The following is a 121,896-nucleotide window of genomic DNA, read 5'->3' as shown; positions in this document are numbered from 1 at the left end:
TGCCAGCCACAGAAACGAGCCTGTATCTTCAAAGAATGACGAGTTCTGGTGAGTTCGCTGTGGCTTTAAGCTCCAGGGAGGTGAGGTGGGAAGAGGGCTGGGGCAGGGAGAGCAGCTCCCAAGAAGAGCCCTATGAAGACTGGCTAGCGGCAAGTTTGGGAGGGCCTCAGACTGAACAATACGAAATGGATATTGTCCTGGAAGCTGAAGAAACTCTAGAAGTCGGGACAGTGGAATGTTGGTAACAATGAAGAGGATGAACTGGGGGAGAATCCAATCAGGTGAAAGGAGGAAGTTAGATAGAGAAGCATTCTCAATGAACATGTTACAGGTCCTTTTCTGCTTCCGAGAGGTAGCTGTTATTAAGCATTTGGTGAGAATTTCTGTAGCAATTGCGGATACATGCAAATACACGTAAGTTAATTTCAAAAACACAGATCAGATCAATTATATTCTACCTGCTATTCTGAATTTGTTTTCCAATTTGTAGTATCTTCATGGTTATTTTCAGGGACATCGCAAAGAGATTTGTCTTTCCTTTTTATTGGCCACTTAGTATATCATCATATGAGGTCTGACAATTAAGTTCACAAACTTATTGCAACAATGTTGCTAACTTTTTTTAATATCAGAGGGATTATTCATTATGAATTTGTGCCAATTGGACATACAGTTAATGAACTTTACTATTTGGAAGTGCTGAAAAGACTGCGTACATAAGTTAGACCACCTAAACTTTTCACCAACAATTCATGGCTCTTGCATCACAACAATGCACCAGCTCACACAGCACTGTCTGTGAGGGAGTTTTTAGCCAGTAAACAAATAACTGTATCAGAACACCCTCCCTTACTTACTCACCTGATCTGGACCCCAGTGACTTCTTTCTTTACCTGAAGATAAAGGAAATTTTGAAAGGAAGACATTTTGATGACATTTAGGACATCAAGGGTAATACAAGGACAGCGCTGATGGCCATTCCAGAAAAAGAGTTCCAGAATTGCTCTGAAGGGTGGACTAGGCACTGGTGTTGGTGCACAGCTTGGGATGACCATAGTGATATTCAGCAATGAGGTATATAGCTCTTTTTCTAGGATAAGTTCGTGAACTTAATTGTCCGACCTCGTATAGCTGTACAATAATTAAGTAACCATTACCCCATTGACAGACTTTTAGGTTTTCACTGTTACAAACAATGCTTCAGTGATTATCTTGTAAATAATATTAATACATTTTAATGTCTTCTTTCTACAGACAATAAGACCAGTTTTGACACCATTCGAATGGTGAAAATTTTAGGCTAGGTAACAGGAACACAATCAGGCAGGCCATTTGAGGTGATGACTTTGGTTGTGGGGTGCTTGGGATGGCTGGATGAGGCCCAGAATAAGTGTCTTGAACATAGTAGGCTCTGAGTAAGGACCCGAGGCTTCTTTGTTGTAGGCAGGGATGGGGGGTCGTCTGTACATGGCAGAGTGATTGGCAGCATCCCTGGACTCTACCCTCTACATGCCCACTACATGCCCACTACATGCCCACTACATGCCACCACTACCATCCCAGTTGTAGCAATCAAAAATGTCCCCAGAAATTGCCAAATGTCCCCTGAGGAAAAATTGCTTCAGGTTGAAAACCACTGATTTATAATAGGGGCTGTACTAGTGTTGGGGCAAAGGCCTTTTCTAAAAACAACTGACTCTACAAAGATTGATCCTATTTCTACCCAAACCTCCCATATTAGAATGGCCATTCTTCCTGGGTTTTCACAGTCCTTTCACAGTGATTCCTGGATACCTTATTCTTGGTCCAGATTTCATTTCTGTAGGGCCACCTGACACCTCCCCCACGAATTAGGTCAATCCTCTTTATACATTGTCAATTCTCAGTACACATTCTCTAATTACCAAATACCCTTCCTTGGAATTACTTATCAAAGTTAAAGTCTTACATTTATTTGTGTAATTATTAAGTTAATCTCTTTCCCTCACTCAACTTCCTAGAGTTAGCCACAGGTAAGATTTTGGCATATAACGTGTCAGTTTTGGTTCACCATTTTTATATCTAGTGCCCAAAACAATGCCTGACACATAGTAGGTTCCTAGTGGGTATTGGATGGATGGATGGATGGATGGATGGATGGATGGATGGATGGATGGATGACAGCCTGTTATTAGTCAGTAATAGCCAGCCCTAAGGTACAGCAGTCTTCACCCATTTTTGCTCCTGTACCTTTTAAAACAGCTTTTAAAAACAATGTTACCTATACCCACATTTAAAAATTAATATGTTAATGTTCATCATTAAGTCCATATGGAGTCAAGAATAACTTCCATCATATTGTAAATGTTGGGATTTAAAAATTAAGCTATGACATCATTCTTTAAATGTACCTATTAATCTTGTTGTTATTATCATTTCCAATATTCTCTATGATTTGCTTTCACAGTACTCTCCCTCAAATTGATTCCTGGATACCTTATTCTTTGAATTGTTAAATGAAAAACTTCCTTAATTAATTATTAAGGGAAGCCGAATTGAATTATTAAAGGAAGCTTCCAGTTTGGGGACCTGGACCTGGAGATTTCTACATTTGGTGCAATGGCAACTTAGTAAGATTTGTAAAGAGTGAGGGGTATGCTTTCCAGTAAGGCAAGGATTATTATGAACCCAGGCACGTTCTCAGACAAACCAGTTTGAGGAAAGAGTACCTATAGAAATTGAAAACCTGCAAATTGATTCTCTAAAACTAATCCTTGATGTGCCCCTTGGAAAGTCTAGACCACCATCCTGGGGGTAATGCAGCCTAATGGCCAGCAGAGGGCAGTGTTGGACAAGCCATTGGGCTCCACCTCTGGCTCTTCCTCAGGGTAGCAGAGAGAAAGGGCAATTCACCTTGGATGCAGTAGGCAGCTCAGCCGGAGAGGCCAAACGCAGTCTGGTGTGTGTGTGTGTGTGTGTTTGCACAGTGAATTATTCACAGGAAACCCGCTCCAGGGAGAACGTAGGCCAGAGACTCTCCATCCTGTACCTAGAAGCACTGTCTGGGACTGTAATCAGATTAAAACCTTGTTCATTCTTTCTCCCCTTCAAGAACTGAATTTGGGAAAAGAAACTAATGATTGAAGTCATGGGTCTGAAGCAACCATGAGGTTTTTGTTTTTCTTCTTCTGAAAGTAAAGCAACAGTGAAGTGTCAATAATTTATAGCTTCAGGAGATAGTGAGAAAAGTGGCTGAGAGCTGTGGCTCTGGAGCCAGACAGATGGGAGCTAGGAAATCTCTCGCCGGCAAAGTCACCTTTCCCAGCCTCTGCTTTCCTGGCTGTCAAATGGGAACAAGATTACCTTCCTCACAGGGCTGTTGTGAGGGTAAGTGAGACAATGCAGGAAAAGTGCTCAGCATACGAAGGGCGTTTAGCAAGAGCTCAGTATATTACAGGGACGATGGTGAAGATGATGAGTTGACATTTTGTCAGGCAGGAGTGTCTCAGAACTTTCCATGCAAGTCTAAAGAAGAAAAATCAGAGGTGAAAAAATCAAGCTATTTACATGTTTTAAGTTTTATAAGCCTAAGAATTAGAAGCAGAGACAGCCAGACGAGGAAGGCGGAATGAGTGCGATTCAAGGTGCAGGCCTAGCTCCTTGACACGTGCCTTCCAGGGCTGGGAGCCCCACCCCAGTGTTGATAAAGAGTCTGTGTGCCTAAGATAGAGTGTATGTAGCAGCCATATGCATATACACTATATGACGTTTCCATCAGCCTCAGACAAAAAAGCAGTGACTTTGTTCATTACATTTATCCTCTGAAACCTCTGAGGATGAACTATCTGAAATAAAGTTAGTAATGTGGGCTGATTGCTTGACTATATTAAAAGGAAGGCTCAGGGCAAGACCCCCCACTCTTCTGCCTTACCCGGGAAGGTAACAGGGTTCAGAGCGGTATGGAGACAACTTGGATGAGATAACTATCCTTTCACCTGGCAGCTGTCCAGCCCCCAAATAGCTTTTGTGTCCAGTCCAAAAATAAGATCACATGGGCAAGGGAGAAATAAATACGCCAGTGTTTGTCCTTGGACTTTCCGTGGGTTACACCAGAATCAACTGCACTGGCAAAAGGTGGCCTCACAACCACTCTGCTTCCTCCTACCCAGACTCCCCAAGGCTGGGAAAACAACCTGTGTCTAGGTAAGTGTGGTATGTGGTTGGCACTCAGCCCTTCTCTTGGGGCCTCCCTTGAGCTCCATTCACACCAGAGAAGGAGCAAGAGAGAGAGGAGAAGCGGATCCAACAGCCTTGACTCCAGGGGAATAAGGGCATCGCCTCCTTCTGTTGAAGGACACTCCCCTCTGATGGAGAATGGGAACTCCCTTCCTCCTGCAGCCGCCTGTGTGCAGCCATCCTGCTAGGACAGTGTGGACGCTATAAGCTGTTGCAGCTGCCGTCAACCCAGAAAGAAAGTAACCCAGCGCCAAAGCAAAGAGGTGAGTGCATCCATTTTTCCAAGGGGCCCAGGTTGTTCTGGACTTTCTGCTTGGCTTCAGGTTTGTGCTCAGCATGAACGCTCTCCCGCCACCCCCTTCTTCCTCTTCTCCTCCCTGATAGGAGTCTGGGGCAGGCTTGAGTCTATGTGATGGATGCCGGAGTAAAATATTGCTGTCCTCCCTCTCTCATTCGGAGGCCCATTTGCTCCCAGCAAGAACGAGGTAGGTCTCCTTCTCAGTGGGAGAGCAGGAAGTGATTCCTACCAAGTGAATTATCTTTGCTGAGATCCAAGAAGATGTTTTGCAGGAAATCATTAGACAAATCCCATTCCAGTAGAGTTAATGCTGATTTTTTAAAAGCCCTGCATGAAATAGGAAATAAAAGGATGCCAGCTGATTCTTTGTAATTGGGCAAAAGGGAAAAACAAATGGGATATGCACAGCTTCCTTTCCTCTCAGCCCCTTCCCTACCTTTTGCTGACTTCCTAGAGCCCTGCAAAATATACTTAACAGATCCAAGAACTCCTTTCTTTGGTTCAGAACAAGAGAAATAACATCAAGGGTTTGAGGAGAATTGCTCTGTAAGCAGAGTCAAGGAAAAAAGAAGAGAAAACTATTTTGCAGTCTTGGTTTCCCCTTCTACTGTCTCTGCACTCCCAAGCACATGACATGTACCTGTACCTGTTCAGGGACATGTAGAGAGGTCTCCAGCACTTGTACACACATACCATTATTCCATGACACATAGCACCCCGTGGCTATGGGCTACAAATAGCTATGCTTAGGACAGGCCAATAAAATGCAGGTGGGAACAAGACAACTACTTGAATATGTTAGGATTCTTTTAGTGACAATGGACTGAAAACCAGTTTGAAGGGACATAAGCAAAAAAGGGAAAACTTTTCCCTCATGTAACTGACAAGGCCAGGGCTTCACTATGGTGGGATCCAGCTGCCCAGATGGTGGTATCTTGAATCTGTCTTTCCCCCATTTCTTAGCTTTGTATCCCTGTGTTGTTCTATTCCCAGGTAGATTCATCTATTGTGGTGGCAAGATGGCTGCCAGCAGCTCCAGGCTGACATCCTACTGGCACAGCCACCCTACCACAGTTCTAGCTAGAGTCACAGGGTCACGTTTCCCTGAACGAGTGGGGGGTACGGTGCCCACCCCTGCCATAGGGGTGTCGTCATCCCCATCCAAAAACCGTATGGACTGAAGGCTATGAAGGGCTGGGTCCCCAAAGACGATCAAGGTGATAGACTAGGAGAAGGGGCCGGATGCAGGGTGGCCACGGTCAACGGCTGCCAATGTATTGCTCTTTTTGCCACGGTCTAGATTGAGTCAAAGTTGCTCTGACCTAACTCCCCCTCTTTCTCCCTCCTATTGTCCACACAAATTAATTAGTGACAGAAGGTCACATAGTAAGGATAATTATTGTAGAACAGGTGACTAAAAGACCCCATGGCATGTCATTCTTAGAGATCCCTGCTACTGGGAAAGACACAGAAGGCTTGTCTGTGGCTCTGTCCCAGACCACCCACCAGGCCCAGACTCACTGGGCCCCCATCCTGCCTGTGTTCACATGGTTCTCCCTTCCCCTCCCCCATCGCCCTCTAGTGGCTGATGTGAACCCATCTTGCCTTTCACGGGTCACCCTCTGAGGCTTTATCTGGCCTATCTTGCCTTTTCCGGTGCTTGTCTCGCTCTCTGAACCTAGATGGCATTAACTCGGTATAGAACTCCCTGTCTACCGTTCTTTTAAGCGCTTCACACATCTTAGTTGTTCCTCTCCCACCTTGATTTTTACATTCCTAGGGGGAAATTACGTTTTGTCCTCAGCCCTCTCCGTTGTGCCTGATTAAGTGCTTCCAATTAATTGAGCAATAGAAAACTAGCCTCCCTAACTAACTTAGAGAGGATGGCTAGATTACTTGAGGTCCTTAATTCTAATTGAAAAATAATATCCTAACTATAGTGAACATTGATTGAGGACTGAATGTACGCTGGAGCCCCCACAGGCATCATCTCAGGTAATCCTCACAGTGACTCTATGAAGCAAATGCTGCTAGTATCCCCCATTAACAGATGGGAAAACTGAGCCTCAGAGAACTAAGTGACTTGTCCTATTAAGTCATACAGCGAGTAAGTGGCGCCACAGAAGTTAGAACCCAGGCATGCCTGCCATTTCAGTTCCTACTCCTTTCATCATTTACATACTTATCAGCGGAGCTTCCTACTGCCTGATTTTAAAGAGCAAGAGGCACAGGTGATTGGTCAGCGAACACCAGGAAGCTCAGATATTTTGGGCCCCTCTTCTGCCACCTGGGCTCCCAATGCCTCCACAGGGGGCTCTTTATTAGGCTGATAAGCTTGTACACAGAGGCAGAGGTGTCACTCACTCCCCCACCCCAACAAGAAGGTCAGGGGCACAGGGATTTCACAAGAGGAGGTACCTGGGGGTGGGGGGTGGGGTCTGTAGAGAGTGAGGTGCTTTTTGAGTAAATGAGGTAGAGTGATCTTTGTGGAAACAGTAGCTGGAGGGTGGGCTTTAGAATTTAAGCTTGCCCCTCTGGCTGCCATTATTAGGCATGGCCCTGACTTTTTGCCTGCCCCCTGACCAGGGTGACCAGGCAGGGGGCGTCTCTCAGAAGGTGGCCTGCAGGATTTGGAAAGCCACCAAGTTCTGATCTCAAAGGAAGCGAAACTCTTGAGAAAATGGTCAACATTTTCTATACCTTCTGTGCCTCCACATCCAGCCCCTGGCCTCTTTGCTGATGCAGTCACCTGGGGTGCTGGGGGAGCCTGTGGCCCGAGGGTCCTTGGTTTCTGTGACACACACTAACCTATTCATATGGGTGAGCATCTTCGCAAGAGCCGATCCCATTTATGTCATGAATCGTCACAACACCCTGTGAGAGGGTCCAAGCACTCGTGCTCTCCGCCGCAGCACAGCAAGATGCATCACACCCCAGATCATACAGAAGCAGGCAAGGGCCCGGACCGAGGCTAGAGGAGCTCCGCGGTCCTTAGCGTCCAAGCCTGCTCACTTCTCCATGAGGTTATGAGAAAAAAGTACCTATGTAAAACCAAAAGAATTAGCCAGGCTAAGAAAAATTCCTTGGGCCATTTAGAAAAACCGCCACTAGACCCAAGAGAAATGAAAACATGTCCACAGAAAAACTCGTACACAAAGGGTCATAGCAGCATTATAGTCAGACAGAGGAAGCAACCCAATGTCCTTTACCTGATGAGCAGAAAAAGAAAATGGGGCCTATCCGTGCAATGAAATATTATTCAGCAATAAAAAGGAATGACGTTCTGATACATGCTACACACAGATGAACCTCAAAGACGTTATGTTATTTAGGGGAAATAACCCCACACTGTATGATTCCATTGATAGGAAATGTCCAGAACAGACAAATCTATGAAAACAGAAAGCAGATGAGTGGTTGATTAGGCCTGGCCAGAAGGGAAGATGAGGAGTAATTGCTAATATGTACGGGGTTTCTTTTTGGGATGACAAAAATGTTCTAAAATTAGCTAGTGGTAATGGTTGTACAACTTTGTGAACATACCAAAATCACTTAATTGTATACTTCAAATAGGTGCGCCTCATGGTGTAGGACTTATATCTCAATAAAGTAGTTAAAAAAAAACACAAAAAAAACCAACCGTGGTTGATGAAATAAGTAACCCAGTGACAGGGCTTCACTGAAAGATGTAGGCTCACCTGTCTGCTCCGATGAGCTTGTCTTATCTCACTGAGGTTGGCCACAGCCCACCAGACTATTCAAGTGGAAAGAGTAGAGATGGAAAATATAGGACCCAGAGATTTCTCTGCAGAGTCTACACTAGGAAGATTTTTTTCTTTCCGTCTTTTTTGTACAGATCATTTAAATTTGTATGGGATCAATCTCACTATTCTATTTTCATTTCTGGGTTTCCAATTGTGCTTCCAAAAGCATTCCCCATTCCAGGATCATAAATCTTATTAACCAGTGATTTCCTCTGATACTGTTCTCTAATGTTTTTCTCTAAGGTTTGTCTTATTATATTTAAAATGCTGATTCCTCAGGAATGTCAGTAACACATGGTGGATCCTGTTGTTTTTTGTTTGTTTTGCCAAATAGCTAGTCAATGATTAGATCAGGAGTTTCTAATTTGGGATTGAAATGGACTCGGTGTATCTTGTGACTTCCTGAAATTAAATGTAAAAAAATTGTGTGTGTGTGTGTGTGTGTGTGTGTGTGTGTGTGTGTACACGGGGAACAGGGTTATAGAGCATGTCAGATTCTCAAGGGGTTTCATGACACAGAAAAACCACTGGGCTCTCTACAGTACATAACCTGGGGTCCAGGTAAACTGGTTGTGTACATTCTGATGCATCAAAACAGAACCTGAGGCAACAGGGCAGTCGTTAAACAATTACAGGGCAGGCCTGAGTGATAACACCTGGGGAAAGTTCTCTGTCACATGTCAGGTGGGAGTCACATCATCTTTCAGTCTGACATTTTACTGACACAGAGAACAAGATGTGACTCACTGGCTCCCCTTGGGCCTGTAAAACTTTAGCTTTTTAACAATCCACTGGCCAATCGATGGAGCTGACAACATGGGTCCCTCCTGTCACACGGAATTTGAGGAGACTTACAGTCTAATAAGTATAAATAAATGTAAAAGTGGAATGAAAACTGCCATTGCAAAGAAGGTTGCAGATCCTTATGTGCAGATTCACGCATATATGCAACCCCCACGGTGTGCCAGGCATTATCCAGACTGGTGGTTTTCAAAGCGCGATCCCTGGACCAGCCGCCTCAGCATCACCTGGGAACTTGTCAGACATGCAGATTCCCAGGCCCACCCATGACCTAGTAAGTTAGGTACTCTGGGTGTGGGGCCCAGCAATCTGTATCTTACTAAACCCTCCAGGTGGTTCTGATGCACTTTCCGCTTTGAGAACCAGTGGTCTAGGTACTGGGACGATAATGGTGAAAAGACAGATAAAATTCCTATCTCCTCATGGAGTTGACATTTCAGTGTGTGTGGGAGGGGAGCCAGAAAACAAATAGGTAAACAAATAACTGAAAGCAATCATTTTCAGAGAGCAGTTAAGAGCTATGAAGAAACAGATCTATGTCAAAGGCAGTGACGAGGGGCTGATTTAGAACAGGCGGCCATGGAGGGGGTGGTCTAAGATGAGACCAGAATGGTAAGCAAGAGCCCGCCATGCAAAGACTTGAGGGCCAGAAAATAAATGCATATGCTTTAGGCCGAGGGAACAGCAAGTGCAAAGGCCCTGAGGTTTTTGGCCTGGATGAGGAGCAGTATGGAGCACAGAGAGCAAGGAGTGAGTAGGGGGTGGGTCTGAAGAGGCAGGGGGTGGTAGCAAGCTTAGCTTTTGTTTTACCGCAAAGGAAAGGTACTGGTCAGTTTTGAGCAAATAGGGACATGATTTGTTTGCCTTTTAGCAGGATCCCTTTGGAATAAACTGTAGGGGTAAGGGTAGGAGCAGGGAAGTCAGCTAAGGGGATATTACAATAATCCAGGCAAGGAATATTGGTGCTTGGATGGACTAGACCAACGTGTGAAGATCTATTATTAAGTGAAAACCAAACAAACAACAATGCAGGATCCTGCACATAGTAAATTGTTTTTAAGCATAGATACATTCAGGTGTATAAAGACTTTTTTTTTTCCCTGAAAGGATCCAGAATAAAAGTTAATAGTGGTTATCTTTAGGGAGAGAGGGTTAGTGAGGGTCATTTTATACCTTTCCGTACACTGTACATTTTTATCATGTGAACGAAGCATTACTTTTCTTTAAAGATGAAATATTTGAAAATAAAAAGGGAAACATTGAGATTAAGGAAAACAGACTAGAACAGGTGATGGGTTATCAGTGTCAGAGAGACGAAGTCCGCCTCTTGTGGGTGGGGCCTTTTCCAAGCATCCTCCCCTGATTTCCAGTATGCTGCTGGAGAGCCAGGCTGACAAACTGGGGCCAGCTCCTGTTCTTGGATTACAGTGGGATCAGGGCAAAGCACCTTCCCACTTGAGAACCACTGGACCCCATTTCTGTCCTGCAGCTCTGGTGACATTTGTGGCTATGACGTCTCCTTGGGCAACTAATACAATTTCCTGGGAACGTCTGCTTCATTTCCCTTTGCCCTGTTTGTCAAATCGCTCCCCTTCGTCATCTTGGCAGCTGGTTCACCACGACGCCAGCATGCCCTTCTAATTGCATGATTGGGCACAAACAGAAGGAAATCCTTTGCGGGAGGGAGAGAATGCAGCATCTGATTTCTCCTGTCAGCTGATTAGAATTTGTTGGGTCCCATCAAGGTCAAATGAGATTAGAAAGAAAAGGCAGTGTGTCTGGTGGGCATTTTACATAACTCACTTATGTAAACTGGATGAATGAAGGGGAGATTTTAAAGCAAATACTGAACGGCAATCTTAAGATTCAATATAACATATAAGCTATACCTGGAGAGAAAGAAAACTTATTTATTGGGGGCATTTTGCTGATTCTGCCGTGCTCTGATTCCTTTTTCATGTTGATGCAGTTTAAAAGGGACAGGTTTATATCCTGATTTTCAGAGGCACTGAGCACAGAATAAGTAAAACCATGGCAATGCCACATTCTACCCTTATTGCCCTTCGAAAGCTCTTATAAAGGAGATTTAGAGCCACTTTCTATAATAGTCACCACCAAAGTACTCAGGAGTGAGTCGATCTCTTATACAAGGCAGGAAAAGGCTCACCTCAGGTATCACCCACCACCTTGAGACATGGACGACTCTGGCCAAGGCCCCACCTGTGTGGATAAACCGACCAGGATTCTGCTAGGATTTCTGGGGGCCCTCCAAATCTGTCATTTTCTTCCTTTCTCAGATCCACCCTCTGCAGCGCTAGAGGGCTCGCCTACATTTTAATCACTGCAGAAACAGCATTAAAAGGGGTCTAAGAACTTTGAGGGAAGATGTGGTTTCCGTTACATACTCTGTGTAGGACCTAACATACTGTGGATGGTTACTACGTGGCTTTGAGAGCTATTATTTCCACAGACTATTTCCTGGCCCAGTACAGGAGCTATTCTGAGGCCAGACTTCAACTAAGTAACCTCCAAGTCCCTTCCCCCACTAAATAATAGTGAGGCCTAAAAGCACTAACGTTTTCATATTTCATGACTCAAAACATCTAAATGTGCATCATTTGAAAAGATACCTCGAGATACTTGACATGGGGAATGAAAAACATAGGGAACCTGAGGGATGTTAAAGTGAAAAATTTTAAAACTTTTAACATTGAGGTGGAACCCTCATTTAAATTATATTACAGTAAATACTTTAAGGCACCGAGCAGTCATGATGTCTCAGTATTTGGACAGCAACATTTCCAAACACCCACTATGTAGTAAAGAAATCCGTTTTATATCAGCAGCTAGGGGTTATAATTTGCCTAAAAGCTACGTGGTCTGTTTGTTTTTTAAATGGCATTTCACAACTGGATGTCATGGAGAAACAAGACTAAAATAATGACTTACACCTACATTACCAGTTTTCAAGGTGCTTTCACACACGTTAGCACATTTGACCGCCACAATAATCCTGTCAGCTTGCAGAAAACATGTGGTTAGAAGCATCTCATTAATCTCCGCGAGGAGGGAGGAAATCGGTAGCCCCGGGCACCTGAGTTGCCCAGGTTTGGTTAACATCAAAGTGGGGGCAGGTTCCGGGGTGTCAGAGGTGCTCCTGGGTGAGACTCTGAGCCGCCTCTCTGTCTTTGGATCTTTAGGGTGTTTCCTCACTTTAAAATCTATCATTCTGTGTGGTTAAAAAGAGTTCGCATGCAGACTGGATACAGCATAATAATTCTCTGATTTCGAGATGATTGTCCAAAATATGTTTGACCTTTCTGTGATTCAGGAGGCCCTTTGGAGTTATGCAGATACTCGGGAAAATTATTATGTTTTTAAAGCCAATTATCGGTACCTGGCTATGTGTAAGTGGCAGTTCACGGAGGTTCCAGTTAATAACGTTTAGAGAAACAAACTTTTCCTGTACCTTCCGGTCCCTTTGAGGAGAGATGCTGCTGCTCGTCCATTGTGGGAGTTATGTGATGGCTGTGCCTCTAGTTCTCTGTTATAGGAGACGAGCGTCTCCCAGGCTCATCCCTGTAGAAGACGCATGAAAGGCTCCCTGGGTGCTCCGTGGTGAGTGTGGAGAACAGGCTTCCACCTCCAGCTTCCCCGAGGAAGGAGAGACCGGAGAGCATATTTCTAGTTTTGACAGGTCAATCTGTACCTCCTATCTGAATCAGCAGGTGGACAGGCTTGCACGCGCGCTCACACACACGCACACACACACACACTCACATCCCTCCCAGGCTCAAATGCCTGCATAACAAACGAGGAAGGGACTCCATCGAAACTATTAATCATGTTTCCATTTGGTCTCTTTAAAGATACCTCCTGATCCACATCCTTTCAGTCCAGCTTCAGTCCCCACCTTCTAGCCCGAGTTATTTGCACAGGCAGCTTCCTTCCTTCTTTCCTTCCTTCTTTCTTTCTTTCCTTCCTTCCTTCCTTCCTTCCTTCCTTCCTTCCTTCCTTCCTTCCTTCCTTCCTTCCTTCCTTCCTTCCTTCCTTCCCTGTCCTGGCCAGTGGCATAAAGATGCTGTCCTCTGAAGAAATCCCCACCTCTGAAGCTGGACTCACCCGAGGACCCACCTAGTGCTGCAGCGACAGGCTTGACCACTGGTGAGGATGACAGAAGTATTCTCCCTGCAGCACCCCCCACCCCCAGCCCTAATCTGACAGCCATTGCCTTGAGTGGTTTTGCAAAACGCCCTCTGCACGGCTTGGCTCTGGGAATGGCACACACACACACACACACACACACACACCTACACCCTGTGCAGGGATGCCAGAGGACAGAACAGAAAACGACTCCCTTTCAGCCGGCAGCCTTCTGATTCCAGAGAAGTGTCTCTGAGCCACGACCTGCTGTTTCCCTGGTGACCAAGGCCTCAACATAAACAGGATTCTGCTCAGACGGGCCAGTAGTCCATTCGGTTCAGCCATTTGCCCCAAGACAAACCATGCTAAAATAACACCCAGGAGAGCTGCTGCCACTGTCTGCTGTCTCTGCCTCCCTTCTCTGCTGGCCGACAGCTCCTCGTTCGTGAGCCTACTGATAGCTGTCCATAGGGGAGCACTTAGAGCTCTGTACGTCTCTGTGGGTGGGGTAGGTGTAGGTGGTTGTTTAAAGGCAGCTCCCCTCTGCTCATAAACAAGGCCAGAGAGAGACCTAGACACTGACACTGTCAGCCCCCCAGCCTGCTTCCCTGCCTCCCACATAGCCCTGCGGGACTGGTAGCCGGCTCTGTGGCATGGTGGCTGGAGGCGGACCAGCAACCTGATGTGCATGCCACAGCCCGTCCCCTCTCCCCACACAGCGCTGCAGTCACGGAGAGAGAGCCAGCTTGAGGCTGCCAGGGAGGCAGCGGCAGCGCCGTGACAGTGTCAAACACAGAGCCGAGGACAGCAAGTGGACTTCCTTTCCTCTCGGAGGGAGAGAGGCACAGCCTTCAGCCTACAAGCTCTTCAGGTAAGAATCAGGTTTCTTTTCTGGGGAACAAGAGCAGGTTCTATCCAGATCTGAGGGCGTGTGCGTGTGCGTGCGTGTGCGTGTGTGTGTGTGTGTGTGTGTGTGGTTCCTCGCGTGCAAGTATAAGGTTCCATGGGAAGGGAAGGAAAAAGGGAAGGGTTAAGGCAGCAAGCTGTTTTAAGCAGATACCACTGGACTGAGCATCCCTGCAAGTGAGCACCCTGAAGCTCACCTCCGGCTGTGTTTACCCCGTGATGCAGCCGGCTCTGGAGGAAGGGCAGTAAAAATAGCCTTTGGAGGTTAGAGACCCTGCAGCCTGTGGCCCCAGTAGCGTCATCCCCCTACTGCCAGGCCGATGAGGAGCCGGTGAGCTTTGGAGGGGGCGGAATACTCCCATGTACTTAACGTGCTGGATGCAGCCCTTGCAGTTGGCAGAAGCCAAAAGCTGTGGCCTCAGTGAGCCTGGCTGGCGTTATCCTGCTGTGTCACACTCACCCTTTTGGGGAGCCTGGAAATTCAGCTGCCTCGGAAAGCCTGTCCACTGGGTGGGTGCCTTAGATTTTTGTCAACCTTTTGATATAAAAGTTAGGCTGAAATACGGAATTATCTGTGTGAGTTTTGACAGGGTGGTATTCTGATGGCCCCACTGGTCACCTGGATTACTTCTTACCTGACCTTCTGATCGTCTGTGAAAATCACATCCTCATGTCAGTGCCCCTCCAGGTAGGCATTGGTAGAGAAAGAGCAGGAATGGCTAGCCACCGGGCACATTCTCGGGCACTTATGCCAAGCCACACCCACGTCAATACTACATGGCAAAAGTATGCAAGGCTTCCAGACAGGGGTATGTGAAAAATTCAGACGTCCGGGTCCTGGGGTGAAAATTTCGGACATTTAATCAAGTACCCATTTTTCAGCGAGCCGAGAGGGCAGGCACCCACCTTACCTCGCCTGTCAGGTCCAAGAGCTCCCTGTGTGCTTCAGCAGAACGCAAACATTGTGCTTTCTCTAGCTCTTTAAACCCGCCCCCATCTCTCTGCCTCCCTTTCTGCTTCGGTGACCGGCACTTTCCCTTTCATTTGCTACAGGGACTTGACTGTTTATGATTTAGCCCCGCAAACACCAGTGGGAGGATGGGAGGAGATGAGCATCCCAGCAGAGGGAGGGAGGCTCTGTGTGGGGATGAACCAGCCCACAGGTGAAAAGGTTTGAAAAGAAACGGGCCTGCCTTTGCAGAATGGGGTCCCTCAAAGGGCTGGCCAGCTGTTTACTGGGGCCATTTGTGTGAATGAGTGTGGATTTTGGTGGAGACTGTGATTCACAGTCACAAATTCCCTTTTCCTTTGTTTTCTTTGTGTGGGTCATCAGGGCTTCTGAGGAAAGTCCCCTTCTGAGATTGTATATCTGAAGGCAAGATCACCAGATCTGCTGCTATGGGCTGCTGGCAGATGCAGGCGGACTTTTTCCTCTTGACCCTGCCTGCCTTCGTAGGAATAAATAGATTTGCGAAGGAAGTACTTAATCCAAAGCGAAGAAGCTAATACACAACAACGTAAGGGGAGAAAACACTGAGTTTCTGGTAAACGCCCTCCCAACAATTCTGGTGTGCACGTACACATACGTGGCTTGCCTGGTTCCACAAAGGCCTTAAGGAAGCAGTATTCAGTTAATTACATGGTTTCACTTTACAGTAGCACCAACCATAATGATCACATTTTCAGTGGCAATGATGGACAGACATGCGAAAGCTCCGTCTACACCTAGTGAAGGCACATCTTATCCCAGGTCAGAGCGTGTGCTCGCACACGCTGTGGACAGGCATTCGGTGGACCCTGAATACCCTCCTGGGGATCATGGAGCTGCCAGTCCTGCTGTACGTCCTTCCAGGAGAGAGAGATCCTGCGGAGTGGAAGGCACACCCTTCTACCTCAGCCAATAGGCAATGCTTGGTTAATGCAGTGCGCCTTGATTTAAGATGCTGGAAAAATAACCTGTAGTCATTTGTGCCACAGACACGCCCTGTTTTAGGTCAATCTAACACCTATATATGACACAGAAATTGTACATGAAGGAGTATCTTTCCTTAAGAAAGGATTTGCTCATCAACAAATGCTCATCGAGTGCTAACTAACAAGGTGTCCGATCGCAAGATGTGACTGGATCCAGACCACTCAACCACAGAGAACGAAGGAGACCTACCTGGGAGGGTACATAACAGAATGAGCCTGGGCTGGCAGGATGTCCAGCTCAACCGGGAGGTACAGGCATCCACGGATAGGACAGGACAAGGACCCGGACGAACTAGTGGCCCATAGGGAGACAAGAGGGAGGGGCAGAATAGTAATTATTTTGATTTCTAAATATCACTACTTAAGAGAGGCAGCATAACATAGTGGCTAAGTTCATAGATTCTGCAGCCAGACTCCCTGGGGTTCAAATTCAGACTCTGTCACTTAGTCCTGTGACCTTGTGCCCTAATTTACTTATCTGTAAAATGGGGTAGTAAAGTACATCTTGTTATTGAACGGATCAAGTGAGTAACGCTCTTGCTTTGCATGGAGTGTCGCTTGTGTCTCTGAACATTCAAAAATAGAAGAGCTTCTGTGCTGGTCGCCAGTGTTTCCTGAGCTTGTCTTGTGCATTTCTTGTGCCAGGCACTGTGCTTGGCTTTATATGTATGACCTGGTCAAATTCTGATAACAACTCTGGGAAGGAGGGGGTGTTATAGCTGCAGGAATTGAGGTTTGGTGGGCTGGACCATTTGCCTAAGGTCACACAGTTACCAAGTGGCAGAGCCAAACGTCACACTGAGGCTGTGCTCCTAAACGGTATGCTGTCTATGTTTTGGGGGAATCACTGGAGGTGTTCTGAAGGCAGGTGGAGTTTGGTGACAGGAATTCAACAACAGGTGACAGCTGAAGATCTAGATAGCAGGCCAGGATTTAGAAGCTCTGCCAAGAGATGCAGGACCCCAGCTTGGCCCACAGGCAGAATTTCCACAGCGAGGACCTGTAGCCGTTGGGACTGGGGTCTTCAGAAACATGACAGGAACGCAGGCATGGCGGACGAGTGGGCCTTAGGTTTTCCTGAACCAGACAGTGGACCAGGCAGAAGAGAGGAAATGGTGCTTAGCAACAGAGACAGACGCACAGCAAATGTGCTGGGCTATGGCTCCTTACATCCCTCAGGCCTAAGGTCAGAGGTCCTGTTGGGCTAAGCCCCAGGTCAAGACTGGGTGGCTTCAGTTGTGGAGAGAGGAGGAATGGACGATGCAGAACTTAACGTAGTGTCTGGGTGCAGTGACGTTTACCATGATACAAAAGACTTGATTTGCCAAATGTGATCCCTCTAAATAGAACATTTAAAATGTGACCTACAGAGTTTTGTTTTATGCACAATTGTTCAAGACCACCTCTCGGACCTCATCCGGGGAAGACTGGCCATGGGAACAGGTGTGATGGGAGCCCACCTGGCACCAGGGCTGTGGGGATGGAGGGGATACGAATGGACAAGACTCACCTCTGCCCCTCCAGGCCCTGTGGTTGGGTCCAGGGGGTTTCAAACTTTAATGTGCGTAAGTTTCACAGGGGAGCTTGTTTAAAAAAAAAAAATCAGATTTCTGGGTCCTACCCTTAAAAGTTCTGATTTAGCAGCATTCCTGAGGGACCCAGGACTCTGTATTTCCTGGATGGGGCCCAGGTGATTCCGATGCCTTTGGTTCCCACGTCACCATTGTAGGTGCCCAGCTCTGACTGCTGCTCTGGTTCCCTTGTCTTCATTACTTTGAATGAGAACGCAATCACGTGACCTGACTCAAAGGCAACTTGCCTCTTCTTTGTCATCACCTTCTTCCTGAATTCCCATTTCCCTTGGTCTAGACCTCTACTTACAATCACAGAGGAGTGACAGCACACCTTCTGCCCACTGAGTTACTATGTGCCTGGTACAGCACTAAACCCTCCACGTGTGCTATTCTCTCATTCCATCTTCACAACCGTCCCGTGAGTTAGGTTCTATTATTATCTCCTTTTTACAGGTGAGGGAAGGACCCACGGCTATTAGTCAGTGGCTGAGCGGGGATACGAACTCCGGACAGCAGATTACCAGAGCACAGACACAACCTCTAGGCTAGTCTGTGACAGTACTTTCAGTTCTTTGTCAGTTCCCCCTCCTCTCTCCCGTTCACGTCCCTAACAGGTCCACACCCATCCCCAGTCTCCCATACGATTTCTTCAGAAGACGATGTGTCCCTGCGCGTCCCTAGTTTTATCTCACTCAAGAAGTCACAAAAGGCTGGGGGACATGGGCAGGTGGCAGGCTGGTGTTATGGGTTGGATGGTGTCGTCCCTGAAATTCCTACGATGGAGTCCTAAGCCCCAGTGTTTCAGAATTTGGGACCTTATTTGGAGACGAGGTCTTTGCCGAGGTAACCAAGTTTAAATGAGGTCATTAGGGTGACTTAATCCAGGATGACTGATGTCCTTATGAAAGGGGGAGATGGGACACAGAGAGCAGGAGGACGACATGAAGAGACACAGGGAGAAGCTGGATCTGCAAGTCAAGGAGAGCGGTCTGGAGCAGACCCTTCCCCCATCCCTCCAAAGGAACCAACCTGGCCGATACCTTGATTGGACTCTGGCCTCCAGAACTGCGAGAGAATGCGTTTCTGTCGTTTAAGCCGCCCAGTCTGTGGTACCTGTTATGGCAGCCTGAGCAACTAACATAGTGGGGAGCAGATTCTTTGGGCCCTGACTTAGAGACGACCAAGTTGAAAGTCATCACATTATACCAAGTTGTGGCAGCTTTTCCTTTTCTTTAACACTGAGTGCTTTTCTGTTGGTTTAAACAGTCTTCTTGGGAGCCATAGATAGGCCTAAGGTCCAGGAAGGAAGAAAGAATGAATGGAAAGGATGAAGAGAGAGGAGGGAAAGGAAAGGAAAGAAAAAAAAAGGAGGTGAGAGGAGAAAGAGGAGAGAGGGTGGGGGCTAGGAGAGGGCACACTTGAGGGCCTCTAATGACAGGCTCATGCAGCTCATTTGTGGGGCACCTCCTGTGTGCCAGGGAGCGTGCTAAGCACTGGGCTGCAACAGAACCGGGAACTGTTGGACCCGACCTTCATGAAAGTTAGAGGCTAGAGGGCAATACTGACATCAATCATGCAGTAACTCTCCTGAGTGGTTCCGTGAAAGCATAAGCAGAGAGAGTACGGGGCCCAGGCAGGGGCTCTGGAAAAGCTTAGGTGAGGAAGGGAGACTTGGCTTGAGATCTGAAGGGTCAGCAGGGATCAACTGGGTGAGGCCAGAGTGTTTCAGGTGGAGGCAAGAGCATGTGCAAAGGTCACGTGGTGTGAGGAAGTGTGGCATCACCAAGGAGCCAAGGGAAGCCCAGTGTGGCTGGACTGCAGGGCAGTGGGGCGGGCAAGTCGGAGCCTACGGGGCAGGCAGGGCCAGACCACAGCGACCACACTCAGGATTTAGGTTTTCGCTGAGAGCCATGAAAAGCCAGAGAAGGCAGCCATCCTAGACAGGGCAAGCTCTCATTTCAACAAAGGAAATGTGGGGACAGAGATGCTAATAGCATCAGCCAGCCATGGGTCAGCCCTGAGCCTGGGGTTGGCGGCTTTGTTTTTAGGGAGTGAAGGTCTAGGTCGCTTTCCAAATAGTGTTCTAGCCATGGTTTCCCTCAACCGAGCATGCCCTAGGTGTTTGTCATGGACCCACTGGGAAGAGTCTAAATAGGGCCAGTTCGCTCCAGCAGGGTTCATCAGAAAGCTTAGCGCCAGGCCAGGCTCAGACGGGGGTTGACCAGGTGGCCCCTTCTTTGGCATCATTTAAAGGATACAGAGCGACCTCGTAAACCGAACCACCACCCACCCCCTTCCCCTTTGAAAGGGCGCAGAGAGTGCTAGAAGGAGGGGCACAAAGGACCTGAAGGCAAATGTTGCCTTATTCATGATGACACACAAAATACGCAAGACGGGCCTGTGGCCTAGGGGTGTGGAAGGCGGGTCCAATTTGGTGTTCGCAGCCCTCCTGGTGCCCCCACTCTCAGACGCACACACCATCCCCACCATTGGGAGACTTCCCATCCATGCCAACTGTTGGCACGATCCAGGTGTGAATCCCGATGTAAAATTGAACACCTTTGCCATACGCCCTGCCTGCCACAGAAAGAATTCCCTTCCTTTTTCTTGGAGCAGAGGGACTGGATTTGGCTCAACAAGGATGAGTTCTTGGGGCAAGTGCAGCACACTCGAGAGAAGAGAGGTGACTTTCAGGAAGGTGAGAAAGCCGCCTGGAGGCCTCTGGGGGAGCAAGATCCCCCAGACTTCCACCCCTCTCTCATCTCTCCCACCCCCTTGAGCCCCACTGGCCTCTTTCCTGTTCCTCTGCTGCTCCATGTCCTTTCCTGCCTTTTGGACTTGGCAATTCCGGTTCCGTCTGCCTAGAATGCTTTCCCCCCTGCTCTTTTCATCCTTGAGGCCTCACCTCTCGTGTCATCTCCTCAATGAGGCTTTCCCTTCTGGTTACTTCCTATCTTACCTCTGTTTCTTCGTGGCATTCTTCCCTGTCTGTAGTTGTCCTGTCAGTTTTTTTAAAAACTTGCCCATTCTCTCCACTAGCACATGAGCCCCATAAGGGCAAGACCTCGTGTGTCTTCTTCCTTGCTGTCCCCCAGTGCCAAGACAGAGGCTAGTCACACAGTAGGTGCTCAATAAATATTGGTCCAGTGAATGAACAAGTGAATCATTCAATCTTGGGAGTGGAAAAGCCAAGACCAAGGAGAGCGATGGAAACTCCCACCCTCTGTGGCCCCTCACAGTTGTGGAAAGGGGTGTGAGACGTACGAAAGCAATGCTGTCAAGTTTGCATTGAGGGCCTCTGACCCAGACTGGGGGTGGGAGGGTTGGGGACCAGGCTCCTCACCGTCCCCAGGACCCCACGCTGCATGTCAGCTGCTCTGGCTTAGTCACATCTCTTCACAGAACCCACTTTGGGAGCCTGGAAAACTCCAGCCTCGTTGTATGATTCATGCTGAGAGACAAATAACTTGTTCCCCCAGAGGCCTCCTGGCTGCTTTCTCACCTTCCTGAAAGTCACCTCTCTTCTCCAAAGCGTGGCTGATGGTCATCAAAGGCAAACCAGTGATGTCAGGCACCCAGAAGGGAGACACTGACCCCGTGTGTCCCAGCCATCGTGCCTATAGATCCAGACGGAGCCGCTCACCTCCGCCTCTGCCCTCAGTCTGACAGGAATGGCACTGATTAATCAACATGTGCGAAGTGCTGCACCAGTACCTCTGGGGACATAAAAGGGCTTTTAGAAAACGAGGCTCTTCTTGTCCTTCTTCAGAACCTTCATCAGAATTTAAATGGCACCCGGGTAAAGGTGAGAATGAATGCTCCAGAGTCATTCCCTGGAGTCTACAAAGCAAGTTAGCAGCCCCGAGGAGACCGTTTCTCTGGTTCAGAGTCACAGGCCGTGTCAGCCCCCTCCTCTTAGTCTTTAGTGCTGGGGTGGTGTGTTCATTATAGGAGCAAAGTGTCCCTCCTTGAAGCCTCCGTGATTTTCGTGTTTGAGGCGACAATGGGATGTTTGAAGTGAGAATGGAGATGCAGGTTCAGGCTTCAGAATCGTTTCTTCCCAAGGATAAAATCTCCACTCAGGTGGCCATACAAAACTTGTTCCCATGTTCCTCGGTCGGTTCTGGACGCCTTTGCTGAGAGCTCAGGAAGCAGAACCTGAGTTCCTCAGAAAGAAAGCTGACATGGGAGACCAAGAATCCTTCTGACATTTCCCGTTCTGACCCATCTCTCTCACTACCCTTTCATGATTTCAAAGTGACAGTCTGGTGTGTAATGGTAGGGCAGTATAATGACGAGAGCATGCATGCACTCTGGGGTAGGACTGATTGTGGTGGAATTCTGGCTCTGACATTCAATAGCTGCACTGCCCTGGCCAAGTCACATCACCTCTCCATTTCTGTAAAGCAGACATAATACGGTCCCTGTGTTCTAGGGCTGTTGACAGCAATGTGTGAGTTTATACTGGTGAAGTCTAAAGTGCAAGTGTTACGGTATTGCTGTTAGATGTTGCTATCCCATAGGGTTGGTTTAAGGATTTAGTGAGACAATACACCCAAAATGCTTTAGTCCTCAATGCACAGCACATAGTATGTGCTCAATAAAATATGAATTCTAATTGCTCATGACAAGCTTTGCAGTCTGGCTAGGGTTTTTCGGAAGCCTCCAGGAGAATGGACTTGAACGTAAAAAGAAATAGTACTGCGACATGAAGGCCACCTGCTGCCCTGCTTGTTCTCCTGTCTGTCTCTTTGGTTCCAAGAGACAATCATCAGCCTGTGCTTTTCCAGCACTTAAAACATCCTCAGGTCAGGAACCTAGAACTAGCCAAGAAAGCAAAAGTCCCCTTAAAGAGTTTAAGCGTGGAGCAGGCACCGGCTCCTGGCAGGCGTTCCTACCAGATGATTGAAGAAGAGTGGATTTCCGCAGGCAACTTTTGCTCAATTCACAGAAAGGCTTTGGGATTCCCACCCATGCCAGGTGTGCAGGTCCTCAGGGCAAGGACTCCTCAAAAATTCTGCCCCTGGCCCCCCAGCCCTGGGCTTTGAGTTTAAATCATTTGAAAATTGACTGGGGATGAAAGGGATGGCCTGGTGTAAGTTGTAAATCGCACTGCCGTTGTGCATTTAGCCTCCTGGTGCCCCGCCCGAGAGACGTTGGGTAAGGAACAGGTCCTCTGATGCTTCGCTTTCCTTCCCTACAAGAGCTCCTCTCTACAAGGTGGTTGTGGAGGTTCATTAAGGGTAGTGTGGAAAGCTCTAGCTGTCTCTCGAGATACTTGCTAATTTCCTTCCCTTCTTCACGGCCTCCTGACCACCACAGAGCTGTGGGTATGGGAACAACCCGGTGGTGACCCATGTTTTAGAGGCTTGTGAATATGCTCTTGCATCAGGTACCATGAGCACATCCTTTGGCTTCCGGAGCAGCACAGAAAGCTGTGTGGGAAAGGGTCCAGGTCACATGCTGGAGGAGGGGATGCTGGCAGCCCCCACACTAAGCTCTGCCCCTCACTGCACCACAGGGGGTGCAGGGATCCAGGATATGGATTGTCAGCCTGCGGCTCCCCTGGGTCATCAGACCTCTCACTAAAGCCTGTAGATTGACGGTCACCCATCAAAGAGGCAGACCCCTTCCTGACCCACTCTGACCCTCCCAGATGCCTCTCCACCCCCCACCGAGGCCGGAGGGTTTCACACACAGCTGGTTCTGGGTGGATCCAAATGCAGGCAGTGCAAGTGGTGCTGGAGGGGAGCGTTTCCAAGGCAATGTCCAAGCTGTTTCTAGTGACCCATTGACCTGACCCTCCTCCCCGCCTTGCACTGCCCCAGAACCAAGCCACGCCATTGGAGGGCGGCTGCACCTTGGGATGTCTGGCTGAGGCCCGACTGTGGTGGGAGGTTTGGATCCCACGCTGGGATGGGCCCTGGGGAAGGTCAGGGGGAGGCTGAGCCAAAGCAGGCTTCATCGCCCCTGTGTTACCTCCTGGCCTTCCCCTCTGCTGACAAGGCTGTCAGAGGTGGGTGTGGAGGCCCCTCTATTAGGAATTGTAAAGAACACTTCTTTTTTAAAAAAACTCTAAACACATCTTGCTGTAAGATGGAAGCATATCCTGATTGGTTACTTTAAAGTCTTCCCCTACACTGCAGATCAAGAGAAGACACTCCGGTGACTAATGAGGAGCCTGACATTCGTCAGACCATTGCAGCCCGAAAGTCAGTGTTTTCCCAGAGTCAGGTCCCTTTCCCTTCCTCTCCAGTCCCACATCCTGCTGGGCCTGTGTTGGCCGCTCGTGTTTCTCATTATCTCTCCCCCTGTCCTCTGTAAAGGCTCCTCCCTCCACCCAGGGGTTTTATTTTTAAACTTGCACAGTAATGCTAGGGCTGAGCAGGACATGCTGCCCACATTCACGGGAAACTGGGCTGCCTGGAAAAGTATCCCCCTTTTTGGAGACTTTCTTCCTACCTCCCTCTCTTCCTTTCATATTTATTGGGCACCTTGTCTAGGAGGGGTCCTGCCCAGAGGTGACAACAACAAAGGGACAGATATGGTCCCTGCCCTTGAGGAGCTTACATTCTAATAGGGCAGGGGAGTGGGGACAGAGAGTGTCCCCATACAAACACGAAGTAAGCCAACAAATAAATAGGTAGAAATTGAGATAAGATCTATTCTACAAAGGAAACAAATAAGGCACCGGAACAAGAGAAGCTGCACAAATTAGGTAAAGCCTCTCTACAGTGACATAGAAGCAAAGACCAGAACCATAGGGACACCACGCCTGCAAAGAGGGGGGTGGAGGCTATTCTTCATGGAGGGAAGAACATGTGACAGTGCCTTGAGCGGGGCATGAGCCAAAGGCTGGGATCCAGCCAAAGGCCAGGATACTTCACGCTGCATGGATGACAGGAGAAGGGTCCAGACGAGGCTGGGGAGGTGGGCAAAGACCAGATAGATCATGCACAGAGTTTGGGTTTATGCTGAGCACAGCCGTGAGAATCACTGCTGGGTGAGAAGCAGGAGGTGACACGCAATGATTGCCATGGTAAGGCCCTCACTTGGTCCCAGGTGGAGAATTGACTCTACGAGGGGCCGGGAGAAGGCAGGGACATGAGACAGTAGGATTTACAGTGAGACAGAGAGGAGACAGGGTGGCAGGGGGCACAGGGAGGCAGTGCCACAAGGAGGGACAGGCTCTCTCTTCCAGGAATTAGCTACTGGACGTTTTCCTTCCAAAGAGCTCAGAGAACAGTATCCTGCACTCATATAAGACAGAAAAGAACACGAAGGCTCAAAGTCCTAGAGTTGGTCAGTATAAGCAATAGATTTTAGATATTCTATTGCTTATAACTAGCTGGAAACTAGATTTCTAAACACAATTAAGTAAGATCTTTGTCCAGCATGGGTTCCCAAGATTTCCTGGAAGGTATATAAATACTCTCCTTATACCATGGCAGCTCACTCTGTCCTTTACAGCTATGGCTGGGATGTGAGGCCAAATGGCTTTGGCTGAGTGGTCTCACCTATGCGCAAATCTCCAAGGTGACTTTCCCTGCCTGAATGACCTGGAGTGGTCCTTGCCCTCCAAGAGAAATACAACTGTGCAATTGCTCTCTGGAAGAACAGAGATGGAACACGAAACAGAACAGCAACGTAGCCCTTCTACATCGAGCAATAAGAAATAGCTATTATTTGTTGTGTACTTCAAGGCACTTGGCTCGAAGTAACTCATTTCATCCTCCAAAAGGCGGATGAGGTAGGTACCACTGAAGGCAGCACGGAGGCTGAGAGGGAAGCGAAGGGATGGTCAGTGGTAGAGGTGGCGGGTCAGAGCTCAGAGGCGGGTCAGCCACCCACGGGAACACCCATGTATCAGGGCGCGACTGCGGTCTGCCGAGGTCACTACTGTGCTGTTAAAACTGCACAGAAAAAGACCTGAAGGAGATCCCCTTGCTTTTGCGTGGTAGCAAAGCAAGGATATTTGTTTCCTTTTGGGGCTTTTTGTTGTTTTGTTTATTATTAGTGTCAGGTGTACAAAACAATGTAATCGTTAGACATTTACACCCCTCACAAAGTGATAACCTCCCTCCCCCAATCTACTTCCCCGCTGACATCGTATGTGGCTGTTACAAGTAGGGTTGCAGTTTTTTAATGTGTTGAATACGCAGTGCCGGGTATGTAGTAGATATTTAAGAACTATTTAATGAGATTCATGATTTCATGAGTATATATTACTTAAAAATTATTTTATATAATTAAGTAATATATTTCATCATAGGAAATGTAAGTAATAACAGGAAATAAAATTTAAGAAATTTTAAGAAAATAAAAAATGTAGCCACCTCCAGAGATAATCACTGGTAAAATACTGGTCATATTGATTGATGCCTTTCCAGTTTTGTTTTTTCCTGTGTTTGTGTCTGTCTATCTATCTGTCTATCTATGCGACTGTGTGTGTGTGTGTGTGTGCGTGTGTAAAATAAAAATACTGTATTTATACATTTATTACTTACTTTTTCACTTAGCAATATATCATGGGCAGCCTCCATTTTTTCTAAAAATTATTCTAAAATAGACATTTTAATGGTGGCCGTGCATTCTTCGATAATTTATTTAATGGGTCCTCTATTATTGGATATTCAGTTTGTGGTCTATTATTAATAATGCTGTATTGAACATCCCTCTATAAAAACATTTACTCATAGTTACATTGTTCTTAAAGAGGACAGAGCATTCCACAGTACCCTGAATACAAAAGGGAGCGAGATCCTTATTTTTAGGGCTCGTTTGGGTCGGCCAACTGGCGTGTTTCTTGCATCTGTCCTTCAGAATCACTTAAAGCTGAGGAGATGTCATTCAGAATACTTCCCATTTTCCCATGTCCTAGTCATTATTCACCACTCAAGTATATTTTCGGTGCAATTCTGCCACAATGGAGGCAAGTTAAGATAAATCCTAGTTGTGGCTACAATGTGGGTCCTGAAGTTAGACAATTGGGTTTAAATTCCAATCCTACCCCTAAGCAGCTGTGTGACCCCAGGCGAGTTCATTTTTCTGCACCTCACTTTTCCCCACATGTAAATGGCACACACCTCAGAGGATGTAACGAGATAAAACGGTAAAGCTCTCTGCCTGGCATGGAACAAATGCTGTGGAGAAAATGGTGACTACCATTATTAGGAAGATGAAGGAAGAGTTTCTACACAAATTCAGTGCCTTGGAAAACTCCCTCCCAACCTACACTGCAGGATCCAAGGAAAATGAATTTAAAAATCACTCAACATATCCTCTGGCTATATTACCCTTTTACTCTGTGTGTGTGTGTGTGTGTGTGTGTGTAAATCTAAAGTGTTAAAAAACAATTAAGTCTTTTTTCCTCTCTTGACAAGAACTAGGTTTGTTGGAGTAGAGACACTATATTTAAATTCTGTTTTTCACGGCTGCATAAGAAATGTATCCTTTCTTTCCATTTAGCCAGCTGTGTTTTATAACTGTCTATCTTAAAATAAAAACAAAACAGGCAAAAAAAAAAAAAAGCAGGACTGTCTACATGAAGTCTAAATTGCTCTCAGTATTATATAACAAAATAGAAAATATCTAACCCCTGAAATAGACAACAGAAGGAACTAATTTGACTCATGTATTATATATTATTTGTTAACACAGACTCAATACTGGCACATAGTAGGTGCTCATTGAACCGTGTCGATTACATTTCTTGAATATATGTTTTCCTTACAAACAGCAAGCTGTTGAGAAATAAATCAGTGTGTTCATTTAATCTAAATACTGTCAGAGTCTGTTTGGAGAGTTAGAAGATGATAGATGATTAAATGAACAGATGCTTTTTGAGTTTGTAAGTTGAGTGTTGGAAAACTTTTTCCTCCTAATTCATGGCTCTTAAAATATGTTTATGATCTTGGTGAAATTGTGTAGGGATTTCTCTAAACTACCGTCATGGGGAATGCATGTGATAAAATACTGCTGATAGCTAGGCCAAGTTTTCCATTTTTGTCTAACTATGGGGACTATTCCAAAAAATCTTGTTGTATGTGTACTAGTGTATCCAAACGGCCCTAGAAATCACAGGTAATTGGAAGACAACCCAACATTGGGCCAAGATATTAATTGCAGGGCAAACCTCTAAAGTCAAAGAACCACAAGGAACCCCGTAACTTCTAACTAAATCACTAGAGGTCATAGAACCACCAGCATCTACTGCTCTCAGGTATTTTTTTTCTTCACATGCTTTGCTGGTGTTGGCTGAGTGCCTTCTGTATGTAAGAGATCATGCAATGAGAGATTCAAAGATAAAAATGTGTTCTTTGCTCTCATGTTGTCATAAGCTAGGGGAGGGGAGAGCCAAGCCAAGAACTCGATGGAATCTTAGAAGGAATGAAATAATTGCTAGGTGAAGCACTGCGGTGTGGGTCCTCGAAGGAAGGAAGGACCCTTCTTACTGGAGAGATCAGGGAAGGCTTTGCAGTGGAGATAGCATTTGTGTAGACCTTGAAAGATAAGAAGAGTTTTAATTAGTAGAAATTGGAAGGGAGGGGCCTTCCTTCCAGGCTAAGAACAGCATGAACCAACTCATGAAGGCCTAGAAGTACTTGGTGTCTAATGGGGAGAGGGAGTGCCCGAGATGGTGGAGACGGGAAAGGCTATAGTAGGGGGCGAGGATTTTCAGACCAGATTTGGGGTCACTGAAATGCTGTGCCAAGGACTTTGGGCAAGTGGGAAGCAATGGAAGGTTTCTGATAAGGGAAAGGTTGGCACGGGTCGTGTGAGCCTGTACCCGTGGGGCTCCCGTCTCCAGCGGCTTCTCCTCAGAGCTAACCTGCTGCACTGGGGGTCTCTAGGAGTGGGGATGTCCCGTAGGATGGCTGTCTCTGTTCACTTCCAGTTGTTCTCCCTTGAAGATCCTCTCTCTTCCACATCTGCCTCCAACTCTGACTTCTCTCCAGAGCCCCATTTTTGCTGCCTGCCCAACATTCAGTTCTACACGGATGGGTGACCCTCACCTCGGAGGAAGCACACGCCATTGTAAGCTCAGCCTTTGCTCTGTGGAATGGGCTGCTCCCGGCCGTCTGCTCAGCAAGGGACTAGCCTCTCCAGCCAGTCCTGTCTTCCCCATCTACACGCTGAGTTATCTTTGATCATTTCTTTGCTGCGGTCCTGTCACGTGCCCAGTGCTCTTCATTCTGCTCCCCAGGGGACTTTAGACCCATCCTCTCCCCTCGCCTCTCACAGCTCTAGTGTAGGATCTTCTGTCTGGCTCAAGTTAACCACTATTTGCTGAGCCCCAGGGGCTGTGCTGGGCATACAACAGTGTGCAGGACGCACATGGCACCTGCCCCAGACTAGCTTTGCTGCCCCGTCTAGTAAAGAAGACGAATATTCAGCAGAGACTTAAAGACGGGAGGACTTTTTCAGAGGTGAGAGTGTAGAGCACAGTGCCCCTCAGCTTCCGCTCTGCCTCTGCCCCACACCAAGATTTTCCTGTCAAATGTTACCAGAAGCATCTTCCAAATTCCTTTCTCAAAAACCTGCACTGGCTCCCCACTGCGTGCAGATAAGTCTAATGGCATCCTTTGGAACGGCATCCTTCTAGGTCGTCAGTCATCTGACTCCAAACCAGCGTGCACTGACCTTGTACAGCCACACCACTCCCACCCTCCCCCACCCACCCTGCCCGGCAGCACCAGGGACACACGCTGGGAGAAGGCCACCTCTGCCTGCCAGTGCCCGGGCCTTCGTTCAAGCCGTCCCTTTATTCCACATCCACATGTGTAAAGCTCGTTTGTCCATGTGGCGGAGCTGCCACAGCCTCCACCAAATCCCGCTGGGCCCCTTCTTCCCCAGCCTGTGTCTCCTATATCATAGCACTTGTCACAGTCTATCTTCTTTACAATTTTGCTTCTCACCCTCTGTCGAGGACAAGGAGCTTGTCTTCTTCGTTCTGAATAAGCATAACAACAAAAATAATACCTAAATCTATCAGATGCTTTACATGTGCCAGGCGTCATGCTAGGGGCTTTACTCATGTAGTCCTGTAGCATCCTTACGACAAACGTGCAGGGAGGCGCTCCCACTGGCCTCATTTTACAGGTGAAGTCACTGAAGCTCAGAGAGGTGTCTTTCTCGCCTGAAGTCCAGGAAGCCTGACTTCAGAGCCCGTGCTTTTGACGGCAACTCCCCCTTTTCCCTTACTGTGTCTTGTCAGGTCCCTTGTACTTCAAGTCCTTAATGGGGGTGGCTTAATTAAGTGCATAAGGACAGTGAGGCTCAGAGCCGTCTCCTCAAAGTCACACTGCAAATCTTCATTGCTGAGAGATGACAAATATAGGATGTTTAGTGGCCACATCTTCTTACACGTATTGACTAGGAAACGGAGACAGTTTTCAAAGGAAAGCTGAACATTTCAGGATGAGTCAGTGGCAAAGGGGTAGATGGGGGCTTGTTGACTCCAGACCGATCGAATCTGATTTGATCTGGGTGGTGACGTACCCCATTCATACAGCCCTGTTGGACCGAGCGTCCAAAGCAGAAAACTTTCCTTTCACACATCGCCACTGCCTCTCCGCCTAAGCCTGTGAGGAGATATTTAACAAGGGGAACACCCTCTCCCTGCCTCACTGGACTGGACTTGTCCGTTTCCTTAAGGAAGGGGAGTAGTGCGGAGGCCAGGCCCTTCCCCGTGGGCCTGCCCCACTCAGCTGCAGACAGACCTGCCTTTGTGAACTCGGGCGGGCAGGCAGGACCTCTGTGACTTCCCAAGGAGGTGGGAGAAGGGCCAGAGGGGAGAGCTGGGACGGGAAGGTTGGCATAGGGAAACGGCTGGTTGCCCAGAGGGCTGTGCCCAGGCAGCCAACACCAGGCTAGCCAGGACACATCCTCCATTCCTTTCTGGGCATGAATGAGGCAGAATCTAGCCCCGGAGAGCCTGGAGACATGGTGCCCAGGTTCCAAAGCCCGATAATATAGGGCACTTTGACCTTTGAGAGCCCTCTCCAACCTCCCGCCCCCAGAAAACACCTGTATTGGAGGACATTTTTTAGCGGGAGAACGCCCACTCCTGCCGTCCTATTGCCTCTCTCCATTGGCCTGGGAGGGACTACATGGTGGATGGCCTTTCCTTGCTTTATTTTTTCACTTGGCTAGAGTTTGGCTCATCTTGCTATGATGTTGACATCTTATCCGCCCCTTTTTTCTGGCTTAAATGTCACATGGCATTATTCTCTTAACATGTCAGAGGACAGACAGACAGGCAGATGGACAGACCGATAACAAGTAAATGTGGAGGACCTTGCCTAACACACCATGCTGTCTACCCTCTGATTAAGCGATGCCATGCTTGGCACTTTTTAGGAAATCTTGCATCACCACCACCACCCCCATCCAGTATATTGCTCCATAGCCTTAAGATTTTTAAGTGAGCAGAAACCAGGTTTGAGAAGCTGAGGTTTTTCTGACATGTTCCTTGTACCATGAGAGGCATTCTGTTGTGTTACAAACCCAGTGACAAGTCCTAATTCCACAGCTTCCCCAAGGGGCAGGGCCCAGATGCTACCCCACATCCAAGCCTGTGACAACCAGACCTTGAGGGTGAGCCAGTAGCTTTTTCACAGGCAAAGTCTGAGACTTTTATTAAATGCAACACTGAGTGGCTCGTGTTACACTGGAATTCCACCAGCAACATTACAGACAAAAGTCTGGGTCTTCCCGACCCTGGGTTTGATGTGGCAAGGTAGGAAAGGTCTAAAGGGTGGAATGAGGCAGATTGCAACAGGGGGTCTCACCTCAAAAGAGAAAGGCTTGCTAGAGAACCAGCCTGGGGGAAAGTCATGAGCTCCATCTTCGGCGCTTATGAAATAATGAGACCAATTAGGGTTCAAGAAGGGGATTGGCAAAGCCTGTGTACCCATGAGTCTCCTCAGCCTCCCAGAGGCTGAGAACAAGGCTCTCAGGAGCACGGAGCGCTTTGGATAGGAAAGACCAAGGGGGATCTGAAGATACGGTGCGGCTGTGGGAGTGGGAGTCATTGATGTTATAAACATAAAGCTTGACTGATTTTGACATACGGACTTATTAGGTAGAGGGAAGAGAGTTTGAGAAAAACAGGCCATTTGCATTTAGGTCACTCACTGCGTGTTCAAGGGACTCTAGCAAGGATCAAGCAGAGAGCTGTGTGAAGCGTGGAAAGGCCTTAGCGGAGACAGGAAGATGAAGGGACAGAGAAGAGCCTTGTTGGGGGAGGTCTTCAGTCATTGCTTGTGAAAACTCCAGCCAGGGTTTGCAGTGGCCTTTTCCAGGGGGAGCGAGCCAGCCCTCTTTCCAAGGTAAATAGTTCCTGAAGTAATGTGTCCAGAGTCCCAAGGAGGGAAGTGCTGGGCAGATGGAAGATTGGCTTAGAAAGGAGGATGGCAGGGCGGGGTGGGCAGGGGGGAAAGGAGGGGAAAGGAGTGGGGTTCAAGGCGAGGTGGGGGAGGGGAAAGGGGGAGAGGGGAAGTGCTACAGTCCTAGACAGCACTGCACAACATGAGGCCTAATTTGGGTTCTGAGGTCCCTTCCCACTGAGAGTCGGAGATGGATATTTTATGGTGGCGGTCCCGGGGTATCTCAGGAATAGTAATAATACTTTCTAGAGAATAGAATCTTGCTAAACAAGGTCATCTTACTTATTTGTGTCATCATCATTATGTCATGTTTATACACGGCAGCACTGTGCCAAGGCAGCACTTTACCTCACTTTATCTCATTTTCTCCTCACAATAACCGTATGAGTGCAGGTAATATTGTTCGCCTCCTTGCAGAGGAGGACACGGAGGTTCAGAAAGGTGGTGTTGCCTAGGCTGGCTCTCACGGCGAGTAGTAGCCAAGTTCAGACTGGCCCTCCAGGGGGCTGACTCCTGTCCCCCAGGGAAAGGCTCAACCAGCCTAGAGAGAAGGAGGACACCCCTGAACGTGGACAGAGCCATGAATCTAGCACAGGACACACAACCACACAGTACCCTACCCGCCACTTACTGGACGTCTACTTCCATATTTTATCAAAGCTAAGACACCATAAGTTGTACAACACACCATCATTTTATGTATTAGGTTGGTGCAAAAGTAATTGCAGTTTCTGCAATTATTTTTAACCTTTGAAAGTGCAATTACTTTTGCACCAACCTAATAGCACTAAGAAGAAAGTGCTGCACGCCCTGGTTTTAGAGGTGTTCCAATACCCAAGGAAAACTGCCTCTGAGCCTCTGAGACATTGTAAGTGCCATCCTGTGCTAGGAGCTCTGCCTCTGCCATCTCATTTCAGCCCAACAATAGCCCTTTCTTGTCTCCGTCGTTCGCCCCACACCCCCCACGACTACAGACGAGGACACAGCTTAAAGCAGCAGAGCCTGTGCACACGGTCAGAGCGCGGCAGAGCCAGGATCTGTCGGCAGCAACTTCCTGTGCCAAAATCCCTGTCCGTAACCACACTGCCTTTGAAGGAGATGGGATGTCTTTGGTCTTTGTCATTTGTTCCTTTTGGTGGGCAGTGGCTGCACAAACCAAAACCCAGTGGAGGCCCCTGACTTCAAAGAAAAAAGAAACGTTGCCTTGTTCCTCCTCACAGGCTTGTCTGCGCCTGGGCTCACTCTGAGCCTTAAGCTCCCCCTGAACTCTGGGGATGCGTCCTCTGGTTGTGAGGTCATGTGACCCCCTTTAGGAAGATCCTTTCAGTCCTGCCCATTCATTTTCTAGTTCAGAAGACTCCTCAGTCCAAGGCCTTTCCCTGACCCATCTGTCCCTCTTTCCAAACTCCAGTTGGTGATTTGTGCCAGATTTTGCAGCATCATCCTTGACCCTGAACTTTATCCTTCCCACATCTTCCTTGCCTCCTCCCATCTTTCCAAGTGTCTTAACTCTTTGGCCCCACCCTGCCTTGTTCTAGAACCTTCTTCGTGTCTTAACCACTTCCTGGCCCTGTTTCACATCTCCTTCTTGTTAAAGGTCTTCTATAATCCTTGCGTGTTAAAATGAAGATATGGGGCAAACGAGGTGGAACAAGAAGTTTGTGTGTGTGGAAAAAGACAACAAGACAAGTTTTCTTGCTTTAATTTTTGACCCTAAGACCTAAGACCTCTACCATGGGCTGAGTATCTGCAAGCCGGCCTCCTGGTTGCCAACTTATGTCATCACCGTGTATCGTATTGCCCTCTGCCTTGACCTCTTGGCTATCCTTCCCATAATTTTCCATGGTGAAGAAGGCCGTGGTGCTTTAATAAAATCTTCCCCATCTCTTTGAAACACCCTTGTTCCCTCCCTTCCCAGCCCTGAGTCACTCCTTCCCTTCACATCTCTTCTCAAAGACTTCCCGACACTGGGGATGAAGGATTACACTTGGCACTTTCCCCTTTCCCGATATTACTCCCCACATCAACAGAAATTAAAATCACAACTGGGCAATGCTTCCTAACCAGCAAAATCATTCTATTGGAACATGCCCGTTTTCTTTTCTTTTTTCTTTTTTCTTTTTTTTTTTTTTTTTTGCTGATTACCCTTCTCACTCATCCTCTCGCCTTCAGAATCTCTCTTCTTTTTCTTTGCACGACTGTCTCAACCTCAGTCTAACTTCTCACAAAGCCCCACAAAGGGGAACTTGAACAAAATTCCCACTTTCAATATATGTAAACCTTTATTGAATGTTAGATGTTTCTTTTTGGTGTTTGATCAAAGTGCTAAACTTGGTCAATAGAGGTTTCCTTTGTTCTTAAGTTCCCAGGAAGAGGCCTATTTGCTCCATTCATTTACTCCACACACTGTGAGGCTACACTGAATATGTGCTCAGTGAATGAATGAGCAGCAGCCACTGCTGGGCTTTTGTGTCCGTTGGGGAAGTGAGCTCCATGCAGGCATCCATTCACTCAAGAAATATTTTTTGAGGCCCTACCATATGCCCTGTATTAAGCATGGTAGACAAAACAATGAACAAAACAAAGTCCCTGCTCTCTTGGAGCTTACCTTCTAATGGAAAATGACTTGAAAAGTCATTAAATGAATGTCTAGTCACCTACACAACGTGTGCTAGAAAACGTCTTGAAATGACCAAAAGTTGAATTCATATTCATCTTAGCAGAGTTAACAAACTGGGAAATAGAGGTCAGTTAGATAATGAGATGAGAACATATTTTTTAACAGCTTTATTGAGATATAATTTACATACCGTACCATTCACCCATCTAAAGGGCACAGTTCAATTGCCTTTCGTACATTCAGAGTGGGGCACCTATTGCCACCAGCCAATATCAGGACTCTTCATCGTGCTGAAAAAGAAACCCGTGCCCCTCAGCAGTCATTCCCCATTCTCTCCCCTCTCAGTCCCCTGGCAACCACCAATCTGCTTTCTTATCTCTATGGAGTTGGCTGTTCTAGATATTTCATTTAAATGAATCGTGTAATTTGTAGTACTTGGTGACTAGCTTCTTGCACTTAGCATAGTGTTTTCAAGGCTCATCCATGTTGTAGCATGTATCGGTCCTTCATTTCTTTTTATAGCTGCGTAATATTCCACTGTATGGATACACCACAGTGTGTACCCATTTATCTAGGGATGGACATTCGAGTCATTTCTACCTTTTGACTATTGTGACTACGGCTGCTATGAACATAAGTGCACATATTTTTGCATATGTTTTCATTTCTCTTGGGTATATCCGTAGGAATGGGATTGTTGGGGCACATGGTAACTCTATGGACAACCATTTGAGGAACTCCCAAACTGTTTTTCAAAGTGGCTGCACCAAGTTTACATTCCCACCAGCAATGTCCGAGGACACCAATTTCCTCACCTCCTTGCCAATACTTGTTATTACACCCCTTTTGATTACAGCCATCCGAGTGGATGGGGAATGGTGTCTCACTGTGGTTTTGACCTGCGTTTTCCTGATGGCTAAAGATGCTGAGCACCTTTTCACGTGCATCTGAGAATATCTGCATTACGTTTATGAGGCAGCTCCCAGCACAGTGGCTGCGTGTCATAGGGGCTCAGTAACAACTGTTGAATGAACATAACTAATAAGCCAAGAAAAGGGCCTCGAAGGACATAGGTTCCATTAGCCAGGACAGGCCCGGAAGAGGTTGTGTGAAGGAGAATAGTTTGCAAATCTGAAGCAGTATATTTTGGTCCCTCCTACTGCATCCTGCTGCCTTTGAACCATGTTCCATTTGGAGCCTCCCTTCCTAGGGGCTGGGTCAGGAAGCCTGTCACCCGGAGCCAGAGAAGGAAAAGGGAACATAAAATAAAGAGAGAGGACAGTTGGCTCAACTATCAAGATTTGTAAAGAAAAGATTTGTGAAATTGCTTGAGCTCCCCTTTAACACAGCGAGGGCTAGTCTGGCAGGCAGACTGGAGCTTCTACCACTGTGGAGGGGATGCGATGGCCTGCAGCATGGGGAGGCCCGGGGAGCTGAGACGGTGGATGGGTGTGATCTGAGGCAAGTGCGTGTCGCTTGCACTTGGGATCTCCTGTTGTTCTTGCGTGATGTAGATGCTGAGACGAGAGCCAGAGGCCACTGTGGGCAACCCTGCAGGGGATCTGGGGCAAACATGGGTGGAAGGCAGAGACCCAGAGGGGCCCCACAGCCAGCAAGAGCTAGCTCTGGGACCAAGTTGCTGCCCTGGACCCGATAGAGACCAGGACCTCAACTTGAGCCGTAAAGGCTGTGGGTGGCAGTCACCAGGCAGGCAAAGGGCTCCACACCAAGATCTCAGACCCCAGAGGCCCCAGAGACCCTCTCCTCTTACAGCAAGATGCTACTTGTGAGAGAAGCAGGGAGGGCAAGCAAAGATGGAGGGATCTCAGGGGCGGAGCAGGACCTAACAAGACTGTTTGAATTCTTGCCCTGGATGAGACGGAAGCCGGTCATCAGCTACCTGACAGGAGACGTCTTGTGAGGAAGCCCAGATGACAGACAAGCGAACAGGAACTACAGGCATGTTGCGTGAGAACACATGTGCCCCTGCCGCCTGGGCCTGTTTGTGGCTGGTTAACTCAGCCGTGGAGTAGCCCAACACAGGGCAGCGGGAGTGGGGATATGGTCCGAATCTCACTGTGTTGCTGCATCTGGGTGAGAGAATTTCTCCCCTTCAACCAGAAAAGCAGCTCAAAGTGCATGTCCTTTGTCATCTTTGGCTAGGACTGTTGTAGAAGCTTTTGGAGGTATTTGGATGGGCAAAGCTAAAGAAACATTACGCCTCTAACTGTGGTACCTCCAGTTTTGGAGCCCTGACTTTGTTTCAAGTGCTATACGAACTCTTACACATGTCATTGAATCTTCTTGGCAACGCTCTTTTGTTAGTTATACTTTACAGGTAAAGGAACTGACGGCTTGGTGAGGTTTCCCAGGATCTACTTAAGTGCGTAGACCAGCATTTAAAATGTGAACACAGTGATCTGGCTGCAGAGAGTGGGCACGCAAGCACTACATGGCCTGCCTCTCAGTTTTCTGCCTAAAAATTCCCGTTTATTGAGGAAATTTTTTCCATGTTATTGTATTTTATCTGTAAAAAAAATGCCCATTTCACAATAATAAGGATGGTTAAATAGAAAAATGATATGCAATCAAAGTAGTAGAGAACCTGAATGAGAACTTTCTTCCCCCCAGTACAAGCCAACTCCGGCAAACTCAACGCCTCAGCTTTGTTGGTTATATAATTGTCCCCCGAAGACATTACACCCAGGCCAGTTCAAAGCACGTGTGCTTCCACCCACCCACACATCTGCCAACCCCCCTAGCTACCCGGCCACCCATCCATCCATCTAACTTTCCGTCTCACGATTACTGAGCCTACTGTGTGCTAGGTACTGGGGACCCAAATGAGCAATGTGGTTCCTCCCTTTGAGAAGTTCACAGCTGGGGCAGAAGCAGCCACAGAGTACAATGTATACAGGTACTAGATAGTGGTTCAGCATGTGTGGAGTGCAGAGTGAACAGGGAAAGGGAGTAAAGAGAAACCAGCATAAGAAGGGGGGATTTTGCCTGAAATGAACTACCCCCAGATCTCTGCACCTTCTCTTCCTTCAGGTCTGATCTTAAACGTTGGCTCTGCAAGAAGTCTTGCCTGACCATTTACTCTAAAGTTGGTTTTACTCTTTATTCTCTGTCTTGGTTCCTCGATATTGTTTTTCTTTTCTTGTCCTTTAATTTGTGCGTGTGTGATTTGTAAAGTCCCAGATACAATGTAGTCCCATAAGGGCAGGGACCTCGACTTACTTTTTTCACAAAAGTATCTTTAAGGCCTGACATAGAGTGGGTGCTCAGTTGGTTGCCTGAATGAATAAAGGTTGGAACCGAATCATAAAGAGCCTTGAATGCCGAGCTAAGAAGTTTGTACTTTGGCCTGCAGTCAGTGAAGAATCACAGAGGATGTCTGAGCAAGGATCAGATTTATGGTTTGGTAGGACAAGGCTGGGGATGAGGTAAGAGGAATAAAGCTATAGAGAAAAAAAATTAGGAGCAGTTGCCTTGGATAGGGGTAGGGATTTTCTTGGCCTGATCTAACACATTGGTGGTAGGGAAGGAAAGGAATGGAAATGTAAGGAATACTTACGCCAGATCATTAGGAGACGCCTGAGGGTACTGAGGGAAAGGAAATATGACTGAGGTCTGTAGTTTGGGTTACTTTCTAACCACTGAGCTGTCATTAATTAAAGCAAAGGCAACTGGGATTTTGGAGGGATGGGTGGGACCTGAAGCAGACCAGGGCACCCAGGGAGACAAGGAGAGCACATACCTTGGTGAGAGAACATCCAGGACAGGCCACTGAGGGATGCTGGACTTCAAAGGATGACTACAGGAAAAGAAGCCATGCTGGGGCTCCAAGCAAGAGCAGTCAAAGAGAAAGAAGACCCAGAAGCCAAAGCTATTGTTGAGACTAGATAGAGGAGAATGGTCTAGAACAGGATTGAAATCTCTACTGCTCATGGGGGCAAGAGGGTCCACGAGAAAGCAAAGAAGACCTTGGGTCAGGCTGCCCCTCGACTCCATCCATGAGGGAAGGCAGTTGCAATGGACCAGATCTTCTGGTGGTTAGAGAAGCCAGACAGCGGGAGTTCTAGGTAAAATCTCCCACTTGGTAATTGTCAAATCAGTTTAAGAACAACCACAAGCATTGTGCAGCTCCAGCAAACCGAATAGTCTCAGGCCACGCCTGGCTCATGGGTCACAAGTTTGTAACCCTGATTTTGGAGGAGATCGTGGGCTAGCTTTCCCAAGGGCAGTTTTGGTGGAAGGAGGATGACAGAAGTTTGGGGATGACTCAGGTGCTGGAGGCACTGACTTCTTTAGGGACACAGGGCTGCTTAGGAAGCTGAGAGGGGGGCAGAAACAGGAGGCCCTGGAGGGGAAGGGAGACAGGATTCTTCAGGCGGAATGAAGTCAGAAAGTTTGGGGGCTGAAGGGAAAAACTGAGGGGACAGCATTCTTGTCCTCTTTTCAGAGGGCTTTAAAAGTGTTTTGCTTTTTTCCATTAAACTAGAAAAATACCTGCAATGTTCTTTCACCCCCACCATTACACTGTCCAGAGGTCATCATTTCTTCAGATTTCTATGGATGCATATACATGTAATTTTAAAAATCAGTTATGGGATAATTCCACATGACCGTTCTAGGACTTCCTTTTTTCCCCCTCACTCATCTACATCCATATATGTCTAGCTCTTTTTTACGGCTAATTGGTATTTGCTTGGCTGTATAATTTATCATTCCGTTATTGATGCAATACGGTTTCCAAATTCTTGCTATTGCAAACAGTGCTGCTGTGAACCTCATACATTGATCTCTGGGCACTGGTGTGAGTCCTTTCGTAGGACAAATTCCTAACATTGGACCTGCCAGTCACATATCGGCACATAGTGTGCTGTTTTCTCAAAGGACTTGTTGAACTGGTCTGCTCTTCCCTCAGGGCCTGGGAAGGAAAAATGCAGAGAAGCAGATGTATTTTCAAGGAAATTTTTAAGTATCCTCATGAATATACAGCTTTCCTTTTAATCAAGATGTTGTGGGTAGGACCATATTTATGAATAGGTAGCTCGTACTCGTTAACTTGACAAATATAGAACAAATACAAATAACTCGGAGAGAGAAAAGTTTCACCTCTATCCTTCTTGGTTTGGTGACTCATCTTCTAGGCCTACAGGCAATATTTGAAGAAGATAATGATCCGTGGGGGCTCACTGAAACAAGTTAAAAGAATCATGTGTGGGAAATTTGTGTGGGAAATTTGTCCACAGATTTCAGGGAGATGAAATGTTAAAGGCCATTAAAATTTTTTTCTTGAACATGATTACACTCCTGGGATTTGGTATTTAATCTATGAAATCATCAGGTTAGTTATATTTTCAGAAGATCATTCTTTGGCACAGAGGTGGGGAAACCCTTTCTCATTTCTACAGAGAATACAAACCTACAGGGAAAACAAAGATGAGGTGAAAACAGCCTCTCAGCAGGGGGCCTGGATGTCCCAATTGTGGCCGGCACACTTAGCTCAGAGCGCCCTCTTCTGGTCCCAGGCTCCCCTGCACCAGCTGGGGCCCAGTGCCACAGGGCAAGGGCCCGGCAAGTCTGATTTTTAAGTGTTCAGAAAGCCGCTCCAGTTCTAACCTCAACATATCTTTGAGTTCTTCTGCCTTAGCCACTGAAACCCCAAGATGGTCTTTTTCAATATTTGTGTTATACTTTCATATTACACAGGGCTCTGTCTCCTCTTCAAAAATGATTCCTGGGTCACTATTTCTTTAAAAATACCCTCCTTAGATCCGAGTTAAGCCATTGGGACTGCACTTAAGTTTGTTAACTGTCAGGAATACAGTCGTGCTTTTGGATAAGTGGGAACAAGGTCTAGATGCCAAAGGAGAATGGCAAACAGCTCATGATGTCTAAGTTGTCAGACCCTCATGTCTAGTCATCTCACAAATTCCTGCCGAGTTCCTGTTACACGCCAGGGAGAGTGTGGTAGGAGGAGGTGTGCAGTGAGGGACGAGATGAAGATAGTGTCACTTGAATCCGTCATGTATGATAACCATCCGTATGTATGGTTTACTGGAGCCTCAATAATGTTGTTTCAAATGACTTGTTCATCGATCATACGCTACTACTCTGCAGGTTAATCCTCACTCAGAAACGGCTTCTTTTAACTTCTTAAAAGGGGCTAATTCAATCCTCCAAGAAACACACTCATCAGCTATTATGGTAGGAAGGAGGAGGCAGGATGAAAGAAAACAGTGTTTCCAAATAACTGACTGTTTTGCTTGCAGCTGGGGTGGGCAGAGCTGAGGCTGGGCCCTGTTTGGATGTGGGAGCCTGTGGTGACCTGGCACTGACTTCCTAAACCCTGCTGGGTGGGCACCAGGCCTGCAGCCTGCGCATCCTCTAGACAGAAGAGAATCCCCCTTCTCTCTCTTTCATCCAAATGTGAGAACCATTTGCCAGACAGAGGGGCAGCAGGTCTTGGAAAGGGCCAGCTCCTGGTTGCATCCTTTGACCAGACCACAACATTTAAGGAGCTGAAGACAGCAATGGCAGCACTGGGGACGGAGCCAGGCAAGGTCAGCCAAGGGAGATAAGGGAATGACGCAAGATCAGGGCTGGAAGGAGCCAAGCCCCAACACAGCTTCCAACGAGACCCTACCAGTCTCCAACTTCTACTAAATTTCAGATGAACCTCAGAGAGGCAAAAATCCTTTCTTCCTCAACTCCGTTGGACTTATAATCATAATACAGTGCTTCTTTGGGAAAGTCATGGATACTTCTCTTCTGCTATCCAAATTATAAGTGAACTCAGCTTTTGAAAAGAGCTAACCTTCTCTCTAAAATCACTCCAGATCTCCAAAGGCGTGGTTCTGAACGATTGTGTTTTGTGGGCTTTGCTTTATCAAAAGTTCTCAATTTTTAGGTTGCCCTTTCCCCAGTTACACGGTTCAATTAAATCCATTTCATTCAGTGCAACTCAGCAAATATTTATTGAGCTGAGCACTCACTGTGTTAGAAAAAGACCTGGACACTGCCCTCAGGAAATACAATATAAAGACCGAGGGATGAATAAATAAATCATTTCGGTCCAGGGTGGTTAAGTGCAATGATAGAATCATGTACAGGGCAGCACTTTCAAGCCTCTGCTCTCATGGAGTTATGGTCTGGAAAAAGAGCCAGACATTAATTGGAAAATTGCACAAATAAAAATTGAATGTAAGCTCTGACCAGTGCCATGGAGGAGAAGCAGGTGGCGCCATCTGAGCGTCAATGGGGCATCTGGCCAGGAGGTCCAGGAGGGCATCCTTGAAATCACTGTCGAGATCTGAAAGGTGGTCAGGACGAATTAGCTGTAGAGTTGAAGGAACAGAGGTCCAGGCAGGGGGAGAACATGTGCAAAGGAACTGTGGCAGGAAGTCACAGAGTGTATTCAAGGGACCAAAGCAAAGCTGGGGCCAGAACACAGGACTGGAGGGGAGAGTGGGGGGACTGGGCCAGACAGGTCAGCAGGGCCAGATCCCATTTAGGGCGTGGTCAGCCATGGCCTTCACTTTGTGTGCTCATTTCCTGTCTGTGTGAAAGGGATCCGAGCAGCGTCTACCTCATAGGGATAAGTTAATTGCTTTTAGCACTTAGAGGAGGCACTGTGTGTATCGGCTGCTATTCCTGCTATAATTTTCATCCTCCTCACCTCACCAGGATGAGCCTACGAATGAGGACCCTGCTGGCCTAGGTCAGATATTTCTTTTTAACACTTCACACTGCCTATGTGGGCACCGCTCCATAGAGGTCTCAGAGGCCACAGCAATTAGCATACACTCCTGTACGAGTAACCACTGGCTTTCTGGAGACATTCTAAAATGAATGGCTGGCTGGGCTGCTGACCACAGGGCTCAAAAACAACCACCAAGAGTGTAGCCCCAAATACCCAGAAAAAAACGAGACAGAGGAAGGAGGACAGCGCCTCCCGAGAGAAGCCTGTCTATAAATGGAAAATTACACTGGAGGAAAACAAATCTTATTTGATGTGAACCCATTTTTGACTCTGTCTGGAAATCCAGGGCAGAAGGAAGTGGAGGGGACAGGGAGCGAGCAGGTGTGCGCAGGCCGAGGCCGCCCGCGTGGGGACTGGTGTGAACCGCCACCAGGATGATGAAAACAGGCTGCAGCCAGCTGCCAGGGCACCCACACCTCAGGCTACACACTGCGCAAGCCCAGCGGCTCCTGGGCTGCTTCTATGCTGGGACATGTGCCCGGGCTGCAGACGTTGGCCCATGGCTGACCTGGGGAGCAGGGAGCTGGGGCAGGGACAGGCAACATGGGAGAAGCTCCAAGGGAGTAGGGGGAGCAGGGGTGGCGCGGCTGGGGCACTTCTGTTTCCTAAAGTGATGGCCATAGCATTGAATGGGATAAACTACCTACTAAGTGCTAAATAAATGTTAGCGTAAAGAAAATCAGTCAGTATTCTCTTCCGATCAACTCAGAGCCTCCATTACCCACAGCTCTTAGTTCCAGTTCTACAACTCACTTCTGGCGTGGCACTAGGTTCTGTCGGAACTTCTCAGTGCCTAACATTTCTCGTTTGAAAAGACTCCTGACCTTGCAATTGAAAGGGCTCTACTTCAAAGATACTAACCACAGTAAGAGGTGATACTTGGTAACATGTTTTTGCTATGTGTCAGACACTGTTGAGAAGCTTCCTGGTTGGGTAGCCCCGACACCAAGACCCAGAGTCAAAATGTCTGAGTTTGAACCCCAGACCGATCCCTCCCTGGATCTGTGGCCTTGAGCAATTATTTAACCTCCCGGACTTCAGATTCTTTCTCTGTAAAACAGGGGGATCCACTGTACCTACATCACAGGGCAAAGGAAGGACTGGATGAGGTGGTGCAGCAAAAGGCATTTAGAAGAGCGCCTGGGGTGGCCGGGTGCCTCAGTGGTTAGAGCGCACTGCTCATAACACCAAGGTCGCCGGTTCGATTCCCACATGGGCCAGTGAGCTGCACCCTCCACCACTAGATTAAAAACAACGACTTGATATAGAGCCGATGGGTCCAGGAAAAACACACTATTTCCCAATATTCCCCAATAAAAAATCTTTAAAAATTATATACATAATTTTAAAAGAAAAGAAGAAGAGCGCCAGGAACGGAACACTTAATCCACATTCACAATGACCATTATCACAAATTGTCCCACTCTGTGCTACCCCTTACCCCTGTATTACAGCACAGGAGACTGGGGCTGAAAAAAGGTTACATGTCCACATGAGGGAATAGTATTCAGGGATAAGAATAAATGTGTTATCAAAAAGGCATGGAGGAAACGTACATGCATATGACTAAGTGAAAAAAGACAATCTGAAAAGGCTACATACGGTATGAGTCCAACTAGATGACATTCTAGAAAAGGCAAAACTACGGAGGGAGTAAAAAGAGCAGTGGTTTCCAGGGGCTGGGGAGAGCCAGGATGGATAAGGGAGCAAAGAGGATTTGAGGGCAGTAAACTGTCTGGTACTACAATGGCGGGTACGTGTCGTTATACATTCATTCAAACCCTTAGAAGATACACCACCAAGAGTGAGCCCTAATGTAAACTATGGATTTGGGTGCTTGTGATGTCAGTGTAGGTTGGTCAGTTGTACTAAATGTACCAACCTGGTGGGGGTGTTGATAATGGGGGAGGCTGTGTACATATCGGGGAGGAGGCCTATGGGAAATCTCTATACCTTTCTCTTAATTTATCTATGAACCTAGAACTGCTTTAAAAAAAATTGTCTATTCATGTAAAACAAACAACAAAAAAAGATGAAGTGACACAGCTCCAAGAGGCAGAGCGGGGACTCAGATCTGGCTGTGTCTGAACTCAGAGCCAGGGGCCTTGCCCACTCCCGTCTGTGATAGATTCAGGCTCGGGTGGGCTGAAGTAAGTCACAGAAAGGACGCGGGTACCTGTGGGTGATCTTTATGTGTTCCTTGGTCTACAGGCAATGCCCACCCCTCGTGGCAGCTTCCCTTCTGCCTCTGGCCCTCTGGCCTCCCCGTTTGTGGGGAGGAGGTATGGACACCGCTGTACGGCCGCCCCCACTAACACACACTCAGCTCCTCAGCAGGGATCACGGGCGGTGTGCCTGCTAGGAGTGAGTTTGCCTGTTCAGCTATGTGTTCACACTTATAGTTTAAAATGCTGACCCTTCTGACTGAACACCCCACCCCAACAACATAGGAAATCCCCATGTGACCCAGCAATCCCGCTTCTAGATACTTCTCCGAAGAAATCCAAAACACTAATTCAAAAAGATATATGCACCCCTATGTCCGTTGCAGCGTTATTTACAACAGCCAAGATATGGAAACAACCTAAGTGCCCATCAATAGACAACTGGATAAAGAAGAGGTGGTACCTGTATACAGTGGAATATTACTCAGCCATAAAAAAGAATGAAATCTTACCATTTGCAACAACATGGATGGACCTAGAAGTGAAATAAGTCAGACAGAGAAAGACAAATACCACATGATTTCACTTGTATGAAGAACAGAATAAATGAACAAGCAAAACAGAAACAGACTCATCGGTACAGAGAACAAATTGATGGTTGCCAGATGGTGGGGCTTGGGAGGCTGAGTGAAAAGATGAAGGGATTCCCATCACTGACTCAAGCCTTTTCTCCCTTCCCTTCCTCTCTCATCTCCCCCCATCCACCCATCCCTGGGGGCAGAACTCAATGGTCATTTTTTGGTCTTTATGTTTCTTGACTTTTCTGCAGAATCTGACACTTTGGGTCACCCCTTTCTTGACCTTTGCTCCTGCTCTGATTTTCATAAGCATTGTTTATGTCTCTTTTCTTACATCTTCATCTCAGCTCCCCTTCTCTTACGTCCAAACTGGGGCTCCCTCAGGCCCACCAATTCTGTCTTCTTCTCTTCTCTCCATTGATGACCTCCCCAAGCCCCTGGATTCCAACCTCAAGGAGCCTTTCTGGGAAGACACTCATTTCCTCCTGAGTTCTCTTCCTGTGGCTTCAGAACCACACATCCAACTGTCTGAGGGACATGTCCACCTCCATGTTCTGCAGAGAGAGCCGAGTCAACCTGCCGATTCCAAAGCATTGACCCCTCAGGAATTCTGTATTTCTGCTAGGTCAGTGCTTCTGAAATTTAATACGCATACGAGTCACCTAGGGCATCTCGCAAACTGCAGGTTCCGGTTTTCTAAGACTGGGATGGGGCCTGAGATTCTGCATTTCTAAGAAGTACCTGAGTGACGCCTATGCTGCTGGACCCCCACTTTGTGCAGCAAAATGCTAGAGAGATTTCTATTCTCTAGGTCAGGAATTGCATTCCTGTTGCCCTAGGACCATGCGAAGGACAAAAGAGATGGCAATAAGTAAAACAAGGTCCTTATGGAGCTGACGTGTTAGCGGAAGCGGTGGTGATAAAACTGAAAAATAAGCAAACATTGCAGAGCATTTAGGGTAAGTGTCATAAAGGAAAAGTCACAGTTCAACTGTGATAGAGAAAAACTGAGAAGGGTCAGCTTTAGTTAGGATGGTCAGAGAACATCCTTCTGCAGAGGTGACATCTGAGCTGAGCTATGGGCCGTGAGGAGGTGGACACACAAGGGTCTAAGGAAAGAGGAGCATTTCAGGTTGAGGGAACAGTGCTGCAGGCAGAGGCGAGAGCGGTGCAAATATGCTGTGATAGGACCATGCTTGGCAAGTTCAAGGGTGAGCAGGAAGGCCAGTGGTGTAGGTGGGACACCATGAGTGAGGGAGGAGCCATGTGGGATGAGGCCAGGGAGAGGCTGGAGGCCGACCATGAGCCTGTAGGACAGTCTTCCTGTCATAGAGCAACAGGGAGCCACCAGGTGTGAAGCAAGCAAGGAGTACGACCTACTTCAAGCAATCTGCTGTAGAAGGGCAAGAATGAAACAAGGAGGCAGGTAAGAAACGATGGTGGCTTGGAATATAATGGTAGTAATGGAGAAGACAGTGGAGGTCAGACTGAGGATGTGTTTAGGAGACAGAACTAATAGAACTTGCTGGTGAATTGAGTGGGGCTAGGTGAAGGAGAGAGAGAGAAAGAAAGAATGACTACTCTGGAGGCTGAGGCCCTGGGGACATTTACTATGATTTGAAATAGATGAGACAGAAAAGCTAGGGAATTGGGCAGAAGGCATCAATAGTTCTGTCCGGGTCATCTTAAGTTTAAAATAATTATTGGACATCCGTGTGGAGATGTTGAGCAGGAAGTGTGTTATAAGATCTGGCTATAAATTCTCTTTCCAGCCTTACCTCCCTCCCCCGTGAATTCATTATATATGAACCATCCTTCACTCAAAGTGTCCTGTTTCCTATTCTCACCGTGCGTTTTCCCGACTCTCTTCCTTGCCCGTGCGGTTGTCCTCTGCCCAGTGTACTTGCCAATCTTTGCCTTTTGGGGCCCTCATCTTATAGACAAACCATCTCAAGTAACCCCTCTTCCCCAGTGTCTCCAGCATCCCTGATTTGCGCCTCCTGGGACCTCCCATTAAAACTTGTAACGTTCGTCCTATCCCCACCCCATCTTCCATGAGTTATCTCCTGAGTATTCACCTCTCCTGTGGGCTCTAAGTTCCTGGAGGGCAGGGCTTGCATCCCATTCTTTTACCTTATCTTGCATGATACCCAGAAACATGCCCCGCACATAAAAGGCTATTAATTAAATATGTTTGAATAAATGAATGACTAGAACAGGTCCTGAGGTGACAGCCTGAGGTTAATCTATTCACCAGTGGTCAAAGGTGGGAAGTTTTCTTAACCCTGGAGGGACTACTGATTGCTGAGTCTCTGGGTCAGAGCCCGAGACCTGTATGTCATTGTTTATCTCTAAACAGTAGTGCATGTAACCATCTAAGGTGAACTCATTAAAGAAGCCTATTACTAGAAAAGCGGGTAGAATATGCTTTCCTAAGAAAAGAGGTGCTGTGTAACCATCACCACGGCGGCTCCATGCCAAACTGTGAGAAGACTGGACTTTGGTCCACTTTGCTGCTGGTGCGTGTACGTCATGCTAGGGCACCGAAAACTGGTGTTGAGCCCTGCTCATTTTATGACCTTATGCCCATAAGGCTTTATTAAAATTGGATGGATTTATTCTAGTGCATTTTGTGTCACCGGGTACCAGGTCATAGACTCTGCATCGAGGAAGAGACAATGACAGGTCAGACTTTGGGTAGTGGGGTCTTGATACACAAGTTCGCAGACACCTAGAAACTGAGAGAAAGATGAGAAAGAAATGGAGAGTAGAGACCTGGATGGAGGCCGGGATGTGACCTCAGCTCAGAAGGGTGTGAGAGGGAAAGGATGACTCCTAGAAGAAGAGAGGTATAAAGGCTGAGTGTGATTAACAGAGTAATACAGACAGTCCCTGACTTAACGATGGTTCCACTTATGATTTTTTGACTTTAAGATGCTGAAAGGTGATACACTCAGTAAAAACCATACTTCGAATTTTGATTTTTGATCTTGTCCCAGGCTAGTGAAATGCTGTACAATGCTCTCGAGCAATGCCAGGCAGAAGCGGGAGCCACAGCTCCCCGCCTGCCACGCAGTCCCGCGGGCACACAACCGATACTCTATAGTATTATATTAGACTCTTTTGCCCAACTGCAGGCTAATGGAAAGGCGAGTGCTCTGAGCATGTTCAAGGTAGGCCAGGCTAAGCTATGATGTTCGGTAGGTTAGATGTGTTAAATGCATTTTTCACTTATGATAGTCTCAACTTACAATGGGTTTATCAGGATGTAACCCCATCGTAAGTTGAGGAGCATCCATATAAACATAAAGGAGAGAGAAACAATGGAGGCGATTAGAGCAAGCTGGGAAAAGCACAACACTTAGCACTACCAGCACCTGTCACCTGTTGAGTGTTGGTTACACGCCAGGCATCGTGACAAGGGCTTTATACAGACTGTCTGATTTCCTTTTCCCATGACCTTGTACTAGGAACTATGATTTAACCCATTTTACATACGAGAAACTTGAGGATCAGAGAGGTTAAGTAACTTACTTGGGGTGACAGAGCTACTACGTACAAGACCCAGGCCTGTTAGATGTCCAAGCCTATATTCATAGCCACTATTTTACACCACCTTCTGATATTGATTCAGGGACATTTCCTACCACCATGCCGGCTGGAGGGTAAGAAACTCGGTGTCTTTCAACACCCCCAAAGAGCGAGGTACTGGGTGATGAGCTAATTCGGAGGTGTCGTTCAAAAGCCCTGCTATGACTGATGTGTCTGCCAGGGCGGCGAGCACTCCGAGCGGAGATGTTCTCATCATCATCAGGGAATACTCACTCCATTGTGTCGGGCCCCACCTAAATGTTGTTTTATTGTCTGCCCTTCACTGTGAGTAATGTCACTTTCCGTTTTAAGCCGGGAGCTTCGGGAGATGGCCACGTAATAAGCCAGGGTTTAAAGCTAAGTGCTGCCGGGGGGATTACTCACCCACTTCAAGACGTGGCCAGCATCACACCCTCCCACTCAGGATGCTGTTGGAATACTCTGTTCCTTGCCAAAGCCTAAAGGAAATCTGGTTTCCCTGGAATCAGACTAGAAATGGTGCCAGGTTATCAGAAAGCTGGCAAGCTAGCTGGTTCTCCAAGTAGGACTACTGGGCTTGTTCTGGTCCCCTCCTAGGTAGTAAAGTTTAATGGCTTGTTCATTCATTTGGCACTTGCAGAGGGCCTACTATGCGCCAGGCACTGTGATCCATGATGAAGATACTGCAGTGATCTAGACAGCTTTAGGAAGCTAACAGTCTCGGGGAGGATAAGCAATTATAATAAAATGTTATAACCAGTCGAGTGCAATAAATGATATGACATGGGAAGCTCAGGGAGTTCGGGGACCCAACAGCTGAAGGATGTCTGCCAAAGTAGGTATGAAGGACACGTAAGAGCTGGCTGGGCTTCTTAATTATAAACAACCAAAATTGACTTTGACTGATATAAGCAGAAAGAGAATTTTGAGGACCTGGGGTTGCCCACTGACTCACTGGGAAGGCAGACTGGCCCAGCATCACTGCAGGAATGATCCAGCCAGACTAAGAGCTGCGTGTGTGTGCGCGCGTGTGTGTGTGTGTGTGTGTGCGTGCGTGTGTGTGTGGTGGGGGGAGTATCCCTCAAATAACAGATGAGACTTCAGATGATGGGCAGTCAAAAGGATGACAAATTTGGAGGACAGCAGGTGGAAGTGGAGAAGATGGGGAGGAGAAGACTGCCTTAGGATGACCTAAGATATTCTGAGTCAGAGAAACCAAAAGGAGCAGCTTAAAGCGAGTGCTGACTTACAGAGGTAAGCAGCGCTGGGGCAGGCAGCCAGGCTCTCAGGGGTTTCCTCGGTGGCTGAGGTTGGCTGCTCAACCAAGGACTCCAAAGCCTCTGTGGAGAAGCAAGCTGTGTGCCAGCAGGTAAGTAGGAACTGCGTTTTAAGACTTGTCTTTCATGTCAGTGATCCTGAGGCCTTCCTGGAAGGCACAGTTCTTGGTATATGCCTTGAGATGACAGAGCCCAGACAAATGAGAAAAATGTTCTCTGCATCATAGTGGGGAAAGACGACTGGGATAAGTCAACGGGATAATGATAGTGGCCAACCTTTATCGCTGTGCTAACATATGCTTACATGCATTATTTCATTTAATCCTCATAATAAGCCTGTTAGTTTACAGACGAACAGATGGAGGCACAAAGATTATAAACGACTTGGCTAAGATCCCATGGTTTGCGAATTGTGGAGCTGGGATGCAAATGTAGCTCTATTTTACTGTAACTGAGAGTCTGATGACAGAAGACATAAAGAAGTGAGGAACAGAAGAAAAAATAGTTATCAGAGAAAGAGAAAACATTTTTTTCCCCATGCTAAGGACGTAAAAAGGGACTGGAAGCCTAATCCCTTAGCTATTATTGCTTCCATGGGTACCATTTTGAACTTAACGTCAGCTATTGCTCCTTACTAAGAAATTTCCCATTTTTATCTGAGGGAGGAAAAGGCCTGTTTTCCTCGAGGGAGCCTTAAGTGCAAAACTTTTAGCATTAACTCAGGGTACTGACCCTTAGAGTGATGCAAGAGGTATATGTAGTATTTTTTAATGGATTTCTTAAATAAAACTTTCTCAGACTATAAAACAACACTTGCTACTTGTAAAAAAAAAAGGGGGGGGATCTATGGAAAAAGAAAAAGGAAACAAAAAATCATCGTAACCTTACCACCCAATGATGGCTGTTGTCACATTTGGGGGCGGTGGGGAATGTGTGTGTGTGCATGTGTGTAATTTGTAGTCTCTTTCTAAGGCATATGTATATAGGTATTGTCTTTTAAAATCACAGTTCTTAATATCTTAAGTAATTATTATTGTCTTGATTTTATTGCTTTCCTCAAGAGAGAATATTTTCACATATTTGATTTTGCAAATCTACTAAATGAACATCCGTAGAGTACAGGATGATATGGAATGCAAGCTGGTTCATTCAAATGAGCAGGCAGAAGACATGGGAGCTTTCTGAGGTGCACTCGATATAGTATACGTGCCCAGCTCTTTAAGGACGCCTTGGTTTTTCAGTATTTATTAATATTTCTAGCTGGTAAGTGTTACCTGAAAATGCTTAACATATGATTACCCTCATCAGGTAACCATTTCTTTATTAGGAGAGATTAATTCCACAGTCTACATTATGAATGACAGTCAACAATGTTACGCAGACAAAAAGGAGAAAAGCAGTTTCTAGGACAGAGCGCCAAGTGGAATCCTGGTTCCGATCCCACTTCCCCTCCTCTGGCCTAGGGGACTCCATCTCTTTCCACATCCCCGGTCAAAGGCAGTTCAAACCCCACAGTCCAACGCACACAGCGCTTTGACTTTCTCAGGCAGGAATGTAGTCTGGCTCTGAGCGCCTCCTCTCGGAGCCCACACGACTCAAGCCAGCACAAAGTTAGGTCTATTTGGTCACTGCTATTTTCAACTCTTGGCACATCCAGTGCCACCCATCTCCTGTCATTTTCCCAATTCATCAAAACAAGTTCGGGAGCCCCATGTGTTCTCTCTGTGTTGTCCAGACATCTGTTTTGCGTTGGGGCTCAGGGGCTAGTCAAGTGCTTGCACAACGCAGCTGGATTTGCTGACGTAAACCAAGTTGCTTGGAGGTGAGTTTTCTGACCCCGAAAAGGCCCCAAAGAACTATCCCTTCAGGCCTCCAGTAGTACTTTTACCCCCAGTCCAAGGGGACAAAGGAAAACGAACTTGAATTTTGTTAGTAAGTTACAGCCAAGAGGAAAGCAAAGCACCTGGTTCCTCTCTTTCTTTCCATGTCTCCACGTAACCCTTTTTCTTACTGATTCCTCATCTTGAACTGAGGCAATGTCACTATCAAGTGCATTCCTGTGGTGACCCAGGAAGCCAAGGGGTAACAGCAAATGCTCTACCTCAAGCCCCTAGTACAGAGCTCCTTTATACACTTGCTTTTTTCCTGCTTCATTCGCCCATGCTTCTCTAGATTTTCTCTTCACTTACAAAAGGAAACAGTTAATACATAAGGGTCTACTTTGAAAGCTCATAATCTCCAGCCTTACCCTTGAGCTCCAATATTCCATTTACAAACAAAAACTTAAATGATCATTCAGATTAGAATACCTAACTCTGGGAGTTACTTAATTTCTCAAAATCTCAGTTTTTTCACTTGTGAAAACAACAATATTATGCTGAAGTGCTGCTATATAATGACATCATGGGATGACGTCTGAGAAGTACTTAATAAGACATACTGATAAATTAGACTTAGTTATATACTTTCTGTTTTTTAAATTTCATAACATGGGTTATTTTGATCATATTTTCTTTTACAATTACCTTCTGTGACATGTGATACTGGTTTACATTTTCAGCAGTGACACTCAGTTGCCATTTGATGTGAATTCCAGACTGAACATTGATTCAACTCATTAAATAATAACCAAAAAAAAAAAAAAAAGACACTGTAGCGGCATACATCTAGATTATTCAGGATGAAAAATTCTGTATATATAGAAAATAACCCCCTCGAAGAAAGAAATGACAGAGGAAACATAAGAAACCCCAACCAAACCCCCAAATCAAGCAACTAACCAACCAGACAGCAGAAATCTCAGAGCAAACATGGACAGCTGTGGCATAGTTTTAGAGGGAGCATTCAAGATGATTTTCAATGATTTTCACCACCAAAACCAAAATAGCCAAATAGCCGGTTAGTCCTCATTGCCCTGTCTCCTTTTTGCACCCCCACAACTTCCTTCTTTTATCCTGCCACCCACCACTGGAAATCCCTGAGGCATTCAATGTTCTCCACTAGAACCATCCGGGAGTAGGTTTCCTGCAAGAGTTCTGTGCTCCAACATTATCATTCCTGACCCTCAAATCAAAATTCTTTTAAATAGGCACGTTTCCAAAGTAATAGCCAGAAATCTTAGTTACTTCATTTAGTAAATGTCAACAAATATTCCCTGAGCATTTACTATCTGTAAGGCAAGAGTGTGTGTCTGTGGGGGAGGGGAGTGCATAACATCTAATCCCTGTCCTCAAGGAGTTGAAAATTCACTAGGGAGGCCAACCAGAGGATGCAAATAACTGTAATTGCAGGTAGAATGTAGCAACTGCCACCAACAGCTCCAACCAATGTGTCACAGGAGGAAACAACAAATTTTGGTTTGGTAAGAGCAGGACAGGCTGGGGATGGAGGCAACACTGGCCCCTGAGAAGCATTTGTCCTTTAAATAAATTATATTAACTCTGGTGGCCCCCCCAGCTGGTGGATTATTTTGAGTCCCTTGCCTGCTCTGGGCTAACAACTACAAGAAGGTTTAGCATCCTGATGTTTCTGCCCTGAAACATGCCAGCTCCTTGAGCATGAGGACCACGCAATTTCCCCTACCTGATGCAACAGGTTTGGATGCATGGGCCCCTGCACACAGCCCTGACCCCACCTGCTCATCCTCAAAGGTGTCAGCTCAATGTCACTTCTTCAGCGACATCGCCTGACCCTTCCCCCTCCAGCCACCCACTATCTGATTTCAGCAGAGAGAGACAGGAATTGGCACTTGCAGATTTTCTTATTCAACTGTTCACTTTTTGAAAACTTACTTTTCCCCCGTATAGGAATAAAAATAGACAATGAAAGCAAGGGCTTTGCTTTTTTTGTTTGCCTCTGTGTGATTATAGACTGATTCATTCTCATCTCTTCATCTCTCTGGTCTGTTTCTTAGTTTTAGGAGTAGGGCTTTAGAAAATATATAGGACTCATTTCAGATTGATTTACTCAAATCAAAAATACACTTGGGTTTAGTATGGCAATTGGCAAATTAGTCTTGTTTTTCATGAGTGGACTTCTAAGCATAGGCGTGTCTTTTCAGCAAAACCAGTACACTGCACAGTGGGGCACAGATTGTCATTCAACAAATATTTATTCAACAAATATTTATTAAGCACATATTACGTACCGGGCCTGTGCAAGACATTGGCGTTAAAAGAACATAGACAAGGTCTCTGCCCTAATGGGGTGAAGTCAAGGGGGAGAAATAGTTCAGTAATACCTCCAGTGAAATACAGGGTGGTTAAGAGTCACTCAGGTGGGGTGCTGGGCCTGGACCTGGGGCCAGTGGGCAAGGAAGGCCTTGTCGGAGGAAATGTGAGGTGAAGTCTGAAGGAGAAATAGGACTATCCTGAGAGTTGGTAGAGGGTAGGTGCCATGCTGTCAAAGACAGGTCCGGGCCAAGGGAAAAGCAAGTTCGAAGGCGCGGAGGTGAGAGCGAACTTGGCACATCTGCGAACTGAAAGTTCGAATCTTGTCATAGGCCCCTGATGGATTCAATGCCAGGGAGCTCTTGGGCCTTCTTGGTCAATACTATGATCAGGAGTGCTTGGAGGCCATGGGGAAATTGGTTGCGCCTCAGGAAAGGGCTGGAGTGTAAGCGCCATGGGGGTAGGACTCAGTAGGCTTTGATCACTGCTGTGCTTTGTTTACCATCAGAGAATGGGGCCAGGAACAGAGTCGGTTCTTTATAACAATTTGTTGAGTGAATGAATGAAGTGCCCTGAAAATGACCTCAGCCATCTCCTCTGGTGTCACCAAGCCCCACAGAAGAGTAAGACTGGAGGCGTCTTGAGAGCCGGCTGGTCCCCTCCCTCCCCTCTAGACTGTCTGACCTGCCCTCAAACCTCCCAGAGATGACACCGTCTTGTAGATGTTATAAAGTATAGTAACATGACTCGGAAATTCAGTTCATAAGGTCAGACACATGCAGCTGAGGGACAGACGACTTGTCCAGTCATCTGGTGAGTCAAGGCAGGATGGACGAGAGCAGGGACAAGAATCCTGAATGCCCCACCTGGCAGGTCAGGCACAGAGGAACTCTGACTCCAGAGCATCACATGTCATCTATTAAGATGCATGGTGCCTCATTTCCAAATCTGCTATTGAAGAGCAGTAAGCTCCACATTCCCGAAGCTGCACTATCTCACCTGGAAAATATATTTCCTGGTGTATTAGGTGGTGGGTTTTTAAAATCCAAGTTTGGTTTATCTCCTCCCGGTACCATGCACTGGCCAAACGCTGCTGTCACTCTCAGAGGCTACTGGGCCAATGTAACCAAGGTATCCCGGCCAGAAGCTGTGAAGAGTGGACCCCACATTTGGTCTATAACCACATCCACCATCTGATCTAAGGCCCCCTACTTCTTACTTGGGCCACTGCATCTACTTTCCTTGCTTCTGCCTCTTCAATAATACTTCTCTCCTCAGCAGCCAGACTGACATTCTAAAAATGCAAATCTGACCATGTCACATCCCAGCCTGCGTTGTGCTTTCCTGTCTAAAGTGGTTTTCCTTTAGACAGAAGCCTACAGGGCTCTGCATGATCTGGCTCTGCCAGCTTCTCTAGCCACAGCCTGCTTTCCTCATCCATGGTAGACAATTTTCAGTTCCCCAAATGAAATATGCTCTTTCTGGACTCAGGACCTTTGCACATACTCTTCCTGATATCCTCTTCTCCCTATTTACTAGGAATATAAATGTCCCTTTCTCCAGGAAGTCTTCCCAGCTCCCAGACTCTGTAGTCTCCTATTATCTGGCTCCTATGGTGCTCTAACACTTTGCCGCTCTAACACTCAGTTCACTGGGAACCCCTTTCATGGTGGGCCTTCCCCACTAGAATGTGGACTTCAGGAGAGCCTCATTGACTCTGTCTTGTTCTCCACTATATTCCTCATGTCTGGCACAAAGTACGTGTCAAGTGAATGAATAAGTATTCAGATCTTTGAACAGCTGAGAACAACTTTACCCATAAAATAAGAGGCAGAGAGAAACAGATGTATAACAGAACCTCACTGACATTCTGAGCCACATGACCTTCCTCACTCTGGAGGCCTGATTTCATCTTATTATGGGCTTTTATGTTGTGATTGGGCACCGGTTAATTCTTCAGAACTAGTTTCTAGCTCAGTTTAGAGAAATCTGGACCTTTCCACCAGAGGCCACCATAAGCAGCAAACCAAGCTGTGGAACGTTCCAGATTAAGTCGACATGCGTTAGTTTGCCTACTGGTGTCCTGTACCTCTCGCTAAAGAGACAGGACAGCCTCCTGCACCAGCCTCACAAAACAGAACAGGGCAAGAAGGACCTGGAGCCTTCACTCATTTCACCTCAAACTGTGTCTTATTTTCTCCCCCCACTCCCCACCAGCAGGGTCAAACAATAATTCAGTAAAGGAAATTTGAGTAATGGAAAGAAAGAAAAATAAATAAACATATCAAAATGGGTAGTGTTCCCTGGGCTACTGCTTTTAAAGAAAACAAGGAGAGTAGATTTGGAGACATTTCAGTGACTTTGCTAAAAGGAGAAAAATAATCAAGCTGACCCTTCCCTTCTAGGCTGAATTCCTTTCCTCTGTCTTGATGTAGAAAAAAAAGTTACCCCAGATCAGGGGTTCTCACACTCTGGTCTGTATCAGAATCCCTAGGAGACTTGCTGGGCCTGCAGATGCCAGCCCCAAGCTAGGCCCAGCTTGCGTCACAACCCTGGGGGAGGCTCCCTCACAGGATCCCCATGCAGGTAGGCCCCCCAAAAGCTCAGGATACAGCCCTGTGCCTAGGAACATAAGGTACAGCTCAGGTGAGAAACTCAGGTCTGCTCCTAGAAACCCCACGGTCAGGCATGGAGAACCTCGTTTAAAGTAAAACCCCACAAACTGTAGTTAGGATCCGCAGAGCAATGAAGACTGTTGATTTCACCTCCTGGTGGAAGCAGGGGTGAAGCGTATATTCTGTTCATTTTATGCACTTAAGCTGACACTGACTGAGCCGACCCCTATCGTAGGCAAGGCTCTCTGCTGTGAGCCAAGGAAAGGTGATGACGGCAATGAAATGAAGCAAGGTGATGACAACAGCCACTCACCTTTATTGGCTCTTTAGTGTGTGCTTGGTGTTTTACATGAATTATCTCATGCACTTCTCCCAACCACCCTGCCAGGTATTACTATGTCCATTCAATAGACGAGATAACTGAGGCGCAGGGAAGTGGAGTGACTTGCCCAAAGTCACCCAGCACGTAAGTGCCAAGCCCGTTGGAACCAGGTCTCCCTGACTGTAGTTTCTGGTCTGAATGGTGACAGTGCAAGCCTCCCCTAAGACACCCAGCCCCTGCCTTTCTGATGCTTACAATTAACGGAAAAGGCATAAGACAATCACAAGAATAGGTAAAAAAATTATATAGCTTTATGCACCAACTGGGGAGCAATCAGCTGGGGACACCTGATGCGTCTTATCCTGTTCTGGTTAAGAATTTGGTTAATACGCTTTGTTCTGTGGCTCTCAGGAGTTGGGAAAGGAAGGGCCTATAACCAAAGCGACCATCTTCCCTCTTCCTTGGAAGGGTGGAGTCAGCGCGTGTTTTAGAGAAAGCCAAACAGTCTTACAGCTCATTCCCCACGGTACACAGAGAAATAGGGGAGGCTTTATTATTTTGTGAATTCCCAAAATATGGAAGACATTAATAAAACCATTTGTGGTGAGCTTATCACATGCTGGGAACTGTGCTACTCACTTTACATGTTCTTATTGAATTTGATCTTCACCACAAGCCCATGAGCCGGTACCATTCTGGTGAGGAAACAGACTCCGAGAAGCTAAGCAGCTTGCCTGCAGTCACACATCTGTTAAGGGGTGAGACAGGGATGACAGGAGTTTGTCTGAACCACAGCAAGTTCTTACCCAGTATCTTGTCTGTCTCTTATTTTAAATATCAGGACAGACACCATTTGAAATGTTAAATGAGGAAGAAGTCTCAATTGTCTGCCACTTTTCATCTGGCTGTGCTCAGCCTCACTTCAGTCTGGGAGACTAACTGGGCTCTGATTTCAGCAAGCATTTTCTGGCTACCTTCAACATGTTATGCTCCATGCCAGGCACACGAGCCCCGATTTAATAAGTGGGAGACGCAGTCTCCCTCTCAAGAACTTACTGTAAATTTACAGTGGATAAAAGGGATACATATGAAACACAGGTGATTTTACAAGAGTTTTGGGAATTGCTGCATTAAACAGAATCATCAATGCTTGGAGACACATGGAGGGGTGAGCTTAGAACAGAGGTCAGGAATGGCTTTTCAGAGCTGCAATATGAGGGAGGAAAGGAGTAAAGTGGCCCCAAGTGTCAGGGACAAAAGATGCTCCAAGGCTTCCCATACCCAATGCTGCCTCAGGCATCCCGCTCCCCACTAACCCAGGCCCACAGGACTCTGGATAAGGCCTGGGCCCACCCCACTGGAAAAGCATCCCTCGAACAGCATAAGACTCATCACATGCCCAGAAACACATGCTGTGAAGTCCCACAAATGGAGCTGTACATCCTCAGAGCAGATTTAGGCAAAGGGAACAAGTCTCCTGGTTTATGAGGGGCCTTTGAAATCAAAGTCAGCAGGACTAAAACGTTCAAATTAATTTTTCCTCTACCTTAAAGAGCAGACATATAAATCAGAAAGGAAGTGCACGTAAGTCAAGAAGTAAAAATGGAACTTAAGCCCATAACAGGTACAAACTTGCTGAAATTTTTTAAAACCTTAACACAATGCATACACATTGCCCCAGCAATTCTATTTCCAGAAATCCTCCCTAAGAAGTAATGGGATGGGGTGTAAGGATGACTACAGCAGTTTTGTTTGTAATACTGACAAACAGTACACAACCTAGATGTCCAATGATAGGGGATTAGTTAACACAGTTTTGCATGTTCATATAATGGAATCCTATGCAGCTACTACAAATGGAGATGTAGATTTATGCTTATTAATGAGGAAAAATCCTAATGTATTAAGTCATGTTATAAATGAGCAGATTATCAACCATATATAAAATATATGTATATAAATTTCATAAAGTTATGAGATTATCAAACTGTATATAAATAAACTTTACATATATAAATTTTATTTATACATATAAATTATATATATATATCTATATATATATACATACATAAATTTTACAAAGTAGAAACATATATATGATTCCACTTTGTAAAATTCTTATGTCTTTATGAATAGAAATTTTTTTTTTTTTTTTTTTTTTTTTTTTTTTTTTTTTTTTTTAGCATATATTTGTTTAATAATTGCATGAAAAATCTTTGGAAATAATAGAATAATAAAAGCAGGACTGGAAAACAATGCCATTTTTGAAAATCACAAGTAGTGTACATATTTTGAACATGTTAATTTCCTTTTTATTGACCCCAAATAGCTCACAATTATAATAAGATAATAACTATGGTTTTTGTCTTATTCTTTGCCTGTGGCCGGTTTCAACTTTTTGTCATGCAACTACCAATCTGAAAATAATTAATCACTTATTCAGGAATTCAAAGATGTAACTATTTCCAGATAAATACATCAATGTTTTTTAATGAGGACTTAAATCTCTGGACTTAACATTTCATGCAAAGAAAACCTACAATGAAACACGTGACTAAACCATTAGCTATAATTTGTGCAAAATAACTTTTATAATGAACACAGTGAGACACTGGGTTCAGGAAACCTTACTTTTTAAATCAGGACTTTGAGGGTGGGCGGCTGTTGAAAGTCTGACGTGAAAGAGCTGGCACTCGCAAGCCTCCCCACGGCAGCAAAACGCTGTCAGGGTCTCTCTCCTGTGTACATTTCTCAGACTTGAACCTTGGATTCTCTATGAATAGAAATTTTAACTGTAGTTATCGCTGACTGATAGGACTACGGACAATCTTTAAAACTTTTTATTGTTAAACAATATAAAAGTTTATCTATATTTTCAATTTTTCTATCACTCCCTTATACTTAAGGGTTTCTAAGGAGACCTGCACCCTCCGCTTATTTGTTCAATTGATATAACAGTAAAACAACAGACCCGAAATGTTAAGCCTCTCTTTGCCCAAGTATGGGGCATATGCCCCTGTTGATAGAGAAGTTCTGAGTGGTCCTAAGACAACTTACAATAACACTGCAAAGAGAAACGGAGCCCCCTTCGACATCTCTCTCGATTATTTTGATTATTCAAGGAGAAAGCTTTGGTTTGGTACAGTTATGTTTTCAACTCCCCCAGAAGAATTGCTCTTCTCTCTTTGTAACCAAAAGAGCTGAGCAGGCAGGAAGCAGCACCTAAGTGGAGGTCAAAACTGCTGTCCTTCCATTGTATTTCTCTATGACTACCTTCTACTTAGGGGAAGTTTTTGCAATTGTGCTAGAGAATAAAGCTTCCTTTAAATAAGGACATTAAATTTACATCAAACTGCTGGTCAATAATTTAAATAAAATTTAAAAGCAAGGAATTTGGTAAGGGGGATAATGATCAAAAGAACAGCACACGGAGGAGAGTGGTGTGAACCTCTGGTAACGGAAAACTACCCCTCACAGAATGTCCGTGTGCACTAGAATATCCCAGTAGCTCCCCCTGAACTTGATTTCTATCTGTCATCTTATCGTTTTTATATAAAAACGATAGCACAGAAATCATAAGTAAGCAATTTGCTCAGGTGATGATCCAGACAGCGGGGTGCCAATCTCAGAACAGGATTCCAAGGACACCCAGATAAATCCTGCTGGGAGGATGGCTGAAGAGAGAGGTGCCTGAGGGCAGATACAATTTCTTTGTAACATTCGCCCAGAGGAAAAAGGCCCTTCCAAAGGAAGAAGGTCAAGTCTGGTCTATTTTTGTAAGAGCATTTCAAGTGGTTAGTGGCCCTATTTCCTGCGGTTCCCAGGAATTCTGCAGCAAGCTCTCAGAAGGATGTTGGTGATAGGAAACAGGGACTTGATGAGGGAGAATCAATAATTATCTCTATATTTGCTTCATTTTTTTTCTATAAAAATAATCTAAGGGAAAAACACTTGCTTTAGAAGAACAAAGGTCATTACGACAGAGAGCAGAATGGGACATAAAATGAGTCCCTCAGTGTGCAGCCGGGTCCTAAGGTCACGATTTTACAAGCTGAAGATTGATTTATTCACTCATGCGCTTCCCTCCTTCATTCACTCAACGAGTGATTGAGCAACTCCTCTGTGCCAGGCTTCATTTAGAGGCTGGGGAGAAGATGGTGACTAAACATGACTTCTGTCCTCCAGGAGCTTACAGTCTAGTGAGGGAGAAAGACATCAAACAAGTCAACACATGGATGGGTATGTAATTAATTACAAGTGATGGGAACTGTTGGACAGGAAAAAACCAGGAGGCAACAAAAGAGAATAACGAAGGCAGAGGGAGACAGCACTTAGATCAGGAAGTGGTGCTTCAGCTGCCATCTGAAAGCTTAAGTAGAAAGTGAAAAGAAAGCAAGTCAAAGGAAAGTACTGGGGAAGGGCATTGTGGGAAAGTGAACAATTTGTATGTAGGCAGCCAGGTGGAGAAGAACACGGTGGATCAAGGATCCCTGAGAAGACAGGAGTGGCTAGAATGCCGTGGGCAAAGGGAGGGAGTGACAGGAGGGAAGAAGGCCTGACCATACGGGTCTTGCAGGCCACAGGGTTTATAGAAATGGAAAGCCACAGAAGGTTTTAAGCAAAGAAGTGACCGATCTGATAATAGGTTTTAAAAAAATCCCTCTGGCTTTGTGTATAGAAATGATTGGGGGTAGGGCGGCAGGAACAAAAGAGGGGGCTATTTCAGAAGTTAAGACAGGAGCTGACAGTGGACTGTCCTGGGCGTTACAGTGAATAATAAGTACATAAACTTGACAACCCTTAACTAGAGTCAAAGGGCTTGATTATGAGAGGTTAGAGAAACTTAGACTAGTTAAAAGGGCTGGGACTACGGTAAGAAGACGGAGGCACTTGTTTGGGGCACAAAATTTACTCAGAAATCAAGATAAATAATATTTTAACGCAATTTTTTTTAAAATGAAACTTAAGGGGAAAAAAATCCATGATGAACAAAATATCAAATTTCTTTTAAAAAGACAGGATCAATAACAGTGGTAGACCAATCCATATAAGGAGCCTGAGGCAAAAGGAAAAAAAATCAGTAATATTGAGCCTGTCTTGATTTAAAATTTTGTTATTTTGTTCATTTCCTCACTCTTGTCCTGGCTAACTGACTTTCCCCACCTGTAAAACAAAGAGGTCACCATGTAACGCTCTGCTATGAAAACAGATATTATGGAAGAAAGCTGATGACATAAATCCTCACAAGCCCCCTGGTGGTTTAGATGGTATCCTTTCTCCTTATTCCGGAGACTGAGCTACTAGTTGGTCCATAAATATTCTGATGATAATGTTAATAGCTAGCATTTATTAGGCTATTAATATGCCAGGTACTTTGCCAAGAACTGTTAAATACAATTATCTCATATAAGCCTCATAACAATCCTGTGAGGGAAGTAAAGTATTACTCATGTTTTACCAGGCCTGCCATTTATAAGACTTCATTAGCTTTTAGTAAATATGGAAAAAAAGAAAGAACGGATCAACAGAAGGGAAAAGGAGAGGGGAAAAAAGTGGCAGGCTTCTCATTATTCCTTAGAAGTCCTATATGGATAACAAGTGATTCCAACTCCTTCCCTGGCAAACACTATTCTTGGAAAAACACTACTCACCCTACTCCAAAGGACCTGCAGAAAAAAGAAACTTACCTTAAATATCACATTCTGGGTAAGTTAGGTTTTTTTAAAACCCAACAGCTTTTTTGAGAACAGAATTCTCGAATTCATTTATTCCAAAAAATGTATTGAGCAATTGCTTTGCGTCAGGCACAGATCTAGATGCTGACATACAATGTGAACAAAACAAACCTGATCTGGGTCCTCATGAGGCTGACAGTTGTGTGTGTGTGGTGTGGTGGTGGTGGTACGTGTGTGTGTTATGGTGTGGTGTGATGGTGATGGTGGTGGTGGTGGTGGTGGTGGTGGTGGTGGTGGTGGTAGTGGTGTGTTGGAGTGAGATAATAACAAGTAAACAAACACATAAATGAAACCATAAATTATCATAAGCGTTGTACAAGAAACACATTTGGGTCGGAGAGGGATGACAGGGAAGTGAGAGCTATCCTAGATAGGGTGGGCCCAACATAATTAAACTCAGGGAGCTATTAATAGTCATGTTGCTGAAAATGCTGTAGTAAGAAGAATATCTGAAATTCAGATCAATCAAACTCCCTACAGAGTGTGAAATTTTACTACGTAATGGCTTACTCCTATGGTGAAAATTTTGAAAAGCAGCACCCATTTATTTATTTATGAACAGACCTATAGAAAAGTTATTCACACCATCAAGGGTTCAAGAATACACCCATCATGAAAACACCGCGAAATGTTCTGCCTTCTGTCTGCCCCACCCAGTGGGCCTATCTAAATGTCTAGATGTATCAGATTCCAGAGAATCCCTTTGAACCTGACAATGCCAAGGAGGTGTAGAGGAACGTAGGATCTTTGAAAGCTGAGAGGAATTATGTGCAAAAACATGCGAGTGCCAAGAAGGAAAGAGAAATCGCTCTGACGTTTCTCTTTACTTCTTGTTGCCTAATCTGCTTTCAAAGGCCAATAACATAGACATTCTCCATTTTTCAAACAACCTCACACAACATAGTGGTGCTCTGATCTCTAAAACATGAGAGAGGAGCAGTGGACAATGGGGGATATAAATGGCTTTAAAAGGTCAGTTAGAAAAAAGAAACAAACGAAGGAATTCTTGAGGAGTCGAAGGGATGAAAGCAAACCATGCTTTGAGCTGCCTGCCAAAATTCAAGAAACCTCCTGTGAGAGGCGATATTTGACAGATGAGTAAACCGTCATGGTTATCAGTACCTACCTATCCTTGTGATTTTTCTGATAAATGGCCACTTGATTGCAATGTGTACATACCAGGGGCAGATTTATTTCTTAGTTTAGCTTCTTGGATACAAATTTTAACTCACTTCCAAGCTCTTTCATCCCTTATCAAACACCAGTCCTTTCCTGGGGCCCTTGGTAATGTTCTCTTGCTCCACCTCCTTCCCATAAAACCCACCAGGTTCCTGCTGACCGCTGGGTTGTGTGCAGACCTGTATGTGGAATACCAATGACATGGTCACAGGACCATGGGAACCAATGGGTGTGCTGAAACAGGGCAAACAGTGGGAATGGGAGAATGGTCCTTTTTGGACTTTTCATGTGGGATCAAAGAGAGTTGGCAAGTGAAAGGAAGCTCTTACAATAGCCAAAGTCCTTAAAAAGAAATAATGCAAAAGGAAATGAGGTTTATACTGTCTTACTAATACAGGCCCTACAAAAACGATCACTGGAAGGCTGGCAGTGGGGCGGGGATTATTTTCTTTCTGCCCTTTGGCTGTGACATACACTGGGTCGCTTTTGCAAATCCTGGGCCCTGCTCCCCCGCCTGCTTCCTGGTGATGTTGGATGCCTCTGCAGGAATGTAGCTCTCGGGGCACAGCCGGGACCTCTGTGGCCCACTTTCAAGATCCAGAATAGACTCTGACATGTGAAACAAGCTCCGCTGGGGTTTACATTCCTCCTTCGTATCCAAGCACCTTAAAACACAAAACCACACGCCGGAATTTCTAACAGTTCTTCCAGAAATGCCTGGATATCATCTGTCTGGCAGAAATGTGAGTTTTGTCCTTTTTATTTTGTAATGTTTTGAGAGAGCATGGGACCCTTGGAAATGAGGCTGCCCAATAGAGGGGCGACACAATACACTGATCTCTCGGGATGGAAGATTTTATTCTTGGCTGAACCCCAGGCTTACTTTGATACACTGTTTAGCCTCTCTGTGTCACAGTTCTCTCAGCTAAAGAAAAAGGGAACGTGCTCACTTATCCCGTGTAATAGAAGGAATAGCAAATACAAAATGATTATAAAATATTTAGTGTAGTGTCTACACAACAGTCATCCGGAGATGCTTGTTTACTCACATAAAATGCTTCGTAAATCCCAAGTGCTGTAAAACTGTAAATAATCACCACACTAAAACATAGGTTCTTATTAACAGCAATACCGTCTATTTCCTAGGCACTCCCTGCCCGCAAGGCCCTTCCCAGGCCTTCCTCTATTCCCTCCGCAGAGCACCACGATGAGATTGGTACTCTTGACAGCTTCATTGTACAGATGAGGCAGCAGAGGGTCAGAAACGATAAATGACTTGCCTCATCACGCACGGAGTTAATGAAACAGCAGAAACCAAAACCCAGGGCTGTGACTGTGAGGGTGTGAGAACTTCCCTTTTTCATGGTGCTTCCAACCTAGGCGGAAGTAGGACCATTCACTCAGCTTCCCCCAGTGTCTCTCGCCCTGGCCCCAGCCCTTTTATAAGCAATGGCAAGTGACTCTGCTATGACAGAAGCCAGGATGGGCTTGCATGATGCCGGGTCCATCTGGGGCAGCATCAGGAGCCACCAGGAATGCACTGGTGGAGGTCACTGTCCCCGTGGAAGGGGCAGGTCTGTGTCAAGGAGGAACCTGCAAAGACTCCGTTCAGTGAAAACAGGTATCCCCTTTAGAACACAGTCAACGGGTCTACATGAGTCAGGAGGCCGGTGGGGTATACAGAATAGAGAAGCTGAGGATCACTCAGTCCAAGGGGCGTTTTCTTCTCTTTCCCACATTTCTTTGGCAATTAAAATCATGGACTCTGGAGTCAGAAAACCCTCCCTTCAGATCTCGGCTTTGACATTTGTTTAGCTATGTGAACTTGAACAAATTATTTAAACTCGCAGAGCTACAGTGTCCTCAGCTGCAAAATGGGGAATAAAAAAAGCAATGCCTTGAGTTCAGTTCAGGGCAGCTTCCCTGTTCTGTTAATTAAACTTTGGGACATTGAACCAGCTAGAGTAGACGATTATCTAGAATATATTACTCTATTCATTTACTTCCCAACTTAACAAAAATGAAGAAAGGGGAAGAAAAGCAATGACTGCCAACAGAATTTCTTTGCAGATTAATTAAAATCATGTATGTAAATCACTTAGCACTGTCCCTGGTACATAGTAAATGCTCAAAAAAAGGTCACTATTTTATTATTTATGGACATATTTTATTATTTATGGGTATGTCCAAAGCAGGCTATTGGGAAACACAGAGTAGGACAAGCCCTTGGCATTTCCAAAGAGATAACAAACACATACTTCAAGAGACTGAGTTTGGAGAAGCCAAATATTCTAGGTGAGAAGAGAATTAAAAAAAAAAAAAGACTCAGCAAACAGACCACGTTCCTGTGAGTGGGAAGTTATGAAAGAAATGCCCTTCCTCGAATTCGGGAAATGGGCTGGTTCTACAGAATGTAACTTGCACAACAGATTCAAAAGACTTTTGGAGACATGTCAGTCTGTAAGAGACGGTTAAAAGAGAGGGAGGGCTGCCAGAGCCCCTGCAGAATCACTTTGCATTTGGCTACAAGCCCTGGGGCTTGAAAGCATCAGGCTGCAGGAAGGATATTTCCATCTAAGACGTGTGCAGATCTTCAGGATGGCTGAGAACCCGCAGGACGCACTGGACTGGGGTGTGCCATTGAAGGTCAGACCGAACAGAGCACACCACTGAACCAGGGAGAACGCTGTTTTTCCTCTCAGAATGGAGGCTGTTTTCTGTAAGCACTGAAAAGAATTCCTGACCTCTGATTAAATAATGCTCTGTGGGGGGAAGTGCTTTGGGGGTAGGTAAGCCAGAGTGCAGAGGATTTAACATCCAGAATCAAGGGAAGAAATAAAGAATATTGGAGGAGTTCCTTGGGGATGTGTATGTCTGCTCGTATTTTCTACTCTTCATTAAGGGTGTGAGAGCTAAGGTTAGGATTGAGCTGTTGGGTGATCAAGCTGGATTATAACCACCCCCACTTCCTGCCAGCTACACTTGGTCCAAGCATCTGTGCCCCTCTTATCCGAAGCATGGGTTGATGAGTCAGGAGTGGCCAGTGTCATCTCCTTAAAGGCAGTGACTTTTGCTAGGTCCAGAATCCCTTGTCTGAAAAGCCTGGGGTCTTGATATGTTTCAGAATTCAGGATTTGGGGTATTTTTAGAAAGGTGGTATGGTACAAATATTGTATATTATGGAACAACTCCAGTGCAGTCTGAGACAGTACCCTATAATCAAACACGTTACTAATTCTGGACTCATTATATAAATATTAACACAAAGTGGAATAAATAAAGGCTTCAGTCTCATGACACTTTGGGTCAGGTTTTGCCACAGTTGGAGGTATGAAAGCACTTCCAGTGTTCAGTCTTTTGCATTTTAGAATTGTGGATTAGGGATTTTAGGCCTTTCTTTTCCCTTTCCTTTTCCTTTTCTTTCTTTTCTTTTTTAAATTTCCAGGACATCTGAAGGATACTACCCATGGCAGATGCTGAGATCATGAGTCTTGAGCTCCCTTAAATAATGTTTGATTCTGGAAGCCATAGGACGGTTTATTCTCAGTGACTGGGGATTCTTCAGAATTATGAGGATCCTAAATTAAAGAACAGAAGAGAAAGACTATTGAACCCTAGGTTGTCTGTCATCCTGCACAGTAATACACGCAAACGCATGAAATATACTGAGAACTGGCCACTAGTATATCATAGCATCCAAGCAAATAAGAGAACATCATTACACATCAGTGAAAATGAAAAATTCTAATTTAGGAAATAATATTTTGTAAATATTGCCAAAATATTCAAACTGTGAAAACTCAAGTTTGTTCAATTTTAAATCAATAGCGCAGATGATTGGCAAAACTAAACAATAAGATACATAAACGATGATACTCAAGCAAACATCTATTGAATGCTCATGAATTTTCAAGTACTGGGCTCAGCACTTTATATACATTATCATTTACCACTTACAGAACTCTGTTCAGTGGCTACTGGTAAGGAACCCCATTCTACAGATGAGGAAACTGAGTAATTTGCTAGTAAATGTCCAGGCAGGGCTCAAACCCAAGTTTAGTTGTATGCTGGTAAAACAGCTATCAGAGAAAAGAAAGGGGAAAAAAAGAAGAAGAAGGGAGGAGGAAGGATAGGAAGGGAAACGAAGGATAGACATAGAGTAAAAAACAAACAAACCGATTTATAGTATTTGCCAATTTCTGTGGTGTAAATATTCTCACCAGGGCTGATCTCAAGCTACTAGTGGTTTAACAACCGGCTCCCCAACTTCCTGAATATTTAATCATTGGCTTTCACAAACTTGTAGGAGCTGTCTCCGGTACACCACTGTCAAGTCCATCCCATGGTCACACCCACAGTTTACTGCCAACTTTGTAAAGTGAGATTTCAGCTCATGCAACAGAACTGGCTCGGGAGCGGCATGCTGAGATGCTAGCCCAGGCCAGTCAGCTATGGCTGCATTCCTACCTCAGACCTGGTACAGATCACTGAGGGTGGAGTAAGGGAAAAAGAGAAAGAACAACACAGTCTCCTTTTCTTCGGGCAAATTTTCCTTTACCAGAGGGTGTAAAGTGGGTCCCTGCCAACCTGACACTCCCTGGCAGAAGTAACAAAACCTGGAATATTTTTTCCAGACTCCACAAACTTTCTCTTGGTCAGATAAGGAGGGTCTGATATACCTTCTTTTAGATCTTTAATGTCCAGAATATTTCTTTTGAAGAAGGAAGGAGGTATCTTCTACAAGATGGGAACCAGGTTTGGGCTTGCTTTTAACCAAGGGTAGGATATTATAGCCTAATTTTAACCCAATTAAAATACACTTAGGCTCTTTGCTTAGCTTCTCTTAATCCCTAAGGATTAGGTTTCCTGATAAGATGTTTCCACTAGGGGATCCTGAGAAGGGAATGGCCTGGTATTCAATCAACGGATATCCACAGGACACTGATTATGTGTAGGCATTTGCTAAGTGCTGGGTCTCGAAAGAAAAAGCATAGTTTCTGCTCCAGGGTCTCAGAGACTAATGAAGGAGACAGTCAAGTAAACAGAGTTAAATTATATTAATTCATTCAACAAATATTTATGCCCATTAGGTGCCAGGCATTTTGCCAGATATCAGGATACCATAGTGAGCAAGGCAGATTGGTTTGTGCTATCATGGAGCTGACAGTCCAGTCATGAAGAGAGATGTTAATTAAATAATCACAAGAATGAATGTGTAAGTAAAAACTGAAGTAAGAACTCTAAGGAAATGTTAAATGGTCCTATGAGAACTGGAGGAGCCTGACCCAGTTGAGAGACATCAGGAAAGGCTTCTTTAAGGACTTGACAATTAAACTAAGACTTGAAGAAAAAGTAGGAGTTAAGTAGGTAGGTGGGGAAGAGAGAAAGCGAAGAGAAATCGTGCTCCAGAGAGAGGGAACAGCATAGGTAAAGGTCCAGGGAGGTGGTGGTGTTGGGGGGGGTGGGGGGGGTTTCAAGGAAATGAAAGGCTAGTTTGGAGAGAGAGCATGGTGGGAGATGAGGCAGGGGAGGAAGGCAGGGCTGGCCCTCACAGAGCCCTGCACACGCCTTAGTTATTCTCTGGAGCAATGGGAAACCACTGAAGGGTTGAAACAAGGAATATAAATGGCGACTACACCCAGTGCTACAACAAAATAACAACAGTGCTGCTATGGGAGCATTAGGGAATCAACTAACCTAAGCTGGTGTGTGTGGTGTGGAGGAAGAATAGGGAGGTTCGTGCTGGGGGACGTGTCCAAATAGGCTTTCTGGAGCAGGAAATATCTGAGATGAATTTTTGAAGAGTGAGTATGACTTAGCCAGGCCACAGTAGAAGGGTGGAGGAAGGGAGAGAGAAAGAATGCTGCTGGGTGAGAGTGAGGGTGAGGGTGTGGGGGGACTACAAGAAGAACAGGTCAATAAGAAAAAAAGCAACAGCATTAGGCAGGGAGTGGACGATGAAAGCCTCATAGGTCGTGGTGGAATCTGGGTTTATTTATCCTGATGGTATCAGAGAACCCACTGACTCAGTCAGAGATCTTTAGTAGGAGAGGGTTGATCAGATTCATGTATTAGAAAGCTCACTCACAGCAGGATCAAACGTGGATTACAAGGGAGCAGTGCTGGAGAAGAGAGGCCACTGCTGCCCACCTCAGCAGCCCAGGTGAGAGAAGGTGTTGCATCTGCACTAAAGCAGCAACAGGGAGAATGGAGAAGGAAGGATGATTGGGGAGACGTTAAAAAGGTACAATTGAAGAGGCTTTGTCACCAATGGGATGGGCGGGAGTGGTTTCTACTCTACCCAGAGAATAGTCTGAACAAAATGATTCTTCTATTTGTGTTGAGTCTTGCTTTATAACCTGAAACGTGGCCAAATTATATGAGTGCTCCAGGTGCTGAGAAAAATGGTATTCATTAACTGTTGGGTGCAGGGTTCTCGTGTATGTTCATTCAATTAAGCTTATCAACTTATTTCATTCTTCTGTATCCTTAAAATTTTTTATCTGTGTGCTCTACCATTTATGACAATAATGAATTAAGATTTCCCACCATCATTGTGGATTTGTCAACTTCTCCTTATATATGTCAATTTTTGTTTTATATATTTTGAGGGTATGTCATTAAGTATTACACAAACTTAGAATTTTTATACCTTTCTGTTGAATTGTTCCACTTATCATCACGCAGTGATCCTTTTTATCCTTGATCGTTCTTTTTGCCTTAGACCTACTTTCTATATTAATATAGCCATACTAACTTTTAATTTTCTGTTAACATTTGGTATCTGTTTTTCATCTTTTTGCTTTTACCCTTTCTGTGTCCTTATGTTTTAAATGTGCCCCTTGTAATTACAGTGTAGATTAATTTTTTTTAAATCCCATAACTATTAAATTTAGCCCATTTACATTTATTGTGATTATAAATATATTTGGATTTATTTCTGCCACCTAATTTTGCGAAAGTTTATTTTATTTTATATTTTTCCTCTTTTTCTGGATTCTTTTGGATAAATACAGTTTATTTATTTCACCTCATTTCCCTTATCCTTACCAGTTGCTGGTTGGAATTAATGCATTCTATTTCTTTTCTTTTAGTAGTTACCTTTAATATTTAACAAGCATTCTGACTTAACAAGATCTAGTTTAATTAATATCTGTAAGGAAGAGTGAGGCTTTTGGGTGATGCCATTCATAGGATGAGGAGCAAAGACCTAGAGAATATTTGGAATAAAGGTAAGGCCTATTTTACATATGCTGGGTTGGAAGACACATATCCAGTTATCACCTCAACAGATACCTACACATCTACCTTCAGTAGCTTTATATACTTTGCAGAAATCTTCCTTCATGGGCCTTCTGCCTAAGCAGTGACAGGGGTTAAAAACAAAATGAAAAAATAAACAGTGTTTGTCTTCCCTTGATTCTTGGAACCATGAGTCTTCCCTTCTAGCTTAGTCACCAAAGCCAAACTGAGCACAAATGTCTCCTACATATAGCAAGCTTCACAAATGTCACTTTGATAACTGTGACTAAGCTGAGAATGGAGTCTGAAATGGTAACCTGGATCCTTTTGTACCTAACCATGTTTTATCTTTGCCTCCTTCATTTCTTTCCTATTTTGATGGCTTAAATGATGAAGGGGGGAGGGGCTTAGCTAATTTCTGCCAAATGTGAGAGGGCATAAAAAATTCTATTTCCATACCAATTGAAAAACTATTTCAAATTAAGCATCCAATCGCAGCTGACTTACACCACATCAGACTTTGATTAGTTCAACATAACCAGTTACTCATATCTCCGACAGGTCAGGTCACATTTTTTTTCCCTAGTGCTATTATGAACAGTGTGCCTATTTAACCTTTCAGACGACTCTGAGGTGAGCAGGGTGGGGATTATTAGAGGAAACATCTCAGAAGGAGTGAATGACTCCCCCAGCTTCCCAGAGCCAATTTGTGCCTCGTGGGGGCTGTACAGTGTCGCTCACTCTCCCACATTCAAAAGTGACTGTTGTATTCCTGGAGAAGCGTGTACACTTAACGTCCTGTTCATGTGTCAGGGTCCACGTTCTCTTGCTGAAGCCACAGCTGACAAATATGTCAGTCTTAACAAGGACGTTCCAAAAGGCTCGGTGTTCCCTTCACTTTGGTGTCACTTGTAAGGCCAAAAAATCTTCAGGTTTTCCCAAAATCTCACCAGTGTCCCAAATCTCAAAGGACTGGGCTCAGTGATGACATGGAGTCCACTGGGCTTCATCTTTCTCATGCCCCAACACACACACACACACACACACACACACACACACACACACACTCCTCTCCTGACAAAAAAACAATAGTAACCAGAAGCAGAGCTTATAAATTTCCATTATGCTTAATGCCTGATATCACATAGTTAATGGATTCATTTATTAGAGCAAATTGTGTAAATCTTCAAGTGCCTGCTAAGGCTGCTGCCTAATAGTTTTGTCACATCAGAGACTTTCTTCATTCCTAACCTTTAACAAATCCTGGAGCGGCAAGGAACTTTGGACCAACCACTGTTTAAAATATCAGTAAACTGTAATGAAGCAACAAAGAGGGGGATTGGGCTTTCGTGCCTGTGGGATTTCTCCTTCAGCAGCAAAAAGGGTCTTCCTTTTTGATGTTGCAGCTGATCCATGCACGCTGCTGCCACAGTCTATCAACTTCACGTTGACTCTAGGCTTATTTTCAGGAGTCAACATGTCCCCTTCAGGTTTCCAGGCATGAATCTGCACTGAAGGGTGATGGGGGCAATCTGAAGTCAGTACAACTGCCCCATGACTGACCTTCTTACCGTGGGGAGCAGGCAGAGAGCAGAGTCATGGCCTTGCATAACTGCAGGTTGCACTGTGATCAGAAGGGCGGGGACGCCTGCTGGCCTCTGGCAGAGGTCATTTAGCTGGGGAGAGCCCCACAGGGACAAAGTCCTGGCTGCATGGCTTATACACACATGGGAACGCGAGCATTAGAATCATCCCTTGGCCAGAGCTGGTGCCTCCAACTTCAGCCAGCCTTCTGGTGCATCGGTGCCCCTTCATCCCAATAGGATGGAAGAATGCAAATGGATAGAGCCACATCCATACCTAACACGTAGGAAACATCTCACTGGAGACTCTCCACCTGTGCTGGATGTAGACGGGAGGCCATCCTTAACATGCACAAGCAGGGGCATACGGGGGCCTCCACTGGAGAAAACCCAGACACAAAACGAAACAAAGTTCTTCCTACCTAAGAGTGACAACGCAAATGACTATTGGTATAGTTAAATGGCAACCACTAATATATAACTTATCTCCTGTACCAAATGAAGTACATACCTTAGTAAGCACTTGGGGAAAATGTGATAAAACAAAAAATATTATCTGTTGGTTTTATTTTGAGGAAGGGGGTTGTCTAGTAATTGTCGTATGCTGATGGATGGGTAATGGGTGAAGAGATCCACATCTGGAAGAAGTAAACTGCTTTATATCAGAATGGATCCAGAAACAAGTGGAGTGAGAGGGAGCTAGAGAGGCTGGGTGTAAAAAGGGCTGAGTAGAGAGACAGAATGAGAGAGAAAGCAGAGCTGGGCACAGAGACTTAGAGGCTTGTGGATAAAAGATAAGGGTTCAGAAGGAAGATGAGTGAGAGTTTGGGGAGGAAATGCAGTGTGCCTGCAGTGAGATAGATGTAAAGAAAATGAATTTTCTACCTGTCATTTTATTTTGTGAAAATAGCTAGACAGAGTTTCATCGTATGAGAAGGGGATGTGTGGGACCATCTAAATTTAAATACAGTTTATACGGTACCCGCAACATTCTCTTTGGAGGTGCTTGGGCGGACTTCAAACTATAGCAAAAAATGGGGACAGTGCCCAGCCTATGTGGCTGCAGAATGAGAGATGTACCAGAAACATTCAGATGCCTAGAGCAGAGGAAACAAATGGATGCTTCCAACAGAAAACCTAAACCCAAAGTCACCAGGACAAATTATCTAAGTTATTGCCTTCACGTATAGTGAAATTAAATTCTGTCTTCTGTGGAGCCACTCCATGAGACTGCTCTAGGAACGGATGGATGGGTGGCTGGTTAGCGTGGGGAATGCAAGAGGCTGGCTAGCCTTCTGTGACACCCACAGGGCCTCTTAACATGGGTGCTGTGTGTTCTCCTGGGGAACGAGGCGAAGCTTGGGGTCCCACTACAAGGCTGTCATGGGGACAAAAGCCGAGGGTGGTGGTGGTGGTAATAGCCAACTTCTGGGTCACAGATAAATAACTTAATGAGTGACAAGCTCACGGGGGCAGGTGTATGTGCCAGGCGACGGTAAAAACCCCACTTCTGATAATACAGTAGTACCCCTTATCTGTGGGGGAGACATTGTAAGACCCCCAAAGGATGCCTGAAACCAAAAATAGTACCAAACTGTACACACACTATGTTTTTCCTATGTATACATACCGATGATAAAGTTTATAGATTAGGCACAGTAAGAGATCAACAATAACTAATAATAAAATAGATTATAATAATACTGTACGCTGTAATGAAAGTTGTGTGAAGGGCTTTGGGGCCATTATGAAGGAAAAATAAGGTGTACTTGAAAACAAGCACCGATCCCGCGACACAGTTGCTCTGATAACCGAGATGGCTACGCGGTGACTACTGGGCAGGAGTGTCTACAGCGCGGATCCTCTGGACAAAGGGATGATTCACGTCCCAGGCAGGACAGAGTGGGACAGCTCGAGATTTCATCCCGCTACGCAGAACGGCGTGCAATTTAAAACTTATCCATTATTTTTGGCATTTTCCATTTAATATATTTGAACTGCAGTTGGCTGCGGACAATTGAAACCATGGAATGCGAAGCCATGCATCATGGGGGACTACTATAATTACTGCAGTTATCAGTGAGGTCACTTACCCGTTTCCTGGTTACTCAGGGCAAGTTAGGGCTTTGTTTCAAGAGACCCCTCTTGAGGCTCAGCTCTACCACTTACTTACTAGCTGTTGACCTTGGACAGGCCATTGAACATCTCTAAGTTTTGGTTTCCTTTCATAAAAATTGGGGATAACATTATTGTCTGTCTCAAGGGGTTACAGTGAGGATGACGTGAGTTAACTTCTAGCCCAGAATATGTTTATAATAATGGTGATCATTATGATCCTACGGCCACGTGATAACCAGTGTGTACCATCAGCATCTACTCACACTTAGGAAGGTCCCACGTGAGCGTCCTGGTCTCGTCACCTCCCTCTGACACAGCCCTCATAGGCACCAGCATTTCATTCTCCTAAATGGGGGGACAAGTAGATGCTTTAAAACTTTGATGTTTATTGGCTTTGTTTTTTAATCCTTAGAGGTATAATTGATACATTTTCATACTAACATAGTATAAATTTTTATACAGTGGGTATCTACAACATTAGAGGATCATAATATGTAATATGGTGGTTTCTGTGTCATAATAAATGTGGTTCAGTAGAAAATAATTAGGATGAATATGGCCTTTGTACAAGGGACACCTTCTCTGTGTGACAGAGGACATGTGGAGCACTATGGGAGCAGGCCGTAACTGATGACATCTCTTTCATAATGATCTGTCTCAAAGTTTCCCTTGGTGCAGGGTTTGCCCTTTAAAAACCCCACGTACCATCCCCCCGTGTGCTTTGTTCCCCAGTTCTGATTCTGTTCCCCGCAGCAAACCCAGAATTTTCCTTTACGCATGAACCCTTGGCTGTCGCTGTTGTGGGAGGCCTAGGAGGCAGCCATGCCTTTTCCTCTAGGTCTCGAATGCCCAGGCTCTCTGTGCTATCTCTGCACCTGGGCCTGGCGGTACTTAGTCAAAACAACGGGAGGGCGGAGGGCAAAACCTCAGGGCTGGCCTCTCAGCTTTTGTGGGTTTCAGCCAGACCCCAAGTGTTATTTTAGGGCAATTTCGGTGTTTAATTTGAGGATGTGTGTGGATCAGAAGGAGGGACCAACACATTTTTTTTTTTTCCCTTGGCCACATGATTAAATTTAAAGTTCTAAAAAACACACCGCTTGATCCGAAGTTGTGTCCAATTGGGAAGGGAGAAATGCCGTGACAATCCCTCCCATGCCAGGACCATCCTCCTTAGCCACTGGCCACCATGATTGTGGGCATCACCTGGGCAGTCTGTGGTTCCCAACCGACCAGAGCCCTGTGCCCCAGGGCTCTTTTTCCCTTCCTGAAAGTATAAGCTGCATCTTTGCTGGAAGAACGTTCTATAGGTTTGTTTAATTTCTTGCAGGCTTGAAAGCACCATAACCAGCAGCTGCTGAGCCATGGCTGAAGGGGAAGTCACCACGTTCACAGCCCTTACTGAGAAGTTTAATCTGCCTACAGGGAATTACAAGAAACCCAAACTTCTCTACTGCAGCAACGGGGGCCACTTCCTGAGGATCCTTCCAGATGGCACAGTGGATGGGACAAGGGACAAGAGTGACCAGCACAGTAAGCACCCATGTCTCTTGTAGCCCCTCGCCTTTCTGGTGTCTTTCCTAGTCAAGGATGGGAGAAGGGAGGAGATCTAAGCACTGGTACCCTCTTCTCCAGGGTTCTGTTCAGGCATGGCACTCAGAGGCGGGGTAACATAAATGTGGAAAACGTCGGGGTGTGGAAAATAGAGAGCTGTGAGGGCTACAGCATACCCTCAGTGGACTCTCTGTTGACTTACACAACTGCTCTGAGATCAGATGTGGCTGCCAATGTTCGCTTGTTCCAGATTTCTGTAACTAGAGGAAGGTCTGGCCCCCACGGCTGGTAGAGGTCCTGTTTGCTCCAGGATGGGAAGAGCCACCTGGGGCAGGGGCAGTGAGCCTCACACAGAGACAAGGGCTCAGGTTCAAGTAAACTGAGGCTCTGGGTTACGTTTCCACTGGGCTTGATTTGTGAAATCCTAGTTCAAAATCATAGTCTTACACATCATAAATTATGCAGCTTTCACTCTGCGTATCTGCAGATGTGGTAACTGGGAGGGGTAAAATCATTCTCCAGACCTTATAGAAACTGGAGAGCCGGAACGACATGAGCCAAAAGCTGAATATATCTCTTCCGGGCTTTCCTGCCAACCTAGCTCTCAGATGGTGTTGATAGATGGAGGTATAACTCTGAAAAAAAAGACCCTTCTTGACTATCTAAGAAAAAAAACGTCTTCCTTCTGCTTTAGTACTTCCGGTGTTGGTGTATGTTGGTATTAGGTGTCTGGGTCCTACTGTGAAGTTGTTAGGAATTCCCTGAGTTACTACCGCGGCGTTAGATGTTGTAGAGAAGCCAAAAGTCCGATCTGGTCCCTGCTGAGAGGGTCTAACGGGTCAAACATGTCATGAATCAGTAGAAGGAAAGTGTGGGTAAAACCAGGAGCCACAGAGCAGCACAGGTAGGAAAGAAAGTTCTGTCAGACGGCTTTAAAATGGGGTGCAGAACACTGGCCTTGAGGTGACTGTTTATAGACCACATAGTCTTAATTGTTCATGGAACATACCCCACAGGTAGCAGGCTCCTGGTGCTCACTTTCTACCCTCAGATGCACAGGTCGTGGGGATGGAAGCCGGTGTTATGAACCAGGGAGTACTGTTGTCTCTTCTTTCCCACCCACCACGCAGCCCCTTGAGGTGCGGAGCAGGAAGGCTGAGATTGGGGCTTGTAGCCGCAGGGTTAGATTTCGGGGATCATGTTTTGATGGTTTGTCATCAAATGGGCCTTCTGAATGACTTATATCAATGAAAACTAGGTGCCACAGTGAGGCAAAAAAGGCTATTTAGTATGTCAAACGTGCAAAAGCAGCTTTTACTGCGAACACACGGATGAAGACTATAGTGTGTTGTGTCAGGCAAGTCACCCAATTTGTGTGATCTGTACCACACAACACAAGGGGAACAAGCTTTTATTTCTCTAAGGTTTTAAATGTTTCTAATGAGTTTTTCCAATTTTCTGAACCAGTGGGAATGCCCTCTGGTCTTCAGAATCTCAGGAAAGACAACCTCGGTGCTGTGTTCCTTGGGGCTAAGCTTGAATTCCAGGAAACCTTGAATTCTGGGGTGACAAGTGGCTACAATTACAGTTTCCAAGTCCTAGAATTTCTTTGCAAATGGTCTATGACTGCTGTCATTCCATTCTCACCATATAGACTGCACTCTGGGTAGGTAACATTGGGACAACTTCTGAACAGTGCTTCAATTTGGCCACCTGACCTAAGATGTCAGGAAGCCTTGGAATGCAGCCTAAGGTGGCCTAGGGGGTGGGGGCAGGGGGGGATGAGGACATCTGCGTCCAAGTAATGCTGGATTAATTATTTGCCCAGGGAACTTGGGCAAGTAACTTAACCTTCCTGGACTCATTTTTCTCACTTGTAAAATAATACTGGCCTCTCACAGGTTTCTTGAGAGGATTAAATGAGATAATGTATAGAAGTGCTTGGCACAGTCCCTTGGCCCAGAGTAACAGCTCAGCACATGTTGGTTAATATTGCTCTCGTCATCGTCACCTTTGTCACCATCATCATGATTTCCCCATAGTCAACCCAGCATATGGAAATACAGTATGATACTTAAGGACCTTCCCCAGGCTTTTCTCTTCAATAATACTGCTTTCTAGGAAGGCCAGGGGTCTAGCTTCCGGTTTTGACTCAATGCCTCTCTGGCAACATTCAGAGCTGTTGTACTGGTCTATTTACTTACTCTAGAAGTGAGAATAACGTCAAGGAAGACAGAAACCAGAGGAAGTGGGGTGAGTGAGCAGAAATCCCTCCCTGTACGTGCCAAAGCCAGGAGGACTGAATAATCCACAGCCCGCTGCAGAGCCAGGGGCCCAGAGAGTTAGAGTCAGGAGGCTTGAGCTCAGACTCCTGCCCTGCCACTTTCTCACGGGAATGGCACCACACAATTACCATTCTCTCCATTTGCATGAAGCGCTCTGCAAAAGCAGCCTCAAGCCCACAGCGCCGTGACCCTTCCAACCATCCTCTCCTGTCTGGAACTTTAGATGTCTCCTGTGTCCCCTGCTGTTTTATCTTGGGGAAAATATTGAGACTCAGCTTCCTCACTTATGGAATCATAACACTGCCTTATGCGCTTGACAAGGCTGAAAACCCGTGAGATCCTGTGTAGACGAGAGGGCTCCCAGGATTGAACGCGTCCACTGAATGTGGTTCTGTCGCCCTCTTCTGTGCAGTGGCGGTACTGCCACAACCCTTCTGAATTTCAGTGACGCTGCCACAGAATCAACCTGGACAGGCATGGAGTGGCTAATCAATAGCACAGTCTGGTGACGGAATGGTTTCTATTCCCTGATCATTAGTTTTAGAGACTAGAGACTGCGGTCACAGGTAGTGAGCCATGTTCTATGGCTTCTTTCAGGAAGAATTATGTCTAGAAGCCAATCAAATATTTAAATAAATCTGCATAAAGCAGACAAGATGAAACTATATGCCTTCCAGCTCTACAAGGCAAATAGATAGATAGATAGATAGATAGATAGATAGATAGATAGATAGATAGATAGATACAGATAAATAAATAAATCCTTTCACAGTTTCTCTTTGTCTCTAACCGTAGATCTACCCTGGGCAAAATTGGGAAGTTTTCAAAATTTGTCTTCTTCCTACCTCTAAGAGATTAAGTTGTCAAGTACCTCACATAAGGCCTCTCTCTTGGAGTGGTATAAACCCTAGATGGATGCTTGTGCCCAGGCCGTTGTAATTCAGGCCTGAGTAAAATGTCTCCACTGGTGGGAACTTCCGGCCGGTAGGGAAGATGTTTTGGTTCATGCCTCACTACTCCTTACATTACGATGGTGGGCAGTCCCCACTACAGACTCTGAGCAGTTGTTCTGTCACCACATTGCGAATGCCAGGCAAAAGCAGAGTAAGAACTGCACATTGTGAGATGGGACACGGGTGCCAGTCGCGAGAAGATTCATGTTGACTCCCACAGCGTTACTTTGGGAGATGGGTAAATGGAGGTGTCACCATGAGAGGGAGGATTCTGGAAGAGGAACAGGCACAGGGAAAGACAGCCGGTTCCACTTCACACACGACATTTGAGGTGTTGTAATTGTACCAGGAGTTGAAATGCCACATGAATTTGTGAGATTCTTTCATGGTTTTATCCCCCATGGTCTCCCTGAGGATGGAGATTTTTGTCTCTCAAGAATCCAACAGTGCAATTTTTGTGGCTAGCACATTGCCTGGCACTTGGTACAATGTCCAATAACTGGAATTTGATGAGTGAATGAATTGCATTGGTAGCAGAGAAATCTAAATTCAACAATACATTCAATAAATCCCACCTGGACGTGCCAGGCACTGCACTAGACTCTTCCATTTCCACCAAGCCACAACCCCGTGAGGTTACAAAGTATCATCACTCTGCGAACACTGGGCTAACAGGGCCTGTGACCAGCTGGTAACTGGGAAAGCTCGGCACAGACCCTCAGCTTCTTCTTCCGAGACTAAGGCTCTTTCCATATCCCACTACCGCGCCTGACCTCAATACCATGACAGGGGTTTCAACCCATAGACTGATCAAATAAACATACTGGATTCACACGATCTGCCGTATGGGTCAGATGCATGTAGGTACAGTCCCCATCTCCACTGTTTACTAGCCCATATCATCTTGGGGAAGCTATTTTTCCTCCATGCACCTCAGTTTCCTCATTTTAAAAAAAGGATGACAAAACCATCAACAAAATGAAGACAACCCACTGAATGGGAAAATATCTTAGCCGATGAGGAGTTGATATCCAAAATATGTAAGAAATCCATTCAACTCAAAAACAAAAGAATAAACAATCTGATCAAAAAATGAGCAGAGGACATGAAAAGACATTTCTCCAAAGAAGACACACAGATGGCCAACAGACATATGAAAAGATGCTCGCTAATCATCAGGGAAATGCAAATCAAAACCACGAGATACCATCTCACACCTGTCAGAAAGGCTATTATCAAAAAGTCAACAAATACCATGTGCCAGCAAGGATGTGGGGAAAAGGGAACCCTGTGCACTGTTGGTGGAACTATAAGTTGATGCAGCCACTGTGGAAAATAGTAGGGAGATTCCTCAAAAAAACTAAAACTAGAACTACCATACAACCCAGCAATTCCACTTCTAGATATTTATCCAAAGAAAACAAAACGCTAATTCGAAAAGATATATGCACCCCTACTTTTACTGCAGCATTATTTACAACAGCCAAGATATGGAAGTAATCTAGATGTCCATCCATAGATGAATGGCTAAAGATGTTCTATACACACACACACACACACACACGACGCACGCACACACACACACAAAATGGAATATTAATCAGCCATAAAAAAGAATGAAATCTCACTATTTGTGACAACATGGATGGACCTAGAGGGTATCATGCTGAGTAAAATAAGTCAGGCAGAGAAACACAAATACTGTATGGTTTCACTTATATGTGGACTCTGAAAAAAAGGGGGGGAATGAACAAACAAAACAAAACACAAAAAGACCCATGACTCATAGCGACAGACTAAAGGGATGGTTACCAGAGGGCAGGGGGTGGGGGATGGGTGAAAAAGGAGAAGGAGAATATAGTCAATAATACTGTGAAAAGTTTGCACGGTGACAGATGATTACTAGTATTAGGTTGGTAACAAAAGTAATTGTGGTTTAAAAAGTTAAAAATAATTGCAAAAACCGCAACTACTTTTGCACCAACCTAATAGCCTCAGTGGGGTGACCACATTGTGAGGTATAAACATGTCACATCCCTGTGTTGTACACCTGAAACTAATAGAACTGATATAATATTGTATACCAACTATACGTGTATCTAAATAACAATTTTTTAATTTAAAAAAACAAACAAGGATGACAAGGGTACCCATCTCATAGGAGTTTTCAGTGTGAGAATGTTGGTAGAAGTTCCAGGCACGTGATAAGGGCATGAACGATGGTGTTTATCATCTTCGTCATCACCCCTTGGCCTCCCTCCTCGAATTATCTGATCCTTAGAGTCTGTTAAGTGCAATAAAAGCTGTGCTTGCTCACTGAACCCAGGGTGACGCTCCATCTCAGCGTCCCTGGCACTGTCTAGGTTTGGTGCACGCCAGGCCTGGTGTGGAGATCCAATGTGCCCAGGCACTGGCCCAGCAAGCCCTGCCCTGTCTAACCTCTCCTGCAGAGCAAGCTGTCCCAGGCAAAGCAAGAAGCTCCACGTTTGAGTCCAGTCTTTCTGCTGGCGTTTCCCCTCTGGCGAGAGAGACCATGACTTATGCCTCGAGGTGATTCATAAAGGGAACAATAACTGGACAGTAATAATAAGCTCGTGAGCACCCCAAACCTGCAGCCTCCCCCTGCGGCCCGTACCCCTTGCCTCCCCAAGCACGAAAGAGGCTGTGTGGGGAGCAGGATTACCGGCACCACTCGCCACACAAATGGAAATGTTCTGAGCAAAGTGTGTGCCAATCAAATATTTATAAATCAAACCACATCCTAAAGGCACTAGGGGAGTTGGCTGGTCAAAAGAATGCTACTTTGCAGCCCTTTCTAAAGGGCAGACTCCTTCTCTTCAGTGAAATCCCTCCCGCCCCTTGTTTTCCAGGCAGTCCAGGTTTCCGTTCTCTGGTTTGCTATGACTCGGCACCTAATAGTAAAGGAACTTTGCTTCCCACCGGCTTGGGCCAAAAGTCAAAACAGCTTTCCACATGACCAAGGGGGACAAAGCTGGGCCCTACTGCCAAAAGTCAGAGAGCGGGACAGGTCTTCAGGCAGGAAAGCTCTCCCCAGCGGGGTGTTGTCACCTTGGTCGGGTGTGATGCCAAAGGACTCCCTCGCTGCCCTCCCTCCCCACACACCCCTTATCTGGTTATACAGGAGGGATTTTTCTAGATATACTTTTTTTTTTTAAATACTATCGCACAGTCCATGGACTGTACCAAAATTTTCCAGGCACCTTTTTTAGACCCTAAAGGAAAAGCAGACGCCTTTACACATTCTAAGAAAAGTCCTTTTCAGATATATATGTATTCCAAACCACTGGAATCTTTTTCCCACAAACTCAATTTTTTTTTTTTTCCTCGCCGTCTTTCTCTCATGTTTTACGGAGCCCGGCTTGTGGCTACGTTTTAATTATAAATGCCACTGACATAAAACAACCTCACGGAGTTCTGAATGAGGCTGACCTCACTTTGGGTAAACACAGCCAAGGACGGGAAGTCTCAACCCAGAATAAACCACGCACGTAATCTCTTTTGGCCTCTCTTCGGAGAGCAGAGGTGGAAAGCAGCCCTCAAGGCCATGGGTATACTACAGAAGCAAAACTTCCCTCCGCACCTTTGTCGCGTGACCTGGACCAGCAGTAATCTTACCTTTAAACATTCCTGGGGTGGGACAGGACGATGTGAGCCAGGATGGCTAGGGGCCCAGCAACCCTTGGACCCTCAGCAAGGCTCCGTGCCCCGATGTTCCCTTCTCTTGGCACCGACAGGCTCAGATCACCTTTTCCTTCTTTCTCTCCTTGGAAAGTAGGAATCACATCTCTTACTGCAAATAAACTACTGCTAAGAGCTAATGGAAGGCTGTGGGGAGCAGAAGAGAAAACCAGAGATACAGACTTACAGTTGCTCAGAAAAAAAAGGTAGAACATCCAGGGCGGGGGCCAGCACATCCACTCAAAACTCTGGGTCCCGTAGGTTTCTCTAAGTAAAGACCCAGGAAGGCGTCCAAAAGGATGAGCAGGGGCCAGGGAGGAGCACCAACCATCAGTCAGGTGATCTTGTAATTTCAGTAACTTGTCATTTATTTTTGACACATAGGCCATTCCCAAACAGCACACCCTAACGCACTCCTACGAAAACAGCAGGACTCTGGGTTCTACTGGGGACACTTATGGTCACAGACCCAACAAGCAAACACTTCCAACCTTCTTGCAGCACATTTTTATAGTGCTTTGTAACTTTGATTTCTACAAGACATTTATGTCTATCCCTAGACTACCTTTTTAAAAACCGCTTCCCATTTTTTCTCCTAAGTCATAGCTTGCTGTCTCCACTTCAGAACTGGGGAACAATAGGAACCCTATGGACTCAATGACTTATCTCATTTTTTAAAACATACTTGCCCCTTCAGGCTTGGGAGAACTTTAGAGGCACTACCCTTCCTGCTCACAGATAATAAGCCCTAACTTCCCAGCGTGGGATAAAGAGCAGAGGTTCCTGCCCCTTTCTCTGGTGCTAACCAGGTGGAAGGTGCTAGAAAAGGAAACTGAACACAGCAGCTGTGGCTTTAGTGGCCCCTCACCCCTGTCCTGCCTCTCCAGCTTGCCTGGTCGCCTGTTTGCCCCTCAGAAGACTCACCATTATGGAAACTTATGTGCAGGACTACATGGTCCCTGGGGTCAAGCCTGAGCTGGATCATAGAACATCGCGGGGTTATCAGGAACAAGAAACGGAAGTCTTGGCCATCTCTGAGTGTTTGCCCATTGACTAAAACCAGGCTTCCTAAGTCAACCATGCCCTGAAAAGTACAAAGGAGAATTCCAACAACACCAGCACCCCGTCACCCAGAGTTGCCAGTGTTAGCAGCCAGCTGTTCTTGCCTTAGAATTGTGTTTTTAAAGAAATGAAGAGTTTGCGTGCAGGAAAGTTGCCTCCTTGCCCCTCTCCAGTCTTAAAACTTCTTCATCCTCCCCAGAGCAGCCACGGGAGTGAATCTGGTCTGTCTCTAGGGCACATTTTTAATATTTTACTCCTTATATATTAATGAGCTATGCACATTGTTTTGTGTTTTTTTACAAAATCTTCATCAACGATTTACTCTAACTATTGCTTTGTAATTTTCTCTTTTCACTGTATGTTATTTTCTGCTTCTCTTTGAAAGAATATATACATATACGAGTATACAAGTATGTATATATAAATATACATGTAGATATGAGAGAGAAAGGGAGAGTGTCTTGTTATACTTGTCGCGCTTTTGTTTGCTCTTAGCTCGGAAACAAGTGGGTTTTTTGCTGTTGTGTTGCTTTATCACTCGTAGGGTAGTCTGTACCCCTAACTGGGAATGAGCCCTGAAGGCAGGGCCTCTGTCTGGCATTGAGCTCAGTCCCCAGCACACAACAGACAGTCAATGAATGCCTGTTAACTGAATGGCTTTCCCCAAGCCTCCAAGAGAGAGGAGCTCCTGCTTCAGCCAGGCTGTGGACGAGCTCCTCTCTCTGCGTGTGAGCCCCTTTCTCATGCTCTCTCCTTCCCACTCTTCCTCAGCAGCAGCTGCAGGAGGATGTAGGTTTGGAAACCAGGAATGAAGTCACAGTAGGGAGTTGGACACCTAGTCGGTTACACGAGCAGCTCGGGCTGGGTGTTACTCCTTCCTGCCAGCTCTGCTTGGAGAAAGATATATGTTTAGGAAACTTAGCCAGAAAGAAATCCAGTGAAAATGAGCTATGAAACTTGGACATCCTGGAGAAATAATATTTACAGAGGAAACTCTTGAGACGAACTCTCACCAGTGTAACAAGCCGGGTGTTGGGGCTCATGGCCGAGAACGGAATCCTGTGCCAAGCAGCCCTTGCTCATGTTTCCCTCCATGAGGCTTTGATACAGCCAAGAGGGGACTCCACAGACGGCAAAGTCAACTCTACTTACCCCCGTAGCAAGATGAATGGCAACTATTTAAGACATAGAACAGAAATGAACTAGGAAGTGAAAAGCTCTACACAAATCTTCCTCGGTGAAAATGATGTGTCAGTGTAGGTTCATCAGTCATAACAAATGGACCCCTCCAGTGGGGAATGATGACAATGTGGGAGAGTGTGGGGGGGTGGGGGGGGTGGGGAGGGCAGGTGGCAAATCTCTGTACCTTCCCCTCAATTTTGCCGGGAACCTAAAACTGCTCTAAAAACTAAAGTCTATTTTAAGAAAAACATTTTAAGACAATTTTAAGAAAAAAAATCTTTGATTACCTAAAAGGATTTGCCCTTTGGGATTTCCGTTGCACCTACAATGTGTTTGACTAAATCCCCACATCTATGGGCGGTCGATGGGAAAAAGTCCCAGGGAACCAACATCACATCATTCCATGGCTACAGAAGGGATCCTGGATGACCATCTGCCATCTTGCACATGTCTGACCTTGAACACAAGGGAGTCCAACAAGGGGAGTGAGTTTGGCTTGATTTGGACCAATGTTTCCCATAACTGGAGCCCAAGGTATTGTGTGAAAGAGAGGAAAAGGCAGGATACTTGGAATGCCCAAACCTGGGTTCTGGTCATGGTTTTGCCCCTGATTATAACTTGGGTAACCTAGTCTCTCGCCAAGCTTCAGTCCTCTCACTGGTAGGACAGAACCAGGGCCATTTCATCCAGGGAATGCTGTGAGGAGCGATGAGGTCACCTCAGCACAGTGGAAATGATAGTACCACGCTCTTGCCATGCATTAGATCATTTACTCCCCACAACAACCCCATGAAGCAGGTACTATCATTATAGATAAGGAAACTGAGGTAACCAACTTGCCCAATGATCAAGCCTGGATTTATCTTCATGCAGTTTGATTCTGGAGCCTACGCTCTAATTTTACGCTATTTATATGAAGATCGAAACTCGTATACTGCCTCGAACATCATAGGTGACCCATAAATGGTCATCCCCTTCCTTCGGTCTGTCTTAATCATACAGGATTATGCAGAAAAATTGATAGGAAAAAATGTATGAGGAAGTTCTATGAAAACACAGAGCATTTAAAACAAAACAAAACAGCTGTACTGAGGTAAATTCACATAGCATACAATTCACTGATTTAAAGTGTACCATTCAGTGGGTTTCCTTATATTCAGAGTTGTGCAATCATCTCCACAATCGATTTTAGAGCATTTTCATCACCCCAAAAAGAAACCCTATGCTTCTTAACCCTGTGCTTCTCTCCTCCATCCCCCTCTCAGTCCCTGGGTACCACTCATCTACTTTCAGTGTCGATGGGTTTACCAATTCTTGACATTTCATTTAAATGGAGTTACAAAATATGTGGACTTTTGTGACTGGCTTCTTTCACTTAACCATGTTTTCAAGGTACATCCATGTTGTAACGGGGATCAAAACTTTGTTCCTTTTTATTGCTGAATAATAGTCTATTATATACAGCATTGTTATTAAGTGTATTTACTTGCTTTACAGACTGATAGAGCTGGAAAAAACACTTTAGAGACTGAATCCAAACCCCTGTCATTTTATTGATAAGCAGACTGAGGCCTAGAGATTAAATAGCCTGGCCAAGGTCACCCAGAAGGTTGGTGGCAGGTCCCAGCCGTGAGCCTTACAACTCTCAACTTATTCCCATTTTACTTTACTCCATGAGGTGATACTGGAACTATAATTCAAGGAGTACAGCTTATTAATGATGGGTCAGCAGAATCACCTCTGCAACTATTAGCCTAACATCATTCACTCAGCAAGTATATACTGACTGTCGCTGGAGGGCAAGGCACCGTGTGAGGTGATGGAGACCTAAGATGGGAAGGACAGACAAGATCCCTGCCCTTCCTCCCAAATGCACATTCTCCAGGGGAGGCAGAAATAAATGACTAAACCGCTAAGTGATAAAAATAATTGTACTTTGTATACAGTGCCATGGAGGAAACAAACAAGGGGCTGAGAAAGACGCTAACGTGGGGACCAGGGTGTCACTGGCAGGGTGCTGAGGTGGGAGTAGTGGTAAAGGGACCTACTGTCCAGACAACTGTATTGTAGTTACTTGGTGGAACAGGTCTCTCTGAGGAGGGGTGTTTAGGCTGAGGCCAGGAGGAGGAGAAGGACCAACTTTGTGAGCATCAGGGGGAAGAAGGTGCCAGACAGAGGGTAGAGCACATGCAAATGTCCTGCGGTGGGAGAGAGCTTGGTGTGTTGAAGGAGTTGAATGGCTGGCGTAGTGACTGATTTGAGGCTAGGACCAGGGAGGGCCCATATCACCATGGAGACCCTTTGCCCTCTTCTCTCCGAGCTAACCGAAGTGAGGAGGACCTGTGGGGAAAGCGATCGGGGGCTTCCAGTTTCCCTCCTATGAATTAGATAAACTCCACTTACCACAGAAGGCTAGAGGGGGCCCTGAGTCTCTGGAGCCAAGACTTCCAAGGACAAGAGAATTGTATCTTCAATAAGGGCGATAGAACTATGTATTCCCCTTGGGATGAATCAGAAGATAAGGAATCAGAAGAGGAAAATGAGAAAATACAGGCATGCTACTAGGGAAGTGGTTAAATGGTTATGGTACAGCCACATCATGGAATACAATTCAACGGGCAAAAAGAACAAGGTTAACTCAGTAACGAATTGGAACAATCTCCAATTAGTTGTTAAGAAAACAAAACAAAACAAAAAACAATGTGCAGAATTATATATATAGTATCTTACCATTTGCATTTTAAAAACGCGGGAGGGATAACGTGTTTGCTCATATATGCATAAAATCCATGTAGAAGGATACACATAAAATATATCTAGGAGGGTATGCTTGTTTGTCTGTCTCCCGGAGAAGGTGCTCTGGGAGGATGGACAGGGTTTCATCGTTTCTGTTTACCATTGTATCCCTACCAGTTGCCAGTGGGAGGTGGGAGAGAGACTTTTCAGTCTCCTCTTGTTTTTTCCAAGTTTGAAACATGGGAATATATTTCCTATTCAAAGAAATTATATAAAAAATGAAAATGAAGAAAAAGCAGTGAGGTGTCTAGATGTGCCAACTAAAGCCCTGTGTCCCACCCCCTGACTCTGACAAAGCTGACTCTTAGAGAGGTCAGCTCACCTCCTGAGGAACTACTGAGTGATCACTGGTCCCTTGTCTAGATTTCACTCCCAGTCATAATGATGCTTGTGCCAGTCTGGTGACCAAAGAAACTGTCCAGAAAAGTCCAATATTATCTTTGATTCCAAAAAGGTGAACCGTCAAAGCATCTCCCTCCAGAACCACGGTATCGGACTCCAATGAGATTTCCAGCAGTGGGCAAGGCAGCTTGGGAGTATCCAGTCAGCGCAAATGGGGAGAATGTAACTCAGGGTAACTCACATCCTTGACCTCAACCTTGAGGTTTCTCATCCTCAGCACTAGTGACTGTTGGGCTGAATAATTCTTTGCTGTGAAGGGCTGCCCTGTCCATTGTAGAATGTTTAGATGCATCCCTCACTTCGACCTGTTAGATGCCAATAGCACCACCCCCTCCAGCTGGGACAACCAAAAAAGTCTCCAGACATGGCCAAATGTCCCCTGAAGAACAAAACTGCCCCCAGGTGAGAACCACTGTTCCCATCCCTGCATTTCCAGGTAAATGCTTCATTTTCCCAGTCAGAAGCCAGGATTTCCCCTCTGTCTTTACCCAGTCGGGGTTGCCACAGAGGTTGGGGGTTGACTGAACTTCACTGTGAGTGAGTTGTTCCTTGAGTTTCAGATGTGCCAACCAATCCAACTTCCTGGGAACCTCTTCTATCTGGGAAAATAACACTATCGGGTTTTGGAAAACAACAATCTGTTGATGAGAAAGACTATCCCAGGCCTAGAAGGCCCAGGTTGTAAAAAGTCACCCCGAAGGCAGGATGATAACTAAAGCAGACTACACGCAGGCTGTCGAGTCGCCCACTCTTCAGCACCCCACGGCCGCTGGGACCACGGAGCCCAGAGAAATGAATGTGCCACTTCCTCCCGTGATTATTTCCCTCCAGGTGAAAGAGAAAGGAGTGCGGTGCTGTGACAGTGCGCGGGGTCATTTCGTAAGAAACAGAGGGACGGGTGGGCATGCCTGCTTCGTCTCGCCTTCTCTCAAGAACATAATTCCCAACGGGCAGCTTTCTTTGGAGGGCAAAGAAAAAGGAACTGTATTTCTATGTTTTGATTAATCTGAGGTTCATCCTTGAGGGCCCTGTGAAATGAATGAGCAGAATTTTCCGTGGCTAACTGTCCTGGCCGCCAGGCCCTACTGGCAAAGGCCGAGTGTTTATTTACTTTTGCTCGTGTTATTTTTATTTCAGTTCAGCTGCAGCTCAGTGCGGAAAGCGTGGGGGAGGTGTATATAAAGAGCACCGAGAGTGGCCAGTACTTGGCCATGGACTCCGACGGGCTTTTGTACGGCTCAGTAAGTATGAGGCTGACAAGCTTCCAGACTCCGCCAAGGTTTGAGGTTTCCAAAAATCTTGTTACGTTGAGTGATACAAATTATAAAGCAACAATTAGTCTCTGTTTGTTATTTTTTCCAGTAGGATTCCCACCCTCTGCCCTGCTTTATTTTAGGCATACACATAAAAGAGTTTCTTGTGGTATTCTCTTAAAATACTCAAACGTATTATCACACAGACAAAGAGGAGACATTGATTGAAATTTTGGTAACTCATCCGTCACTCATTCCAGAATACCTGGTCCTGCTTCATTCATTCATTCCAAGACTGTTTCTTGAGCACCTACCACGTGCTACAGGTGTGTCCCCTGTGCTTTTTACAAAAACTACAGAGCCCAGATTCCAGTCATTGATATGTCACACGTAAACTTTGAAAATAGCCCTTTTATTCTAGAAGGGGCACCTAAAAGGATAAAAAGTTTAATAACTTAATTTAACAACCATTTGTCAAATACCTCCTGTGTCTAAGTACAGTCAGGTACTGAAAGGGATATAAAGATAAATCAGCCACATCCCTACCCTCGAGAAGCAGTCAAAGAGTTTATTCACTAGCTGAAACCTCCACATTGTCTCTCTCCATCCCTCTCAAGTTAATTTATGTAGGTTTAACTCTGCATATATATGCTGGTCTTTGAGAGAAAAGAATAGAAATACTAATAGAAGCGATCTGCCTTTGCCGCTACTGGTATCTCTGGGAAAAGATTTGACTAGAAAGAGAGCTGAAGGCAATGGCCCCGGTTTTGAAATTATTTCTGGATTTCAATGATCCTTTCTCTGTATCCTGACAACTAATAATTAAGGCTTAGCTGTAATTCACAGCCAAAGCCAAGCCCCTTTCTTCCCTTTTAAGAAGATGTAGGCCTATAAAAAGGCAGCCAGGAGGGTGATTTTAGTCTGGAGATTCTTTTCACTTCTATCAAATTGCCAAGTGGCGGTGGGTACAGGAAATGCTCTCTTGAAACTGTAACCTCAGCCAAAGTTTGGGACGTGAACACAGTTCAGTATTTTTCATGCTCCCACTAGGGGACTGGAGATGGGTCACCAGAGAGTAATAGGTAGCCCCCAGTAGGCTGTTTGCTGAAATACGGATCAAGTGGGACCACGTCAAAGGGTTTGGAGCTAGGCAGTGACTGCTTCATAGGGCGTAGACTTTTTTTTTTTTTTTAAGTGGTTCTTCCAATTGGTAATAAAACCAATTGGCCAAGGAATCCTTCAGTCTCAGGCTCATAACTGAATCTCATGCTTCTGCCATTTTGGCAAGTTACTCGCCCACTCTTAACTTTATCTGAAATGAGAATCATAATGGAGAGGGGCTACCAGCATCCGCGGCTTAAGAGACACAACGAACAGAAGCCATCCACCAGCGTGGCCGGCACAAGGCACTCCGTGCACCGTAGCTATGAAACAAATAATCAGTTTCTACATCCCTGACCCTCATGATTTCTTAGGTTATACGTTACAGTTTTATGGCTTTTCCTCCTTTAAATTACTTGTGATGTTTATTGTAACTTTCTTTTACTTATATAAAAATACTGGGGGAGAACCCCCCAAATCTGATTTCCTCTAGGCTCCAAACACCCCCTTCTCCCACCATTGTCTTGGCCATCACTGTAGTTCACCTGATTCAGAGGGTGGTCTAATATATTACGCCTAGCAATTTATATATTTACCTATTGACAAGGATAAGTTCTAAAATACCTCAGAGCTCTTAACAGATTTTAGGTATCAATCCATCTTGATACAAATTTGTGTCTGTGCGTGTGGAAAAGACATATTGATTAAAAAAATAAGTTTGAAAGGCTATATACTAACACATTAATCTATTTATGTATGGGGGTAGTAAATGGCTAATTTTATAATATGTGAATGCCTTGTTATATTTTCCAAATTTTCTACAGTGGGTAAATATCACCTATGTAATTGGGAGGAAAGCATGTTAAATATAAAAAAAGAAAACAATTAATACAATAGTTGTGAATCAACTGTTAACCTCCAGGCCCTTGGCATTGCTCCAAATGGGTAACAAGAGCTGACAAATCCTGGTTGGGGGGCAGACGTAGCACTTCCGATCGGGCCCGCTGACTCACCTCTGACTCAGTCATTCTGTGTGTGTCTCCTGCTGTAGTGTAATAGAGACCTCAGGCAGGGAACATGGCCATGCTCAGCTTGGTCAGCGAACACAGGCTTGACGCCCACTGAGGGGTGTCATGGGGTGAGCCCTCCTTACAGGGGAGTGGGCAACCCACACAGGTCCAAAACTGCTGACCTCCTCCCACCCCTGACAATGGGCATCAAACACTACTGCCTGGATAAGTTCCTTTAGGAGCAGCAGTCATCCAATTAAATACTGCATGTATGTCCCATCTTGCTGTCAAATGACCCAGTGTCTCACCCAGTTGTCACTGCACCAGACTACAAATGAATAAGCAACAGCGTACTTCCTGTTACAGAGCTCCTTACTTTTCAAGGATGACAGTATTGCGTGCTTTACATGATGTCAAGAATCAAATTAAATTCACCACCTCGCTGGTGAGCACCGATGATTTGCAAGGTTCTATGTTTAGGGGTACACGATTCCATCTTCCCTCAACAGGGCTTACAGTCTAATAGACAAACAAATAGAGAACAATGAACAATAGGATTGGAAACCACCAGAAAGGGACCCAACAAACACTGTGTATGAAGAGATCATACAGAGACCACATAACTTGGAACTGGAGCAAACTCAATATGCAACATAAGTATTTTAATACACCTAACTGTTTTATGTCCAAATATAAAACATGTATTCTAAAATGTTGACAAATAGAAAGTTCAAATAACTGAGGTTCCTCCCACTCTCTAACAGATGAATTCCAGGCAAAAAAGTAATTGTTGGTACATTTTTTTAAAGTAAGCACCCTATTTAATATGTTGTAGCTATCTTTCTAGCTTAATAAATTTACAGCTACTTTGGATTCCACTGTATATGGATGTACCACTATGCACTTAACCAATCAGCTTTCCATGGATATTAAGGTTGCTTCCAGTTTGGTACCATGACATCCATAGACCATCCTCGAAAATACAGTTTTACACTTGCTCACCTATCTCCTAAGGTCAGTTCCTAGAAGTGAAATTGCTGTGTCAAAGGTAATGCATAGTTAAAATTCGGATAATATTGCCAAACTACCCTCAGAAAGGTTTCACCAATTTATCTCACCAACAGTGCACGAAGCGTGCCTATTTCCTACACTCGCGCCAATACTAAAACTTGTAAAGCTTTTTGCTCTTTGCAGATATTATCGCCAACATATGTTAAATCATTTTTAATTTGCATTTTCTTGCTAGCAAAATCGAATGTTTTCATAGGCTTATTGCCCATTTTTAAAACAGCAGACATAGCATGCCATTTTGATACCATTAGAAGTCTATGTCTGTATGGCTTTATTTACGTCTCTCTGTGTGGACGTACACAAAGATGTAAGGAAGACAATGTCCATCGCCTGTTGCCTGGATCTAAAGTGGGTGAGCTTCGGGGTGTTTTCTTCTTTTTTTTTTTTTTTTAAGTGGTGATTTTTAAAAAGTACAATTTTTTTTTTTATAAGTAGCAAAACCTATCTTCAGTTTTAAAAGAACTTTAAGTTCCAGGATATATTTTATGCTAGTGAAAATTACCAGGATGTGTGTGTGGGAGGAGAGGGGGAGGAGGAAAAACAAATCACCAGGATGAAAAATACTCTTAGTAGGTTTTCATTTATTCTTCACTGCCAAACTTAAAAGCCCCCGCTGCATCACAGCCTCCTTTTACCTCTTTGGGACATTTTTCATGGTCATGCCTATGGGCCAGGCCTCTAGGGACAAAAGGCCCAGCCCTGCCCTTCAGGCGCTTATAGTCATTTAGGATCTTCCCAGTGGGAGACTCTAGGATCCTGCGGACAACAAATGGAAGGGGAGCTTACGGTAATTGCAAACAGTAACAGCAAACGTATGTTGAAGGCTCATTATATGCTGGGTCCCGTTCTAAGTCCTCATTACCACCCTCAGAAATAAGCTCCATTATTATCCCAATGTCACTGAAGAAGAAATTGAGGCACAGAGAGCCTCAGTAACTTGCCCAAGGTCACACAGCGAGCAAGCAGAGGAACCCCTTGTAAAACCACTCACTAATAGTTCTACTCTGTTTTGGGTTTACTGTTTTAGCAGACACCAAATGAGGAATGTCTGTTCCTGGAAAGGCTGGAGGAAAACCATTACAACACCTACACGTCCAAGAAGCACGCAGAAAAGAATTGGTTCGTTGGGCTCAAGAAGAATGGAAGCTGCAAGCGCGGTCCTCGGACTCACTATGGCCAGAAAGCAATCCTGTTTCTCCCCCTGCCAGTCTCCTCTGATTAAAGAAACCTCTCCTGGGTGCGGACCACGCCCGAGGAGCCTGCAGGGGTCCTCACTGGTTGACGCCAGATGTCCCCTTGACCATTCATTGGCTGCGCTAACCCCTGGTCCACAGAGCCTGCATGTGTAGGCAATGCGCTTCTAAATGCCCGGTTCACTTTCTTACAGAGCCCTTTACCCCAGCACAGTTTGGAACAGAGGGACCAAATTGCTTCTAGGGGCCAACTGGCTTGCCAGTCTGGGTCTGGTTTGGAGGTCCAGTTGCCTCCGGGCACCTGCTGCAGGCTGAGCCTCCCAATGCAAGGTGGGGCCAAGAGAAGTGTGTTCAGGGAGCTGCCCAGTGGGTCGTTAGTAACTGCATACAATCCCTCTCCTGAGAAAACCCTGTCCGCGATTCCCCCAAACATCTGGCAGGTCCCCCTTTCATCCTTTCAATACCCACAAATATCAGCAGAGAAGCTACAGCCTGGTTAGAGGAAAGCAGCGTTCCATGAGTAGAAACATGGATGAAGAAATGCCCTCTCAAGAACAGAAGGTATTAAAGTGGCAAAGGGAGATTTGACTCTAGCTTAGGAGGACGGGATCTCAGTGCAGAATAGATGAAGGACGGGAGGCTCAGCCACAGAATAAATGCAGAGCCTTGGGAGTCCTTACGATGCCTTGACTTTCCCAAGGTTATTCGGCAGCAGGAAACCCTTGGATGATGTCAGGTGGACAGCATGAGAAGTGGGTTCTTGATAAAAGCAAGGACATGAGATGTTGGTAAACTCATTTGGGTCGAGGAGTGATGAAAAAGAAAGGAAAACAAGGGCTGAAGGTTTGTTATTCCCTACAGAGGATGATTCTAGCGATGAGAAGGAAAGACAAAGGGATGCCATGCCATGACGTGTGCTTGGCCACCAGAAAGCAGAGGCTTTGGGGTCCCAGGTCAGTGCTTAAAAATCATACAGGGAGCTCGGTTGAATGTAGATTTCGGTTCAGTGGGTCTGGGGTACAGTTTTTATGTTTGTAACAAGCTCCTAGGAGAAGCAGATGCTGCTGCCGCCCCCTCCACCCCCACCCTTTAAGTAGAGGTCCTGAAGAATGTCAGTCAAAGGAAGGTGGCTCAACCCCCACTCCCACCCTCTTGCTCCTCACCCTTAAAAACACTGTAGTGTTCAGGCAGCATCGGCAGAGTTATGCCTGTGTTAATTAAGGAGCATGGATTTCAGGGGCTTTGGCCCATTGCCTATAAAATGCCCATTTAGAAGATAAACAAAAACATACTTCAAAAATGTTAAACCCTCACAAACAGCTTTTCCCAAGAGACCATTTGTGTTCCGATTACTTGCATAAATATGCTTCCTGCTTAAAGTAAACTTGACCCAAGTGGCTAGCAAATTAGAAACACCATTCATCTTTGACATATGATACTGTTGCCATGTAAAGGCCTTTAATAAGCCATTTAAATTTACTGTGAGACTGTATGTTTTAATCACATTTAAAAATATATAGTTCAAAGGCAGTTAAACGGATTAGCATCCAGCCGCTGAGAATGATAACAAGATACGATGTATAAGCTACTCAGTTATCTACTACTTATACTACATTTACCTGTAAAATTAGATTTTTCTTTGTTTTCCACTGTGCTGTTAGAACTTTTTCTTTGAAAATGAGGACTCTTAAGCAATGGCATGACAATGGTGGATAAAAACCGATGAGTGTTAGCTTATGTTTGATGAGGAATTGAAGGGATGGTTGATTGAAAAACAATTCCTCAGCAATCGAACTGTCATATTGAGAATGGAAGAAAAAGGACGATTTGTGAAAGTTCAAAGCAACAGTACAACTGAGGAACTTAACGTTAACACTGGTGAATAATACCATCCTGCGTTTCTACAACAAAACGATTCATAACTATGTTTGTTTTTGTAACTTGGATAAGGTGATTCTATTTTATATTAGTAAATCTTTGCAGGCAAGTTGGGGATAGCGCACTGTGGCTTCACATCTCTTTACTACGAAGATTTGGCCAGAAAAAGGTACCCAGAGAGGAAATCCAAGATATTTATAATGGTCCATAATTTTTATGCATGAATCAAATTCAAGGATAACATTGGCCAAGAAAGCTTAAATACTGTTGCTAGCAGATGAGACGAAAGTCTGTGGTTTCCGAGACCCAAAGCACTAGAGAAGAAACACTACTGTGATGGTGACACCCTCAGACCAGTCATTATTTGTGTGTTTGTGCGATGAATATTTATGAAGTGCCCACTGTGTGTCAGGCACTGTACTGGGTATTGAGGCCCCGGAGAACCTTGTCTGTCTGGTTTGCTGCTGTATTCTCTCCCAGGGCATTAGATTTATGATGAAAGATGCGATGGATTCATTTCTTTCAGTCAAGTAAAAACTGACTTCATAGGTTCCTGCTGAATAAACAGCAAGTCTCAGAAACCCAGGTTTTGGAAGAATTAGCAACCCCCAGCGTAAGATAAACCCCCATCAAAATGTCACAGGATGTGGCAAGGCAAACCTAATGTTTTCAACTGTAGAACCGTGTCAGCTCAGGGGGACCACTTTCAAATCAGGAAGAGAGCCTGTCAGATCTGGTAAGAAGGAAGTGGTTGGCTGCTCCCCACTCCATTTGAAACATGCTCTCGTTCCTTAAACACGGAACATTCCCGTTGCTCTCTCTCTTCCTCGAGTAAGTCTTGCAGCCATCTGCCTGTCACATGCCTCTCGTATGGGTTCATTTTCAGGCCGACCATGATGAGCTGGCTGACATGCTGTACAAAGCATCAGGAACATATATGCTTTTGATTGTTTTCAATGTGCTGGTGGAGGTGGTGGTGATCTGTTTCCTTGGAAGGGATGATAACAAAGCCTTCTATGGCCAACAGTGTGTACTTACAAACACTGGCCAGAGCAGCACATGCTACTCAAGATCAGCTCCTTGCTTTGTGTCGGAGGTGATGGAGCCCAAGTCCTCAGCCTTGTAGAACATGACGCCAATGGGCTGCAAAGCAGAAGATCCTGTCATTTTACATCACTGTCTCTCTCTCTGTTTTTTTTTTTTTTGCACTTTACAAGTATTAATAAACTTTCCACTAATAGATGATAATGTCTCTGAGTTTCTGAGCATCAAGGTGTCTTATCTTTCTATGGAAGGAACTCCCCTAGCATCCTTGCAGCCTGGCTGCTACACTTGTCACCAGATATGAGACTTTAAAGACTGACAGAAAAAGGTAAGATAGTAACATTTTTCATTTTGTTTGGAAACGTAAGTCAGTATTGGTGCTTTTCTAGGGATCCGTTAGGGAAATATATTCAGAAAATGTGCTCCCTGGAGAGCCAAGCACCATAACTAACTCAGCTGACACTTTTTCGTCCTGGTATAAATCATGCAAAATTATGCTACTATAGTAGAGTCGACCAGCTTGTGCTTAGACACAGATACTGTGACCTGAAAGAAACGTCAAGGATTTATTTACAATTTCAAGTCAATGGTAAGAGTTGCATCTCTTGCATCTCAAGAGTCCTGAAGTGTGGCTACAGGCTCCCACATCGTATTCTCTAAATTATCATATGAAGCAACGTCCCTTTAAATAAACTTCTGAATCTTATGACTTCGTATTCTTAGGAGAAAGTACACTATTGCCTAGACATCGTGGCAGAAGCAGGTCACACACATGCACACAGGCATTTACACGTGCACACACGCCCATACTCACACATGTATGTGCACCAATAAAAAACAGTTGGGCAGTGTTTGCTCACTCTGCTAAATCCACAATCAATCCCTCTGTTTCCTTCGCAACTTGTCTACAGCAATATTTTGCTACTTTTTGGAGCTTGAGCCACACAAGAATGACATTTTCCAGCACATACACACTCTTGTACATATATACAACTGAAACAAAAAATATCACAAAACTATATATATGAGATGCACTCAGATTTTTCTACTACATTGCACTAAAAAAATGCTGGTCAAAATCCATTAAATTGGGTCACGCCATTAATGGCTCACAACCAAACTTTGAAAACACTGGCTTAAAGCAACCATTCTCCATCCCAAAGACAAGACTCAATTGGAATCCTGTATTGTGACATTAGTGTTTTCAAAGACACAGTTTGTTCTTGAAGAAAAAAGATAAGGGGACATCCTGTTACCCAGAAACCACCTGTTCTGAGGGCTTGGTGAATTCTTTTAGCTGGTTTGCTACCAACCATGCAGAATAAATGGAACCATGCAGATCCCACAGGTACCCACTCTTGCCTCCAATGCTGGTCTTAGTGGATTTCTGCTCTCAGAGCCTTGGGGTATTTAATCTCCTCCCCTCCTTGGGAATTCTCATCACTTTGGGTCACTCCCTCCCTAAATCCCACAGTGTTCACATTCCTCTCTTGCACCCTGAATTCCTACTTCCTATCCATTTCTACACAAGACTGAGCCAGGAAAAGGCTAGACACCCAGCCCCCATCACTTTCTGGAATTTACCTTCCTTTCTACCTAGAAAATGTTTATCATCCATGACTCAGTCACAAGAGAAATGCCATTGCTACTGGAATGCATCTGATACGAGGACTTAAAATTCTCATCTTTTCTGAATCAACTAAAAAAAAGCTAACTCTGTCTTAAATGTTTGAGGGGATTAGGGCGGCTGAGAATTGGCCTCTTGTGGGCGAATTGGGCCACAAAGAGTTAAATATAAATGAAGGCATCATTATTCATCTTTATTTGAGTGATACCCTATCTGCTATGGGGAATCTTACACACTTAGCACTGTGGGGTGGTTATGTCAAGGAATATGGAAATAATGATACGTCAAAGACATGCTCTCACCGGCACTTTCACAAATTAACAAAAATTATTTTCAGGAGCAATAGTGCAATGTAAGATTTAAGGCCAACCGAGTAGTGGGACTTGTATGCTCTCATTTCAAAATTACTAGGGACTTGACAACCATCAAAACTGAAATGATAGCTCATAAAAAGTGGCACCCCCTCCTTCCTATTCCATCCCTACACCTGCCCTCCACCCCCAGAAAGAAACTTCCTTAGCCATTGTACATAAAATTTACTCTAGAATCCAGAGAACTCAGAGCCTGGGACATAGGGATCTGACATCGGACTCTCTGGACCCCAGTTATTCATCTAACATTCTCTCAAATTACAAGGGAAATTTACTAAATGACTATTGGGATCTTTCCATAACATTGTAGCCATTTTGTGGTTGACATATTGACCATGACACACTACACTGTTAGCTTTCCACCCTAGTTATAAAATTAAAAAGAGAAACCTGGTCACATACAGCCTGAAGCTAGAGGGTGGCTTTGCTTTATAAAATGCATATATTGTAGGACCCAGTTTTGGGGTCTTGAAAATGTCTGTGATATGGGGAGGAGATGTTTCCCAAATTGCTTCCTTCTCTCTTAGCTTCCCACTGTCACACAGGTTAAATTTACACATTCAGCAGCCAAACATTGGTGTCTGTTTTATTACATAAACAAGCAAAACCTCACTGTGTCCTTCATGTGCTTTTCTATCAGTCTTAATGAAGGGTTGGACGTTCCCTATTTTGGAACTGTGTTCAATTTCAGGATTGATTCACTTGGCTGCTGTGTTTGGGGATGTGAATGAAGGCAGGCAATTTGTGCAAATCATCACAGAAACACACTTCCCTGTGATTTTCACATTTCATGTTTTCCTGCCTTAGGAAAAAAAATTTTTCAGTCTGACCCAGAGAAACATAAAAGCAAGATTTTAGATTATTTTACTGATATACCTTAGCCCCAAACTTTTTCTCCAAAATAAGCTATAGGAATGCTGTTACATACTAACTTGTTTTGTGTGGATTGTAAAAACAGGATTGTTCATAACCTGGGAATATCAACTCTGTTAAGAGTTCAGTAATTTCCTACAGAAATGAACAGTAAAATCGATGGCTCTCTCAAAACAGAACACCTGCATTCAAAACCTTAATTCTGACCTGGGAATGGTATAAATTCTAGGACTGGCCAGATTATTTCTGGTAATGCAAGACAAAATCATAAATCCAAGGTGGCTGTACAAATGAGAGAAAAACTTGTTTCTATATTCTTAGTGCGACCGGTATCTGTCATATAATATTTAATTGAAGTAAAGAAGAGAGATGCGTTTCATAAACTGCTTGAAAATGTGTCACTCCCAAGCAACTTGAACATCTGAGAAGAGTTTGATAGGGCAGAGGGCTACCCCGAACCATTGAGTCCTCAAGAATAAACAACAGCAGTAAGGTGAAAAAACGAAGCCTCTCTCCTCAATTCCCTGACTCATCCACTCATTAATCATTGATTGTCTACCACTGTGTCAGTCAGGGTCCAATCAAGAGATAGAAATGACACCAATAATTTGAATGAAGAAGTTTTAATGGAAAGAACTCTTAACCAGTGAAAGGGGATTAACTAGTACGAGGGGTGAAGAGAGCTCTCGGGAACAGGAACCACAGATGTAGGGAGCAGGTGCTGTCTCCAAGGCTGAGGAAAGCACTTGAAGGGAGGAACAAACTTGAGAGCAGGTCTCCTCTCAAGGACGAGCCGCAGACTTCCTTGGAGAAGGGATGGCGGTGGTTCCCCCACAGGACAGTGGACGATCTCACTGTGGTGCTTTGGGAGCCTCCCAAGGCAGTGCCAGCAAAACTCTCTGGAAGCAACTTGCTGGGCTTGTGGACCAGTAGTTCTTCCGCAGAAGTGCCCACTGGACATTGTGCCATAGGAGCAAGAAGAAAAGCATAGGAACTCCAGAGAAAAGCCCCTTCCTCTCTCAGTGTCCCTCCAGTGCCCTCTGCTGACAAACCTTAAGTTGCATCAGCTGGCAAAGGAGAAATGTTTACAGGGTCCAGCTCCTGTATCCCCAAACGAGGCAAACAAGAGTGCATTTGGATCGTAGGCAACAAATTGGTAACTGGCATGACCATGATTTCGATAGTCTGCTAGACACAGTATTAAAAGATGAATAGATGTCCTTTCCCTTAAAAAGCTTATTATAATAGTGGAGAAAGTTGCTACATAAAAGGACCATTTTATTTATTTATTTTGGCTTTGTTCCCTTTTAAAAAAAAAAAGCTGCTGTCTTTCTAAGCCCTCTGAGCTTCTCTGGAAACCATCATGCATGTTCAAGGTAGTCTCCTGAGATATTGTTAAGTCATTCCCTAACTTAAATCCAGCCAAATCAATGTAATATACATATACAGAAGACAGCTTTGGAGCCAGACTGGCAGAGCTGGAACCCTGGCTCCTCCATTTACTGACTTTGTAACTTTGGACAAGTTACTCAATCTATCTGTCCTCCATTTTTCTCCTCTATAAAATGAGAATATAAATAGTCCCATCCTCACACAGTTGTTGGGAGCATCAAATGAGACGGAAGAATGCAAGTACCTTTAACACAATATCTGGCACATGAGAAGGATTAAATAAATATTTGGTATTGTTTTATAATAAATATAATTATGCATATTATATAATAAATCAGATCAGTCAGAGTGTCCATTTACGTCCCCAATGATCAATTTCACAAAACTATATTTGGAGAGATCTTTGCTTCACAGCAATTCCTTTGCGAAAGATCTAAGAATCGTGGTTGACTCCAAGCTTACTTCTATAAGGCACAGATTATGGGATGTAACAGCCCTATTGTAGTTTGAGTTGGTCAGTCCACATCTGGGCTACTGTATGTAATTCTAGATGCTGCATATTAAATGAAGTTTTATAAATTAAAAAAAAAAGTTATATAGAGGGTAACATGAACAGTAAGGGACCAGAAAAACATATATCCCCTCTCCCAGCCCCCCAAAAAAAGCAGTTGAAGAAACTAGATATGTTTCGTTAAGAGAAGGTTTACAATGAGATATTAGAGCTTTATTCAGATCGTTCATAGGTCATTTTGTTTTTCTTGCTCTGGTAGTCAAAATGAGTACAGGTACTTGGAACTCGACAAACAGTGGTTTTTGGTTCAATATAAAGATTTTTTTTTTTAATTTATTGGGGTGACAATTGTTAGTGAAATTACATAGATTTCAGGTGTACAATTCTGTTTTACATCATCTATAAATCCCATTGTGTGTTCACCACCCAGAGTCAGTTCTCCTTCCATCACCATATATTTGATCCCCCTTCCCCTCATCTCCCACCCCCCACCCCCCTTACCCTCTGGTAACCACTAAACTATTATCTGTGTCTATGAGTTTTTGTTTCTCATTTGTTTGTCTTGTTCTTTTGTTGTTTTTGGTTTATATACCACCAATATAAAGATTTTTTTCTAGCAACTATAGCCATTCCAACTATGGCTGGGGCACATCCACAGGTGGTGTGATTGATAGCTGCCACTCCTGGGAGATTTTTGTACAGAGCCTAGATGGACACCTGTGGTAAACTCGGTGATGCAGCACCCAGCTCCCCCTTCCGAAGCGACCCTCCCGCTCTGAGAGTGCCACCTGCAACAGGCCTTAGCCATGAGCACCCTTCAGGGATGGCCTTGGTACGGAGCGCTGCCTGCCCCAGGGCAGCCCCTCTGAGATGGTCTGCATAGGTGCATCATTGCCTGGCCCCTTGCCTCAACTTTACACAGCTCTAAAGGATCTTTACTGCTTCAGAACTTCTCATCAAGTCAGCTGAGGCCTCTACTGAAACTGCCTCAACTTCTCCTTCTGCCCTAACCTGCTTCCTTCCATTCCACAGGTGTTGATCTCAAGATTTCTAATAAACTTCCTGTGTGCTATTCTTCGTCTCATAGCATGCTTCGCACGGAACATAGCCTGTGAAGATATCTGTCCAGGATGCTAAAGGCACTGCTCTGAGCAGGATAATTGTAAAGTTCCCCTAGAGCCTTGGGACTCCACGGTCTTTGGGCATCTGAAGCTGAATGTTCTAAGTCTGCAAAGTTCCAACCTGTCTGCACTGTGTGCAATCCATATGGATGATCCTCGGGAGAAATCTCAGCTTTCTTTCTTATCAGCTGATCTATGGCTGGCCTGATGTCACTTGAGAGGGACACTTGTTGAGTCATTAGATTGTTCATCTAATCACTTGTCCAGTCTTTGGACAAATATTTATTAAGGCCAAAATAGGCACCAGGACTGGTAGGTACAATGGTGCACAAAAAGCTCTTTCCTGGAGCTTACATTCTAGTGAGGAGAAATATATGAACATATTATTTCCAAAATTTCAGTCATTTGCATACTGCTTCCAAAATTCTTGCCTATATGCCCATTGCCTGATCATGATACTTACAATTCATGTCTTATGGAAAGTGGATTCACAGTTTTACCTACTTCAAACCCATTTTAAGCAAAAATGTTCATGAAGTCTACGACTATATAGATATTTTTTCTAATACACATTAAAATAAACACCTAACTTTAAATTTTTTAAAAATAATTTCCTCATACAATGTTAACATTTTTAAAAAAATAATAATTCTTTTTTTTAAAATTGGGGAATACTGGGGAACAGTGTGTTTCTCCGGGGCCCATCAGCTCCAAGTCCACCAATCTAGTTGTGGAGGGACCAGCTCAGCTCCAAGTCCAGTTGCCATTTTCAATCTTAGTTGCAGGGGGCGCAGCCCACCATCCCATGCGGGAACTGAACTGGCAAGTTTGTTGTTAAGAGCTCCATCTGTAACCAACTGAGCCATCCAGCCGCCCCGACTTCAAATTTTTAAAAATGAACACCTGCACATTATCTGTGCCGTATACATATACTACACTTTAGGGAGCAATTTACACAAAGGATCACACAGAGAAATGTAAAATTGAAGTGTGGTGGGTGCTTACATTGTCTTCAGAATATATAAGAGGATTTAATTCCTTCAAGGGCTTCCCTGAGGAAGTGAGCTTCTATCTGAAGGAAGAGTAAGAGTTGACTAGATAAAGAGGTGGAGAGGAGGTTGTGAAGAACATTCTGGATAGAGGCAGCAGCATGTGCTCAGGCCCTGTGGCAAGAGGGCACTCAATGTCAGTGAGACTCAAGTGTGGAGAGCAAGGGGGGAGGGGCAGGGTCTGCTACTGAGGCCAGACGGCAAGGTAGAGGCCAGTGATGGACGAGGGAAGTTAGGTGGACTCCATTCTCCAGGGAGAATGTCGGGAACCAGGTGGAAGCTATACACACATAATCATTCTCTCTCCCCACACAACTGAATTATAACACTTTTCTAGACCCTCTGCCAAAGGACACAAATAATCAGTATCAGCATGCATGTTTCTGGCTTGGGTTCAAATCTGAGACTGTGAAATGTATTCCAGACTTGAAACTTTGGGGGCTGCGGTTATATTTGCTAAATACTTAGATCTTTCCCTGAGGCTTTTATTCATTCCGTCCAGCAGGTGGAGTATAGGAAAATGCTTTTTGTTCCCAACAAATCCCTTATATTCAAAAGGAAAAGTAAGGTTTGCCAGCATAGTCAAGGGTGAGAGATAAAACAAGGAAGCAGTGATTGTGTATTTGAGTCTCATTCATATGGAAATCATGAACTCATTAGCTTCTTATTTCGGTGCTTCCAGAAATTCTGAATGTTTACATTTCTGTCCAAGTTTGGGTAGCTATGCTATTAGTCAGTCCAAAAACAAATGAAGCGGCTTAAAAAGAACCACACAACCAAAAACCACATCCTTCACGAGATAGAAAAACAGAAAGGCAACTTGGAAATTCTTCAGAGATGGTGCCAGTTTAAGGGTTTGCAGGGGATTTGGCTGGCTGGAGATGTCTTAATCTGGGTATGAAATAGATAACATAAACATGTTTACACAGATCTAATGAGAAAAACTCAATAGCCCATTATTACCCCACGGGACTGGCTTCGTAAAGTCCCACCGTCAAAGAGTGACCTCCTAGAAAGAACAAAGAAGCTAAAGAGACAGAAAGCGAATAGAGATAGTATAGATTATTATTTTCGGTATTCTGGATTCTGAAAGAAACATGATGCCATATGATAACCACTCTGAATTTATCTCATTCCTTTTTGTAGAAGAGACTTGCCTTCCTGACAACCAAACAAAGAAGATAGTTCCTGAATTCCTGCTATGGAGGAGGGATTATAACCCAAGCCCCAGAGAATAAAGGGGGAAAAAAGGGCTCTGTTGAAGAGTACACAATTTAGCTGGGGAAAGTGTTATATAAACGAATAGTTAGAATGCACATAGGAGAGCACTGATGAAATGCTGCAATGCCTACGGGTGCTGCTAGAGCACAGGTGGGTGGAAAGCTTCCTCCCAGGGGAGTTAGGCAACGCTTCCCAGAGGTTTGACCTATGTCAGAAGAGATGAGCGGTGTCTACCAGGTGGGGAAGTGGGGGGAATGAAGCAGGACCACGGAGTCTCACCTCACAGAGGTGAGAGAGAGTCAGTCACACAGGGTCAAAGTCCATCCTGGAAAGCCAGCAAGGAAAGGACATACCATCCCTCAGTAAGTCACTGGCATGCGTTTGGGGGGCATGCGTAGTATGAGCATGGTGAATAAGCACTGTGATCGCACCCAGCCAGGAAGGTGCTACCAGTACAGGAGGCTCAGAAGACGGATGACAACAGACTCCTGCCTCCCCTTCACTCCCTGGGAGCACATCAGCATGGAGTATCCAGGCAGATTACTCACATTATTTACTGTTATCTCTCTCCGCTCCCTCTTTTTCTCTCCCTCCCTCTCTCTTCTGAGTAAAGTTCATTTCTTGTAAGTTGACTGTGTGATTGTGATGCCACTTTCCTGCCAAGTACATACAGGGCACTATTAAGTATGTGACTTCCTTAAGCAATGGTTTCCACATCTCTAACACAGGGAGAATATTACAATCTTCTTCATAAGGTTACTGTGAGGATCAAATGAACTCATCCGCACAGACTGCATAGAACACTGCTTGATACAGGGTAAGTGGTCAATAAATATTAACTATTACTGCTATTATTACTCCAATCAGAGGAAACAACATGTTTTAGGACACAGAAGTACAAAGAATGATAAGCAGCATAACTAGACAAGAGTGAGGCTGGTAAGATAAGCCCTGGGGAATTTATGAAGGCTCTTTATTGAAGAACTAAGCTAAAACTCTGCCTTTGGGCAAGAAAAAAACAAGCAGGTAAGTCATACATAACTCCACAACATTTATATTAAACGTTGATGGGTCTGGCTCCGGAGGAAAAGATGGAAAAACCAGTCAGGAGGCTACTGTAAGAGCTTGGTTTTGAGATAAGAACCTGAATTGACGAGGATGGTGGTGGTGGTGACTTTTCTTGGTATGAGTTCCCCCAAAACAGACCCTGAAACCTTGGCATGGGTGCTGGTTGGGAGGAGATCCCAAGAAGCACAAGTGAGGAAGGGAAAGTGAGATGGGGACAGGAGAAAGGCCAACAAAGGGTGAGCAGTTCACTGCCGTAGACAAGTGGGGCTCTGAGGGATTGTGGAGAAGACACCTCAAAATCGCCCCAACAAGGGAAATGGGGTACTTACACATTGGTGCCATCCTTCTCTGCTTGAGAGCTTCCACAGGAGGTGTAAATCCTGGAACTTCTGGGCTGCTCTACCTCTAAACTGAGCAAACCCCTATAACACTCAAGGAAGTCTTCAGACAGAGAAAAAGAGAGAGGTGGGCTCTTGAAGGGGAAGCTGTCGGCTTGTATGGGGGACTGTCCATCAGGGCTGCGTGTGAGCTCAGAAGTGGCTGAAGGGCTATACGGAGGAGCGTGAGGATGAGGATGATGATGACACGAGTTGCCACAGGTAACCTTTACTGAGTGCTTACCAAGGGTCAGGCATAGGGCTAAGCATTTCATTTAAACACATGATCAGTCTTTCCTTACAACCCTTTGAAGGTGATTGTTTATTAGTATCCCTATTTTAAAGATGGAGAAACTGAAGCAACTAGAGGTTAGGTGAGGTCTCCAAAGTCACACAGCTAGTAAGTGATGAAGCCCACACGTGAGCTTATGTACTCTGACTCCAGAGCCCACACCGTCAACCACTACCCTATATTGCCTCTGAGAGAATGGTAGTGAGCTGGGAAGAGAAAACAAATCTGAGACTGATTCAGGATAGTGTAGTCCAACAGAACTGTCTGCAATAATAGAAATAATAATACCTGTGCTATCCAATACCATAGCGACTGCCCAAATGTGGCTATTGATCACTTAGAAATGTGGCTAGTGTGCTTAAGAATTAAAGTTTGGATTTTATTAAATTTAAATTAATGCAAATTTAAATAACCATGTGTGGCTAATGATTTAGCCCCCCATTTGTAATATTTCTTCCAGTAGCATTTTTATAAATGGTAAATGGAAAGTTACTTTGTGCCGTGGTAGATGGTCTTTGTGCCTGAAAATGTCTTCACACTAACCTTACACTTGGTTGACAGTCTGGCTGGGTATGGAAGTCTCAGTTGAAAATTATTCTCCCTCAGACACATGAAGGCATTGCTCTTTTGTCCACTAAGCTTACAATGCTGATGTGAAGAAATGTGGTTCCATTCTGGTTCCTGATTAATTGAATATTATCTCTTTTCCTCTCTGGAAGCTTTCAATATCTTCTTTGACTCCAGTGTTTGAAATATTATAATAATGTGTCTTGCTGTGGATCTTTTTATTCATTGTGTTGGATTTGTGGTGGGCTTGTTCAATCTAGAAATGTATGACCTTTGGTTCTAGGAAATTTTCCTATAAAATTTCTTGGTTAATTCTCTCCTTTCCAATTACTTAGTTCTTTTTCTCTCTTATCCCCTACATACAACCACACACATGCACACACACACACACACACACATGCACATTCTATTGGTTCTATTTCTCTGGAGAACCCTGATTCATACAATATGCTAACTATAAAAAGAGCAATACAATTTTGTAGAGGAAAGCCTCATTGTCTTTGAAGATGCATGATAAAGTGTTTAGGGGTAAAATGTCATGATGCACATTATTTACTTTACAGTGGTTCAGCAAACACACATATGTGCACAGATAAAGCAAATATGGCAAAATGTTAACAACTAATAAACGCAGGTTGTGGGGGTATGGGTATGTATTGTACTTTTCTTTTTACCTTTATGTTTAAAATTTTCCAGAGTAAAACAACAAATGAAAAATCAGAGCAGTAAGTGGGAACTGGCAGTATTGGGGCTCACCTCATTTCTCACAGTAATCAAGTAGATGAGGTTTTAAAATTTCCTGGAAGGAGTAGGGAATGTAGGAGACTAGATCTTGAGTTGGAGGTAAGCAAGAACTATAATTGAGACTACTGCTTGCCAGGAGTTTCAGAGAGCTACACTGTTAGTAAAGGGATGGATCAGGGGGAAGAGTCCCCACTGGCCTAGGGATATGGCTGTCCTCAGCTCTACATCATGAAAAAGAAAGTTTTCCCCTCTAAGAATTTATAATCATGAGCTTGTCCTCAAGTAGCATTGGGCTACAAATTTATACTACCTGCCTGGGAACTCCTGTCCTTAGAAATTAACAAAAGACAATGTTCCATGATGTCCTTCAGACACCAGGTAAAAGCCAACAAAAAAACCTCTCTGAAGATTCAACCCCCCAAATTAGGATAATTTTTTCATGTTTAATACATTCCTGATCACTGGCTCATAATCCAAATATTACTTACAGAAAGTTGAATGAGAAGAGTCAGCAAATACAACAAGTGGCACCACTGAACACCCAAGAAATTCAGATACTGGAATTATTGGATATTGACTGGATATAGTCCATGAAATAAGTATATTTAAAGTAATCAAATACATTTTTTCAAAGGGAATTGTAATGTGAGAAACAAAAACACTATCATGAACACAAAGCAAATTTAATTCAGAAAGGAATCAAATAGAACTTCAAATAAAAAGAGATATTTCAATTAAAAATCTAATGATGGACTACTTCCAGAAATGTCAGAAGTAAAGTGGTCATGACACCCTCCCATAGAACACAATGACAATATAAGACTTAAAAAGGCTTTTTAAAAATATATAAATAAATTACAACTCTTTAAAGACCCTGGAGAGAGTCCAAAAGCAGACAGAAGCAGGAGAAAAGTTTAATCTCCAAAAACTGCAACAGGAAGGGGTAAGAATTGAGAGTTTATGTCTTCCTGGCCTTAGGGTAATGCCCAATTCTTACAGCTATAGCTATTGAAAAAAAGAAAAAAATAGCAGTGGAAAACCACAGCCTCACCAGCTACTGTGCCAGATATCAGAGTTCAAGGCTGAAAATGTAGCTAGGAATCTACAGGAAAAGTACTGGCAGCAGAAAACCCACAGAAGGAATATAAAACTCTGAATATGAACTCTACCCAAATCCTTGGCCAAGAGCTAAACTACGCATGTGTGGAAGGAAGCCCTAAAGGCCCTGTTGAAAAAGTGAGCAAAAACCAGAAAGAAATCTGCTTTTGAATAACAGAGCTTTGTGTGGCCCTATCTGTGAATTCACTGCCTTTTTTTTTTTTTTTTAAATTGAGTAAACTTCCCCACCATGCACAAGTCAGGTGCCAGAAAGCTGAATTTTACAGGCTTGAAATGTCAGAGACAGAGCTCAAAACCAGCCAAACAGCTACATATTAAGGAGAGGGGAATTGCTACAAGCAAGAAAATAAAAAGAGAGTGATCTCCATCTCTGTTGAAATCCTTGAATAACCATCAAATTACAAAGAAACAAGGAAAACTCCTGGAAAGCCAGGAAAAAAAAATAGCAATGGGAAACCCTAAGGACAGAGATGTTAGCTGCTGTATATCATAAGGGTGACAAAGTTTTCTATTAGAGTCCAGACACTAAGTTAATTGCCTATTAAAACAAAAATAATAACAATAAACCTCAGAAGAATACAGCAGAATCTAGCGTTGCCATATATATTATCTACACGGCCCAATTTTCAACCAGAAATGCAATTAGACATGCAAAGAAACAATTAAAGTGTGCTCAATACTCAGGAGAATGGAAACTGACTTTGAATGGCTCCAGATGTTGGATTTAGCAAAGACTTTAAAGCAGTTATTATAAATATGTTCAAAGAATTAGAGGAAAATATAGTATCATGTTGTATTAACAGCTAGGAACCTTAATAGAGAAATGGAAACTTAAAAAAATATACAAATGGAAATTCTAGAGCTGAAAAGTACAAAAACTGAAATCTAAAATGTTCACTAGATGGGCTCAACCACTTATTGGGTATAGCGGAAGAAAGAATATGTAAACTTGAAGATAGAGCAAAAGAAGGCCCAATCCAAATAACAGAAAGAATAAAGACTGAGGGAAAAGGAGAACCTCAAGAGACCTGAGGGAATAATATCCAAATGTTCAATTTGCACATAATTGGAATACCAGAGGAAGAGGGGAAAGAGAAAGGAACAGAAAAAAATATTTGAAAAAATAATTGCTGAAAACTTAACTTCCCGTAGGGGCACGAGGAAACACTTAAGGGTAATGGAAATATTCTGTATTTTGTTGTGGTGGTTTTAAGGGTGTTTATATTCATCAAAACTTATCTAATTGTACAATGTAAGTGGGTGTGTTTTGTTGTACATAAATTACATCTCAATAAAGTTGTTTAAAATGTAAATGATGGAATACACCCCTCCCTTCCACTAAAAAATCCTAATGAATGGATTAAATATTATATTGGACATATCTGAAGAGAATATGGGTAAACAGAAAAATTAACTGAAATAAATGAACCAGAATATAACATGGTGAGATCAATGAGAGGTCAAGAGACACGAATAATAGAAGGAGGAAGAGTTGTAGCGTAAGACTGGAAATGTGGACAGATGGTATTTGGAGAGATTTTCACTGAGCATTTTCCAGTTTTGATCAGAGACATGAATCCTAAGGTTCGGGAAGCACATGGAGTCCAATGCAGTATAAACCACACTTTATCCACATCTAGACACACAGTTGTGAGGATGGAGAATGACATAGAGAAAATCTTAAAAACAGCCAGAGAAAAGAGAACAAAAACACTAATCCAATAAGATATATGCACCCCTATGTTCATTGCAACATTACTAATAGTAGCCAAGATATGGAAGCAACCTAGTTGTCTCTCAATAGATGAATGGATAAACCAGATGTGGTATGCATATACGATGTGTGATAAAAAAAATACAGTGAATGTTTAAGTTAAAAAAATTATTACAGTAAAAGACACATTGTCATTAATCCCCCTCAAAATACTCCCTCTCACCTCAAACACATTTATCTCATCATTCTTGACACTTTCTGAAGCAGTTCTGGAAGTGCTCTTTTGTGTTTTTAGTTGCGCTGTCGTGGCTGCCTTGATGTCCTTAATCAACTAAAATGTTTTCCTTTCATGGTCATTTTGACTTTGAGGAAGAGCCAGAAGTCGCATGGTGAATAAGGTGGATGAGTTCACACCATAATGTTTTTATTTGACAGAAATTGCCATACCAGAAGTGATGTGTGACACGGAGCATTGTCATGATGGAGGATGAAGTAAAAACACTCACAAAAGAGGACTTCCAGAATTGCTTCAGAAAGTGGCAAGAACGGTAGGATAAGTGTGTTCAAAGAGAGAAGGGGTATTTTGAGGGGGATTAATGGCAATGTGTCTTTTACTGTAATAATTTTTTTTTTAATTTAAACATTCACCATATTTTTTTAATCACACCTCATACAATGGAATATTATTCAGCAATAAAACAGAATGAAATCTTGCCACTTGCAACAACATGGACAGACCTAGAGGGCATTATACTAAGTGAAATAAGTCAGCCAAAGACAAATACCAAACGATTTCACTTATATGTGAAATCTAAAAAGCAAAACAAATGAATAAACAAAACAGGAACAGACTCATAGAGAACAAGCTGATGGTTGCCAAAGGTGGGGGTGGTGGGGGATGAGAATAAAAACAAAAGAAAGAGCAATTACCTATAAAGTGGTATATATACTGGCAGCAGACTTTTCAACCTAATAATAGTGGCCAAGAGAGAGTAGAATCCGGTCTTCAAAGTGTTGATAAAAAATAAATGTCAACCCCGACTTTGGTATCTCGTAACCAGCTGCAGAGCTATTTCTGAACAGCACCTTCTGTTTTGAGCCTTCTCATTACCTCGTCATTCCCAGTCCATCGAAATATGTCCAGTCTCTTAAACTATTAACGGATTTTATTTAAAGTAAACAGTGTTAATGTGTTGAGGGTGTTAATGACTTAATACTGAGGACTGCCAGTGTTGACCTAAGCCATTTTTATTATAATATTACGTAAATATGCACAAATACATAAAACTAGGTTTAAATGCTTATGCTTACAGTTCTTATATGACTATTAAACCAAAAAAATTTATAAATAATGATTTATTTAAAAAATTAGAAACAAAATTATAATGCCAATAAAATACAAAATATTGGTATGTGACAGATGATGCTATTTTGCTGAAATTAAATGACTGAAATTGTGTTTAATAGCAGACGAATGTAGTTGTATGCCTTCTATTTCAGTAAGGAGGCTCAGAGCAATGGGTCTGGAGTCAGACTGCCTGGGTTGAAAGCCCATTGTGTGATTTGGGCAAGTCACTTAACCTTTTTAAGTCTCCATCCTTCTGCGGTAAAATGAAGGTAGTAAAACGAAGGTACCTCTACCCATAGGAAGGTACTCCTAGGAGAGGCTTAACGGCAAAAATGCAAGGAAAGTACTTAGCCCAATGCCCCAGCACCGTAAAAATGGCTTTAAAAATTATTATAATTATTGTTTGTCCTTTTTTGACAATAAACCTCTTTTAATTTCTCTTCCATTATTTTGAAAGGCTAGTCAATTTAATGAGGCACCCCAAAATATAATACCAAAAAAATTCCATTCAAGGAAAGAATCCTAATGAACACGGAACCTACAAAACTGGCTCTTTGCGGCAACTTCGTGGGCAATGAAAAAGGTACCACTCACACCAGGCTTTTGAGTTTGGAATGCCTCTGTTAGGGTGAGCCCCCTGATGACTCAACTTGTACACAATGTTTTCTCTTCAGTTTACCCTGTGATAGGATGTCATGGTCTTCCTTTGGTCGCAATGTGAGCATAAACTCCTATGCAAACCTAGGAACCGAAAGAGTGTGGCCAGACTAAGTAACGGGGTATTCAGAATAAGTTTACAGTCTTTTTTAAAGGTCCTCCCTGAAACACACACACACACACACACACACACACACACACACACACCAGTCTTAGATTTAACAGCTTCCTGGAAATGAAGGATTTTAAGCCAGAGGGGTTACTGCCATAGGGGTTAATCCATGGGTAAGAGGTTGGTAAAGGGATGGGTTTTGTCATGCTTTAGGGGTAAAAGAATGCTTATAACATTAAAAAAAATAAATAAATAAACCAAACCCCACTATATATTCAGTCTACAAAGAGAGCAAGCCCATCTCTACAGAATAAAACTTTGTAAGTTTAGTTTTTATGAGATGGCAATTTATGATAAGAAAGGCTGGGCTGCACCATCTCTACAATGGTTATCAAGGGAAATTTAATAAGTAAACTAGCAACATTGGAGGATAAACTGTTCACTGCTTAAAATATAACCATTTTTTAAATGACTTTAGCCCTTCCTGTATATAAATGCAGCTATTTCGAAATAAATCAGAAATACGTATTAATTAAGGAAGTCTGTTAAGCTCTTGGTCCCAAAGATACTTCCTTGAAGGTAATCATAATCTACTCCCCAAATTTCTTATATTTCAGACTGGTCCTATTGCCAATTATTCTAAATGGGTGAGGAATTAGCTGGCTTACCTGGGTCTGGGTAGGTTCAGACATATTCTACAAATAAAAGCAGATGCACAGAGTAAGAAAGTTACCTCTCACTTGGTATTTTTTGCCCTATCCTAAGTCCTTTGGGACAGCGAACTCTGTGGTGAAATGTAGCAAAGGCCAGATAAAGTAGACCATGTGAAATACCTGCTTCCACCGAAGCAAGCCATTATTACACCACGACCTAAGAATGTTACACACACACAGAGGCTAGCTCCACTGATGGGTGCCAGCCCATTCTGAGTCCACCTTCCCCATACCCAAATTGTGACTGCTTTCCTCCTTCTCCCAAGATACTGAGAAGACTAAGGAACAAAACAATTAGTGGAATTCCTCAAATCCTTTAAGAACACCAAGTACAAAGAACAATGACTAGATTTAGACAAAATACCAGGTTCTTAGAAAATGGAATTCCCACAGACACATATGCCCTGCCATCAACTGAAATTAAAAAGTAGAGGTGGCAAAGAATTGAAGACAGGGACCCGGATACTTGTACACTCATGTCCATAGCAGCATTATTCACAATAGCGAAAAGGTGGAAGAAGACTCCCAAGTGTCCATGAACAGATGAGTGGTAAACACAATGTGTTTATACATACAGTGTACATTTGTTCAGCCATGAAAAGGAAGGAAGTGCTGACGCATGCTACAACATAGATGAAGCTTGAAGACATTATACTAAGTGAAATAATCCAGACACAAAAGAGCAAATATTGTAGGATTCCATTCATATGAGATATCTAGAATATGCAAATATCTACGATGAGACAGAAGTAGATTACAGGTTACCAGGGGCTAGAGGGAATGAGGAGTCATTGCTTAATGATCACACAGCTTCTGTGGGGGATGACAAAAAAGTTTTGGAAATAATAGTAGTGATGGTTACACAACATTGTGAATGTAATTAATATCAGAGAACTATACATTTAAAATGGTTAAAACGGCCATTTTATGGTATATGTATTTTAAAACAATTTTTTAAAATGAAAGACTCAAATCACTGGAAACACAAATGTCCTTCCAAAGGTGCATGGATAAACAAATTGTGGTACGTCCATATGTTGCAATAAAAATGGAACAAACTATTGATATATATATTAGTGCTGAGTGAAAGGAGCCAGTCTCCAAAGGGAAATTTAATCATACTGTATGATTGCATTTATACAATATTCTCAAAAAGACAAAACTATAGGGATAGAGAACAGGTGAGTAATGGCCAGGGTACAGCGGGTATAGGTAAGTGTGTGCTCATAAAGAGGCAGCACAAGAGAGTTTTGGGGGGTGACGGCACTGTTCTGTACCCCAATTGCGCGAGTGGTTACATTAAACTATACCTATGTTAAAATTCAGAACTATTCATCAAAACTTTTTAGTTAAGTTTTAAAACCACCAGTGGGGTAGAAGGAGAAATGGCACTAAAGGCTGGCACTGCTCTTGTAACCACTGGTCCCTCCTTCCTCTCTCAAGCCCCTCGCTATTTCCCATGGATTTCTGTATCTCTGAAAATGTCCAAAGATCACGGTCTGGAAAACATGTTTTGCAAAATGATAATGAAGGATCCATATTTCTATTCCTAGAAGGGATTCTTTTCCCTGACCTCATCCATCCACATACAATCACACTGTTTGTCTTTAGCCTTGATTCCTTTCCTGGACAAAGTTTTCTTCACTTGGGAAAAAGAAATGTGGCTGTGTCCCAGTGATAACGTCCGCAGGGTCCTGGAAATTATTAGAACACACATCTATCACGACACAATGAAGGGAACACTCACAGCACTTCCTCTGAGGAACAAACTTGGCAAAACTGGTGTTCTCCCTAGCGCAAGTCTCCTAGGTAGTTTAATAATAATGGCCCCAGAAAACCTTCTGGTTTCATAACTGGGAGTACCTGGAAGTAGGCAGTCCCACAAGAGTCTAAATCTAAGGCTTCATCTAATAAACACACAAAAACGCTGTGGGAAACTCTGGATCCAAACCAATGGTCTGCAGGAGAAAAATGGTAAGAGAAAGCTCCCAGCTATCTCAAGTTTCCGTGGTAATTCATGTCACACTGGCAGCTGTGGCCTTTGGAAGCCTCTGGAAGCCCCCGGGACATTATTTATGGCAGCTACAGGCCCTGGATGTGAGCTGGACAAACTTGGGAGAAAGCAGACAGAGACGGACGGCCCTGCTTTATCTCATCATGTACTTCCTCACCTCTCATTGCTGGGTGGGGTGTCACCCCGTGAAAAAATATTTTACAAGCAAGCCATTCATCAGGACTCCTAATTAAAAAGTTGGAAAGCGTAACACTGGAGCTGGTTTTGCCATCTTCTGACACCTCATTAACCTCGTCACTGTTCTTCTGTTGAGGGCAGGAGTCTCAGGAATTACTACATAGGTTCTGTACTGAACGCTCAAGCAGAAAAAGAGACAGCAATACTTGGCCTGAAAAAATAACCACCTCATCTGACCACAAGAATTGTGCCAGATCACAAACAAAACAGGAAGGACATGACAGGGAGAGGAAGATCTAATTAGAGTTTACAAAATTTAGGAATAGTCACCTTTACCCAGAGGAAAATATAGTGGAATAATACGTAACCTATTTTTCATAGGCCTTTCTAGTAGATGTTATCCAACTTTTCTCTGAAGGAGACAGCTAGGGATTTGAACCATTCTGTGTACCAAAAGCTGTACGTTTTGTGATTTTTGAACTGAGCCCAAGTATTTCTTTATTTTTTTCTCAATGGCAAAAATAAACTTATGTTTTAAATATATAAATAAACCCTTGGGATACAGTTCAAACTGAAACCATGTCCATTTATTTTTCGTGACTGGTGAACTGAAATACAAAAATATTCACCCAACCAAACCAATATTTCTATGTGTTTGAGTCTGTCTCTCATATCATGGAAATGGGAGGAAGACAATAGGCTCTATCAGAGTAAGGCACCCAAGTTCATCTCATTTCTGGTGAGAATTTGGTGAGACTTAGGGAGATGGTCCCAAGTGGTCTCACAAATCCTAAGGGCAGGATCCAAAACTCTAAGCCGTATCTGAGTCAGTGACATTCTCATTTGCTCACAAGAACCAGAACCCCTTCTTTTGTTGGTTCCCTGCAAAAAGGAAAGTTATAGAGCCCCTTGTCTTCCCCCGATCAAAATAAGAAATCAAGAGTCCAAAGATGGCTTCCAAAGCTTAACCTATTTTCTTTGGCCTCAAACAAGTTACCAGGGCCATGGCATTGCTGTCCAGTGACTTGGAGCCCTTCAAAAAGGTCTAATGGGTACTTGTGTCCATCGGAACAGAACAGAAAGATGCTAATTGTGGCTGACACAGCAAGGCCAGATATTTATCTCACCTAGTTAGCAACTAATGGTGCATGTGGACAGGACACCAGACAAGCCAGAAACTAATATATCTGGGAAACGCTGACACCCTAGACCCAAAATATCAAAAACTGGTGATTGTACAACAGAGGGCACATGAGTGAACCCGAGGCTGACTCCTCAGAGAGCAAAGGACAGTGACACAGGCCTGACCATCTTTTGCAGTCTCTTTTGGCTGGCTTTTTCTCCTCTTCTCTCACGTAAGAGACTGCTCTTGGCCTCTTCCATTCCTGTTGTATGACTACAGCTGCTCCCACGCTTTAGAGGAGAGGCTGTTCCATGTTGACTTCCAAGCTGTGTCTGCACTTCTGTTGGGGCCTGTGGGTCAGAATGTTCACCTGCCCACTGGACACTGCCAGGTGGTTGACAAACACCCTGACAGTAATCAGCTCTGCCTTCCTCAGCCCCACTCATGAAAATTCTGGGCTCTGAAGCAAAAATTACTCCAAAATAATTCCAGTGAGGCTTTCTTGGTCTCAAAATGAACAGATTTTCAGCAAGGAGAAGACGATCAGAGGACGACCAGGTTGTATAGACATGCCTGCTCTCCCTAAGGCAGGTGGGTCGGTGTGGGATGTAAGGGGTGGGGGGTTACCGCACAGTTCCCAGGAGACAGATGTGGTTCCTTGAAAGTGAGGGAGGCTTGTGAAACAACCTACCGAGACCTCTAAGAGCTATCAATGTTTATGCTCAGTATAATTGTTTCTAGGACCTACCTTATTGGTTATAAGGAAAATTACAAAATGTATGTGGACTTGGCGTAAATCTTGGGATACCAGGGCTTTTCTAGCTTCACTTCAGCAAAGTCACCGTGTGCTTAAATAAAATACAAAATCTTCCAAAAAAAAAAAAAAAGTGAGAAAAATCTCCCAGAAGGAATGAATGTTGAGCAGTCTCTGATTCTTGACCCCTCTTTGAGAGCCTCCTGCCTGACCCCTGCCTTTAGTTGAAGCATAAGCAAAGTCCCCTTTCTTTTTTTCCACTTATAATATCTCACACCAGCTAACAATTTTATAAAGAACATTAGAAAACAAACAAGCAAATAAAAGTAAAGAACACATGTCTTCACATACAGTTTTAGGACTTGAAATCTAGACATAATCTCATCATCATCCTCTTTAACTTCCTTTTCGTAAATGAGGAAACAAAGGCCCAGAGAGAGTAAGTGAAGGGCCCATGGCCACAAAACAACAGTGTGGCAAAAGCAGAACCTGAACTTGTTGATTTACTTTCCCATCTTACATACTTTTCATTCTCTCAAGCTACAACTCTTAAAAAACAGGGCCCCCGGGGCAGCCGGATGGCTCAGTTGGTTAGAGCATGAGCTCTGAACAACAGGGTTGCCAGTTCAATTCCCACATGGGCCGTGAGCTGCACCCTCCACAACTAGATTGAAGACAACGAGCTGCCACTGAGCCCCGGAGGGGCGGCCGGATGCTCAGTTTGTTAGAGCGGGAGCTCTCAACAAGGTTGCCGGTTCAATTCCCACATGGGATGGTGGGCTGCGCCCCCTGCAACTAAAGATTGAAAACGGCGAATGGACTTGTAGCTAAGCTGCGCCCTCCACAACTAGATTGAAGGACAACGACTTGGAGCTAATGGGCCCTGGAGAAACACACTGTTCTCCAATATTCCCAATTAAAAAAAAAAATTTAATGAACTCATTTATTAAAATAAAATAAAAAACAAGGCCTGATTTCCTTCCTTCCATCCTAAGGTTCACCCCTCCTGGGCCTCCCAGCACCACCTTGGTCCTTTGGCTCCTGGGAACTGGTTTATTCAAATATCTTGCTAGACTCAAGGTCAACTCTGACTCCTCCAACAAATCAACCTATTTTTCTTGTAAACCTTCCACTCAGTTCTGGTTTCTCATGTAAACATGCCTGCTTTACAATGGAGTTACCTGGTAATAGGGGCTGACATCCTTGAGTCTCTGTGAATGGCCATGGTTTAGGTAACTTGTTACGGGGAAACAGACTCTCAAAACTCTCAGTATATTAATGCCTTAATCATATAACTATTGTAACTGCAGACGTACCCGTGTTTATACACACAAACTCAATCACACAAGAATTAGAACATACATATACATACACGAATTCACGATGATTATTCTCGCTGTAATATTTAGCCAAAAATATCAACAAAAAGGCACTTAAGGATCATGGGATTTCACACAGCCTGATGCAGTAAACTCCATCCTGGGCTGGACGTCATCATCATGTGTTCCTTGTCCTGATTTTGCTAGCCAGAACTCTGAGAGCCTGATCTGCATGCCAACTCAGGATATCTGGGGAATCAGCCTAGCTCAGTAGGAATTTTATTTGCCTGGAGCCCCCACAACCTCATAAAATAGTAGTTTTCAAATGTCTTTGGCTATCTCTGAGGGATGGAGACGATGGACAGCCTCCACATTTGTAAAAGATCAACGGTTGAGGAGGAACATTATATGCCGTGTAAGATTCCTTTTCTGGAAGTTTATTTATGGATCTAAACTTTCTTTGGTTTGCTTTATAGAGAGTGCTTAAGGGGGACACTAACTTTGTTCTTGAATTTTTGCTTCTGGGTATTTACAATGGAACGTTAAGTGCCTCCTTTCTCAAATCTACTTTCAGGCAAGGCCTCAATGTGTTTTTTCAAAGGTGTGAGCATCCTACCTTTCTCATTATCTCTTCTCCACCCCTCTCTTTTACATCTCCCTTACTCCTCCTCTTCGAAGTAAACTGCATTTTCAATTTGGAGGATTACAGTTGGTCATCCCAGAGGAAAGGATGGAGGCCTCTGCTTTGCAGAAAAGTAGAAGCATCCAGACTCAAGAGGGTGGCTGCAATTCTTTGGAAGTTTGGGGTTTTGGAGTCCCTGTGTATAGTGCTCGAACGTCTGAGCCCTCCTGACATGCCATATATGGGACAGGAATGGGAATTACTGCTAAGGCACAAAACCCTGCAAGCAGTGCCAGGGGCTTCTGTACCCTTCCTGGGCCTATAGAATAGCTCTTTGAAGGACATCTCTGGGCCTCTTAGGGAAGCAGTGCCTAACCGATGGCCAAGAAAAGCCTGGTAGAAATAGCAATAAATGTCCCAGATACTTCCCAACTCAATTTATAAGGCCAGCATTGCCGATACCAAAACCAAAGAAAGAAAACTATGGACCAACATCTCTCATTAACATAAATACAAAAATGCTTAAGAAAATATTAGCAAATTTAATCTAGTGATACAGAAACAGGATAATTCTGGTACATCCATACAATAGAAAACTACTCAGTGATAAAGTGGAACAAACTACTGATGTACATGACAACATGGATGAATCTTAAAAACATTACATGAAGTTAAAGAATCCCGACAAAAGTGTGTATGTGTATCAATATAGATATATAAGATTCTATCTATATGAAACTTTAGGAAAAACCGGTCAATTCTATGGTGACAGGAAGCAGATGGGGAGCATGAGGGGTAAGGATTGATTGGCATGGCGCTCAAGGAAATTTAGGGGGTGACGCAAATGTTGTACATCTTAACTGTGGTGATTGTTACATGGATGTATAACTCTCTCAAAACTTATCAAAATGTACACTTAACATGGCTACTTTTCATTATATGTAAGCAATAGCTCAATAAATTTGATATTTTTAAAAATCTGCAAAAGCAAGTCTTGCCTAACGGAGGCCCTAATCTCTAAAAGGCCACAAGCTTTGGTGGAATGGGCCAAAAGAACTATAATTATCCGGGTGGAAACTCATTTAGAGCACCAAGGATTCCCTGGAAGAGGTGGCAGGGTAGTCTTGGGAAAAGTGGTGACCTAAAGCAATCAACCCAAACCCTGAGAACCTTTGCATATTCAATAACTAAGTAGAAAAGACATTGTTTCTTAATGCCATGGACTTGACATCCCCTGACAGCTCAGACGTCAAGTCTTACAAGGATGAAGGCCCTTCCTTCAACTCCTAAAAGCCTTTTGCTGCTGTTGTTGGCAAGGCTTCCTCATGAGAAGTCTGTAGAAGCCCAGGGCAGTGCCCAGACAACAACCAGCAAGGAAATGAGAATCTCAGTCCTGAAACCACGGGAACTGAATTCTGCCAACAACCCGAATGAGCTTGGAAAGGGATTCTTCCCCGGAGCCCCCAGAAAGTACCTCAGCCCTGCCCACACTGTGACTTCAGTCTATGAAACCAAGAACAGA

At 44.5% G+C, this 121,896-nt stretch overlaps 1 protein-coding gene and 1 non-coding gene across 12 annotated transcripts; both read left to right on the top strand.

Annotated features, from left to right (window-relative positions):
• The first annotated feature begins 4,046 nt into the window (after positions 1-4,046).
• FGF1 (fibroblast growth factor 1) lies at positions 4,047-97,683 on the top strand. 11 transcript variants are annotated; one of them, XM_033096057.1, is made up of 7 exons: positions 4,047-4,182; positions 4,333-4,478; positions 4,600-4,700; positions 13,941-14,092; positions 76,337-76,539; positions 90,077-90,180; positions 94,402-94,997. In XM_033096057.1, exons 5-7 carry the CDS (start codon positions 76,371-76,373, stop codon positions 94,594-94,596), a joined length of 468 nt encoding a protein of 155 aa, XP_032951948.1. In that variant the 5' UTR covers positions 4,047-4,182; positions 4,333-4,478; positions 4,600-4,700; positions 13,941-14,092; positions 76,337-76,370; the 3' UTR covers positions 94,597-94,997. The 11 variants fall into 11 exon arrangements, with proteins under 11 accessions (XP_032951948.1, XP_032951953.1, XP_032951945.1 ...); XM_033096062.1 differs by lacking the exon at positions 4,600-4,700 and having other exon boundaries at positions 94,405-97,683; XM_033096054.1 differs by lacking the exon at positions 4,600-4,700.
• On the top strand, positions 65,958-66,085 carry LOC117017160 (small nucleolar RNA SNORA36 family). The gene has a single exon (XR_004422032.1). It is a non-coding gene; the product is annotated as a small nucleolar RNA SNORA36 family (small nucleolar RNA).
• Positions 97,684-121,896: the final 24,213 nt, after the last annotated feature.

The sequence above is a fragment of the Rhinolophus ferrumequinum genome, chromosome 24 (genome assembly GCF_004115265.2).
Source record: "Rhinolophus ferrumequinum isolate MPI-CBG mRhiFer1 chromosome 24, mRhiFer1_v1.p, whole genome shotgun sequence".
NCBI lineage: Eukaryota > Metazoa > Chordata > Mammalia > Chiroptera > Rhinolophidae > Rhinolophus > Rhinolophus ferrumequinum.
This window is presented reverse-complemented; position numbering and strand designations above follow the sequence as displayed.

Bases quoted from the DNA above. Each gene is read 5' to 3' on its own strand.
- FGF1 (XM_033096052.1), top strand. From the start codon at position 21,366: ATGTGCGAAGTGCTGCACCAGTACCTCTGGGGACATAAAAGGGCTTTT. The intron at 21,481-76,431 runs GTGAGAATGAAT...ATCTGCCTACAG, and splicing joins TAAATGGCACCCGGGTAAAG to GGAATTACAAGAAACCCAAA. The intron at 90,181-94,401 runs GTAAGTATGAGG...TTACTGTTTTAG, and splicing joins ACGGGCTTTTGTACGGCTCA to CAGACACCAAATGAGGAATG.